This window comes from Dermochelys coriacea, chromosome 6 (assembly GCF_009764565.3).
Source record: "Dermochelys coriacea isolate rDerCor1 chromosome 6, rDerCor1.pri.v4, whole genome shotgun sequence".
NCBI classification, from domain to species: domain Eukaryota; kingdom Metazoa; phylum Chordata; order Testudines; family Dermochelyidae; genus Dermochelys; species Dermochelys coriacea.
Window position 1 is genome coordinate 23,589,280 of NC_050073.1, and position 133,557 is coordinate 23,722,836.

Consider the following 133,557-nt stretch of genomic DNA (forward strand, 5'->3'; position numbering starts at 1 on the left):
TCAGACAGCAATGAGAAGGAAGTAGAGTTCAGTTTCAGGTGCAGGGGTATAGCAACTCTGATCCAGAAATTAGTTTTATCACTAAACAGGAAGGCACCAGAAGAAACATTTGAAAAAAAAAGTCCAAAAAGAGAGAGAGATCTTCATCCTGATTGCGTCCTGAGACATCTAAATTATTTGATTCTGCCCTAGGCTATTCATATCAAGAACTCTCTCAAGTTATTTTAAGATATCTTCCTCTTCTACTAATCTCTGACTAGTCCCTAAAGCATTTGACCCAGCTAACAAATGCCTGTGCTTACTCATTGTGAGAGATGCAGATTCTGCACCTGCTAGGAATGATATGTTTTCTACTGATGGTAGTAGGGATACCAAAAGGGCATTATTGTAATTTACGTAGGACTGTTATACAGTGATCTGAAGACAGTATCACTGTCTTTCCTCCAAAAGCTTACTCTAACACAGGCAGAACAAAACACTTTATCACTAGAAAGTGTTCCTGGAAGAAGAAGTAGGGTTTATGTAAAGATATGAACATGAAATGACAGGTTGCTTAGCAAATGAAGTGGGAGCCTGTTCAAAGCATAACAACATGGGAGGTGTGGCTTGAGAAAGAGATGAATGGAACGATAAACATAAAGAAGAAGAGGAAGAAATCAATAGCTATGTCAGGTAGAATGGCCTGCATTTTTGCAGGCTCTTCAATGTAAGGGACTTGAATTTAAAGCAGTAAGAGGAGAATAATAGTGAAGAGTTACAAGGAAAAAGTAACGTGGTTGAAGCAGATGGTGAAGATGATGAGGTTAGGAATCGAATTTAGGATATGCTCTGGCACCAGAGCGGACAAAGTAGCAATAGTCAATGCAAGACTTGACCGGCCTTTGGATTCATTTAACAGTGGTGACAGGGAGGAATAGATGGATTATGATGATATTATGGATCCATATTAGCATCTCTACAGTTAATATTATTATAGGGGAAAACACGCTCTGGGAAAAGATTTGAGACTGTTGCTCTTTTGAGTGCTTTAATACCACAATCATTATTCTATTCCGGATAGGTTCTATTCCACATTCTTAGTAGCATCATATCTGAGCATCTTCCAGTATTGCATTAAGGGACATGACTAGCATCTATTGTTAATTGTTTGTTCTCTTTCCCTGTCCTCAGGGAGATGTGTATACAGCAGTGTATTTTCTGTTAGTGTTTGTTTTTTTTTGTTTTGGGGATGTTTGCGTTCCATTAGATACAACTCTGAGATCCCCCTGTAAATTCTACAAAAACCAAATAACCCCTTTTAATCTGAAATATCAATCATGTGGCCTCTAGATAGAGGATAATACTTTCTGGACAGTTTGATGTTAATTGGGTCAAGACATTTTTGAGATATGCAAGTCTGAAGTCTATGAAAAGTCTTCTCTTTTAACATGAAATACAGCTTGGTCTAAAAACTCCAAATATGGTTTTTTCATTTGGCCTCAATGGCTACTATAGCCTTGAATACTTTGGCGGGGGGATGGAGTGGGAAGGTTGGATTGTTAATCTGGAGAACTTCACTATGAATATTTGAACCTCTGCTTATTCCATAGATTCTTTAGTGACATTTATAAAATCTGCAAGGTCTCTGGATACAAGTTTCATAAGCAGCAGAGAGATTCCAGGGCTGGGGTGCATCTAGTGCTGCAGTCAGGACTTCTACCTAGTGAATTCCACATACCCCACACCATTTTCATTTAGTAACTTCTGTAAGGTTTGCAATATTCCTATTTTATACCCTACATAATCATGATATTATTGGAGAGAGGGAATGTACTTTGTCCCCATAAATAGACTCCTGGCTGCAGTGCTGATGAAAGATAGGTGTGAGTGCAGAATATATATTCTGGATTATTTCCTGGAGCAGAAAGTTAACAACCCTGAGAGCTGCTCTTTGTTATTCCCCTTTAATAAATTTCAGATGGTGAGCCCTACGACTTCCAGAATGATCCCTTCTCCAGTGGTTATTTAAGGAGTGTACAAACTTGGTAACAATGAGGGCTGCACTGGATACTTCTCAAGAGCATGGGGCCTAAGCATACATTTAAAAATCAAACTGAAATGCTCAAACCCACAATACTTGTATCTTCTTTGATAGATAAATAGTACTTGCTTGATTATCTGTTTCTCACCACCCCAAGTAACAAAAAAAATCAATCGCATGTGGGCAAGACAAGCAAGGCAAGGTGGTTTTTTTAAACAGTTAAGTAGGCTTGAGCCAGTCAATAGTCTCTGAGTCAGCGTTCAGCTTGGGAAAGATCTTTGAGGAGCCCAACACAAAGGGAAAAAAACATCCAGCCGGTGTGCAGAATCCTCCACAGATGCACAGTGGCCTGCATGGTCAGTTTTGGTGCAGGGAACCACACCGCACCTGGATCTGTTAAGCTGGCTCCCAAGATTATGGGGGAGCCTAAAGGCATCTAGCCATTCCTCCAGCCTGATGATGATATGGGAGTTCTTGATAATGGCAGACTCTCTCTCCTGTCTTTACAGTGAGCTAATGGGATTAACTGGGTAGTGTTCATCACTGTCCTGTCCATAGACAGGATTTCTGTTATGTAGTTGGCGGCTTGCGGGTGTGCATCCTATATCATGGGTGGGCAAACTTTTTGGCCAGAGGGCCACATCTGGAATAGAAATTGTATGGTGGGCCATGAATGCTCACAAAATTGGGGTTGGGGTGCAGGAGCGGGTGAGGGCTCTGGTTAGGGGTGTGAGGGTGGGGCCAGAAATGAGTTCAGGGTGCAGGGGTGGGGCTGAGGGGTTTGGGGTACAGGAGGGTGTTCTGGGTTCAGAAAGCGAGAGGCGGATCAGGGCTGGGGCAGGGAGTTTGAAGGCTCGGGGCAGCGCTTCCCCTTTCTCCAGCTCCTATGTGGGGTGCAGCCCAGCAGCTCTGCACACTGCCCCGTCCGCAGGTACGCCCCTGCAGCTCCCATTGGCTTTGGTTCCAGCCAATGGGAGCTGCTGGGCAGCATGCAGAGCAGAGGCCCCTGGCTGTCCCTACAGCATAGGAGCTGTAGGGGGTCCACGTCCCTGACCCTGCTCCCGGGCTGGAGCACCAGAGCGAGGCAAGCCCACACCCCACGGGAGCTCCAGGGCTGGATTAAAGCAGCTGGCGGGCCCGTGATCTTGGCCGTAATTTGCCCGCCCCTGCTATATATCCCTGAACACTGGCAAAGGTGGCATTTGCTGTCCTTGGGTGATCAGCCTGTTGGCTGTATCAGGTGGCGGACTACTAGGCTGGCTTCAGGGTGCCAGGGACCGTGCTGGTGGTACGGTTAAGCTGCGTGTCCAGGAGCCTAGCGTGGGCAGAGTTCAACCCGCTGAGCAGCAGAGAGGGAAGCCAGAGAGCTGGCAGCGCTGGGCCCTCAGCACGCGGACTGGGCAGCACGTCCAGCCCGAGCAGGGCAGAGTCCTTAGCCACAGACGGGTGGCCTGGCACGGGAGGGCTGGGCCCAGCCTGCAGGGCAGGGTGCGGGCGGGCCTGGCTCAGCCTGCGTAGCAGAGGCCGCGGTCGCCCGGCACGTGCCGGCCGGGGCAGGGGCGGGACCGCTGGCCCGGAAACAGCTGGTCCCTCCCGCCCGGCGACCGGAGGTGAGCGGCCGGCGCCGCGGCGCGCGCGCGCCTCCCAGGGGTGGGAGAAGGGCGGGGCCGGCTCCTGGCGGTTGGCGTCTGGGCCGTGCGCAGCCGCCGCCGCCGCCATGGAGTTCTCCGAGGAGGCGTTGAGGACGCAGCTGGTTAAGGTGCGCGCGCGCGCGCGCGCCAGGCCTCCGCCGCCCCCCCCCCGCGGCGGCGGCAGGGTCTGGGCCCCGGTCGCCACGCGCTGCCCTCGCAGTGCCCCGCCTCCCCCCCCCCCGGTCGGGCTGGGTGGGGGCGCGTGGCACCTTGCCCCGCCTGTGGGAGGCGAAGGGGTAAAGGCCTGAGAGGGAGCGGGCATCAGTGGGCAGGGAACCCCGACTCACCCCCCCCCCGAGTGCACGCGCACCGCCGGCTCCCCCTCTCCTCCCCCCCCACTAGTGCATCCATCTCCCAGGCCCCCTAGTGCAGGGGTTCTCAAACTGGGGGTCGGGACCCCTCAAGGGTGTTGCGAGGTTATTACCTGGGCGTGGGGCGCGAGCTGTCAGCCTCCCCCCCCCACCCTGCTTTGCGGCCAGCATTTATAATGGTGTTAAATAGATCAAAATGTGTTTTTAATTTCTAAGGGGGGGTCACCCTCAGAGGCTTGCTATGTGAAAGGGTTCAGAGTAGCAGCCGTGTTAGTCTGTGTTCACAAAAAGAACAGGAGGACTTGTGGCACCTTAGAGACTGACAAATTTATTTGAGCGTAAGCTTTCGTGAGCTACAGCATCGATGAAGTGAGCTGTAGCTCACGAAAGCTTATGCTCTAATAAATTTGTTAGTCTCTAAGGTGCCACAAGTCCTCCTTTTCTTTATGTGAAAGGGGTGACCAGTACAAAAGTTTGAGAACCACAGAGCTAGTGCACCTGCACCCCTACTCACCCTTACATAAGTGCACCCTCCACCCAGCTCCCCCCTCCATATGCGCCCCCCCCCACTCTCAGATGCCCAAGTGTACTATTTTCTGCTTATTTTCCCAGTGTAGCTGCTAGTTCATTGAACCAAAGTGGGGCTGCCGTTGTATGATGCTTGTCGCTTAAGTGCCTGTGTTGGGGTGTCAGTTCAAATTTCCCATGATCTGGAGCACAATATCTAAATCCTGGAAGTATGAACAGTCCCAGATTTGCAAAATTGTTGGGGAGGATAAAGAATCTATACAGCAGCCTATGGAGAGGGAATGGTCCAAAGGAAGTAGCTGAAGTCTGGTTCTGCAAAGGCATTAGCCCTCACCGATAATAATATTCATACCACATTTCAAACTTCAGCAGTTCCTGCTGTAAGTCTACCTTAAAATGTGGCTAGCTTTTTTTTTTTTTTAAGAAATGTTGTTTGGGTTTTTCCTCTACCCTCACCCAGCGCAACCCCTATATGGATTTTGCTCCACCTCTCCAAAATAATTCACTTATGGACAGAGACTAAGCACATAAAATTTCAATCCAAAAGGTGAATTTTTCAGACACTTTAATATGTTTGTGAGAAAATGGTTATGAAAACCATTTAAAATGTGAAAGCCATTATAGAGTTTGCTGTTAGCAAACAACGTAATTATTTGGCTTCAACTTTTTCAAATATATTTTATAAATATATAATTGCAGATGTTAGATGCAGATAAAATTATGCTTGCTGTGGAGCAGTCTGTTTGAGAATTAATTTTATGGCAAAACTGTTTGTTACAGGTAATTATTAGCTGCCTCCTCTTCTCTTATTCTTCCCCACCTATCCTGTGCAACCAAAGAAGTAGTCCTTTCAAGTTGAAACATTCTTTTTTGTTTTGTGTACAGTATAAGTTCCGGGACCTGACCATAGAAGAACTGAAGAATGTTGTTAAGATCTACCCAAACTTCAGATTCTCTATGGACACATACAGTAAGAATCTGATCTAGTTACTTTGTTTTTTTTCGACAGTTAATGATTGTTTGGAACTCTTGACTTTTCATAGGTTCTCTATCTACAATGAAATATATCTAAATTACTGTTGTTTTCAGTTTCTTCCTAACTTTGTATCATGTGATATCATGTGATTTTTTTTTTCGGGAGTTCATTTCCTACAGTACTTGTTGTAAGTTACCGTCACCAAACTAATCAGTATATTTTTTTTAAAAATGAATAAGACATGAGGTATCTGAAGGGAAAAGCTCAGACTTGCCCATGAAAGCAGGGCTGGGGAATTTTGAGGGGAGACTGGGTGAGGAAAGTGGTCAGTGGACACATGTGACTAAAAGAACCAGGCAGAGGAAAAGACGGGCTAGTGAAGGAGAAAGAGAGCTTAGGAACAGGTTTGCAGAGTTGGAAAATGAAGAAGGGGCTCGGCAGGTAGTCGCTGAAGGTGGAAGGGCAAGGAAGAAGAGAAGAGAGGCTAGTCCTATAGGAAAAGCAGAAGAGTCAAGGGAGACTACACCAAATATGAGCCTCAGGAGGATACAGGATGGGTTGAAGAGGATTATAAGGGAAAATAGGAATGGAAAGAACTTGCAGCTAGAGGGAACAGGGGAGAGACTGGAGAATAGCACCGTCACCAGGAAGAGGCAGGTCTATGTGATCGGGGATTCTTTATTGAGAAGAATAGACAGGCCTGTAACTAGAGCTGATCCAGAGAATAGAAGGGTGTGCTGTCTTCCAGGTGCTAAGATACGGGATGTAAACCTGAGGTTGAAAAGGATCCTAAAGGGAGCGGAAAGAATCCCCTAATTATCCTTCATGTGGGAACAAATGATACGGCTAGATTCTCGTTGGAAAGTATTAAGGGAGACTATGCTAGGCTGGGGAAGGAAGCCTAAGAAAATGGAGGCTCAGGTGATCTTTAGTGGGATTCTGCCTGTTCCTAGAGAAGGGCAACAAAGGTGTGACAAGATTATGACTGTCAACAGATGGCTTAGGCAGTGGTGCTATAAGGAGGGCTTTGGGATGTATGGCCACTGGGAGGCATTCATGGACAGAGGACAGTTCTCTCGGGATGGACTTCATCTGAATAGGGAAGGAAATAGACTTCTAGGATGGAGGCTGGCACAACTGATAAAGAGAGCTTTAAACTAGGAATTTGCGGGAGATGGTTGGGAGCTGTCCAGGTAATCTCCACGCCAGATTTTAGCATTGAGAGGATGTAAGAAAGGATACAGCCACGGTAGGAGAATGTATATAAGGAGCGAGGGCAGTGTGGATACCAGTCTAATAGGTTATATTGGCTGTAGAATGACTGTGCCTAATAAGGTACAAAATGTGAGCGAGGCCAAACAGCAAAAATTAAGATGTTTGTACACCAATGCGAGGAGCCTAGGTAACAAAATGAAGGAACTAGAGCTACTGGTGCAGGAAGTGAAACCAGATATTATAGGGATAACAGAAACATGGTGGAATAGTAGTCATGACTGGACTACAGGTATTGAAGGGTATGTGCTGTTTAGGAAAGACAGAAATAAAGGTAAAGGTGGTGGAGTAGCATTGTATATCAACGATGAGGTAGAATGTAAAGAAATAAGAAGCGATGCAATGGATAAGACAGAGTCCGTCTGGGCAAAAATTACATTGGGGAAAATAACTAATAGAGCCTCTCCTACGATAGTGCTTGGGGTGTGCTATAGACCGCCGGGATCTAATTTGGATATGTATAGAGCCCTTTTTAATGTTTTTAAGAAAGTAAATACTAATGGAAACTGCGTGATCATGGGAGACTTTAACTTCCCAGATATAGACTGGAGGACCAATGCTAGTAATAATAATAGGGCTCAGATTTTCCTAGATGCGATAGCTGATGGATTCCTTCATCAAGTAGCTGCTGAACCGACTAGAGGGGATGCCATTTTAGATTTGGTTTTGGTGAGTAGTGAGGACCTCATAGAAGAAATGGTTGTAGGGGATAATCTTGGTTTAAGTGATCATGAGCTAATTCAGTTCAAGCTGAACGGAAGGATTAACAAAAATAAATCTGCAAATAGGGTTTTTGATTTCAGAAGGGCTGACTTTCAAAAATTAAGGAAATTAGTTAAGGAAGTGGAGTGGACTGAGGAACTTACGGATCTAAAGGTAGAGGAGGCCTGGGATTACTTTAAATGAAAGCTGCAGAAGCTATCGGAAGCCTGTATCCCAAGAAAGGGGAAAAAATTCATAGGCAGGAGTTGTAGACCAAGCTGGATGAGCAAGCATTTTAGATAGGTGATTAAGAAGAAGCAGAAAGCATACAGAGAGTGGAAGAAGGGAGGGATCAGCAAGGAAAGCTATCTTACTGAGTTCAGAACATGTAGGGATAAAGTGAGACAGGCTAAAAGTCGAGTAGAGTTGGACCTTGCAAAGGGAATTAAAACCAATAGTAAAAGGTTCTATAGCCATATAAATAAGAAGAAAACTAAGAAAGAAGAAGTGGGGCACTGAGGATGGAGTGGAGGTTAAAGATAATCTAGGCATGGCCCAATATCTAAACAAATACTTTGCCTCAGTCTTTAATAAGGCTAAAGAGGATCTTAAGGATAAAGATAGCACGAGAAATGGGAATGAGGATATGGAGGTAGATATTACCATATCTGAGGTAGCACCGAAACTCAAACATCTTAATGGGACTAAATCGGGGGGCCCAGATAATCTTCATCCAAGAATATTAAAGGAATTGGCACCTGAAATTGCAAGCTCATAAGCAAGAATTTTTAATTAATCTGTAAACTCAGGAGTTGTACTGAATGATTGGAGAATTGCTAATATAGTTCCTATTTTTAAGAAAGGAAAAAAAAGTGATCCGGTAAGTACAGGCCAGTTAGTCTGACATCTGTAGTATGCAAGGCCCTGGAAAAAATTTTGAAGGAGAAATTAATTAAGGACATTGAAGTCAATGGTAAATGGGACAAAATACAACATGGTTTTACAAAAGGTAGATCGTGCCAAACCAACTTGATCTCCTTCTTTGAGAAAGTAACAGATTTTTTAGACAAAGGAAACGCAGTGGATCGAATTTACCTAGATTTCAGTAAGGCATTTGATACCGTGCCACATGGGGAATTATTGGTTAAATTGGAAAAGATGGAAAATATGAACATCAAAAGGTGGATAAGGAATTGATTAAAGGGGAGACTGCAGCGGGTCCTACTGAAAGGTGAACTGTCAGGCTGGAGGGAGGTTACCAGTGGAGTTCCTCAGGGATCAGTTTTGGGACCAATCTTATTAAGTCTTTTTATTACTGACCTTGGCACAAAAAGTGGGAGTGTGCTAATAAAGTTTGCAGATGATACAAAGCTGGGAGGTATTGCCAATTCAGAGAAGGATCGGGATATTATAAAGGAGGATCTGAATGACCTTGTAAACTGGAGTAATAGTAATAGGATGAAATTCAATAGTGAGAAGTGTAAGGTTATGCATTTAGGGATTCATAACAAAAATTTTAGTTATAAGCTGGGGATGCATCAATTAGAAGTAACGGAAGAGGAGAAGGACCTTGGAGTATTGGTTGATCATAGGATGACTATGAGCTGCCAATGTGATATGGCTGTGAAAAAAGCTAATGCGGTTTTGGGATGCATCAGGAGAGGTATTTCCAGTAGGGATAAGGAGGTTTTAGTACCGTTATACAAGGCACTAGTGAGACCTCACCTGGAATACAGTGTGCAGTTCTGGTCTCCCATGTTTAAAAAGGATGAATTCAAACTGGAGCAGGTACAGAGAAGGGCTACTAGGATGATCCGAGGAATGGAAAACTTGTCTTATGAAAGGAGACTAAAGGAGCTTGGCTTGGTTAGCCTAACAAAAAGAAGGTTGAGGGGAGATATGATTGCTCTCTATAAATATATCAGAGGGATAAATACAGGAGAGGGAGAGGAATTATTTCAGCTCAGCACCAATGTGGACACAAGAACAAATGGGTATAAACTGGCCACCAGGAAGTTTAGACTTGAAATTAGATGAAGGTTTCTAACCATCAGAGGAGTGAAGTTTTGGAAAAGCCTTCCAAGGGAAGCAGTGGGGGCAAAAGATCTATCTGGCTTTAAGATTCTGCTCTATAAGTTTATGGAGGAGATGGTATGATGGGATAATGGGATTTTGGTAAGTAATTGATCTTTAAATATTCAGGGTAAATAGGACTAATCCCCTGAGATGGGATATTAGATGGATGGGATCTGAGTTACCCAGGAAAGAATTTTCTGTAGTATCTGGCTGGTGAATCTTGCCCATATGCTCAGGGTTTAGCTGATCGCCATATTTGGGGTCGGGAAGGAATTTTCCTCCAGGGCAGATTGGAAAAGGCCCTGGAAGTTTTTCGCCTTCCTCTGTAGCATGGGGCACGGGTCACTTGAGGGAGGCTTCTCTGCTCCTTGAAGTCTTTAAACCACGATTTGAGGACTTCAATAGCTCAGACATAGGTGAGGTTTTTCGTAGGAGTGGGTGGGTGAGATTCTGTGGCCTGCGTTGTGCAGGAGGTCGGACTAGATGATCAGAATGGTCCCTTCTGACCTTAGTGTCTATGAATAAATTGTAACACATCAGTGATTATACAAATTGGTAATTTCATGGATTCCATCTTACTGTTCCTGTTCACTTAAGCAAATTTAAACATAATTTGATGGATTTACATTGTTAAAAGTAAATTCCTGAATCCCCCTGCCCCCAGCAAGAAGAAAAGTCCTGTTGATGTCAGCCTTACAGAGAAGGAAGAAGAGCAGAGGCCCCTTTTTGGAGGGATATGCAAGCTGATAAAGCACTGTAACTTGAGACCACAATGGAGAAGGTCAACAAGATGCACATAAAGTTTCCTTAGTTGTGCAACTGTCATTAAGCTTCCAATAAAAAGTGATACCAAAGGAATAAATAAAGTAAAATTCTGTTTTAAAAAAAGAAAGGGTGGGGGGAAGGTCTCCTGTGTGTGTGTTTAATTACTAGGTGTAGTATCTAAGTACAAGGAAATAATCTTTGCAGTTGTATTTCACTGGTAAATGTTCATTTTCAGCATACATCTGAGAGTTGAAATCAGTAGTTATTTACATGTGTAATGAAGCAGTATGGGTAATACTTAGAATTTTGTATTTAAAAAAAAAATCCTCTAACCACTAAAAAAGAAAAAACTTGTTCTCAATTTCAGCTTTCAAAGATGGATCCCTTAAAGACCTCTTGAATTTTAGTGGCACTATTCCAGTGAAATATCAGGGTAAGGTTAACAACTGATAGACTGTATTTTCTATACCAAAGCCAAATACAATGGTAAGATATTGTGTACGTTTAACAGTATATCTTCCTGATTAGTCACATAGAGTCTTGGAAAAGGCTTCTAATTTAGTACTGCCAAGAAGACAGAGGTATCATTGTTTCCTTTTCTAAGATGGGTGACCTGGAGAGTCTCCATGTGCCACACAAGAGTTGGATTAAAATCTCTCTCTGGATAACTTGGACTGCTTGAAAAATCCACTTGCTTTGGTCATCAGTGTCTGGGGTCAAAGCTATAATTTTTGTGTTGTTTTGTTTTTTAAAGATAATTTCCATATATGAACATAGTGTAAAATGATCTAGTGCTGTCTTCCTAAATCTGCAAATAGACCGCTCCAGTGCCTCTGCTGCTGTTCATAGCTGGTCAAGCTGCAGCAATCACTAATCACCAAAGCAGAGGTAGTCAATAGGCAGACCCTGGGCCAAAAATGGACCGCCAAACTCTTTTGAACAGACCCCAAAATATTTTATTTACTTATTATCAGCATCATTATATTTTTTTTAATTTTCTCTGGAGTCTGGGCTATACTTTGACCAAGAAATTTGGACCTTGACAAAAAATAGACCACCTCTGGTTCAGAGTCTTGGGGGAAGGAAGAAGCTATGAGGAAAAGCAGTGGCTGGCACTAGAGCCATTGTCTGGGGTGGAGGGAACAACTTGCACAAAGGCTGAGGAAAGAATAGCTTAGCAGAGATCTCTCCTCACTCTTGCAGTAGCCAGGAGGCCATGAGGTGAGAGGGGAGAAAATGGAAAGTAAGAGTGCTCTTCTTATGATCAGCCAAAGGATTGGAGTGTGAGCTCACTTCTAAAAATACTTTAAGTAAAGTTGATTGACAGTTACATTCTGTACACCAATGTTTTTTCATTTAAATTTCTGGGGTTAAATTGCGCAGATTGGCTTTAGTAGTGGGGATGGCATCGTGGCCACCTTCAAACAGGATTACATTAATGTGAACCAGGAACTTTTTAGTTTGTGCCTTTTTCATCTACACAGAGGAGTTACAACGTTTGTAGTCCAAACTGCAGGGCAGTGTAGATCCCTAAAAGTTGACATACTCCCAGTTTCATACCCGACCTTGCCACACACTAACCACGTAGACAAGCCCTCAGTTTACCTAAATCAACAGTAGCCACTTCTATTCCAAAATCAGCGTGCCCTCACATACACTTGTCCTGAAATAACTAACTACATATTAGAAAACTGATTTAGTTAACTAAAGTGAAAGACTGTGTAGATAAGCCCGTAGTCCTCAGGCTGGTGGGTGTTGGGTAAAGTCTTCGTGCCCTGTTCTTGGATATGCAGTTTCCTCAGATAATAACTCTTCCTTGAACTTGCAGTCTTTGAAGTCTAAATATAAAGCACATAATAGAGTCTCCTCTTCATTAGCTCTCTGTTTCCAAGGTTATATAAACCCTATAAAAGTAAATAGATTGCTCTAAGAAGTTCCTTTGTTCTGAAAGTCAGACTTATTTGCTGGTAAAGCTCTGTAAAAGAAATGCTTTATATTTGACAGGATTTCAATCAATGATACTTAATACACCAGGTTTCGTAGGGATAGTATAAATCAATAGCATAAATAATCAAAGCAAATAAAGTGCTATATTTTAAGGAAAACTGAACACACAATCATGATTTCAGTATACCTTCGAAATGCAGAGGTCATAACGCTTTTTGTTTTGTATCTAACAGGTAATTCCTATAACATACCAATTTGTTTGTGGATTTTGGATTCTCATCCTTTTGCTCCTCCCATTTGCTTGCTGAAACCAACTATAAACATGGAAATCTCTGTGGGAAAACACGTAGATGCACATGGCAGGATATACTTGCCCTATCTACAAAACTGGAGCCACGTAAGGAAAAACAAATTCCAGGAAGAATACATTTATATTACATATAAATTAACACTCATTTTTTTTCCTCTTCTCCTACATTTGTTAATCTTAAATGTACAGTCAATGACAATGCAGACAGAAGCAGAAGGTTGGTTCCCTTTAAGCAGTAGCCTTCAGCCTGTCAGATATTATTATAAGAAAATAATTTTAAATTGAGGAAAAAAGGGGATTAAACTTCTTTCTGTTAAAGAGAAGGATAAACCAGATAGAGATGTTTGACACATTTTCTTTTAGTGCTGTGAACAATGTCCAGTAACTGGGTAAGCTGAGGTTATATTTAGCAAGTGCAGTTTTTCAGTAAAATTACAGTAACTGATATAATAGCCTTATGTCTGGTATAGATATTATTGCAAAATGGAGATTTGTTTTTTCTGGGGATCACTCGTATAGAAGGTCCAAAAGCAACTTTAGTTGCCGGGTGGATTTCTTTTATGAAATACAGTACATAGGTTACTTTAAACATGTGGCTATCAAGCCATAAAAAATAATTTAATGAAATCTGTTTTTGTTTTTTTTTTCAGCTAGCTTTTTAAGATAAATAAAACAAAGCTGTTGAGGTTTTTGGAGGAGGAAGCGTGGGGGTGAGGGGTGTCATTTTCCTACTTAATGAGGAAATTTATTTGGGAATCTATACCTGGTAATTACTGATTCATACTCAGTCCTTACTTAGCTAAAAGGTCCATTGACCTCAATGAGAGCTTTGTCCAAATAAAGACTGGAAGATCAGGCTCTGATGCAGCTAGCCTGAATCTTCTCTAATGAGTTTTGTTTTTCTTCTTGCTGCGAAGTAGGCTATGTTTTTTCTACAGGCTTCTGCTGGTATGGGTGTGAAGATCTGTGATTTGTGACTGACAGAGCTGTGCCAGCAGAAGTCCCTACTGTAGGCACAATTACACTGACAAAACTCTTTAATGGTATAGCTTGTTTTGCTTGTGGGAGTTAGTTTTACTGTTCTGGCACAAAGGCTTTGCTGGTTTACTGCGTCCACACTGGGAGTGCTTTGGCAGTAAGATTATGGCTATACCGATAAAGTGCTTCATGTAGATATAGCCTTAACCTGTATTTAGTAATATATGCTACTTTATCAGAGGCTTTCTTATGTCCAATAATGCTTCAAACAACCAATTGAGTTGGTGTTTGGTATCCTTAATTCAGTCTGTATATTCTCCACTTTTCTAATGCATACTCCCATAGTTACACATTTATATTTGTATTACTAAGGTATTAAAAATAAAATAGAAATATACTCACGGGCAGTGCTACTTTTCCTCGATCTTAAAAGTTGGTTTAGGTGTGAAAGGTTGATATTTATAGTTTGGCTAAATTTATACAGTGACTCTTGATACCTTGTAATTAATTACTGCAGTTTATGGGCATGCTGTTTTATCATGATAATGAGTAAAGAATGTAAGTCTTCTCCTATATGTATGTGTTCCAGCCAAAATCAATTATCATTGGATTAATCAAAGAAATGATTGAAAAGTTTGAGGAAGAGCTACCTCTGTATTCAGTATCATCTTCCAATGAAGCCAAGCAGTTAGAACTGCTATCCTATATTGCAAAGATAACTACAGGTGTGTAATTTTTCAGCAGATCAAATCAATATCAGTTTTATCTATGCTTTTAACTATTTTTATTTTATCTTTTCAAGGTGGACAATAAATATTACTTAAACTTGTAGTAGCTACATTTTCCTAAAACTCATTATTTTTCCTTTACCTTAAATGTACCCTTTCTGACGCCATAGCTGATTTACATGTTCTCTTATGGATAATGCAATTTAAAACAGTCTTTCAATATTTTAAACACACTTTTTGCAGTAGTATACATTGGTGCATGTAGAAGCATTAAAGGGATTACTATTATTTGTATTGTGGTAATGCCTACAGTTGCCAACCAACATTGTACTAAAGCGGGGTGGCCAACCTGAGCCTGAGAAGGAGCCAGAATTTACCACTGTACATTGCCAAAGAGCCACAGTAATACGTCAGCAGCCCCCCAATCAGCTCTCCAGCGCCTCCCGCTCACTGGCAGCCCTGCCGATCAACACCTCTCCTTCCTTTCCCACACCTGTTGATCAGCTGTGTGCTGGGGGTGGGGAGCGAGGGCATGGCAGGCTTAGGGGAGGGGGCGGGAAGGGATGGAGTTGGGGGCAGGGCTTGTGGCAGAGCCAGGGGTTGAGCAGTGAGCACCCCCTGGCACATTGGAAAGTTGGCACTTGTAGCTCCAGCCCTGGAGTCAGTGCCTATACAAGGAGCTGCAGGTTGACCACCCCTGTACTAGAGGGCTTACCTATATGGAGCAGCAGTGTAGTGTGATTTCTAAAGCACACTGAAGTGTTGCACATTAATTGGTTCATATAGACCCCTACTGGTGCTCACTAAATACTGCTTAGTGAGCTTTAATGTTAGTACTGTTTCAAACAGGGCAAACATAGCACTAGGGAATCCTAGTACACACCACGAGGAGTCTACATGGACCAATTGATGTGCAACACTTTAGTGTGCTTTAGAAATCACTCCCCACTGTAGTCCACATTACTGCTCCATGTATTCAAGGCCAGACACTGTACAAATCAGTTCAGAGTTTTTGTCCCAAATATCTTAATCTAAACAAACAAGATGGACAAAGAGTAGCAGGGGAAATGGAAGGTGTACAGAAATTAAATGAGTTGCCCAAGGTCACACTGCATTTCAGTGGCAGAGCTGGGGAAGCGTGGTTAGTAGAAAAGGCGTCTATTTGAATTTTTTTCCTTGCTGATGAAAAACTTAATTTAAATGTAAATTGTAAGAATATAATGCTGTGGAAAAAATGTCTTACTCAATGGAAGCCTTGAAAAATTAGTTTCCATAGCGTGACCAGCATATTGGAGAAAACAAAGTAATTTGATTGATCGGACCCACGCATTATCTTTCATATTCAGTACATGTGTTTACACTGTCTTATAAAACCACCAGCTGTGATTGTTTTTTTTAAATTTTAGATGAAACTGACATGAATTCAAAGACTATGGTGGGTGGACAGAAAAAAAATGGAGGCTTTAACAAAGTTACTGTGATTGGAGCAGGAGATCTTGGCATTGCTTGTGTACTAGCAATTGCAGCAAAGGTACTTCCTCATTTTTAATAGAATAGCTATTAATATTGCCTAGTGCTGTTCCTATAATGATCTCCAACCTAGTTCTTAGTGTTATTAAAATACAAAAACAATGACTTCATTTTAAGTACTTTTAATAATTTGTGATGTTGCTTCTTTAGTTTACCTTTTTCCTATTTAAACTAAAATATTAAAACTAAAAAGATAACATGTACACATTTCAAATTTAATCATCCTTTATGGGGTCCGACAGTCAGCTGTTGGTTATAAAACATCTTAATGTTGAGCACAGATTCTTCAAACTACATAAATTTGTAGTTAAGGGATATTGTCAAGGTTGTGCCCTAGATATTGTGGAGTTCTCACAGTATAGGGTGTTTCTATATGTGCTCAGTATTTGAGCACAATAGTCAGAGTTTTGGCCTTAACTTTGAGTGTCTGAGTGCAACCCTCCTAAGGTGGGTTTTGTGTATGTGGTTTAATATACTATTTGGTAATGAAACTACCAACACAGATGTCCAATTTTCCATTTAACATTACACAATCATTGGTGATTTGGGTGTGGGCTGTTTGGGGGGGAGGGGGTTGCGACACAATTAAAATTCTTTTTAAAGAGAGATCAAATCTCAGAAGCATCTTTTTATCAGAATAAACTGCATTTTATTCTGTTGCAGAGCTGAAATATATTTATTTGTACAGGGTGCTGCAGACCAGGTGGTTCTCTTAGACCTCTCAGAAAGAGCAGCAAAAGGAGGAACAATGGACCTGGATATCTTTGCTTTGCCAAATGTAGAGATCAGCAAAGGTACTCATTTTTTATATTATAGTGGAACATCTTACTGTATGTTCTGTATTTTTATTTTGCTGTATACTTGTATATTTATTTACTTTATGGGAACTAGATCATCCTAGGGAGTGATAGACTCTTTCATCTCTGGTCATTAATTTAAATTCATTCTGGGTCTTTAAACACCCATTATCTTCTGATATTTTCTCACTTCCTGAAGTGGTGTGTGCAGATTAAGACTGTTATATGCTGGTGGCATGGTCCAGGGAAACTGGTACTGCTTTTGTCCAATACTCTAATCTGTTCTTTTTTTAGAGGCTTAGATCTCTTGTGCTATCAATCAGGCACCTTCTAGCTGCATTCAGTTCATTTACTAGATATATTTTGTAAGATACTTTTTTTTTTTTTAGTCCATGTTCCACCTCATGCCAAGCCACCAGAACAGACTCTTTGATACAGTGACAGCATCCTTGACTCTGAGATAGAAGGACAAAAAGAACAGAAGCCCCTATGTGAAAGAAAGAAATGAGGATAAAGATCTTCACCAAGAATCCAGGATTATCAGGATGCAATGTTCAGATTCTATAGCAATGGCCCCAGTATAAATACCTAGCTAGATAGGGGTTGGAAAAAGGAGAGAACTTCTTCTTTTTAGAGATCCAAATAATGATGTCAGGAGAAGGATGCTATTTTTACTTAGTTTCTTAGCAAGATATAAAGAAACAAATAACAAAAAGCTAATGTAATATATGGTACCAATGCCCAGTTGTTAGAGTAGGAGCCTGGGAGTCCAGATTCCTGGGTTGTCTTCCAAGCTGTGCATCAAGCTCTGTATGATCATGGGCAAATTGCAGCCTCAGCTTTTCATCTATAAATGGGAATAACGTCAGCCTCACATGGTTCTATGAGGCGTAACTATTTGTAAGATACTTTGAGATCCTTGGATTAAAGGTACTGTAGAAGGAGGCAAAGTACCCTCATATAATAGGCAAAGCACTTCCAAAACAAAGCTCTGTATGCGCTTTCAACACAATAGATCGGGAATGATGATACATAAAAATATCCTTGTATATCTTTCTAGTTCAGTTCTACTGTAGGAAAAAAGCTATTAACTTAAAGGTTCTTGCGGAAAGGCAAACGAAGTAGTTGTGTGTTGAATTGAACCTATATGTACTGGTTTTAGTATGGGTTATTTAAAACATTTTTGTGCCAAGTCTATCTTGACATATCTATAATTTGATAAAATGAGACTTTAGAAAAACCCCTCAAATATTTTTTTTATGTTTATCAGATTTTTCTGCTTCTGCTGATTCAAAAGTGGTAGTGCTCACTGTTAATTCTTTGGGTAATGCTCAGTCGTATCTTGGTGTCATACAGAGCAATGTGGATCTATTCAGAGGAATTGTCCCAGCAGTAGCACATTATAGTCAAAATAGTGTGCTGCTTGTTGCATCTCATCCAGGTTTGTTGGTATTTTACATGTATCTGGTTTTTTGTTCTGATCTATTTAAAGAATATCCTATTGCCTGATATACTCCACTGAGCAGGGAGCCAGCTCCTAAATTCTAATCCCAGTTCTGAGATGGACTCCCTCTTCAGACTTGGGCAAACCACTAAATCCGTGTGTTTCTCTATATGGAGAGGCTGTTGGTAAGATGTTGTCTTAGGCATAGTTTAGATAAAGGGGGGGAAATGATAGTATTTTTTATATCAAAAGTCTTCTTGCATATGTTTTGTTTTTGTCTATTGTTTAAACCTGATTTTATCGAGAGTCTTATGATATGTCCATCTACTGTAGTGAGAGCACCTTGCAAATGTTAGTGACAAGATCTCTCTCTATCTCTCTCTCTGCCCTCCCCCCCCCCATGCTGTAAAGATATATAAACACAATATGATCAAAACTTCTGTTTGATAGCCCCTTATGTTATCTTATGTTAAATATTTAGCCTGTTTGTTTGGAAACACATTCATGATCATAAAACTATCATAATTCCATGATCTTGTGTCAGAATGCTCAGTAAGTTGGGAAGGAAGAAGTAGACATGAACCTACCCATCCATACACACATAAAACTTGTTACTATAATATATTAGAGCAACTGGAAAGATTACCTTTTGCTCCATTCAAAACAGGGAAGGAGGGGGAGACATTTGCCAAATGGAAAGAGAACTAAACTTTACGGTGGGGGCTAAGTTTTTTGGGGTGGTGGTGGTGAGATAAATTATTTGAGTTTCTGATTTCTTTTCTTAATATTTTACTTGAGCTATGACATGATTATTTTCAAAGCCTGACTCGTTTTAAAAATGAGTGAGCTGCTGATAGTGTCCTGTATGCTTATACTTTGAGTTATAAAATGTTCCTGCTTTTGTTTCTTGAGTGTGAATTATAGTTTGCTGTTGTGTTGAATTTTGGGAGTAATTCTGTATGTTTTCAACATACTTTTGTCCCATGTTTAGTGGAAGTAATGACATATGTATCATGGAAGCTGAGTGCATTTCCTAAAAGCAGAGTTGTCGGAATTGGTTGTAATCTAGACACTGAGAGATTCCAATATATTATCACAAACTTGTTGAAAGCACAGACCATAGGAAAAGAGGTTTGGATTATCGGCGAACGAGGGGAAGATAAAGGTAAACTGATAAATGATTATGACTTTGAGTTTGAAGTGTTCTAGAAAGGGGGGAAAAGACGTATCCTATGGAGAGTGTTAGTGTTTACAGCGGGGGGGAACTGCGGTCCAGGGGCTGCATCCGGCCCTCCAGATGTTTTAATACGGCCCTCGAGCTTCCGCCAGGGAGTGGGGTTCGGGGTTTGCCTTGCTCTGGTGCTCCAGCTGGGGAGTGGGGTCCAGGGCTTGCCCCACTACATGCGGCTCCCAGAAGCAGTGACATGTCCCCCCTCCGGCTCCTATGCGTAGAAGCAGCCAAGGGGCTCCGCACACTGCCCCCGCAGTTCTCATTGGCCAGCAGCCCCAGTCAATGGGAGCTGCAGGGGCAGCATGCAGAGCCTCCTTCTGGGAGCTGCTTGAGGTAAGCGCTGCCGAGAGCCTGTATGCCTGACTCCCCCTTGCACCCCAAACCCCTGCCCCAGCCCTGATCCTCCCTCCCACCCTCGGTCCCAGCCCAGACCACCCTCCTGCATCCCCAGCCCCTCATGCCCACCCCAGAGCCCAAACCGCCAGCCAGAGCTGCCCCCACCCTCCCAACTCCCAATTTTGTGAGTTTCCATGGCCCGCCATACAATTTCCATACCCAGATGTGCCCCTCAGGCCAAAAACTTTGCCCACCCCTGGTTTACAGGGTGTCCCCCAAGATTCTAGAGCAGGATGGGAGCAAACAAAGATGTTCTCTGTATGTCCCCAAATGGGGAGGGGGTGTGGTGTGCAGGAACGGGCTCAGGGCAAGGGATTGGGACAGAGGAGGGGTGCAGGGTGTATGAGGGGTCTCAGGGAAGGGGGTTGGGTACAGGAGGGGTACAGAGTGCAGGAGGGGTGCGGACTGTGGGAAGGAGCTCAGGGCAAGGAGTTGGGGTGCAAGGTGCAGGCAAGGGGCTTAGGGCAGGGAGTTGGGGGATAGGGTGCAGGAGGGGTTTGGTCTCCAGCCCTGTGCCACTTACCTAAAGTGGCTCCGGGGTGGCAGTGGTACGCACCGGGGCCAGGGCAGGCTCCCTGCCTGCCTGCCTGCCCTGGCCCCACTCTGCACTGCTCTGGGAAGCAGCCGGAACCATGTCCCTGCGTGGCGGGGATGGGGTGGGGCACAGGGCTCTGTGTGCTGCCCTTGCCACGCCTCCAGGTACCTCCCCCGAAGCTTCCATTGGCCGCAGTTCCCCGTTCCCAGCCAATGAGAGCTGTGGGGGGCGGTGCCTGGAGGCAAGGGCAATACACTGAGCCTTCTGCCCCCACCACCACCCCCCCAGGGACATGGTGCCGGCTGCTTCTGAGAGTGGTGCGGGGCCTGCGGCACCGGGGGGGGGCAGTCCTGTGGGCTGGATCCAAAGCCCTGAGGGGCCAGATCTGGCCCGCAGCCTGTAGTTTTCCCACCTCTGGTCTAGAGGAAGATAGAATTGAGTTGAGTGCTCTTTACAGAACTGGATACAGTGAGATTTAGCTTCTCCTTACATTTAAAAAAAGTGACGTATGAAGGATAAAGTAATTAAAAAAACCAAACAAACTAGGCTCTTTATCACATCTGCTTAAACTGCTATTCCACATAGAAACGTCAAACTTTAATTCACGATTGTGCGGCATCTGCTCCTATACAATGCAGCTACCGCTACCTTTCTGTTAAGTGTCAGGTTTTTTTCCTCTTAAATTGAAAGCCATGCAGAGGTGGTAATTTCTTCAGAGGAGGGTTATCTCCCTTTCTCCTTCCAAAAGTTGTCCTCAAAATAATGAAATCAAATTTTTGAAAAAGCAGTTAGGTTAAAAAAAACAAAAAACTAGTATGGGCATATTAGAAATGTGAACTGTGAAGCATTCTGTAATGGAGATTTGAGTATATGTGAAGAATGGAAATTGCAGCTAAACTTTAGGCCATGGTGTTTCATGGACAGGAGATAGAAAACAATGTACTGTTTTTAGAGTAACTTTTAATGAGAAGTTTCAGAGTAGCAGCCGTGTTAGTGGACACAAATCAGAATGGACACAAATCATATTCATAAACCAGTTGGAGAACACTTCAATCTCTCTGGTCACTCGATCACAGACCTAAGAGTGGCTATCCTTCAACAAAAAAGCTTCAAAAACAGACTCCAACGAGAGACTGCTGAATTGGAATTAATTTGCAAACTGGATACAATTAACTTAGGCTTGAATAGAGACTGGGAATGGATGAGTCATTACACAAAGTAAAACTATTTCCCCATGGTATTTCTCCCTCCCACCCCACCCCCCACTGTTCCTCTGATATTCTTGTTAACTGCTGGAATTAGCCTACCTGCTTGTCACCATGAAAGGTTTTCCTCCTTTTCCCCCCCTGCTGTTGGTGATGGCTTATCTTAAGTGATCACTCTCCTTACAGTGTGTATGATAAACCCATTGTTTCATGTTCTCTGTGTGTGTGTATATAAATCTCTCCTCTGTTTTTTCCACCAAATGCATCCGATGAAGTGAGCTGTAGCTCACGAAAGCTTATGCTCTAATAAATTTGTTAGTCTCTAAGGTGCCACAAGTACTCCTTTTCTTTTTTTAATGAGAAGTCTGTTTAAAAGTCAGTAACACTTTTCTAGTATACCTTTCTGACTCATAGAACAACTTTCACTATCAGTGTTTTCATTGTATGGCTCCTTTAAGTCATGACTTCCAATTGAAATACAAAAGACTGATTTATAAGGAATCAATCATAGATTTAGTTTGTAGAGTAGGTTTGTCAGTCTTCATGAATCTGGTCTCTGTCACACTTCAAAGTATCCTCGATAGCTTATTGTAGCAGGTGGCTTTTCAACTGACTTGTCATTCCCAGCTTTCCTTCCATATGTTAGGCTAAACAATAATATATTTGTCTTTGAGTTCAAAAGAACTGAAAACATTATACCACATCAGATGCATTACACGTTGAGGCACATTGGCTCCCTCTATTCTCTGCCAATCCTGATCTAAAGGACACACCTAAGGATGATAGAATAGGTTGGTTTCCATGGTCCATTTGTTCTTGAGGGTCTCTGCTGAAAGTGAATATAGTAGTTTTTGTGATGATATTTTTTAGTTTGGATAACTGTCTGCTAAGAACCTGATACTCAGATCTCGAGTTTAGGATTGCCTTTCATCATGCTTGCTAAACCAAATGCACACTACTATGTAGGATGTATTTTCCAGTTACTTTACAGAAAAGTCTGAGGGGAAAATATTTATATCCAAATTCTGCAATAAGTGGACTGAACAGAAAGGTTTTACCCAAAAAATTTTTCTTTTGGCAATATTCCTATTTGAAATTATGATAGTGGGGACCAGTTGATTTTAAGGGAATTAGTAATAGAGAACGGACCTTTCACCTCTAAGTTACTTCAGATCCAACTTGAGTTGACAGAAAACTACCACCTATCTGGGGGCATATGTAAAATGAATGGGTGGGTTCAGTCCTGTTCTTGGTAGATAAGTTTCCATACCAAATGTGATCTTTTTTCATGACACTTATTGTGGTTTAAACAGAGATTAAATGGAAATGGAGACTGAACTAGCCTCTTGCCCTTAAAGTTAGTCCCTTTAGAGGGTTTAGACATGCTGGCAGGACAGTGTGAGCAAGCTTGCATCGCTATTTTCTGTGCTATATAAGGCTGTCATCCCAGTAATATTCATCAGCCTTGCGCATGCGCATACCCACCCACCCTGGTAGCAGCATCATGCATTAAGGGAGTGGGGAAAGACATGAAATCCAGAAGTTTAAGTTGTAGGTAAGGTTGTAAAAGCGTATTAAAATTTAATAAAGGAGATGGGAGTGGAAAAAAATAAGACTACTGAAGCTGTTTTAAAAAAAACAGAGGAATGCTGAGAAATTTTAAGATAAAACTTATGATTTTTTTACCTGTATCCCTTCTCTCTTTGCACCAACACTTATGAGACAGTCTTTTACCATATGAGACTAACAACTTTATTTGAAAAAAGAAAAGGAGGACTTGTGGCACCTTAGAGACTAACAAATTTATTTGAGCATAAGCTTTTGTGAGCTACAGTTCACTTCGTTGGATATAGTCAGTGGAAAATACAGTGGGGAGATTTATATACACAGAGAACATGAAACGATGGGTATTACCATACACACTATAACCAGAGTGATCACTTAAGATGAGCTATTACCAGTGCGGGGGGGGGGAAGAACCTTTTGTAGTGATAATCAAGGTGGGCCATTTCCAGCAGTTGACAAGAACGTCTGAGGAACAGTGGGCGGGGTGGGGAGATGAACATGGGGAAATAGTTTTAATTTGTGTAATGACCCATCCACTCCATCTCTACTCAAGCCTAAGTTAATTGTATCCAGTGTGCAAATTAATTCCAATTCAGCAGTCTCTCGTTGGAGTCTGTGTTTGAAGGTTTTTTTGTTGAAGTATTGCCACTTTTAGGTCTGTAATCGAGTGACCAGAGAGATTGAAGTGTTCTCCAACTGGTTTTTGAATGTTTTAATTCTTGACTTCTGATTTGTTCCATTTATTCTTTTACATAGAGACTGTCCAGTTTGATCAATGTACAAGGGAGAGGGGCTGATTTATTTGAGCATAAGCTTTCGTGGGCTACAGCCCACTTCATCGGATGCATAGAATGGAACATATAGTAAGAAGATATAGATATAGATATAGAAAGATGTAGAGAGAGAGAGATATACACACGTACAGAGAACGTGAAAAGGTGGAGTAAGAGGCTAATTAAGATGAGCTGTTATCAGCAGGCGAAAAAAACTTTTGTAGTGATAATCAAGATGGCCCATTTAGACAGTTCACAAGAAGGTGTGAGGATACTTAACATGGGGAAATAGATTCAATATGTGTAATGACCCAGCCACTCCCAGTCTCTGTTCATACCCAAGTTAATGGTATCTAGTTTGCATATTAAATTCAAGCTCAGCAGTTTCTCATAGGAGTCTGTTTTTGAAGCTTTTCTGTTGCAAAATTGCTGCCTTTAAATCTGTTACTGAGTGGCCAGAGAGGTTGAAGTGTTCTCCTACTGGTTTATGAATATTATGATTCCAGATGTCAGATTTGTATCCATTTATTCTTTTGCATAGAGACTGTCCGGTTTGACCAGTGTACATGGCAGAGGGGCATTGCTGGCACATGATGGCATATATCACATTGGTAGATGTGCAGGTGAACAAGCCCCTTTCATGTTCTCTGTGTGTGTGTGTGTATGTATATATATAATCTTCTTACTGTATGTTCCATTCTATGCATCCGATGAAGTGAGCTGTAGCCCACAAAAGCTTATGCTCAAATAAATTTTTTAGTCTCTAAGGTGCCACAAGTACTCCTGTTCTTTTTGCGGATACAGACTAACACGGCTGCTACTCTGAAACCTGTCTTTTACCATATGTGTCTTAACATTGACAATAGAAGCCACATTCCACCATTCTACATAGTGTACTTACTAATGCATAACAACAAATTCTGTTAAACCCTTATGTGAAGCCTTTTTTTGAACAACAGTTTCTCCAGGCCAGTTCTGCCATGGAATTTAGAACCTCAGAAAGACGCCAAACTGTCCTCAGGGCTTGTACCAGTATACACTTCAGAAAATCCAGTTTAAAACTTGATCATTCCAATATTTTATAACGTTGACAAAAGTTTGTTTTTAATTTGATTTAGTGCCTGCATGGAGTGGTTCTAATTTAGTAACATGTCATCAAACTGAAGGAGTAGTGAATGATAACTCTCAGGAGCAGTTGGCAAACAGGTAACAACGCTGTTACAACAGTAAACTTAAATTCACACCAACTTGTTACCAGAATAGTAGAGGTGTTTTTTCCCAATCCGCAGAGTTCAGAATCTCTGAATAATATTACTTTCCTTTACTACTATGAGCAAGTCTGCTTTGAAACTTTCAGGTCATCGGTATACCTTGAGTATATAGGAAAAGACTATTTTTTTTTAGTTCTGAATTTTGTTTTTCCAGTAGCTAAATATAGTTAAGTGGTAATGTTAATAGAATAAGTGTGTGCTCCTCTAAACTGTTTGCAACACTTACTCTAAAATGCCTTGCATCAGCATTTATTTGATGCAGTAAACTAGGCTGTTCATAATCCTAATATATGACACTTATTTAGTATCTTCCCTCTGAGGTTCTTAAAGCACTTCTTAATCAAGAATACATTGCAGTGAACAGGGTATATATTTAACATTGCTTTTCATAGAAATTAGGAAAATGTCTGCCATGATAACTTTTATTAAGTTAGCAAAATTTTACCATTTGCATTGAGAAATTAAAAAATTGTGATCTTTGTAGAATTGGGAAATAAAGCATTGCTTTAGAATGCAATTTTTAGAGAAGTAGATAGCGGTGTTCATATGCTATGCAATACTTTTTGTGTGTTTATGGAATACTGTTGTCAAACAAAACATGGTAAGTGAAGAAATTTCTGAAACCACATTTTTCTCTGTTATGTAGAGCCATGGAAGTTCTTAAGGGAAAAGGTCAAAAGTCCTGGTCTGTTGGGCTGTCAATAGCTGATCTGATTGAAAGTATACTGAAAAATAAAAGAAAGATTCATTCCATATCAACTCTGGCAAAGGTAAATATGGTATTAATTTCATATATTTTTCTATTGTGCCTTTAATCCTATTACTCATGTTAATTGTAGTCATATATAGACCTTAGTCCTGACTAGCCATTCTACAGATACACTATTTAGTCACTTTATTCCTACAACAGGCACCCAGCTTTTAGGATCCATCTGAAAATGAGCAAAAATCAATTACTGCAATTACTGTAGTGGACTTTCAAATTATAGGAGTTGAGAGATGCAACATGTGCAGTGCTGGTGTCCAGCTCATCACTGATCAAGGCTATTAACACAGTTAGTTTTGGCAAAATAACAGGCAGACGTGTCATGGATCAGAGTGCTTAATGTTGAATGCAAATCTCCCCAAAGGCCAAACATCTTCAACTCCATTTACAAGAATCCGATGCAGATTTTCTCACTACTATATTTGTCAAATCAGGAGGCAGACTTTTCTAGTTTCTCATTTCCTAAATAGGAAAAAGAGGATATGCTTATATTTGACAAAAACAGAATCTCAGACTAGATTTTAATTAAACTTCATTCTAAAGCAATATGTTGCAACTTAATTAAAGCAATATGTTGTTTATATTAGAACACAGTGTGGAAACATTTTTCTTTAGTAACAAGTAATCTGTGAACTTCCTATGTTGGTCACTGATCCATTTTGTGCTTGAGATTACAAAGACTTGTTTCAGAATAGCAGCCGTGTTAGTCTGCATTCGCAAAAAGAAAAGGAGTATTTGTGGCACCTTAGAGACTAACAAATTTATTTGAGCATAAGCTTTCGTGAGCTACAGCTCACTTCATCGGATGCATTTGGTGGAAAATACAGTGGGGGAGATTTATATACACACACAGAGAACATGAAACAATGGGTTTTATCATACATACTTGAAGGAGAGTGATCACTTAAGATGAGCCATCACCAGCAAGGGTGGCGGGGAGGAGGAAAACCTTTCATGGTGACAAGCAAGGTGGGGCATTTCCAGCAGTTAACAAGAATGTCTGAGGAACAGTGGGGGGGGGGGGGGGGAATAACATGGGGAAATAGTTTTACTTCATCGGTGAAGTGAGCTGTAACTCACGAAAGCTTATGCTCAAATAAATTTGTTAGTCTCTAAGGTACCACAAGTACTCCTTTTCTTTTTATAAATTGTACAGACACTATGCAAGTGAACAAAAATTTGAACAAAAATCTAATTTTATTTTGAACAAGACATAAAATTTCAACTAATTTTAGTTGCAGAATGTTGATGTTCTCCTATTACTAAGATTTAAAAAGAAGTAGAATTTTTAATCTACTATACAGTATTATAAATAACAAATTAAGCTATGCTTGTCAGCTAAACAAAGCATGTCTTGTGATTAATTATCCTTGCTTATTTAAATTTGTTAATGTACATAATTTTGTATTTTATAGTGGGCATGGGGAATGGAGATTAATGAATTTAGAGTTGTTTTTATGTACATTCTTTTTGTCTTCACTATTTCAGGGGTGTTGCAATATAAACAGTGAAGTATTTTTAAGTATGCCATGTATTCTTGGAATCAATGGAGTGACTGAAATTATCAAACCACTGAAGGAGGATAAGTTGGTGGCAAAGAAACTGCAAAGCAGTGCAGCATCAATTCATGACCTTCAACAGCAATTGAAACTGTAAACACAATGGAATCATGCCATATCTTCTCATGAAAATGCTCGGTTTGCTAAGGGAAAATGTTTCCCTGATAGATATAGGTTTCTGCAAATAGAAGAATTACCATTTCCTTTCAAAACTGCCTCACTCCTTCAAAGCATTAGTTAAACTACGTAACAGAGAACATCACAAGATGAGTACTTGTGGCACCTTAGAGACTAACAAATTTATTAGAGCATAAGCTTTCGTGAGCTACAGCTCACTTCATCGGATGCATTTGGTGGAAAAAACAGAGGAGAGATTTATATACACACACACAGAGAACATGAAACAATGGGTTTATCATACACACTGTAAGGAGAGTGATCACTTAAGATAAGCCATCACCCACAGCAGGGGGGGGAAAGGAGGAAAACCTTCCATGGTGACAAGCAGGTAGGTGATGGCTTATCTTAAGTGATCACTCTCCTTACAGTGTGTATGATAAACCCATTGTTTCATGTTCTCTGTGTGTGTGTATATAAATCTCTCCTCTGTTTTTTCCACCAAATGCATCCGATGAAGTGAGCTGTAGCTCACGAAAGCTTATGCTCTAATAAATTTGTTAGTCTCTAAGGTGCCACAAGTACTCCTTTTCTTTTTGCGAATACAGACTAACACGGCTGCTACTCTGAAACCTGTCATCACAAGATGGAAAGCTTTTTTCTTTTTTTAAAAAAGCTGTAACTTTTGTAGTCAAAATGAAGAGATAATCTACAACTGTGTTTTGTCAAAATTTAAGTAACTTTGCCTGCATTCTTTGTTACTAAGCTATGCACTATGTAGGCCTGATTTTCACATTCACTATGTTTCCGTTGTGCCCTCTGCTGGGACAAATAGGTTGTAAAGCTGACTTAACAGTCTATCTGGAAGTGTGTCTAGTGTAGGGAGAATCCTTGGGTGGTGTAGAGCCACTACAAAAGCAGTTTGTCACCTCCCTTGTAATCTTCAGTGTAGGAGGCATGACTAGAACACCATTGCACTCCAGCTATTCAGTGCAGTAAAGGATTGACTAAAATGATTCTCATGCTTAGCAAACACGATAAAGCACTTTGTTTTCATGTAATTGAACTTGACACTAGAACACTGCTAGGAAAAATGGGAAATTTTTTTTTTTAATGATACACCTTTGAGCTTGAGCTTTTGGACATTATGTATGAATGCCGTTGTATGTTCATTTAATTGTCTGAGCTTTTTTCCTAGAATTTTTCTCTATTCTAATTGTTTTGTATGTTTTACAGACCCTTTAGGTGTTTTTATGCTATAAGTTATTTCTAAAACATTTTTGTTTTAAACACTAGAGGTATGCCAACAAATACAGCATTGGTACAGATACTGTACACAGTGGTGAGGTGTTTGTGTGGGGGGAGGTGGGAATAAAGGACAATCTTACAATTGAGTAATATAGAAGTAAATAAGGCTTGGAGGCATAATTAATTCATGGAAATATATGATTCAAAGCCCATTGATGTCAGTGGGCTTTGGATCAGGTTCATAAGGAAAATAAAGTGACTGGGAAAGGCAACTGAATCTGAGTAGGGAGACACCCCTGGCTGACAAGGGTGAGGGGTGTACAGAAAAAGTAGGATACTAGTGTTTAAAATAAAACGAAAAAGAATGCATGTTGGTACAAGTGGTTTTATTGACTTCCTAAATAATCTTTGCTTGTTCATTATGTTACACTCCTAAAAGAAAAGTAGTATATTCATCTTGTGAGTAGACTTTAGTATTCAATTGAATACTAATGATACCAAATACAGTAAAGGAGAAAATGTGGACCCAACTCTTAAAAGTGCTGGTATGTATTTCTTAAAATACCATTGAAGCTTTATGTTGGTAAAGACACAATATATGAATGAATTAGATTGATGATACACTTGTTTGTGCCTTACACTTATACCTCAGAAAGGGCCCAGTCTTAAAGAGGCTTAGTATCCTCAACAACCTTTTGGGCCTGATATGTATCACTTACAAGTCCAGTTTCCATTGTGATCGATGGGGGCACGATTTAGCCCATCGACATCATTGGGAGTTGTGATCTGCTGAGTGATCTCAGGATTGAGACCAAAAATAGGAAAACTACATTTTCCTTAATGGGATCACCATTCATATTGCCCGAGCATTTTTTTAATGATTTAATCAGTGATGGTTTGTAAATAGTGATTATTATGATAGAACGATTGAGCTGGTTGTTTAAACGTAACTGAGCACTAATCTCTAGCTGGACTGGTTTTCTTTGTAACTTATTAATATCTTCATGAATGAGCAATAAGTAACTTTTCCTTAAAGTGTGGTGCATTTAAAATTGTTCATAAAGAGGGCTACACTTAGCTAGAATAGATCATTTTTGTACCTTAAAGTTGTATCTTATTTTGTTAAAAGCTGCAGTCCTCTGATAATTGTCACTTTTTAGGATAAATTGTACTTAGCACTCATAATTCAGAAATCTGATCTGTTTTTTAAATATATTAAGTGCCGTTGTTCAGACATTTCCAATTTTTATTTAAAAAGAAGGGATTGCAGCTTTAAAAATACATTACATGGCACTTTACATTGTTGTAGGAAGGAGATTATCTAAAGTCACTTTTAGACTAATGGCACTAAAAAGGCATCTGTTGTATGACACTTATTCTTGTTGTTCAGAAACAGTGGGGAAAAATAGTGTTTTAGATGCACAAAGTACTTGTAAGACGTGGCCTGCTATTAAGGGCCTCTAAAATGAGGATTTTAGTTGGCCAGCCATTTCCAGTATACTAAACAGCTGGTGTATTGCTGCAGAACTCTTAATATTGATATCTAGGTTCAAATATACTGAATTCATGTAATTTGTATATTGCACTGTTTTCCTGCTATTGTGTTTTTAAATTATGGTTCTTATGCATTGATGGTGTCATGAAGTATCGAGTTGTTGTAATCTATATACTGTGCTTTCATTCAATTCTGTTTTAAATCATGGTTCTCATGTCTTGTGGTTCTCAAGATCTAATGATTCTTGTTATGCCTCTAAATGAATTACTTACGCAAAGGTTGTTCTTGGAAAAATTAATCAAAACTGCAGTAGACAATAGGAGGACTCTAATAGTGATCATGCACTCAAGGTACCATTCTAAAGGGTCTCAACTAAAGAAACACATCAGGCACCAAGATAATAGGAGATGCTCATTAACTCTAATACTATGTTATGGTAAGTATGCTCTTGTATTAAAATATTAATCATAAATCAAACAAAACACCATTTGTAACTACCTTTGTAGTGAATGCGAGAAATGTCTTGTTGCTTACATTATGGCTGTCAGCAATAAGATTCATGCATACGCTGTTAAGAAGTGGTAGTAATAAAGCAGAACGTGATACCTATGCTGTATATATATTAGTCTATTCTATTTTATGGACTCATTAATGTGTAAAATTTAGTATGCACTCATGTGTTTACAGAAGGGGCCACTCTCCTGGTTTGCCCCCATGGCTTAAAGCGGGGTTAGTCAAGAGGCAAACTGTAGGCCAAATCTAGTCCACCAGACACTTTTGAACAGACCCTAAAATTTTTGTATATACTTATTTTTTTTTTTATTTTTTTTTCTTGTCCAAGAAATTTGGACCTTGACAAAAAATAGACTACCCGAGTCCCAGCAGAGCCCAGTTTATACTCTGCTGTCATGTAGTAGGGCTGTGGCTGGCAAGGGCTTGTGAGTACTACCCCAGGGGTGAGGCCCAGTCTGCTTAGCCGAAGGGTAGAAACACTCTTTAAGGCAAGGTCCCTGCAAGGGAAAGGTTCAGAACTAGTTCAGCTAAACCACTTTAAGCTGGTTGGCCCTGCTGTGTAGACGTGCTGTCCATGAGCCTCTTCTAGGCTCAGGCGCAGCTGCCACCGCCCTGCCACGCCCCAGGCCCCTGTCTCCTCCTTCCCCCCCGTCACATGACCTTTCTGAAGCTCTCAGGCCCAGTATTGCCCGAACTCCCCACTGTCACGTGACGAGGGCAGGCGCCACCGAGTTCGGAAGTGACGTAGAGGCCGGCGGAAATGGATCCTGCCGGGAGCGAGCGCGCAGTGAGCTTCCTGTTTATGCAGGAGGAGGAGCCGGAAGCGCGCGCTAGGCCGCTCTCTCGTCTGCGCGGCGGCGCCGGTAACGGCGGCCAGTCAGGGGGGCGAGGCTGCCATGGCGCTGTCCGAGAGCCAGCTGAAGAAGATGCTCGCCAAGGTAAGCGGCCGCTCCCGAGACGCTGCCGCCCCGCCCCCCCCCCCCGGCTGGCTCCGGCACACCCCCGGCATGGGGCGGCCTGGTCTGTTCTGCTCCCCCGCCCCCCAATATCTCGTAGAGCTGGCTGCTTTTCCCTACTCGCCTCCAGGCCGGGGTCCGTCCCCCTCCGACCCTTTCCCCGGTGGTTCCCGTCCTGGACGCCTCGCTGGGGTGGGGCCGGAGCAGCCAGGCGAGACCCGCCCCCGCCCATGGGAGGCTATTGTGTAGGGAGCCCTGAGCCGGGGGTCGGTGCACGGGCTCCTGCTGGGGGAGGGGGCCTCGCCTTCAGACGCCTACAGCGAGTCCCCCCGGGCGGAGATGCAGCGCTGCGTCTTGCCTCTGCCGCCACCACTCTACGGTGGGCTAAGGGACCGCATAGGTGTCTCTGGGATAGGAGCCGGCCCTACCTGGTCTTCGCCCCTGGGGCGGGGGTGATGCAGGAGTTAGCAGGATTTAGCTGCTTTGGCTGCTTTCTTCCCTCGCCGGTAGCTGGAAAAATCACCCCTTTTGCTTGTGGCTCAAGGAAGCCTGATTTCAGAGTCACTACGAGAAACTAATTGTAGGTCCCCGTCGTGCTTCGCTGGCTCTGAGCACTTCAGTTTGACATCGGTCCGGGAGTTGCCCTCCTGTTAACCTGCTGAACCAAGCCATAGGCTTAAACTAATGCTGAGGAGTCAGGACTCCTTAGTTCTACTAACTTTCTTTGTGATCTTAAGCACATCTTTGTGCTTTTTACCTTTGTGCTTCCATTTCCCCATAATGCATTTACGTGTTTGATTTTGTTCCTTGGCTGAAAGATCTTATATACATGTAAAGTATTCTAATAACAAGTCTAGTAAGTGTGGTGGTATCACCATTTCTAAGAGGGCTTTTTAAATAGTGGTTGGGTTCAGCCAAATGGGGTTTAACTATTTTTTTACTGAAGTGCCTAGGAGCCCTACTTGTGAATCCTCATTATGCTAAGCACTATACAAATACAAAGAAAAAAGACGGTACTTGCCTTGTGTTTACTTATTGTGTCTCAGACTGGTTTTAAAACCACCACGCTAGGGACCAGCAAAAACCACTTGTACAGTAGAGGCTGCCATTACACAAAAAAGGAACAAAAATGTACTGAGTGGGGTATTTGCAAAGTGTTAGCACTTTCCATATTAACATTAAAATACTCACTTATTTATGTATTACATTGGTACTGTTGTAGGTTTCCCCTGTACCATCAATATTTAGCAAAAAATAAAACATTTGTTTAGAAATTGATTTTGCAATTATGATTGAACCAAAAATTAATGGGTTGTAATAGTTGTGCACATCCTTCGGCTGTACAAAATTGAGAAAATAGTGCTAATAAACTTAGTGGTTGTAAATTTTTAGAAACCAGAGACTGCCAGTAATTAACATTCAGAGTATTTTTTTAGATATGTGGGACAACCCTTATTAATTCTCAGGTAGTAAACCTTTATTTATGGTCACTTACTAGCCGTGGTCAATCAAATTGACAGATGAAAACTCAATCTCTGAGATTGTTTTCCTATCTTAACTTAAAACATTTAAGTGGTCACCTGACAAACACATTAGCAGCCACACAAGGACTTGCCTGGTGCCTTCAGAAGAAAACATACTGAAGAGTCTGCAAGAAAAGCTGCTCCACCTAAATGTTGAAGCTGAGGCCCATGCTAAAATCCAACTGAGCTAATCCCTGCCACCAGCTACTGTCATTAGAAAGTTGCACTGTATTTAAAGGCTTTTCATATTGGGTGTACGGTATTGATTACTTCACATTTAAGAGGGATATGGGCAGGGTTTCATCTTTGAAGTTGCACTTATGAACTTTCTACAAAATTAGATCTAATTTGACTATATAAAAAAGCAGGAAAGTAATCTATTTTACTTTCTGAGAAAGAAATTGTGATTGGTGAGGTAGCGAGTTTCTGTTTTTCGCTTTGGAGGTCCATGCAGATGATTGGAAGAGTGTTAATCAGATCATATTTATATATAAAAAAATTCATCCTGATTTGCTTCATATGACCTCAGTGAAAACTGCTGTTCACCTACTAGCAGATGAAAATAAAGGCTTCTTTAACCTCTCTCCACTTCTTTGAACTTGCTTTCACAGAAAATAAATTATACTTCTTAAATGTGTGGCTATAAGGAGACTTATAGGTATTTCTAATGGGAAATACTCAAAAACTGTAACAGTAAATGACTTCTAATTTAAGTGAACGTAAAGAGTTCTGACAGGTTTCAGAGTAGCAGCTGTGTTAGTCTGTATTCGCAAAAAGAAAAGGAGTACCCGTGGCACCTTACAGACTAACAAATTTATTAGAGCATAAGCTTTCGTGAGCTACAGCTCACTTCATCCGATGAAGTGAACTGTAGCTCACGAAAGCTTATGCTCTAATAAATTTGTTAGTCTCTAAGGTGCCACGGGTACTCCTTTTCTTTTTGTAAAGAGTTCTGGTTTCTCTAAGGTGCCACAAGTCCTCCTTTTCTTTTAAAGAGTTCTGCAAGTATTTACTTCTGTCACTGACTTACTGTGTGAGCTTGGGCAAATCACTTAGGCTCTGTGCCTCTGTTTCCCTGATCTATAAAATGGAAGTATTTGCTGTTGTTTGTAAAGTGGCTTGAGATCTGTGACTGAAAAAGCACTATATGTAAGAGCTAAATATTTGCTCAGGTTAATACATTTAGAAGTCAATAGCTGCTTATTTTCTCACAGGGATTTTGGAGATTCTCTCTGAACCCTTATTCAAACTGATGGTTTATATTTTGAACCATTATTCAAAGGGCATAAAATATTAGGTCAAAAACTTTGCTTATTTAATACAAATTGGAGTGAAAAGGAAAATAAAGGGCACAAACATATTACATAATTGCAGATGTAGCTGAAAGAAGTTATTTGAAATTTGATAGTGTAGTTGAAAATAAATCAAAGTTGGAGAAAGTCCATCATTTCAGAAATAAGAAAAAATATTCCCTCAAATATCATTCTTCTGTATGCAATATTTTTCAGTCTCTCAGTATTCCATAGTTGTCTGAATAATCTTAAAAATCACATGAGAACGACTGTTGCAGTATTTGCTCTGTTTATAGCAACATCAGTAGCCAAATTCATTTGCATGTCTATTGAAAGTAAGGAATGATAAATTATTGAACAACCAGGATAATAAAGCAGTCACTGCAACAATTTTTTTTTAAATCTAAGGGGGGGGGGAAAATCAAACTATTGCCAAAGCTTGCTATTCTGTGTGCTGCTGAAAAAAAAAATTTTCCCCCAAAGTATCTGAAAATCTCAATCCAGAAACTTGAAATTACTATGAAGAGCAATATATATAGGAGTAATATAACACTCTGAATTAAATTATAAATTTTCAACCAGACTTCATAGTTTTAAATGCATCGTTCCAAGTCAGCTAAGCTGTGTCATTAAGATGTTTTAGATTTATTCCTGTTAATAAATGCTTTCTTCTGTCTCCATAGAAAAAACTAGGATTGAAATAATACTATACGCATACAACACCTTTCAGCACTCTGCAGATACAAGTCTCGCAACATTCATATTTATCTGACAAGCATAACTAGAGCTGTCAAGCAATTAAAAAAATGAATCACGTGATTAATTGCACTGCTAAACAATAATAGAATACTATTTATATAAATATTTTTGGATGTTTTCCATATTTTCAAATATAATGATTTAAATTACCTCACAGCATACAAAATGTACAGTGCTTACTTTATATTTATTTTTATTTTAAATATTTGCACTGTAAAAATAAAAGAAATAGTATTTTTCAGTTCACTTAATACAAGTACTATAATGCAACCACTTTATCATGAAAGTTGAACTTACAAATGTAGAATTATGTACAAAAAATAACTGCGTTCAAAAATAAAACGTAAAACTTTAGCGCCTGCAAGTCCACTCAGTCCTACTTCTAGTTCAGCCAGTTGTTCAGACAAATAAGTTTGTTTACATTTGCAGGAAATAATGCTGCCCGCTTCTTGTTTACAATGTCACCTGAAAGTGAGAACAGGCGTTCACACGGCGCTGTTGTAGCCAGCATTGCAAGATATTTATGTGCCAGATACGCTAAAGATTCGTACATCCCTTCATACTTCAGCCACCACTCAAGAGGACATGCATCCATGCTCATGATGGGTTCTGCTCGATAAGGATCCAAAGCAGTGCGGACCAATGCATGTTCTTTTGCATCATCTGAGTCAGATGCCATCAGCAGAACCCTGATTTTATTTTTTGTTGTTCGGGTTCTGTAGTTTCCACATCGAAGTGTTGCTCTTTTAAGACTTCTGAAAGCATGCTCCACACCCTGTCCTGATCAGATTTTGGAAGGCACTTCAGATTCTTAAACCTTGAGTCAAGTGCTGTACTATTTTTAGAAATCTTACATTGGTACCTTCTTTGCGTTTTGTCAAATCTTCAGTGAAAGTGTTCTGAAAACTAACAAAATGCTGGCTCACCATCCGAGACTGCAATAACATGAACTATATGGCAGAATGTGTGTAAAACAGAGCGGGAGACATACGGTTCTCCCCCAAGAATTTCAGTCATATTTAATTAACACTTTTTTTTTTTAATGAGCGTTGTCAGCGTGGAAGCGTGTCTTGTGGAATGGTGGTCAAAGCATGAAGAGGCATACAAAATGTTTAGCATATCTGGAATGTAAATACCTTGCAAGGCCGGGTACAAAAGTGCCATGCGAACATCTGTTTTCACTTTCAGGTGACATTGTAAATAAGAAGCTGGCAGCATTATCTCCCGTAAATGTAAACAAACTGGTTTCTCTTAGCAATTGGCTAAACAAGTAGTAGTACTGAATGGACTTCATTTTGTTTTTGAGTGTAGTTATGTAACAAAAAAAAAATCTACATTTGTAAGTTGTGCTTTCACGATAAAGAGATTGCACTAAGGTGCTTGTCTGAAGTGAATTGAAAAATGTTTCTTTTGTTAATTTTTACAGTGCAAATTTGTAATAAAAAATAATATAAAGTAAGTACTCTACACTTTGTATTCTGTTATAATTGAAGTCAATATATTTGAAAATGTAGAAAAACATCCAAAATATTTAATAATTTTCAATTGGTTTTCTATTGTTTAACTGTGCAATTAAAACTGCAGTTTATCGTGATTAATTTTTTTGAGTTAATCGTGTGAGTTAACTGCGATGTTATATGAACACCAATTACTGTAATTGTTCACATGGAAGAATATTAGAAAAGTAGTGTATTTTTACCTGTCTTGGTGTAGGTTACCAGTTGGAGACAAGACATGTTCATATGCCAAGCTAACTTTCTGCTGCCCATGAGCAGATGGTTTGTGGACAGTTGGTGATTCATGAACCCCAATTTGAGAATCATTGAATTATATGGTAGACTGCCTATTTTTACAGATTTCCATGACATCAGTTTCTCCCTGCTGCTATGGAAGTAGGTCCACACCATACAAAAGGGGTGGGCCATGAGACAACAGTACTGCTGCTGTTATGCTGAGTTGGTGTGCTCCTGGAGTCTGGGACTACCTGTACCCTTTCCAGGCCACAACGCTTTGTAGCCATCTCTTCTGTTTGCCTTTTTTATGAGGAGAAGACTCCCCTGCCTCCGCTCACCATTAGAGTGAGGTCACCCTGTCTCCACATTATTCCCTCTCTACAGGGGCATTCCTCACCCTGTATTACTCACAAAATGCCACTTGCACACTTCAAATAAAAATTTAACTTAAACGTAAAAATACTTGCCTCTACCTCCGTTTGAACCTTCAGTATAAGCAGCGCTCCTGAATCCATGCACCCTAGCACTGGTTGAAAATCGTGCTCTCACTGGCACAACCTGAAATGGGATGGGAGTGGTAACATGCATCTTGTGGCTTTTACAGTAGCACTGCTGCCTTTACCACTGTGTCCCTGCACATATGTATGTTATAGCACAGGGATGGGGAAATTTTTTGGCCCGAGGGCCTCATCGGGGTTGCAAAACTATATGGAGGGCTAGGTAAGGAAGGAGGTGCCTCCCCAAAAAGCTTGGCCCCCTCCCACTTCCTGCCCTCTGACTGCCCCCATCAGAATCCCCAACCCATCCAATCCCCCCTGCTCCTTGTCCCCTGACCGCCCCCCTGGAACCCCACCCCCTATCCAACCCCTGCTTCTCCCTGTCCCCTGACTACCCCAACGCCTATCTACACCCCCACCCCCTGACACTCCCACGCCTGTCCAACCACCCCCGTCTCCTGACTGCCCCCCCAGAACCTCCACCCCATCCAACCCCCCCCCGTCCCCTGATTGCCCCGATCCCTATCCATACCCCCACCCCCTGACAGGCCCCCTGGGATTCCCACACCTATCCAACCGCTCCATGTCCCCTGACTGCCCCCCCAAACCTCCGCCCCATCCAACTGCTCCCTGCCCCCTGGAAGCCCCCGCTCCCTGCCCCCTTACCATGCCGGAGCCAGCCACGCCACTGTGCTGCCTGGCAGGAGTGGCGGGCCAGAGCGCTGGTGGCACAGTGAGCTGAAGCTGTGGGGGAGGGGCCAAGGGCTTGCCTCCCCAGCCGGGAGCTCAGGGGCGGGGCGGGGAAGGGCAGTCCGGCCTGCGGGCCATAGTTTGCCCACTTCTGTTATAGCAGCGAAGAGCATCTGCTTTCCCAGTAGGAATTGTGAATATTGTTACTTTCTACATAAGTTTGTATCTTGAACAAATATTTCACAATCCACTGTTGAGCTTCATTTACATATTTTATGGGTTACAAATATTGTATAGCTGTGTATCAAAAAGTTTAAGTACTTGTCGTGGTTTCAGGGTAACTGCACCCTGTATTCTTCTTGCCTGTTTCCTCGAGGGCGCCCACTTAATGTTTCCAGCTCCCAAACATGATCTCTCTTGGGTAGGGGCCCTGTTCCCACTCCTGTCTGACTGAGGATTTTAAGGCTGCACATCTCCGTGCCTTACACTGTGGTATCACTAGAAAGACAGTCCACCTAAAGCCCAGTGTCTGTGAATTGCTTTCTCTCCGAGGGCCATGAACAGTGTATTGCCAGAAGTTACAAGTTAACACACAGCCATTTTTAAGCAAGCGCCTTTAAAATAACAGCACCACAGAGATGATGATAATATAAAAAAAACAATAAAGTTACTATACACATGCTAAAAACTTACCAAAGGCACCTGTCTGTCTTATAAAAAGAAAAGGAGTACTTGTGGCACCTTAGAGACTAACAAATTTATTTGAGCATAAGCTTTCGTGAGCTATAGCTCACTTCATCGAATTCATCCGATGAAGTGAGCTGTAGCTCACGAAAGCTTATGCTCAAATAAATTTGTTAGTCTGTAAGGTGCCACAAGTACTCCTTTTCTTTTTATAAGACAGACAGGTGCCTTTGGTAAGTTTTTAGCATGTGTATAGTAACTTTGTTTTTTATATTATCATCATCATCTCTGTGGTGCTGTTATTTTAAAGGCGCTTGCTTAAAAATGGCTGTGTGTTAACTTGTAACTTCTGGCAATACACTGTTCATGGCCCTCTGAGAGAAAGCAATTCACAGACACTGGGCTGTCTATACCCCCTGTCCGTACCCCCTATACCAATCCATACGGCTGCTACTCTGAAACGTATCTGTCTTATGGTAACCTAGTAGACCAAAGACACATGGGGATAGGGGAGGGAGTAGCTGAGTGGGGGTGCCCGGGGCATATGGGGATGGGGTAGATGTGCCTGACTGAATGAGAGAAGCTAGGAATCAGCCAGGGTCTGCATGGGGAGGCTCCCTAACAATCCTCCCTCTCAAAAAACAAACCAAAAACCCTGTTCCATACTTTACCCACACCCAGCAACCCTCCAAGTTCACACTCAGGCTCCTTCCCAAAAATTATTTCCCTCTTGCTCAGCTCCTCCGTTACCCCTGACTTCCCCAAGCCTTTGCACTGCTTCTGTGCGGTGCAGGAAATACCTTTCTGTGTTGTAGTTTAAATGAATTATTATTCGGAGTTCTGTATTAATATTCCTAGTAAGAAATCTATTTGTCAAAAAACATTTTCCTGAATTTTTTTGTTGTCTGTATTGTTACAGACATAGTTGCTGCTCGGTACTTTGAAATAAATTACCAAAATAATTGAAGCTGGCATGATTACATTGTGTTGTTTTAACATATAAAATATGCAGAATTTTAAAATATTGTGTGCAGAATTTTTAATTTTTTGGCCCAGAATTCCCTCAGGAGTAGTATACGATTCTCCTAGCCCACTGTAATACAAAACATTTAGAACAGTATGGGCCCCAGAGACACTACATGGGATTGCTATATCCATCTTACTTGTTATGCAGGTTGAGAGAGATTTCTTAAAACCACAAATACCACCAGCCCCAAAGATGCTTTTTAGCATTTTTTTCCCATTAATTTTCCTTTGCTTTTGTTCTGTTTGGATTTGTACTACAAATAAAAAGGCGTAATGGGAAGAAATGTTGTAAACTTTTGTATGGTTACATCATATAATGGGAAAATAGATTTAATAACTCGCTTGGTCTTTTCCACGTGGGACAGCTTTGATTCTACTCTTCTGATTTACAACTAGTCTGAACTTTAACCATAAAATTACATACATGATTTTTACAAACTAAAAAGGTGATATTTGATTTTTTTTTAAAGGATTTGACTTTTGTAGATAAGTGCTTCACTTAGAGCCTTGCAAATGCAATTTTTGACCAATTTGCTTGTCTCCAAGAAAAGCAATGCAAGACAGAACTTTATAAAACGTATGGCTTTGCATCTTAAAGGCTGCACAGGCATTAAATGCTTTTGTTTTTCAGTATAAATATAGAGATCTAACGGTGCAGGAAACTACCAGTGTTATTACCCAGTACAAAGACCTCAAACCCGTAATGGATGCATATGGTGAGTTTGTGCATAAGAAATCTACTCTCTTGTTTCTGATTTAAATGTGTAGGGTATTTTCATAGCATTTCCTCAGCTTTAAAGTTTGCAATTAGTAAAATTTAGTTGGCAACTGGTGCCTATATCTGGTAATAAGTATTGATTTTTATTGTTTTATACTCTGTTAAATAGCTTTTTATGAGAGAGGACTGAAACTAGAGTATAGAATTTGAGCTTCTGTTAAATAAATTCTGTTGACGGGATCTCATCTTCCTTGGGGAAAAAACATGCCAATAGAGAACACTTATTCAAAAACAAATGTACATGGGGAATATTTTCCCCTTTAATGTTGACAATAAGTGCTTTGTTCCTCACAGCTCAGTTTTTGTTTGATCCTGCAGGTTGTACTGTTGTGTATTGCTCAATAGTCAGTCTGTTGCCCTATTGGAATCTATGGGAAGATGGAAAATTCAGCTCCATTGTAATATAAGATATTCTGATTGTTGCATTTATTTATAAAGAACAGTAAATCGACCCCCCTCCCAAAAGTATCTTGTTAACAGTGAAACATCTTGACATTTGTTAGGGTAGGAATAATATTCTACATTCATGTGTGTAGGGAAGCAGTTTCAGAGTTTTTATAATACACATTATAAATATTTTTTAATTGCTTAGCCTATCAATGGTTTAACTGCTGTCACGTTAACCTTTTTTTTGTTTTGTTTGTTTTTTAAATTATAGTAATAAATGGCAATGTATTAAGTGTGAGAGAATTCCAGGGAGCACTTCAGGGACTAGTTTTATGTTTGGGTTTAGCTAACTTCTTTACCCAAGATCCAGATGAGGGAGTAAACAGATTCACAGATAACTCTAATTTGGGAGAAATATTCAGAGAGACCTAGAGCAATTAAAAACAGGTAGAAAGTAAGTGAGTTTTAAATTAAAGAAAATGCAAACCAACAGCTGAGGAGAAGTAATCTAAAATATTTACCTTGAGAGAGAACCTGAAATAACCCTGAAAGAGACTGAAGGGAGAATAGTGGATAGAACTCTAGACATGTTTTTGTATTGTGATATGGTGCTAAAAATGTCAGTTCCATTTTGAGCTGTAAATGGAAAGGCTTATATCCTGCAGTGTAAATGTACTTGTTCCTTTCTAAACTGCTCTGGTGAGACTGCACCCGTGAAATTTCTTGTGTTCAATTCTAAACACCACTTTACCAGAAAGCTAATTGACACTGGAGAGATTCATTTTTGATAACATATAAAGGGTGAAGACACAGTGTAGCCAAGGCTTCTGTCTACGTTGAAAGTTGAGGCTAAATTATGTGGCAGCAACCCAAGAATTACTCAGTACTGCTTTGCCCAGTACCTCTCTCCGCACTCCCTCCTCCATATAAGTGGTATAGTATCCCTTGTTGGTTGTATAGCAAATTAAATGTATGCTGTCCCCAAATTTTCAGTCTGCTGCAGGTTTACATATTGAAAAAGTATATGTGTATTGTAGAAGTTTTCAGGGGGGGAAGCTTGGGACGGGGGCATTTGTCACTTTGGGCACATGGGAAGGCATGCGAGCCAATTTAGTTTTTTGGCAGTCAGGGCACAGTTGAAGCTTTTGACTGGGGGGGAAGATGCATCTCCCTCCACGCCTTTTGGGCAGGCGTGAAAGCGACTTTAAATTTGAAAGGGGGAGGAGGGGCTGAATTCCTCACTCCCCAGGAAACCTTGACACCAGCTAACTGTTCCGCTGGTTTTGCTCCTCTTCACATGTCACTATGTCCAACCATGATTGATATTTCTGTTAAAATTACCCACAGTGTGAAGTAGTTAACAGTGTTAACGTATTAGATATCCTCAGTGTGCTTCAGATTTACCACCCTACTGAGATACATAAACAGTTTGTCTTTCAGAACTGTTTCTTAGAATCATAGAATATCAGGGTTGGAAGGGTCCTCAGGAGATCATCTAGTCCAACCCCCTGCTCAAAGCAGGACCAATCCCCAATTTTTGCCTCAAATCCCTAAACGGCCCCCTCAAGGATTGAACTCACAACCCTGAGTTTAGCAGGCCAATACTCAAACCACTAAGCTATCCTTCCCCCCTAAAACTCATGTTGTTTCAGGATGTCTGTAGATGCATGCATACAACAGTGCACTGAATTTGCATTCAGTTCATATTTTGAAGGGCATATTTGCAACTATAAGAACTAGTTTGGTTTTTTTTTCCTCAAATGAGAGTTTAGATTCAGAACAGGGTTATGTGGTAATGTATGAGGCTGCATCTTTACATGGGGCTTTGAGTGTAGGAGACAGTCCTACATTTGTAGGGAAAAGAGATCTAATTTTCTAATCTGTCTTCTAAGAATACTTTATTTTTAGGTGTTAATCAGCTGTGGATAAATGCTTACCAATTTATAGTTATATAATAGTCAAGAAAGAGACAATCTTTTTAAGAACAGCATAAATATTTGTCTAGGTCACACAGGCTGAAAAAAGTTTAGGTAATTTGAACACAAAGCTAACTCAGCAAAAATTATTTAATACTGTGTATTGTCTTTCAGTTTTTAATGATGGCTCATCCAGGGACCTGATGAGCCTCACTGGAACCATTCCTGTGCCTTATAGAGGTATGCATCATATCTTTCCTTTGTTTTCAAATCATTTGGAAGATTTTGGCTTGTAGAGTGTTCAGTTTTAATAATCACTATTCTCTTTAAAAAAAAACTTGACTGTTATATAACGTTTTAAAAGATTCGTTTGTTCTGCTGTGTTGTGGAATTCCAACGTAGTGTACAAGCTGTATTTGTCTCGTGGCTGTTTGATTACTCCAGGCAGCCTCTACCTATCTGACAGTGTGGGATGCAACATCATTATTTCATAGTAGTGCTATTGTCAATACTCAACAACATTTTTATTTTTAAAAAGTTTTTTTGCTTTCCAGACCTGTCAGCCAACTGAGGGGGAGGGCTGCAAACAACTCATAAGTGGGACTAAGGATAATTTAGAGATAGGGACTCTGTGTTTCATGTTGCGGGGGGAGGAGGGGCATTTGTGTAAAACACCTTATTAGTGGTAAATTATAGTCATGGAGTTTATGGCTAAACCAGGAGCTCTTCATTAAGAATGTATTTGCTGAAGTTCAATTTACTCTAGAAACCTATACTTCACTGTGATTCAAATCTTGGTTCATGCATTAATTTTGTGATCTCAAGATAATGGTATAATCTAGTCATGGGTAGTTAGTAGTAGTTTATTTTAAAAATCTCAGATCAGAATGAGTTGAGGAGGAAGAATAAATTCAGATCTTTTTTAACTTTTCTTTAGGTAACACATACAATATCCCAATATGTCTGTGGCTACTGGATACCTACCCTTTCAATCCCCCAATTTGTTTTGTTAAACCAACTAGTTCAATGACAATTAAAACTGGGAAGCACGTTGATGCAAATGGAAAGATATATCTTCCTTATCTGCATGAGTGGAAACATGTAAGTATAATTAATCTGAAATCCTTCAAACTGATTATTCTTGAATTCCATTAGATTATTATATTAAGTTTCTTAACTAATTCTGGTCATTTTGGCTTTGAGCAGTAAAACAGTGGTGGTCTTTTCATCTAACACCACATTACCAGAAAGATAATTGACACTGGATGGACGTTGGATTGGGACTTTTGATCAAAAACTGTTGTCTGAATGTCACTTTTACTGCCTTAAATTAATAAATTCAGTATATCCCTTTCACTGTTTGCCAGCTAGCTATGCCTAATGACAACTCTTCTGGCTAGTGAAGGAGCACAGCATTGGTGGCTTCAAAAGGGGAATCCATGTAGGCTTCCTTTCTTGACAGGTTTGATTGGATATAGGTCCTTAAGAGAGCAGTAGGGAGAGTGTAGTTATTGAAAGCAATTTAGGGATTTTCAGGGATGTCCCTGGGACAAAATTATAGTACTGTGACAAACTTAAGGTGAAACTGTGAAGATGAACTGTTTATAGAACAGTCAAAATTTTTAAACCTTAGCAAAATCTACTGAAAGGATGATAAAAAATGGCACTTGAAATGGCTTTTTTTCTGTAACTTGTTTATATTCTGAACTCTCCTTCAGAGAGCACTCACTGTTTTATAGACATGGCTTGAAAAGCAAAGAGTGTATTTTCATGTTGAAAGTTTTAATTTAAGGAACAACAGCAAAGGCACTCTGGGAACTTCCTGCTTTATGTGTAAAAAGGAGGGCAAAATTTAGCATATCCTCACATCTCTGCCCGTTCCTCTGATACCTCTTGTGAGTATTTGTCCCTCTCTGCTATTTGGTATTCTGCCCCCATTAGGGAGAACACTTCACTTAATATTGAAACTTTTAGCTGGTCTCTCTGTTCTATAATGTGAATAAACAGTGCTTTTTATACTGCCATTGAAACAATAAGGGCAAGCATACTTTTAGGAATAAGATACAATTTTACCTCCAAATCACATTATGGTAATTCTGGATTTGAAGTTTGCCTGACACTGAGCTGTAAATTGAATGTAATTGATCATCTTTTTATACTATTTGCAGTGAAAATTAGGCTGTTGAATACAGGACACTGCTACTCCAAGAGTGATCTTTAATGGCCTCATTAATGACCTGCAACAATCTAATTGTTGTGCTGTGTTTCAAACTGAGGAAAGACTGCACCTTATGTGGGTTGGAACCATTAGAATGTTTAGTTTTCTGTACTTAATTTTCATGACTCAGTGTTGGTTAGGTTTTTAAAATAACTAAACTTTTATGGTAGTTTTAGTCTTTCTTCGGTTGTAGAACTGTAATTCACATGGAACCGTGCATTGTCCAGAGTGTAGCTCTGTATCAGCACTATTCCAGCTGCGTGTTCCCTCTTGATTATTTAACATCATGCTGGTCGCACAAACTGACTAAGTTGGAATCTACTAGATTGGGTCTATAAATAGGAGGGGGAAAAATATTCAGCTGACCAGTGGTATGTGATGAGATGGTACTAATTCATTATTGTTAGTAGTCAACTAAGCTGTCTATAGTACAAAAAAATAAATCAACAGCTTTTGATCTGCTTTCCCTCATAGCCCCAGTCAGACTTGATAGGATTGATTCAAATTATGATCGTGGTGTTCGGAGAGGAACCTCCAGTCTTTTCTCGGCCTACCATTTCAACATCCTTCCAACCATACCAAGCAACAGGACCACCAAATAGTAAGTGATGTGCACACACATATTTTAAAGTATTTTCAATTCATTATCAAGTGTTTTGGCTACCCTATGCAATATTTTGACAAATGATTTATTGTACTCTGTAGTGTTGAAAACTGATGGCCCAGTTTCTGTAGTACTTGTAGCTTTTTGAATTATGCCATAATACCATTTGGCTTTTGGCTCTCATAATATTTTAATAGAAGGAAATGTATTATCATATTAAACTATTAAGTTTGACTGCTTATTGCCATCCCTAGACATTGCCAGAATTCATTCTTACCTTATACTGACTTCCTCTGATAACCTTGTCTTGAAAATTGAAATTCTTTTTGTTAGAATATTTCTAAAATCTTTTTCTCCAGGATCCAGGACAGCAGTACCTGTGTCCTTTCTCTATTTGTTGGCTTCTTAATCATTGGTTAATCAAATTCAGAATTGCCTTGTAGGTTTCTAGACTCTTGATTTTCCTCTTCACTTTTGAGTTTATTTCCTTTTAAATATTAATTTTTTTTTCCTTTTGCAACCTCCTTTTAAACTCTTACCTTAAGCATTGTCTATACAAAAAAACAAAGGCTTTCTAAAGTGTTTTGTTACATTGTGTCAGAAGGATGATCGTGTTCATAGGTCTGATGTAGTGGGTTGTAGGGAGGTTGTGCAGAACTTTGTGTGACCAGAGAAGGAAAGGGATGTGCAGGTGAGCTGGGAGAGATTATTGTTAGGGTATGGGGTCTGTCTCTACCATCAACCTCCATTACTCCACCAGCCTCTATGGTTGCTTGCTTGCAGGTCCTCTGCGGTGGGCCCTTGTGTGAAGAACCTTCTGGTTCACCAAACTGGGACTCTTAGTTGGTCAACCAGGGAGTTCACCGGCTTGGACTATTATAAGCAGATAAGCAAAGAAAGCATGGAGCTACATTCCTCACAGCCTCTAAGGAACCAGCTCCCCTCCACACCTAACTAGGGAACTGGTAGTTGAAGCACTGTCAGGAGGAAGCACAGTGATCAGGTCCCTTCCGCTTGCAGCTGCCCCAGCCAACAAACCATCTGCAGTTTAACAGGTCATATTCCTGGTTTGTGGGACCAGGCTTGCTGTGAACATAACAGGGCAGCAATGCAGACTGGGGAAGGACATTTCTAGTGCAGAGGGAACAAAATAGGAGCATTACAGATGGGGTTGGGGTAGTGACAGCATTTCAAGATAGCCCATGTGGCAATTAGCCTTGCTCTAAATGCCTTCCCTGTCCCAGCCTGCTTAAAGGAAACCCAATTCCCTCCTCACCATGCCCTATGAAAAGTGTTCTTCTACAGCAGCTGGTTGGTGTTATTAGAGAAAGGGGATGATACAGTGGCTAGGACATTAGCTTGGAAATTGAACCCAGGTCTCCCTGCTCTATCACAGACTTCCTGTGTGACCTGGAGCAAGTCACTTTGTCTCTCTGCCTGTGTCCCATCTCTAATGTGAGGATAATAGCAGTTCCTTACTTCACAGGGGTGGTGCTAAGATAAATACCTTAAAGACTGTCAGGCACTCAGAATACTATGGTAATGGGGTCATATAAGTATTTTAAGGATAACAGTATCTGCCTGCAAAGCATCCATTCTCTCAAAGACCTTGTTCTTCACCAAAAAGGGAAGCTACTTCAGGGACCAAACTTCTACTGGACCAGCTTCATGTACTGCTCTGCTGTGCGCCACTCCTTGCCATTTCCCATCATCTGCCCCCTACCCGCTGCCTGCTACAGGAGAAAGGAAGAGCCTGACACTGCCAATTTAGGATTGGAGCTAGAAGCTCCAACCCTGAATCAGCTTCTCTCTCTTTCTGACAAGGTTCAAATCAGCAGAGATCATAGTCTCCATTGTTGTTGGACTGCTGCTGTAAAAGGCCTGTGGTAGGGGCATGAAAAGGGAGCAGTTGGGAGTATGTTGTTGGGGCAGTATTTTGAGATTGTTTAATGGAGGAAGGGTGCCTTTTCACAGATCTGCTCTCGTGTCCATGGCCTTCACTTGGCCACTCATGCCTCTGGTAACGTCCTTTTCCCCTTGCTATCCCACTTAAACTACCTTTCCCTCACTGGCACCATCATCTGAAAAATTAAAATGTATAAACTTTGGTTAACATAAGGTTGCAGGCACTCCGCAGTGTTTTGTGCTGCTTATACCCTTCCTGGGTGCAAGAGATTAATTCCCCAAACTCTCATTCTGCATTTCTTGGATTTCCAACATTGAATTTCGGGAATTAAGTTTTCATGTTTAGATAGGATCTGGGTAGCACAGGTCATTGCTGAGCTCCAACCCTGTGGAAACAATTATCATAGGACATTAAAATTATTCGTATTGTCATTCTGATTGCAAGGGGCCTAATTACCTTATCACCAGTTGCAGGTACAACTCTCACTTGCTTCATTGGGAGTTATGCCCATGCAACTGACAGAAAGTCACACTGGAAATTATCCCTTTGTGCCATCAACTTAACGAAGGAATGTGAATGTATAGATGAGCTCCCCTAGCTTGAAGTGAGAGTTATAGTAGCACTACTAAGATTAGGAGACTCCTTGAAAATACTGCATTTGGGGGACCTGAATTCCTTGGCAGTTTCTCTTCTGTGGGTACGTCTGTTCCAGATCTGACACAAGTAGCAGGGAAGATATTCATGAAATTAGATGAATTAATGAACTGATTTCTCTGTTCTTTTCTCTCATTCCATCCCAACTGTATCTCTTGCTCTGAATCTTTCCTCAGCTTCAAGACTTAGCAACAATGCAGGGCTGAGTTTATGATTTAGCTTCAGTAGGACATCCCCCAATGCAGTTAAAAACAGAATGTTTCTCTTAAACATAACTTGACAATAGATATTTTAACTCACAGTTAAAGATGCGTTCTCAATGAATATAATGAATAAGTGAAGCTATGTTGATTCGAGCATATTTTTAATGTTTTGTTGTATTCATAGTGTCTGACTTGGACAGGAATAGATTTTTATCAATGGTAAAAATACTCCAAAAATGCAAAATGTAACACATTCAGTTTTGATTTTTGCATAAATATAAAACTTCAGTAAAGGTCTTTGAGATAAGAGTAGAGAATACAGTATATTTACTTCTTTCCTGTTTCTCCATGCCTTAAATCAGACACTGCTAGATCTGTTAAGACCTTAGAAATCTGTTTTCAAGATGGCATAAATCAGTCATTCCCCCCACCCCCTTCCCATCCTTCCTTCTGCAAAAGTTTTGAGTTTTTTTTAGCTGTGAGATTGGATTTCTCCTAGGTCAGTTGGCAGCATTACTCTTACCTGTATTAAAAATGTTCAATAACTCGGCAAACAGCATGAACTATTTTAATTTTTAACAGTAGGTGTCAGTGCAAGTGTAGAGTTACTGAGGAGTACGAACTATACTATACTTAAAGGGACAACTGTCAACTTGAAAGTCAAATTTTGCTGAAAACTTTGTACCTGCTATATTTGCAAATAATACCTCAGGCTACTATAATTTAATAAATTAGCAAAATATATTTTTCAGGTTTGTTTTTTGTGTGCTTTTAACAGCCACTTTGTTATAGTCTGTTTCACTGGGACAGCCAGTCAGTTTCTTACCAGAGAGAAACTTCATAAAACTTTTAAAAAATCTGGACATATTATTTGAGAGGTGCTGTTTCAGGTCCAGAATTTTTGAAAATGGATAATTTTAAAACCTTTAGGTTGGCAATGCACTTCTAATCTTGTGTTATTTAGTAGTAAGCTATTTTAGTGCAATGATTCTGAACATTCTCAGCGTTCAGAAAAGTGCTGCTTAAACATTTAAACATATAAATTCTTAGTTGAAACAGTATTTAAAAGTATTGGAAATTTGATTTGTATTTTCCTTATACTGCTGTTTTTCATCATCTTGTATACTGGCTGCATGCAAGAGGTTCTGAAATATTTGGAGGATGTGAATTCTGACTTCAAAAAAAATAAATCAGACAGGGCTAGTATGCTGACCTGAGTGTGTTAGATACAACTTTCTTTTAAGGAAACATTTGAATAAATTATAACTTTTAAAACTATAATTTAACTATGAAATAAGTATAATCTTTTTAGTGGAAAATTGGGATTAGACAGATTTTTTTATAAGGAAGAAAATTGCTTTTTGCTCTTAAATTATCTAACATATCAATAATACCAGGACAAGTAAACAAGAAAATGTGATTGAAATTTTCAAAGCAGTCTATTGACTGTCTAAATTCCCTAGTCTGCTTTGAAAATCTCTACCTACATATGTATTTGTTTTTTGGTAACTTCATTGTGAGCATAATTTCTAATATCTTACCTCCTTTTCCTATGTTAACTATGATATTCATTAATAAAAAATTTGTTAAACTCTGTGCAGAGAATCATAAAGGATAAAGCAACCATGGATTTCAATGTGGCTAAGAGAAACACCACCTACTTGAATTCTCTGAGACAGCAACTCAACTGCAGATGTTGAATTTGCTTTACTTTCTATTAAGTAACTTAAAAACATGCAGCGAATGGATGGGAAAGGGATACTGGAATGTATTTTCTTTCCTGTTGGAGAAGTACCTCTACTAAGGAATGTTTATGTTGGTTGATGATGTTTCAAATTCCCTTGCTTCTAATAAGACTATACCTAGTAGGAATGCTCTGGTATTTTTCACGTCAGCTATCCCAGTGTATTGTCCCAAGAAACATAGATGTTTGTATACTACATCACAACTAATTGTCTTCCTCCTAGACTGGTGGAAGAGACGCCTAATCAAGATGCAGATAAATGGGATTATCTGAGTGCTGTTAAGTGTGTGGGTATTTTTGAAGCCATGAGAATAAGCTAAGGGAAAAAAATGCTGGAAGATGCAGCTCTGTGCCTATCCATACTCAAATGTAGATGAAAACAGTGTCTGAGATTCTGGCTACACAAACCATAGCAGACAAGAATGGGAGTACAGATTCTTCATTCTTAAATTAGGATCAAACAGTGAGAAGTGCATCATTTCATAACATAAATAGTTGCTTAACTTGCAATCATGTAATGATTATTAGGAAAGGAAAGTACTAGGCATAGCTAAAATGAACAGGTTGGAACTAAAATAGACATTTTTATGTATTATGTTATCTGTTTGTCACTAGTGAAATATGAGTACAAATAACAGACTACAAATTTTCATAACTCATCTCGTAAGCATAACATCACTTTCCTTAGACCACTGTTGATTCCCACTTGGTGAAATGAGGTGAAAACAAATGACACATCTTATGCAGTGTTTTTCAATTTCTTTATGGCATAGTTGGATGAATTTGAAAATAGGGATTTATAATGGAAATGGTGGCTGACAGACTTTATGATAGTAGCAAAGGCTACAGAATAATTCTGTGCTGAAGGTTTTCTCAGTACTGAAGAGGTGTCTGCAGAATTAAAATAGTAGTGGTGCAAGATCATCCCTAATTTAAAGAGAAAAGTGTATTTGGGTATCTTAATGCCTAATTGTATGAATATAATTACTAGAGGGAGCCTGTCTGGAGAGCATCTGAAGGCACAAACTCTTTATCATCCCTATAATAGCTCATATTATAAGTAGACTTGTAGAAATGAGTTAATGATTTTTTTTTAAACAAATACAGTGTAAGAAAGTACTTAAATTGGTTTATATCCTAATTTCCAGTGTTGGAGTTCTTTATAAGCAAAAAAGCACAGGGATGAGTATTTACCTGGTTAGTATGAAATCAAATTATGACTAAATGATGGAAAGAAAAATGGTTCCTCAGGTTTTCATTGACTGATGAGAGTTGTATGTGACTGCCTCTAGATTCTGCCACCACAGCTTTGAACATCAGCTAAAGGAAATTGCCGGAGTGGTGTGTAGGACTGCGTTTTCAGGCCTCCCAGCCCCTGCTGATTCTTAGAGGGCTCCCCCCAGCAGCAGGTTACATTGCCACTAGATAACCTGGCCAGGCTTTGTTTTATTAAATAATGAATTTGCATAAAATTTTCTGGCTTTTGTCAATGAATTTTTTTAAGCCATGATCTATAAATGTTGAATAAACATAAAAAAAATTGTCACATTTTTTTCTTTGTTACTGATATTTGATTCTGGCATTGTACTATATTCATGGTTGAACAGTGTATTGAAATATCTCTCATCATAGCATAAATATGTCTACCTCATTTAACAAAATCTTGAAAAGTAAAACTGTACAAAATTGTTATTTTGTTTAGCATCCTACATGCCAGGCATGCCAAGTGGAATCTCTCCCTATCCACCAGGACACCCTCCTAACCCAAGGTAAGTTATGCTTTAAATCCAGTCACTGAAGAGGATCTGCTGTGATAGTGCTGCTTCTGAGAATCCCACACCCCGTTTGTATCTTCTTTTGATGGGAGGTTGAGTTCTTGGATTTATTTTAAAATTATTATGGTAGTGAATTATTCAAAAATCGAGGATTCAATTCTTGTCAATAGCAGAGGGAAAGTTTGAATAGGGCTAAGCCCTTTAGTGCTAATTGATTCCAATATACAATTGTTGGATTTTGGTTAGAAAAATTTGCTTATTGCAAAGTGTTCCTTGCTGGATTATTGCTCCTCTTGTTGCACTATATAAAAGATCACTTTTTATGGGGTAGGTCCCCCTATTTCTTTTTAAAGGTATTGTCCAATTTCATTTCATGCAATTGACTGCTGAAGTAAGAAATCATTTTTTGTTTAAACCTTTCTTCTAGGCAAATATAGAATACCCCTTGTTCTTTTCCCCTTCCCCTCAATCCACAAACAATATAAAATCAAAATGAGCCATGAATAACATTGTTCCAAATAAGAAATATCTGTAATGTTTTAATGACTCTTAAGTGTTTGAGGAAAAAGTAGTTTACACATCAATTCAGTCTTCTGAAAACGTGCTAAACAGTCAAATTCCAATTTTCAAGTAAGTGTATTTAACATCACCTTTGTCATAATCTATACTCTAAAAGTTCTGCTAACAGAGGGCTCTGGCTATCTTATGGGGCCTTTTTCTTGTTATGTTGCTAGCCAGTATAAGTAAACTCGATACCAGAGGGATTTGGTTACTGAATTTTAAAAGAAAATTGAAGTGATTACTTCAGTTAACCTAAAGAATAAATATTAAGCTAGTTAAATGTATGTGTTAAAATAGTTTTAAAAATTCATTGTAAGAAATATGTCTGTTTCTATATGTCCCAAATAGAGAATGGTGCTGGTGTTAATAAACTTAATGTAGAAAGTCAAGTTTGACCCAATAAATGCATTTCAGTATTATGAGGGTATGATACAGATAGGAGGCTTTCATAGTTGTTGTAATCTAATACTTAAATATTTTATAAACAATTAACGGTCTAGCCTTACAATTTTGAAAGTCTCCTGCTTTTCTTATAATTTCATATGCAGGGTTGTGCTTTCTGTATCCCAAACTGTCATAGAATGGAACTTTTTTTTGTTAATTATTCATTGTTACGCAAAACATTTTAAAATATTTAAATATTTTAATTAAATGCAGGGATTAGGAAATAGTTTATTGTATTGGTATAAAATCTGCACTTTGGGTATGATCCAAAGACCATTGAAGTAAATTTGAGACTCACTTTGACTTCAAAGGGCTTTCATTCACTCCCTTTTGGAGCATGGGGTGGTACTGAATGTAAACCTTTTGGTAAGTATGCCATGCAGTCATTTATCTTGCATCTGTTTGGGCTGGAATACTTGGTTATTTTTATTATTGCTATGCTCGTATAGTATAGAATTGTTGTATGAAAAAAAATTGTGCTTCGGAGAGTAGCGTCTTGTTAGGAGGAGCGGCAGACATGTGTCACTGCTTCTGGCAGACTTGCATTTATTTTTCTGACTGATGCAATGCTTTTCTCCTGTGAGCGCTTCATGCATGTTAAAAAGACCTAAAAGATAATACAGTCTCAAAAAATAAATGTGCTAAATTCCTCTTGTAATACATCATCATGAACATCTTTTGTGCCTCTTTTTATTAAATTTTCATTTATTATTCAGTTTTAAAAATCCCTCTTGGTCAACAGACATAAATTATCATATTTTGGGGAAATAGTCTCTAATACTATTTTTTAAATTATAATTAAAAGACTATTCGCTACAAGTAAGTGATAGGTACAGATCAGTAAGGCCTAATCCTGGCAGTTAGTGCATAAGATTTACATTTCCCATGATGATAGTTATTTTCAATTTTGAGGGTAAATGAAGACAGATTAAAGTCATCTGCCCAAACCGTCAATTGCCTTGATGAATGAATTTGTTGTTAATATCTATGTGTTTATTCTCTCCCTCTCCTTCCACAAAAATTCTTAATGGTACTGTGACAGAAGACTTTTTACCTTACTATAATATTTTTATTACATTATGATAAATAAACTTTTAACACTTGCTTTTTACACAACAAAAAAACAAAATAAAAAGTTAGTTTAACAGCTGTACAACAGTTAGTTACTATCATTGTGCCAATCAAAACTCTAATACAATTTAGTATGTAAATACTTTCTCTTTAAATATTTATGGTTCCAACTGGTTCTTCAGGATGGTAAAATAAATTAATCAAATTGAAGGAAACTTGAAACATTCAGAACATTTGACCAGCAAATAACTTGTCAGAGACACAAGTATAATGATAACATTTTAAATTATATAAGAAATTGTGAAAGACATCTTTAAGCTTTATTAGTAGCGTATACTGTGAAGAAGAAGAAGAAGAAAGTAAAGTCTTTACTGGCCTATAGTTTGAAGCAGTTTATTACCTTTACTTGTAAAAATGGCTTATTATATTTGAAAAGGAAACTTGCTCTTTCTTTTAGTATGATAACTTTGTAAAAAGTTTTGGAATCAAAAGTTTAACACTGGAAAACTTAATGTAAAGTTGATGTACGTGGATATTCTGCAAATTCTTGCGTAACGTTAATATAACTTTCTTTACCAAGTGGTTACCCGGGCTACCCTTATCCACCTGGTGGTCCATTTCCAGCAACAACAAGTGGTCAGCATTACACTTCTCAGCCTCCTGTGACTACTGTTGGTGAGTAACTTTGAAAGTATCTCTCTCTTTCTGAATTCTAGAGAAAGTGAAGGTTCCAGACGTAAGTAGACGGGGGAGGGAATCACATTTATGAAGCAGACATAAATTGCATTATACTTGTATGGTAGTTAAAACCTGAACTTTTAAGGAGAGATACCATTTAACGTGTATTGAAAAATATCCATTGTGTTTTGTTTCCTCCAGTCAGGAATTTGGTAAATTGTCTTCCTTCTATCCATAGTCTCTGATTTGTGAACTTTCTGAAGAACAATGCATATAGCCACCCTACATTTTTCTTTCCCCATTTGATAAATTGTGACATTTTTATTGCACGTGCACTGCTCTGTGTATTTGTTGTTTGTTTTAAAAAACTGTTGTCCTTATTTTAGTTATCTATTGGATTCCTTTGATTTGATCCAAGAGAACCGTCTAGTAAGTGGAGATAGAGAGCTATAACTGTAGTTTGATAGCAGTCATTCATTCCTTCCTTCCAAACATTGTGCATGAAGTAGCAGTCACTTGTAATATGTTTACAGCCTTTGTCTCCTGCAAAATAAGTACCATAAGTAAAAACAAGAAATCACAAACAAGTTTTAAGTGTGTATGTGCTCTTCCTTATTTAGAAATGCAGTATCTTTTATTATATCCCTAGTATATTAATTACGTATTGGGCAAACAAAATTATATCTTGAAACTGGTTTGAATGAGGTACCTGAGGAAAATGTAAATCTAATCTGACAACTCAGAGTAAGCAATTGACTTTATTTTCTTTCAACACAAGATGTATATTTGTTTGCACTGTAAAATCTTTTGTGGTCTTCACTTTGTTTTGAGAAGTATATGAGTCATGGTGAAGGATTGGGGCTGTGGTGTTTTTGAGGCCTACTTTGTGAGAATCAGCAGTGCTATCCTGGAGGGAGGGGGACATATTTCATTTAAATGGAGGGCTCAAACTGTATCTCTTTCCAAAGGCACCATATGCCAATCTACATCCTGGTTGCAGTATTGCTGGCCTCTGAAGTGGCTATGGCAATTGCCACTTTAAATTGGCAGACTATATTGGCAGCACAGAAAGCACTCACTTTGGTAACCAGGAGACTCAGAAACTATGGGATGATGTGGCAACTGAAGGTACTGCAGTCCACCAGCAAAATGAATGAAGAGAGAGATGGGAGTTGGGTTGATATGTACAAGTCGGCATGGGATTTAATGCACGGGCTATTTGATCGTCTTTTCTTGCACTGAATTTTTTGAGCAGCAGTACCAAGGAGGCTGGCTCTTATGCTTATATGTTTGTACTTCCTCAGCTGTCTGGACTACTATTCTTTGAAAAGCTGGGTGACTTCCAGTATTTGATATTAGTCTCATAGATTAGCAAGAGGGGATGAGTTGCATGAAAAAGACAGCTGTCTAATAGGAGTGGTCTCCTTACATCTGTTGTTTTGGACCCCCTGTTAGTTGTGGGGAAAGTTTGCAAGAGTATTCCCAAAATAACAATGAAGCGAGCATTTATTTTGATGGTTGAGGTGGAGGGTGTTTTGGGGTTGAGTAAGTCTGTGAAGTTCTCAAGCTCTGGTAAGACCTAGTGCAGTGGTTCTCAAACTTTTTTTTTCGCAGACCACTTGAAAATTGCTGGGGGTCTCGGCGGACCACTTAATGATCTTTCCAAATGTTGTTTGTACCATTAACTAACTATTGTAAAGCGCTTTGGATAAAAGTGCTGTATTAAAAAAAACTTAATTATTAATTTCTTTTCTACAAATAAAAGCACACAACTCATATTTTCATCTCAGTAGTTTTACTTTTCTAATGCAATGGATATGCCCTCTCTCCCCTGCCACAGCAGCCCCCGAGCTGGGGCTGGGAAGGAGAGGAGTCACTCCCCCACCACAGCAGCCACAGAGCTGAGGCTGGGAAGGAGGGCCATTTCTCCTCAGCAGCCATAGCCCTGGAGCTGGGGAAAGTCGCCTCTTTCTCTGTTTGCCGCAGCCCTACACACCTCAAATTCCCCGCACATCCTCTTCTCATCCCACTGCCCCCTCCCACCTACCCCTTAGTCCCCTCCAAGGCCACCACCTCACCTTACATATGCGTCTTCTCCAGGGTCCAGGCACCTAATTAGTGGAGCCAGGCCTCCACAGCTCCACTAATTAGGTGGGTGGCTCTTCATTTTCTCCTGTGCGGCCACCCAGGCACACACCTTAGAGGGAACTATCCACGGACCACCTGAATGGAGCTTGCGGACCACTGGTGGTCCACGGAGCACAGTTTGAGAACCTCTGACCTAGTGTATTTCAGGACCTTCATCACGATAGGAGACAAAGAATATATATTTGCCATTGTGGGACCATTCCAAAGGGACATGAACATGGATTGCCTTCTGTAGATTTTTATATCCAGTACAGGCACTAATTACCAGGAAAGACGTCTGAAGGAAGGTAAATTTTTCTTCATGTACGTGAGGGGACACGTTTGTCTAAACGGATACTGGAAGAAGACTTGGTCTCCCAGATTATGGTTGAATATGACACATTTAGGATTTATGCATCTGCCTCACTTGTGGTCTTGGCTTTTCCAAAGTATGGAGTATGGCAGAGTGAGCCACGTTTAAGGGAGTTGAGGGGCTGTTAGGCCACATACAATTTATAAAGGTGGAGTCCAGACGAAAGCATTAATATTTGTTTGTGTTCTCTTAATAGCAGATGCCAGAAGAAAGCAGAAGCAGGTATGGATTTGTGGTCATTCGTATGTTTTCTGGGCAGAAAAACGGGCACTCGTAAGAAGCTTTGGTCCACAGCTGGGCATTCGAGTGGAGGATGCCAAATTGCACTGGATAGGAAAGAGCGGCATGATGTGGGATCAGTTAATACCCACTCTGTTTCATGCGCGAAGGCGTCTGCCAGATCCTGATGTGCTGGTGATACACCTGGGAGGAAATGATCTGGGGACAACAAAATTTGTGGATCTTATAATCAGAATTAAGAAAGATTTAGGATTTATCAAACACACTTTCAAGAATGTCATTCTGGTCTGGTCAAACATTGTGCCCCGAAAGGCATGGAACCAAGAAGAGACCTATAGATTCATGGATAAGAACAGAAAAAAAGTCAATAGGGAAATTGGCAACTTTATGAAGTTTATTGGAGGGTGTGTGATCAGACACGATTCCCTTGTACCAGAGTCTCCGGGTTTATTCCATCTAGATGGTGTTCTCTTATCTCAAAGTGGTACTGATGTCTTCAACCTGGATTTACTGAGTGTTTTGGAAACTTTGATATGACTTTGGAGGAAGTTTGACATTATTGGCCATGTTTTTGACGCGTAGGAACCTCACCAGGGGTAGGGAATACACCATAGGAGGATTCCCAATGATATGGGGATACTTTGGTAGTGTTTGGAGTTGCCATCGCTCATGTGGGGGAAACAGTACCGGTTGCTGAATACATTTTGGAGGTTGATAATAGTATTTGTGGCACATAATATTTGTTACCCCACTATTAAAATGAAATGTTATTCCCAGACGCTAAACATTGTTGTTCTGCAAAGTCTATTTAACATTTTATTTTGAGCTTCATTTGATTAATTTATGTAATTTGTTTAAAGGGACACTGCCAAATAGTTTTTACCCCTTTTTTTAATACACTATCTTCTGTGTGCAAAATCATTCAATAGTAGGTAGCTTTGTGATAGGACCTAAGGTATAATAAGTGAACTTTTTGAAGCATTTCATTATTAGAGATACAGTAATACGAACTATAGGGACATATTCACAATGACATTTTCTTACACAATATGCAACTTCAAAAGTATGTAAAATCGGAAGGTAGGTTGTCTGACAGAGCAGGACACTGTGAGTTGAGACTTCTGGGTTCTATTCCCAGTTCTGCCACTATTTTATTATGGAAATAAGTCAGTTAACTTCTCCATACCTCTGTTTAGCTGGCTGTAAAATACATAATAATTACCTCAGAGGGGCACTTGACAGTTCAGATGACAGTTACTATAGAAGTTCAGTCTTGTTGCTGTGAAGGTATAGACTCTTGACATAATGTCCTTTTAAAATAACCAACTATTTTTATAGACTTGAATTTGTTAAAGTATAGTATTTTTGTTTTTTTTTAAAGATGGTTGAAAACAGATTCTTTCCTTACCAGTTTTGTCCTTTTCCATCTTTCCAGCAGTTTTCCTCTTTCTTACAAAGCATAAAATTAACAATTTTGTGCTTGCGCCCAATATCTTTGATGTTTGCAGTGTAGCCCTGGCAAAAGGGTCTGATACTCAAGAACAGTAAGAGGCATTCTTGGTTTTATTTTGCTCCTTCAGAATTGAAGCCGTTTAAAACTTTCTTATATTGTGGATTTTCTTCTTCTTTGAAACTGCCTGACTGATTCACTTGAAACTCAGGTTTTTTCTATCTTGAAATTGCTATAAACTGTTTGACAGTGTCTCTTTAATTTAGCGATCATGTAGAAAACTGCAGCATTTTCCTTCCAGTAACTGTTGCAGGGAGAAAGCTTTGGGCCTGGTTTACAATTTATTTTTTGCATATAGCCAACCAGCACTAAAATTTAATTTTGTTAGTTGGGAGTGCTGAGCTACTACAAAACAAAATATTGTGTTAACAAATATATTATTCCATATAGTTAAGATTTAAAAAATTAAATTTTGTAGAAAAGAATTTTAATATTTCAAAAATCTCCATCTTCTCTCCTGTCTCAGATATGTGTTCCATAACATTCGTTAATTTGTATTTAAAGTAGTTTTGGTCAAGGAACCCATTTTATTTTCTTAAATGAAAACTCCTGTCAGTATTTTGATAGCTCCTTGATGCAGCAATTTGCATTTGGAAATCCCTGGTTGACAGGACTTGAGAAAGGAACTGCTTTAACCTTACCAGGTGCTCCTTCTCCCCAATTTTCTCTTTAATCAAGTCTTCACCCAGAAAGATACTGGTTATGCAGGGAATTGCCTGCAAAAGGACACTTGTCAGAGGCAGGGGAGAGGTGAGTACTAGGAGTGGAGGAGTGTTTATTCTCCATTGTTCTGGCCTTACATTACTCAAATTCCCAGCCTCACCAACTTTTTGGAGGAGGAATAAGGAAGCCGCAGTTTAGTAGAAAACACCAAAGTCTGTATACAGGACTCTAAGGCAAAAGTAATAGAATATAGGACACTGTGTAGGCTAAAAGTTAGTTTGGTGAAGCTTGCAGTAGGGATATTGGAAAAGATTTATTTGAGTATTAATCTCTGTTCTTGAATACCTCTGAAGGTTTCCCTGCTGTACAGGGAAAATTTGTAGCCTTTAGAGGAACTGGGGCTGACTCCCTCACGCACTGGGAAAGCTTCTGCTCAATACATACATATCGAGGACTTAGAAGCACTTCCAGCACGTATGGCATGGGTACGTGTTGCACCCTACACTTGGAATAGAATGTTCCCCAATGGAAACACCTACGCTCTGGCGAGGTCTACAGTCATATTTATACCTTTTTGATGTTGAACGATGTTGATGATTAATGCTTTTAATTTGTATAACTTGGTGATTGTGTTTTACAAATAAAGTTGTAGCCTTTACTTTTTAGTCATCTTGTGGTGTTTTAATGAACACATGACATGGAAGGATGTGAGTTTACAAATTCGTTTTTGAGATAAAGTGCCTTTGTGGCTATTAACTCCAGCCTGTTGAAATGTTACTCGGTACTAAAACATACTAAAAATACTTTCATAACAGTTTCTAACTTAGTCTGTATATTTCAAAAAGTTTAAATGCACATCAAAATTAAATACCTCACTTAAGACTTTAAAAAAAAAAAAGGGCAATAGCTCATAATACAAATAGTTCAGCCTGATCAACACATATTTGTGACTGAGTATGGCTTTGTTCTTCTAGTTTTTGTTAAGGCAGACAGTCAGTATTCAGTAATCACTGCGGTTGAGTATCTGTTGGTTTATATATTTCAACCTTTGGTCAAAATGTAGTACGTAAGGTGCATAGCATAAATTGTAAATTTTGTTGTTTGCCGTTAAGCGATAGCAGTGGTAAATGTACGTTGTCAAGATTTCTTTTGTAGTCTCTCCATTTGGTGGTATTCTTGGAGTTACTGAGATTGGTTTGCAGAAACCGTTGTCTTGTTGAGTGTTTTTGCTCAATTTTGCCTGCGAGTGCTTGTATGCATGCTGTGCATGTAAACATCTTCTGCGGGGTCTGTTTTAGTTTGCAGAATTCTGTTGGAGTTCCTGTTCTGGTCTGTAGGTAAGTAATCCTTTTATCTAATCAATGGAGACAGTATCTCAAAAGATGATGCAAATATATTGATTGTTGGGATTAGTTTCTTTAGCCTCTGTTCTTATTATTTTCATTGGTTTTATCCAAAATAGGAGGTCTGAGTTTTCAGTTCATGTTAATGAAAATATGTAGTTGTATCAACAAGTGTATCTGTTTTCTGATATATTCTTTTCGTAAATGTGTACCCTTGAAGCTGATCTGGAGCTAGAAGATAGTCACTGGAAATTTGCTGACATGTACATGCTGAACATGTATTTGCAATTTTGCATTTGATTTGCATTAGCCTTTGTTGCTTGGGAGATGTTCATATCCACGGGTGATCAAATAGTTTCTTCATAACAGCATCCTTCTAGCTAGATTCTGGCATTTAGCCACAAACCCTAGCAGGGGAGAGTGCATTGCTGTCCCATCCTAGGGAGAGCTCAGGAAGGGATTGTGCCTCAGGCATGCAGAGTTTCTTCTTAGTGCAGAGAAGGAGGAGTGCAGAGGGTGCACTATCCAACAGGATGATATGATCAGTTTTCCTCTCCTAGCCTGTGGCCCACATGACCCACCCCAATGGAACAATGTTTTTTTCTACATGGGGATAAGCATAAATGGGAGGAAGGGGAAGTTCCCCATTGGAGTACATGGTAAAGAGGGCGGTGTTGCATTGACTTGCACTTCCTCTGGAGCAATAAGCACCCTCAAGGGTGCAGGGAAGGAACAATCCCTTTGCTTCCCCAAGCGTGGGAACTGAGATTGCCCTGATACTTGTGCAAGACTTGCCATGTCAGGAAAGGTTCTTGAGCCCTCTTCTCCATCTTATCATATTTTTTGGCAGGGTTCAAAAGTTTAGTTCACATTGCTCTTCAAAGTAATCACACTTGATTTTTGTTCTTCATTGCAGTGTACTAACTGCATTATAGTTATGGCTGAAAAAGCACTTCATTTTAAGGCTGTGTTTTCAGACTCTCTACGTAGCATCTGTATTATAGTGGAGTGCCAGCTCCATTATAGTTAAGTTTGAGTAGATACACAGTTAATCTGCCTGTTTCATGCCAGTAGAGATGGGAATAATGTTATGCTTGATTGATTATTTCATGTTTGATTATGCATAAACTGACAACTACTTTCATTGGTTACTTGTAGATGTACATGCATCACCATTTCATGAGGTAGGATTTTTTGAGCTGTCAGATCACTTGCATGCATCCTGCCTTAGACCAGCTTGACAACATGATTTATCTCACTGAACTGCTTGATGATTTTAAAGGGTCCCTCCCAGGCATCTTGGAGTTTATTCTGCCACTTTGGAATGAGTGCCATAACTTTATTCCCTGTTCCATGTGACCTGGCCTGTGCCATGTGGTCATACCAAACAGTCAGTCTCTCTCTCTCTCTCTCAGGCTTTAACTAGGTTCTCCTAAGCAAAATCCAGGAGTTCTGTGAGCCTTTCCCTGAAGGACAGTATATACTCTACCGCTTCCCCCTCAGGAGAGGTCTTAAGCTCCCACTCATCCCTCACTTGGTTCTAGGGTTTCACACCCTAGAGATAACGAGGTTAATTCAATCAGGGAGAATAAGGCCCTCTTCTAGCAGTTGAGGTGTGCACACCAAGGGAGGAGAAACTGCTTTTGTAATTAGCTAGCCATTCACCAATCCTGAGCTGATGGTGTCAATCTTACTACGGGGTCCCACAATATCCATGGTCAGCCTCAAAAAAGGTTCCTCTATTATAGTAGTGGCCTCTTGACTGCTTTACACTTTCTTGAGCTTTTTACACTTCTGGTAGGAATGGCATGTTTTGAGTATTTTTTGACTGTCTCAAAAACTCTAGGCCAGTAAAAATTATGCAACAGCCTGTGTTTTGTGTGCTGGATCTCCCGATGTCTTGAAAAAGGAATATCATCGGAGAAGTTTAACATCTTAAGGTAATACTTCTGGGACACCATTAACTGTCTCCTGGTACTCCAATTCTCTGTCTCCCCTGGGGGAAACCATTCCCTGTAAAGGAGTTGCTTATTCCATGGGAATCTCTCCCTGCATTCCTCAGATAAGAGGGCTTTCAGAACTTGGACTGGCCACAACAGCCCTCACCTTCTCTAAGGAGGGATCAGGTTGTAGCTCTGTTTGGAACACAGTTGCCAGGGCAGGGAGCGTAGCCTGCTCCTCCCTGCTAAACTCATCCTGTTTCCCCCACTTGGCTGGGATATCATCCAAAGCAGCACTCAACTCAGCACATTCTCACAGGCTGGAGGGGACAGTTGTGCCAAATGGCAGGGGAACAGAGGTGGTTTCTCAAGTAAGTAGTCCCAAGTCATTTTTAGGAAGGAACTGGTATTCTTAACTGCGGATCTTAATTTTTTACATAAAAATGTTTGTTTCTTGCTGCTACAGTGTTGTGGCTTGTAGAGATGAAGGACTATTAAAATGTTCTGTTAGGTCCCATTTATAAGCATAACTTACAGTATGTCATTAGGGATCAAGTGTACAGCATTTTATTTGTTATACCGTGATATTTAAATAGGCTTTTTGATTAGTGAGCTTAATTTCAGTTTCTTCAAAGCAGTTTTTTTCAGTCTTGTCCCATTCATTATCCTTCTGATTCTGTTACGGGTCTGAAGTTGCTGTAAGGTCACTTGTGAAACCAGACTCTGTGTAGTAAAGGTTAAGTGTCTGAGTGCTCCGAGGGATTAATGGCTATGTGCCATAAAAATCTTCCCAAAGCTGGGCTAATTATGGAAGTGACAGAAAATGCTAAGGGTTCATGCTCTGTAAGGAGCCACATTGAGATTGTTTCAAAATGAAACCTTGCATGTGCAAGGAGTTAGTAGAAATCCACCATTTCCTGTTTAATTAACATTTTTTGTCATCTGAATTTCCATTTTTAAGATTAAGATGTCTTTCCTAATATTTCCCTCCTGATTTATTATTAAAATGTCTTGTACAAAAGTTTCTTAAATAAGGGATTTTCAGAAAACAGCTAGTATTGATCATTGACTTTGGTTTTGCTTTATAAATGTATATTGTATTTAAAAGGAGTGACTAGAATCTTGTGAACTCTCACATTCATGCTCTGAGTGTCTGGGTGGTTACAATTCACTTCTTCTCATAATTACAGTTGTCTGGTAGTGAGTATACTCTCTTGTTCCTTTGAGAAACTTTACAGGGCTAAGAATGTTTAAACCTCTCCCACTGCTTTCTCTTCTCCCCTTCTGCCCATCCCTTACCTCACAAATAATTTCATATAAAAGTGATGGTAAAATCTTTGCAATATAATAAAACAATGTATATAACTCATTACTTCAGTAAATAATATTTATATTCAATTACTGTAAATTAAAGGATTTGGTTCCCCTCTGTGGTGTTCCTATAGAAAGTGCTAGTCCCGTCTCCTCAGTGTTGAAGCATCCTTGAGAAATTCCTTTTGATTTATGTGCCATTTCACATACTTTCATTGCCACATGTGATAGGTGTTTACAACTTTTAACAGAATATTGTAGATGTCTTTATTGACCAGTAAAGTGCCTGAGTGGCTTGAGCTAGAAATGACACCTAAATGAAATGTATTGTATATACATTTTTATGAACCAGACAGCATCATCTTTTTAATAATCTATCAATCAGCTTCTACACGAGGGGTATTTAGTCTATTAATAGATGAATTGTACAAGAAGCTTGTATAAATTTTATATACAAAATAAAACAGTAATGCCTACCAGCTCTGAATAGGTGCCATTAGGTTTAGAACTTTGTGCTGCATATCCTCATAGAACCATTAACATGCAACACATGCTAAATGAGTCCATTACTACTTGGTGAAAAATATAAAAGCTGGCATTGCTCTGTTATAATTTTTCTATCATGAAAAATTAATGGTTAGAAATATTGATGATAGATTTTTAAGGTACATTTTTCAGTAGTTTTAAACGACTTTCTGAATGTGTGTGATTGTAAAACAGATTTATCACAATATGCCATACGTCTTTCTAGTATTTATGGGGTAGATATGGTGACTCATTTATGGGGTAGATAAGGTGATTCATTGAAGGGAAGTTTTTACTACTTGAAAAGTTTTCTACATTCTCGTTAGTTGTTGTGACTAAAAATGATTTGTCTTAAAAACACCTGATTCATCTTTATTCCGTTGACCTGGATGAGGGCGTGTACCTTTGGCTCATTTAGCAGAGTTTAGTGAGTTGATAATATAGGTATTGCATGAGGGGGTTTGTTTGTTTTAAACTATCCTTATTTCAGTTGGGTGGCTTCAGGCTTTGAAATAACTGGATGGGAGGAGCCTTTGTGTTGGGAGCAGGAGAAAGGAAAGGATGAGGGGAGAGCCATGGGCTTTGGTATATAGCTTCTAAGATCTGTGAGAGCAGGGATAGAGTAGAATGGGGGACAAGCAGAGGCCTAATGTATAGTTTCTAAGCCCAACATAGACTAATGAAGAGCTCCTAAATTCCATGCAGACTTTCATGGAGTAACCCTTGGGAAACAGTCTAAAAACAAACAATTTCCAATACCTAATAATTTAGGTAAACTTGATTTATGCCCCAGAAATTTACTGATCAGTAACATTAGAGTATTTGTAAAAAAAAAAAAAAAAAAAAAAAACTGTTTTAAAGCAGAAATTACTAGAAAAACCAGAAAGTTCAAAGTAAGTGTGCTAGAGTATAGTTATGGAAGATGTAGTATCATAAACCAAATTAATCTAGCTAACACAGGCACAAAGATGCAAATACTGATTTAAGGCATAGCTAATACATACACTGTTAAGGCTAGAGTCTGTAGTAACAGCCTTCCAACTTCTGTTGGCTTAAATTTTAATAGTTCATATCATTTTTAGAGTAGATCTTTATTATTTTCAGATATAGCAGCTCAGTCTTAACCTTTTGGAAAAGTTTAAATAATATATGCATCCCAGAAGAGGACTCTTTCTTTTATAGTTATTCTCTTATAAAACTCTTTTGTGCATCAAAAAGGTAAGTGATGCACTGAATTCTTGGCCAAGGTATATTCAGTGTGGTGCAGAGTAGGTGTTCTTGGCCCGTTACTTGTGGCATTGCCTTTACCTACAACATTCCGGATATTAATCTGTAACTTTAAGACACAGAAGCTGTAGAGATCAATGCTGGTCTAAACCCAGGTCTCTTCTTATTTAGAGTTAACATAGACAGCTTTATAGCACTGCAAAACCCGATGTGAAAAATATATTTGATTCTTGATGTACATAATACCCATCTTAGAGTATTTTCTGATGCTCTTGATTTCAGAGTTCAAAATCTCAGATTAGATTTGATCTTGCATCTGGTCAGTCTTTCCTGTTCTTGTGTTATCTGGAGTACATGGTTGACAGCAGAAGTGTTTGCTTGAAGTATCAGCCCATTGACTATTAGCTTGTGATTGTGTGGTCTATTTTCTGCTTTTAAACTTTTTTCCGGTACTGACATAGGCTATCGCAGAGAAGATAGCCAAAACAGTTTCAAGTAAAACAATGCTATAAAAACGCAACTATTTTAAAAATAAATAAGTCTGAACCCATAATATGTTCAGAAACAGAGCTATTCTGTTGTGCACCAAAGATGTGCACTACCTTGATGATTTTATTACGTCTGAGATGCTGACAAATGAAATAAAGGCTTGAGTGTACTGATTTTAAAAGGTTCAAAGCAAAGTACTAGTTCAAGGACTGATTATTTAGAAAAAGGATTTGCTCATAAAGTAGATCAGATAATTGTATTGTGCTCCTTTTGCCACACAACCTGCATGCTGATTTGCATAAAGTATAATGGCATTCTTGACTGGAAGAATTGGATGTTTTTGTATGAGGGGGTTAGGCTTCTGAGAAAGAGTCAAGATTAGAAACAGGTATGAGAGAGCCCATTTAGTTGCTTGTAAAACTTTGTTTGGAACATTTTGTTGAATTTAATGTGTTAATCAAGAGGATGCACTTAGCCAAGCCATCGTTACAACTTGGGGATAAAGTTAGTTTTATGTCACCTTTACAACTCCTCTGAACCTGAGGTCAGTCAGGGACCAGGCTATTCCCTCTTATACATTAGAGCAGCCTTAAGACTGCTCTAATTTTTGTCTTAGCTGCTTGTGACCCTAATCAGTTATTCTGGCAGCTGGGGATCTCTGGGGCATAGAATACCCTGACTACTCCCCCTTTTCCCTGACCCACACCTACTGCAGCAGAGGCTGGGGATGTGTGGAATTGGACACTCCACAGTGACTCCACGTCAGTGGGGGATGTTGGAAGAATCCTTCACCAATATACATACCAATATATATGTTGGAAGAATCCTTCACCAATCCGTTTAGATGGCATTGTGGCTGTTTTGGGCTGCCACTGTAGGTCCAGGATCCTGGACTCTAGTTCTTTCTCAAACACCTGGAAATGTTATAGTGGGTCAGTTCCTTTCCTTTCAGTTCAGGCACTCTTTGTTCTCCCAGTCCTCTCTCTGTTATACTTTTTATGTTTTGATTCCCAAAATGTATTTAATTACATGACTACAGTCGCACGTTTAATTTTTAAAAATTACTATTTATACAAAATAGATCAAATTTCAAAGAAACTACCACAGATAGTATCTACCCTATCCTTAGGCAAAAGCCTGAAACTTGAGATAGGCTTTGCTGTGTGCCTTCAAGGTCAGCAATCTTGGCTCTGTCAGAATAGTTGAGAATGAATTCCAGAGTTTAGGCCCATCCACAGAGAACGCATGTTCTCTTTACTTCTGCCTTTAAAAATAAATGTCTGTAAGGAAATACTGAGTGGAGCAGTTATTGTACAACAAAGTATTCAGGATTGAAAGTATTGCACACTTAATTAGGAAGAAATTTTAGTATGGAAATTTTTGCAGTCTGTTCACCTTTTACTTATTTAAGAATTATTTTATAGTTGGCTAATCCAGTAACTTCTTTGATGTAACTTGATATTTTTCACAGCTTTAGAGGTGACAATTTTGAATGCTTTGTTCTAAATGTACACCTCAGTGTCACCAGATGGTGCTGGAGAGCAGTTAGAATCATAGAATATCAGGGTTGGAAGGGACCTCAGGAGATCATCTAGTCCAACCCCCTGCTCAAAGCAGGACCAATCCCCAATTTTTGCCCCAGATCCCTAAGTGGCCCCCTCAAGGATTGAACTCACAACCCTGGGTTTAGCATGACAATGCTCAAACCACTGAGCTATCCCTCCCCCCCCCCCCCATGCACTAACCCCAAATTAAAATTACTGATATTTTTCTTATAGTTTGATTTACTCTAGATTTAATTGTAGTTTGTGGGGTTAAGAGTATTTTCCCCTCTGGACCACTGTGTTGGAAAAGTAGGCTTAATTTTAGGTCTTCGTTACTGGCTCACTTTGGCTAGTAGGGCAGGGAATGCTGAGGAGGGAAAGGTATGTGTCTTGCACTGCTATCCTGAGATGAATTTCAGATTATTAGGTAATCCCTTGACTGAATCTGAAAGGATATACAGTCATCAGTCAAGAGGCCCATAGTGAAAAAGTAAAGGAAGTGATCTTGAAGATGTAACTTTTTTTTCCCCAGACATATTCTCAGTTTTAGTCTTTAGAGGTATGTGACTCTTGAGGGAGTTAGCCTAATTCATAAAATTCTTTCTGCTTTGTGATTTGCGTAATTATGAGAGATTTTGGTTTGGCTATACACTGAGAGTATGATATGCATGATGTTATGACAACATCTGTATTTCGACAACTTGACTTTATCTCTGTGTAAATGGCTTCCATGGGTGTTTTCTCTTTTCTGAAGTTTCCCTTGCAGCAACAGGACTTCAAAACTATACAAAGTTCAGCCATATAAAGGTTGCAGAATCCGGTCACGCGGTTACTACAGTGATTCCTGTTGCTGCAGTTGAGATTTAGTGTATCTCAAAGTAATTACATGTAAACCAGAAGTATAAGAGAAATTGCAAAGCTGTGTATTATTCTTTAATAGATAACAGTTAAAGTGATTTGTAATGGAGACTGGAATGATTACTTTTTCAGTGCAGGGATATCAACATGAAATTGGAGAGACTGAAGTTTTCTGCGTTGTATACGTGCAACATTTTTCTGCAACAAATTGAAAGGTGTACTTTATTTTTTTTTAATATGTAAATTAATTAGTCTAGCAGAGGACATATAGCTACTTGCGTAGAAAGTGTGATCTGCAGAAAAAATTCTATTAATCCACCTAAAGGCTAATGCATTTAATGTTGTGTTCAAAGAAAGTGACTAAGAAAATCTTGGCAGAGAGTTGATTTACATGATTGTTTACATTTTTTCTCTTGTACTTGCTAGTATTGAATCCCATGTGAAAATAGTATTTGCTTAGTAACTATAAATTACAGGTCACACATTCCTAGTAACCACTTTACCGTGGTAATCTCATTTTATATTGTTTAATAATAACAACATTGATTATTCATCCCAAGTTAATTATCATGATTATTACATAGCACTTACAAGTTTGCTACAAAGGAAAATATCTTTTACGGAATATCATCTAACCTTTTTGCAAAGTTTATGGAAATTGGTTTTGGATCTGAGTGTACTTACCCAGTAATCTGTAGGAATCTATAAATGTTTCTTACATTTTATGTACCAGGTGAAACCTATGCGTTAGAGCAGGGGTGGCCAACCTGAGCCTGAGAAGGAGCTGGAATTTACCAAAGAACATTACCAAAGAGCCACAGTAATATGTCAGTAGCCCCCCATCAGCATCCACCCACTCCCAGTGCCTCCTGCCAATCAGTGCCTCCCTCTCCCTCTCCCTCCCCACACCTCCTGATCAGCTGTTTCATGGCGTGCAGGAGGCTCTGGGGGGATGGGAAGAAGTGAGGGTATGGCAGGCTCAAGGGAGAGGGCGAGAAGGGGTGGAGTGGGGGCAGGGCCTGTGGCAGAGCCAGGGGTTGAGCAGTGAGCACTCCCTGGCATATTGGAAAGTTGGTGCCTGTAGCTTCAGCCCCGGAGTTGGTACCTAGCAAGGAGCCACACATTAACTTCTGAAGAGCCGCATGTGACCCTGGAGCCACAGGTTGGCCACCCCTGAGGTAGAGTAACTGCAGTCAAGTTGCAGCTAGCCATATTCTTTTGTTTGCCCAGATTAGTTAGGCCACTTTAACTGAATTACAATAGAAGTTAATTGTATAATTCACTTATACAGAATCTTCTTACAGTTGGCTTACTTTATCGCTCTAAATGTGTGAATAAAGCAAACGTGGTTATCTGCTGAAGCCAAACAAAATAATTTAGCCAGGAGAAAAACTTCTGAAAACTTTCCGTAGATATTAAGTAATTTTATTATAAGTAAATGCCTAACGTTAGATACTTAGTGTGACCCTGAATGTTTACTTCATATTGTAACACTGTTACATATTCTTAGTCTACTGAAATATCACAGTTAAGAATTGCTGCTTTTCAAAGGAGAGTTGTAGCTAAAAATGCATCGTCTGTGACGCAAGTTCCCCCCCCCCTCCCATTTTTGGCTGAATGATGGTAATAATCATGAAATCAATTGGGAAGAGTAGGACCTCAGAGAAAACTTTAGGCCCTTAACCCCATCCAGTAATTAGTCCTCAGCAAATGCCATGTTTCTAGGTTCACATATATGTTTGTTTGCAAATACACAAGATTGGCCAGTCAACATCTCATTTTTGTTACTTAAATGAGAGGAAACAAGGAAAAGTACAGTTGTGCTTCATATGATGTTGTTTTTTTTATTTTGAGGGTTTTGGGGGTTGTTGTTTGCAAAATACGCTCATCTAAGATCTACTGACCTTTTGCATTTCCCATTTTCGTAGAATCTTCTGAAGTTGGAAAATGAATTTTTCTTATGACTGAGCAGCAGTCCTTCCATAAGATTAAGTAACAAAATCCTGAATTAACACAGGCTTTTTTAATCAGCTATATTTTTAATTAAGATGACTGGAAGCTTTCCTACAATCTGGAACACGTACTAAGCATTAATTGTCTGGAAGGCAGTTGCACAATGGAAGTACATCATATGCTCAATGTTTCTGTAGGGTGTAAAGGAAATCTTGGACAATTCCCCTCCCCCCACATAAAAATTGCATTCAGTAATAACAAAAAAAACAATAGTCTAACCTTGGGTCCTAGCATCAATGCAATAGCTTACCTTTGTTGCCTGTAGTTAGATCCCAGGCCCAGGTGTTTTCATCCTTTTCCAATTATAGCAACTTTTGAACGAATACAGTATAAACTTCAAGCTATATATTCACATTTTATGGAAAGATTTAATCCTTTTTACATTATGTAAATAGGCAACTATTGTACCTCTTCTTCTGTATGTCTGAGTAACTTTATAGTTTATGAAAGGCTACTGCTTATTTTATATCCCATAAACTATGGATCTTGTTCCTGCTTGTTGTTGTTTTGACTCTCACTATCGCTTCGTAGCTTTCTAGAATTTACTTAAAATAGTTTTGATCTTTTTGCTTGGGGTGAATATGAAGGCGCAACATACAAACTTTTATCTTGCACTATATTCAAATCCAAACAATTGTATATAGTTTATGCTTTTGCTTTTCTCTTTTGTGATATGTTTGTGCTTAAGTTTACAAACATTGTTAATGAAAATAATACAAATAAAATAACAGCAATGATGTGAATTCAGGGTATTTCCGAGAGATTGACCTCTAAGATCAATGGGTTAAAATGTGCCTCAACTTCTCTCCCAATTGGTCAGTAATCCCAAAGAAACACACTGTCTCAATCATTATTGCTTTATTAAGTTTTTTTCATTTTCAAGAGCTTCCTTTTAAGACATTTGAAAAACTAAATATAGCCAATGTTTGGGAAGTTGGGTTCAGATGTATACTTGAGTGATCAACAAAATGAACTGTGAAAACTTTTAAAACTCAGTGCTGTGCAGACTTTTGTGAAAAGTGTGTATATGCCTGTGCGTGTTAAGAATCGATCAGAGTTTTAACTGACATGTAGTTCATTATGCAGAGGGAATACTCTGGTTGGTAGTTACCCAGTCTTCCTTAAATGTGCTCAGCTATACGTTTTTAGAGAGAAGAGGAGAAACTCTTGGCAGAGGAGCTGTGAACATGGTGAATGTTATGTTGGACTGTTAATTTTAACTTCGTAAGAAACTCACTTCAGTAGTGAACAGGAAACTTAAATGACTCTAAGATTGATACTGGACTTTTCCATCATCTGGAGGAAAAAGAATGAATCAGTACCTGACAGTCAAGTTTTGAAGTAAAGAAGCTTGTGTGCACCTGCTTCCAGTCAGATTTAGCCACTAGAACAAGTAAAGAAATATGGAAGGTGGGGTGCAAAACTCCAGAAAAATGAATATATCACTACAGAAAATAAATAGTCATGTCCTCACAAGAGATGACGAAACCAGAAAGTGAAATCTGGGGAAACTGGAAGGAGAGACTTGGACCAGAGACTGTGTTCCAAAGGGACATTGTGGAACTGGATACCCTAACCAGTGAATAAAACAGCAACCGATAGAACAAAGCAGCCCAGAGACTTTAGGAAGAGTAGCCAGAAATTTACAACAGTTTACTTTGTTGTTCAGTGGCCCGGAGATTATAAAAACAGCTGAATTTGGGAATGGACCAATTACACCAATGTCATGATGTCTTTTATGGATGCTCACTGTCACCCAAATAGGTTACTCATACACAGATCATCTTAAAGAAAAAAAAGACTAGTAACCAGGAAAAGATTGTAATTCAAAAAGAAGAGTTTTAATTTTAAAGATCAAGGGAGAAAGAAAAAGGATGGATGGCTGCGTATGAAAGCTGTGGGGCACTTTGAGTTGATGTTTAAGGTAAAATACAATTTTCATACTAAAGTGCTATTACTAATTTTTGTTGGTGTTGATGTTAGTGTGACATGAATAATTGGTGCTAAAGGCATACAAATATTTAAGAAAACAACATTTTTAGCAGTGTTAATGGAAATAATGTTTGAGTTAAATCAAGTGTGAGAATTTGTATGTATAAAGATTCCATGTTAAATCAAAAGGACATGTGCAAGACCGTCTAATCTGCATGAAGACAATGGGGAAAACTGCAGATTAGAAAGCACGTTGGGAGTTTGTGACTATAATGTTTTAAGGACTGCTTTTTACCTACCTATAAGGAAAGAGACTTTTCAATTGGGAACATTTTTGTGCATAAATGAAATGTTACATTTGGATTTATATTCGAATGAGTTGAGAATCTACTATGTAATCAGACATAGGAAATTTAAAATTACTGATACAGAATCGTAAAGGTTTCAAGAAATGATCTGTGTATAATTTAAGGTATCAAAAATAAACCAACATTTGTCTTGGATGTGATTCTGTTGTTGCTCATTCAGTCTTTCCCCCTTATTTCAATATTGAAAGCACCAATCAAAGGTTATATTCTGATAGAAAAGCAGTCTGCTGTGTTGTTCAGAATTAAGTTTAAAATATCACATGTGGGGTGTATCCATTTACTTCTGGCTGTTTACTAGGTTTATCCATCCTTGTTGATAGAAAGTTTCAAACTACGGAGTATCTGAAGACCAATTCACATTCATAGGCTAGCTGTTAAACAATCGTAATAGTTACATATTTGAATGTTATCTTTTATACTAAGCTCCTCTGGAGTTTGCCATAAATTCAACCTTCTGTTAGAGACTGAAACTAACTGTTCGTGGATCTCAACTGCATTTCTTGGTGATGAGATGGGCAACCCCTTTTTAAAATTAGGGTTGAAAGCACGGTTAGATTTTAATGTGTGCTGAGTGCATGGATACACCTTTAAATTTAATTCATGTATGGTTTTCTGCATTTCATTGTGGCCTCTGCATTGCTTCTGAAAATTAACTAACATGGAAAAATTCATTTTATGTTCCTATCTTGTATTCTTAAAGCAAGGTGCAGGGATTTAACCACTTTCTGTCAAATGGCCCTGTAACAAAGCTATCCAAAAGAGTGAGAGATAATTTTGTGCCTGTGAATTTTATTCTGCAGGTCCCAGCAGAGATGGTACCATCAGTGAGGATACCATTCGAGCTTCTCTCATTTCAGCAGTGAGTGATAAACTGAGATGGCGGATGAAAGAGGAAATGGATCGTGCACAAGCTGAGCTCAATGCCTTGAAGCGGACGGAAGAGGACCTGAAAAAAGGTCACCAAAAGCTGGAAGAGATGGTAACTCGCTTAGACCATGAAGTGGTAAGCTGATTGAGAAACCAATTCTATATATCTTGATTTTCAGTAGTGAAGTGAACCGTGTATGTATATAGTCTGTTTTGAGTATAATGGATATTCCCAGGCTTCCAGTATGTCAGTTTTAAAATGTGTCCCCTTTTTTTTAGTTGCGGGGTGTATGTGTGTGTGAGAGAGAGAGAGAGAGAGAGAGAGAGAGAGAGAGAGAGCGCGAACAAGGAAAGTGGATGGAAATGGAGTTAAGACTATTCAACTCACTGTCCAGAATATCCACTTTATTATTTTATTTAGCAGTAGGGAAACTGTAATACCTTTTATTGAAGGATATGTACTCCTGAAGATGATGCTGATGTAGGGATGTATATAACTTTCTGCCTCCAACTTCTGAACAGTAATGGAGACCATTTTTACTATATCCTGGTACTGCCACTGACTCATGTGGTCTTGTGCAAGTCACTTTAGCCTCTCTGCTTTACTTTACCCGTCTTTACAGAGAGAACATGAAGATTAGTTAATGTTAGTATAGCATTTTCAATAAGCAGGTGCTATACAAGACATTATTATTTTTTCAGCCCTGTCACCTAAACTGGGAAGGTGTGTGACATGACCAAAAAAAAAAAAAAAATTTAGTTAATCTAATTCTTCCTGGTTCATAAATAAGATTTGGTAATATTTTTGGAAACTTCTCAAAATGTTATATTAGAAATAACATTGTATATTAAAACTGATTGATTATATGTCAGGCTGTTGTGTTAAATTAATTCAGCATCAACCTAAAATGCACAAATGCTAGGAATGCATCCGATAAAGTGAGCTGTAGCTCATGAAAGCTTATGCTCAAATAAATTTATTAGTCTCTAAGGTGCTACAAGTACTCCTTTTCTTTTTGCGAATACAGACTAACACAGCTGCTACTCTGAAATGCTAGGTGGTTCTTCAGGGTCCAGCTTCTCTCCCCTCTACCTTTCCCACTCCAGGCCTCCTCCACCATCCCGCTTCTTACCTTGCTCCCCACCCCATGCACATCCCATTTCTGATGACCAGTAGATGGTTATAGTGGAATTTCTTTCTTCCCTCCATCTCTCTGACCCTGTGTCCCCTCTCTTCCCCCACATAAATGATATGGAAAAAGGCGTACACAGTGAGATGGCAAAATTTTAGATGATACAAAATTTTTCCAGATAGTTAAGTCCAAAGCCGACTGTGAAGAGTTACAAAGGGATTTCACAAAACTGGGTGACTGGGCAATAAAACGGCAGATCACGTTTAATGTTAATAAATGCAATGTAATGTGCATTGGAACATATAATCCCAACTATACATACAAAATGATGGAATCTAAATTAGCTGTTAGCATGCAAGAAAGAGGTCATGGAGTCCTTGTGGATATTTCTCTGAAAACATCCACTCAATGTGTGGCAGCAGTCAAAAAAGCTAACAATGTTAAGAACCATTAGGAAAGGGATAGAAAAGACAGAAAAATATCATAATGCCACTATAAAAATCCATGGTACACCCACACCTGGAATACTGCATACCGTTCTGGTTGCCTCATCTCAAAAAGATACGTTGGAATTGGAAAAGGTACAGAGATGGGCAACAGAAATGATTAGGGGTATGGAACAGCTTCTGTGTGAGGAAAGATTACAAAACCTGGGACTTCGCTCCCTGGAAAAGTGACAGTGAAGGGGAGTCTATAAAATCATGACTGGGGTGGAGAAAGTGACTAAGGAAGTGTTATTTACCCCTTCACGTAACACAGGAAGCAGGGGCCACCCAGTGAAATGAATAGGCAGCAAGTTTAAAACAAACAAAAGGAAGTACTTCTTCACACAATGCACAGTCAACTATGGAACTCATTGCCAGTGATGTTTGTGAAGGCTAAAAGTACAAGTGGGATCAAAGAAGAATTCAGTAAGTTCATGAAGGATAGGTCCATCAATGGCTATTGGCCAAGATGGTCAGAAATGCAACCACATGTTCTGTGTGTGCCTAGTCTTTGACTGCCAGAAGCTGGGAATGCACAATGGGATGGATCACTCGATAATTTCCTGTTTTGTTCATTCCCTCTGAAGCACCAGGCATTGGCCACTGTCGGAAGAGAGGGTACTGGGCTAGATTGACTATTGGTCTGACCCAGTATGGCTGTTTCTGTGCTCTTAACCTCACGCACGCTATGCCCCTCACTGCGTGTGGCTGCTCACCTTCCTTCAACTGTCTATGGTGCTCGTCCATGGTGCACTGCGGGAGATTGAACAGGAGTTTCAGGAGGGGAGGGGATTAGAGCTGTCTGGTGGGGGACAAGGCCCTGCATTGAGACTTGTGCACATCAGGGGCTTCTCCTGGTACTGCTGCTTTGGTATACCAGGAAGCTGGGCAGCAGCACCAAAAGGAGCCATTCATGTGCCAGTGCCTCAGCATAAAAACAGTCAGTTCCCAATCCTTGCCACTGTGTCAGCTCTTTGGTGCACTATGGCAACAGCACTGGGGAGCACTTCAGTCTCCAGTGTCATGGCATAGCGGCACTGGACTCCATCCCTACCTCAGTCTCCCTGCATAGCCCTGGACCCTCAAGCTAAGGGCCCCCATCCCCCACAACAAAACGCCTCTTCCATCCCTCATGCCCACATATCCCTGTTAAACTAGTCATCAGATACTTGCTAATACCTCATTATGCCTCCATACGCAGCACTCACTCTGGCCTCCCACATTTTTGCTCATCCTCTCATGGCTTCTGAACTACATCTCTGCCCTGGAGCCATCACCTTCCCAAACCCCTGCTTGCCGTCTGCCTCCACAGGGTCTCTGTGTTGAGTCAGAGCCAATGAGTCTGCAAGACAGCCTTGCAGCACTGGAGAATGGGAGTAGCTGTTAGAATTGGACAATTTATAGGCTAATCTTGGCAAAACTTAATTGTAGGTTGTCTTGAATGAAGAGATATAACTATTTTTGTGGGTTAACTTTACAAGATCAAAAGTATCTTATGTCCAAGATATTATCCAGATATATGTGTAATCGCTATTTTGAAACTTGTGGGGATTTTGCTTCTTTAACTAGAGGGACCTAAGAAAAAGTGAGGAAAGCAGGACAAAATTACAGAAAGGAAGGAGCATTTTTCAATATTTTCTTTGTAATAGTTAATATATTAACTTTAAAAAGTATATGAAAAATTCAGTTGTCCTCTGAAGGATTATTGTGCTAAAATTGTAAACTAAATTCAATCATTAAAGTGCAAAATGGAGGAATTTCTGTCCTGTTTAAGTACGAATCAAACAGTCCTAACTATGGGATTGCTATCAGATCTTCCATAATTTTTCATTTATATATCACTTTTCATCCCAAAGGAGACCAGAGGCAGTCACAAATGTGATACAGTATATACAACACTGAAATGTTAGTCACCTCTGTGATAGATGGTGGGAACCAGCCAGACAACTGGCAAATCAATCATGGCATAACCATAACCAGAATAGTATAAAATAAGTACATCACTCTTATTCCTATTTATACATTTTAAAATCGCATTCAATTTTAAATTAGAGGAAATATCTAGAGTCTATGTGGTGATAGGATTTACCATAGTAAAACTCTAATACAAGTGAGCAAAGAAACTGAGAGCCAACTAGAGTTCTCAGAATTATTTTATCTAGTCAAATGCATATCAAAGTAAAATTTAAGAGGTCATCTGGATCTCAAGAACTTTAACAGAGCAAGTATTTTAAAATATTTTTTTTAGGCTGAAGTCGATAAGAATATAGAACTTCTGAAGAAGAAAGATGAAGAACTTAGTTCTGCACTGGAGAAAATGGAAAATCAGTCAGAAAATAATGACATCGATGAAGTTATCATTCCAACAGCACCACTTTACAAACAGATCCTGAACTTGTATGCAGAGGAAAATGCCATTGAAGACACCATCTTTTACTTGGGAGAAGCATTGAGACGTGGGGTTATTGACCTAGATGTCTTTCTAAAGGTAAGTTTTGCAAGACGCTTTTGAATGTGCATTGAAAGTTATGTATTTGACTAACGTTTTGGCACTGAAAATTCCTGTGTGTCTGTCCCGAGATTGTGTTGCTGGGTTGTTGTTGTTTTTTGCCAAAGGGGAACCAGTAGGTTTTAAAATGCCTGTATTTTTTAAAAAGAGAACTTCCGTTAATAAAAGGAATGTCAGTGCTTGTGAAAAGTCCCTAGTTAACAGCATTGTGGACTAAAGGCCTGTGTTACTAGGCCAAGTGTAATGGTGGCAGGGCCAGTGTACCCACCTTGCTTTATCACTGTACCTTCACCCTGATTGTGGAGAAACTAAGTGTAAAGGTGAGCAGTTAGTCAGTCTCCACCCTCATTCTATCCTTGGTGCCTTTGCTGAATCAGCTAACTAAAAATTTGTGGTAGTTTGGATACAGAAATGAACATAGACCACCAACTCATTTCCCATAGCCTAATGCTCCACCATGTTCATCTTTTTCTTCCTTACATCAGATTTTTCTATTCCAAGCAGAGTTTCAAATGCTTGAGTGGCTTTGCATCAAGACATAGCCAGATACTGAAAGATGAGCAAGAGGACAGAATGAAAAACACTGTTTTAGGCATTGACTTCAGTTGGCTATTGCAGGTTGTCTGATTCTGAGGCGAGCAAACTGTATGCATGGACAGACAAAAAGATACACAAAAGCCACTTCTATAAAAGAGAATCCACTCATTACCACTGTCTGCCTGTGGATTTGTTTGTTTATGAGTATGGTGAAGATTTGACACAGCTTATTAGCTAAATGTAGCAGTGATCTATTTTTATAGGTGGGGTATAGAAAAGGGAAAGAAGGGGAAGAGGACAGTCGCAGCTTGTCACCTGTTTAGCTGTGGTTATCAGGCTGGGTTTTATAGGCTTTACAGCAGAGGTGTCTCTCAAGGGAGGCATTTGAAGGAAGACAAGGTGCATGTGGGAGAAAGCCTGGAGGCTTTTTACAGGAGAAGCTGACAGGCGGGCAGTAAGGGTGTGGGATATTTGCAGAGCAAAGGCAGTGATGTATGTCACAGTAAGTTACTAAGTTAGAAAGGGTGGAGTGAAGTTGTGAAGGATGCCGGGGTCCACCTATGCAGAGCTAGTTGCATACTTGGGGAGGCCTTTGTCTAGGAAATAGTTTACTGAAGTCACTTCTCTTTTTTAGTATCTCTCTGCTTTCCAGTGGGGTAAAGGCACACTAAATTGATATGCCTTTAAGCTTTCATTCAACTTAGAAACAGGAATTGTAACTTAAATCTGACCAGCTTTCCATTCCATAAAAAGGTAGCAAACAACACATAGATTCACTTTAAAAAACTTATCTCCAACATGGAATGGTAGTATAGATATTTTTAAATGGCTAGTGCAATAAAAGGCCTCATCCCTATGAGTCTGTTTTCATTTATAACTGAACAGGTAGCGTGGAAATATTTATCCAAACTTTTTGGAATGTTAATTCACAAGTATTTCAAACATCTTTTGGCCCTGTGCAAACGAAATCCTTCTAATTAGATGGGAAGCACATAGCAGATATTGAGTGACTTGATTTTGACCAGTTAACTGAGCAACCAGACATTTTGCCAACCCACTTAATGACTGTCTTGGGGTCCAGGAAGGAAAAGCAAAGGGTTTGGGGTTGCTGATTGTAGTCTTGTCTTAACTTCACTTATAGGTCAAATCATTTAAAGAGAGGTTGATAGGCTAAATGTTTAAATAAGGATCAGGATAAAAAATGCCATGCAGTGGGCAAAAAGATACCCCACCTGTATTTTGCAGGTGAATAAATCCACAGTGACTTTGAAACAAAGTATTAAAAATGCTTAAAATTAAACTGATTCAATAAAACTATTTAACTTTTAAAGCTCATTGTTGTGTGCCCATCTTAGTTAATGCTAACTCCTTTTATATTTCTCAAATACAATGCCTAAGGGACTCAAAAGTCTAGTAGTCTGCACCTAGGCAATCAGTACTATCAATTCTTTTTTCTAATGATAGAAGTTCACTGACATTCCAGTTTGGGCTGAGACTTCAAATCTGGGATTCAGCTTTAGCATCCCATGTATGGAGAGGCCAGATAATGGCTTAACATCTGGTCCTTAAGCAGCTTGGCTGTTGCATTCACCAATGTGGTCTTCACCCCAACTTCCAACAAGTATTGTTGTCTCTCATGGAAGGTACAATAGTAATCTACAGTGATTCAATTTAATTTGTTATATGCTCCATAAAATGAAATGTTTTTACCAGATACTTAATTCACTAAAAATAAACCATAGTGAATGATACTTAATTGAATTTGATTGCTATTTCTTAGCAAGGAAAGTGCTGTGAACTATGTGTTGCAGTTTGCAAAAAGTGTAAAGCATTCTACTTTGGGACATATCTTGAGGTCCTTACTCTGTGTTTACTTAAATCAGGATTTGGCCCTGACAGTGTAAATACCCATTTCCAGAAATAAACATCACATTTGACTCAGATTATCCAAAGTATTAAAATTTTGGATTGCAGATAATCTCCGATTGCAATGAAGGCCATTCTAAATTGTATCTTCTCTTTCCCCAGCATGTACGTCTTCTGTCGCGCAAGCAATTCCAGCTGAGGGCACTAATGCAGAAGGCAAGAAAAACTGCAGGACTCAGTGATCTGTACTGACCTCTCTGACTTTAACTGGGAAGTAGGGCTCCTTTAGAAAAAGTCACTTTCTTTCTTTTAATCAGGAGGTGCCCAGAATAAGTTATTACATCATTCAAGTGTAAGATATTTTGAATCAATAATATATTTCTTTTTCTTTTTGGTAAAGACTAGCTTTTATTAATGCACTTTCTATTCCCTGTAACCTTTTTTGTGTTGGTTGATTAATGCTAAATAAAACTTGTTGCATAATTTTTTTCTTCCTGTTTTTGTTTAGAATATACTTCTTTTGCAAACAGATATGTCTTCCTAGTTTGTGCAACTTTCTATTTGACTAACATACATACATATCACTAATAGATTGCTGAGACCTGGAAACATCTTTTCTTCAGTGTCCAGAACTAGGAAGAATAAACAGTTACTTTAAGTATGGCTGTTAAAGTTTATTATAAACTAATGAAAGCAGAGTGCCCAAAGTAAAGGCTTGTCTTCTATGCTAGATCTTGTCACCCAGGAAATGTGATTTCTTGCAGGGTGACCATAGCAAAAAGGGTGATTTTTTTCCCCATTCTATTTATATATTACAAGCAGATATCACCTACTGGTAGTCTTGCAGTTCATAAAAACAGCTAGACAAAATAGGAAACATTGACCTTAATTATGGTGAGGTGTATAACACTTTTACTCATAATCACCTCATCGATTTGTTTCAAGCTTCCATTTCCTTAAATTGTTTATGCTGCAAATTGCTTTCTATAATCCCCACTAATGGATCCTGCTCTTTTCCCAGATGACTAATTACCACCACCTCCTCAGCCACTTGATGTCATCATTTGCTTCCTTAGATTAGGGCTGGTACGGGCTGCCTCAACAAATCCTTCATGGAAACCACATTTTCATGTCCTTTTCCCCTTCAGAAAAAGGGCAGAGGTCATATAGTGTAAAGGGCCCAAAACAAGCAGCACTCACTTCCCTAAGCAAACTGCCCCATTTTCATGCTAAATGAAATGACCTTCCTCTCATAAGAGGCCGAAGAAATCCATGTGTATCTCCTAAAAGAGTCTGAAGGGAAATTTCCTCATCCTTGGTGGAGTCTGACTCAAGACACATCCATGAGGAGTTTTAATGCAGATGATATGAGCCACTTATTCTAGAACTGGATGTATGGCCACTATTCCTTTAGGTTTTCTTTCATTCAAGATGGCAATTTTGGTTCAGTTCTTTTACTCTGTCAGATGAGTACAAGAAACAGTTGTGTGTGTCCCCCCAAATCTCCAGTAATCATTTTTCCTCCAACTAACTGGTCCTGAGAAACATGCCCAGCTTTCACATTAATCAGGAGTTGTGTATCCTTCCCTACTTTCTTTCTGGACCTAAAGTGGGACAAAAAGGATCCTGCACTTGTGGTCTGTTTCTTTAAATTACAGGCTAAGGGCTGTACCTCAATAATCCAATTTATTTTTTCCTCAAAGTCAAGATGTATCTTCCTTCCTCAAGTCAGCTCACTACTACAATTTAGGGCCCTTAGTAGTAGAGTACTTGGAGCTATTCCCTACAAAAAGGTGACTTCTGCCCCCCCAAAATAAGGTTTTCAGTGTGTATCTACAGTGATCCATTCCCCCACTCTTACTGTGTTCTGTATGGTTTGTTAACTGCTTCTATTAGTGCATTAAATTTTAGGGAAGCGGTTAGCCGGCTTCCATGCATGTCCTAGCAGCAGAGACTCCTGTTATGGTATATCTGATTCATTTGCCTGTTAACCACCTGTGGAGAGAGAAGGAGGGATCCCCTTAGCACAGATTGCTGAGTTACTCAATTCCATTTTACAGGCAAGGAAAAAAATCCATTTTTCTTTGGCATGTAGTTTTTGGCAGGGCCTTGGTTTATTTTTAGGTCAGCTTTTTGAAGTGTACCTTTGCTATTAAGCTTAAGTGCCAAAAGGTAAGCTCCTAAAATCCATATTTTACATGTCAAAATATAGAAGACGTTATTCAAGAGTACTAAGCCCCTGTAGTCTCTGCTCTCCTATTTACTGGGATTTTTGTGTAATAACTAACGAATTGGTAAAAAAACCTCCTCTTTAAATATTAAATAGCTGAGGTTTGAGATAATGGGGCTATAGGAATAGTAGGGAGGACTGGTTCATACTGAAGCTGGATTTAAATATCAAGCTTTGGTGGATCTGTACTCCTCTCTGCATCAGGCTGACTTCAATCTAGCCTAGTGTCCTGCCTCTGAAAGTGGCTGGTGACATGCTTCAAAGGGACAACTCTGAAAAGAGCAATGGCACAGGATCCATCCCCTTTCCAAAAGCCATGTTTGAGGCCTAACGTAAAATTAGACAAGGAAACAGAAGTAGCAGTTGGTTTATTTGGTGTTAGGGCTGGTACAGTTGAACGCTTGCGGTGCCCTTTACTTGTTGTATACAGCAGTCCTGGTTTTTACATTTTAAGGAACCAGATTTACAGCTATTCCAATATCATACACAAAAATTAAGTTCTCTGGAAAAGGTATGCACAGAGATTCCAAAGCAATTAGGAAAATACATTTGGACCTGGAACAAGTTGAGATCTTTAATCTATCAGTCAGAGAAAGTTGGTCAGCGTTGGTTTGCCCCCATCCTTTTTGTAATACAAAAAAATACTTTGGTCTCTACATTTATTACACAGTTGTGAAACCAATTATATTCTTCTGAACTGACATTAAACTGAGGAAAAAAGCAGGGGATTTTGCTAGGCAGTACTGTTTTACAAGGAGTGCTAGATCTCCTTTAGACAACTTTACAGTAAATTACTAGGTTGTGATCCACCTCTGGCTACAAATTACAGGTTTTGGTGACTAGGAATAGCCACAGAACAGTTTCCTACTCTAATTTCAGGAAACTGAGTTGTTCATAGCTTTTAACGTTACATGTTTCTAGTCAGTACCTACATCAAAGGACATGACCTACTTGAAAAGTGCAACAGACAAGTCCACTATACTGTTGTATAGTGAAGTGAAGTTCTAGGACATAAGAATTAAAACTGCAGTTCCTTCTGGATTCCCCAAAGTGTATCTGCACTCTTCCTTAGCTTTTCTTCCTCCTCACTCTTCAGAGTCATCTTTACTACATCTGTAATGCCACCATATCCCAACACACAAGGAACACTTAGGAAGACATCATCATGTATTCCATACATGCCCTGAAAAGGAAACAGAAGGATATTACATGGTTCTTTTACAACCTTGGTTTACTTTATTTTCAAGTATTAGCCCATCACGTCACCACTTTTTAAGCCAGTGGTCTAAACTGTTAGCCAAATTTCACAGGAAGTTAGGCAGCTCTGGATATTAATCTTTACAGCTGTAAATTAGTTTACCTCTTAACACAAGAATGGTTGTGTTTCTCTGCTTTAACAAGCTGCTGCTTACCTTAACCATAGTAGAAATTGGGTGAACCCTCTTTAGGTTCTTCATAATAGTTTCAGCTAGATCTGCCACAGAGAGACCAATAGCCCATGATGTGTATCCCTTCAACTTGATCACCTCATAGGCACTGCAGAGGTAAAGAACTTGCTTTACATTTTCTAAAAGCAAAATGAAAAAGGAGACTAACAAAGGTGTTTGAGCATAAATTTGCTAGTCTAAGATGCCACAAGTACTCCTTTTCCTTTTGCGATCACAGACTAACACGGCTGCTACTCTGAAACCTGTCATTCTAAAAGCAAAATGGTTAAACTGAAGTTTGTTATAATTTGGATTATGAAATCTTAAAACAACTGGTATGATTTCCAAAAGTCACTGAACTCAGTGGCACCAGTCCCACTGACTTTCAGCAGGACTTGTGCCCTTCTACAGGATCAAGCACTTCTGAAAATTCCACCCAGTCTATTTCAGTCAAGCTCCAAGGTACTTTAAATCCAGTTAATAGATATTGGGTTCTCTGCACCGAAAAAAAGTTAGAGGGGCATTATTATGCCCATCTATGTAAGAGTTCTTAGCATACAAGACTGCAGCTCACCAGAAATCATTAACATGTTTTCTCCATTAGACTGGTTGAATGTTAGCTACCAAGGCATCCCTATTTTAAGTTGTACCATTTCCGCATCTTGTTACTATTCTGTTGATACTGCAGCAGATTCTTACAATACCATAACTGAGTACAGCTGGTTAGAGACAACATATCTGCTCCATTTGACATTATGCACTATAGGTCTCTGCCATTTAAGGTTTCGATGAAGTGAGCTGTAGCTCACGAAAGCTTATGCTTAATAAATTTGTTAGTCTCTACGGTGCCACAAGTACTCCTTTTCTTTTTGCCATTTAAGGGTAAAGCAACTTGTTCTAGTGTAAAATTGCTCTTTACCTGTCCACCACCTGTTTGTGGACTTCTTTCCAGTGCTCTTTGTCTGTATCAGTTCCTAGGTCTGGGTGCAGAGCCTTCAGGGAAACACCAGCAACATTAACCCCACTCCAGACAGGTACTAAGAAATACACAAAATTAATGAGTTACTTCACAGTAGAGCAGTTATCCATCCACCAGACAAATCCTAATTTCATGCCACCCAAATATAAACTGACAATTATCACACCTGGTAGAGTGAATCTGTTGCCGTACAAGTGCCACTGTGGTTTTGATGTATGAATTTAACTTTTTTTAATGTTTGTATCTCTTACAGGATTAAAATAAGTCTTGTGAACCTAGTCCTGTTTGAGTGTCTGAGCCAGTTTCTTTATTTGGCATATCAAAGTTAAAGGTGGTCAGTTTGGGTTTTTTATTGGTCAAGGAATGACTTGACAATAAGGGACTATTTAGATAGCTTTATGAGGGGCTGGGGAGGTGAGAAGGGAAAGCAATTTTGAAGTCTCTCGTTCCCAGACAATGCTGTTTCAATCACTTGAAGGTGTGTTGAACAAAAAACACTCCTAGGTACTCCTGGCCTAGTACCTCAACATAAGTTTTGAGAGAGAGGCCAAAAAAAAAAAAAAACAAAACAAAAAAAAAAACACCACACACACCATTAAGACTGAGTGACTAGAATTAAAAATCTTGTCTAGTGTCAGTCTGACAGTGTTTTTCAAGAGTCCCTTGCAAGGAAGAGCTTCACCCTCCCACTCCTTCACCTCCTTACTGGAGAGTTCTGGGGAGAATTTAATCTGCAGATTTTGGCCCTCCTTGGGTTACAGTAATGACCTTTTCTAACAGAACAGGTTAAGTCAAATATAGATCATCTACTGTTACTACATGCCACAGCTAAATTAAGGAAGGCAATTCTTTTTCTCTTAACGTGCCTCATGTTAAGGTCCTAATGAGCAATTCTTTGCTAAAGATTGAATATTGGTGTTTCCTGGGACCCTGATAGAGTTTTAGTCTTGAGCTCCTAGTACATTAGTGTTTAAAAAAAAAAAAAAAATCACAAATAGAATAAGGCTAAAGATAAGTAGGGCTTCATACGTACCACTAGAATCTCCATGCTCTCCAATTATCCACCCATGGCAGCTTAGAGAATGGATACCCAGTCTTTCTCCCATGAGGTAGCGGAAACGGGCAGAATCCAGATTGCAGCCGCTACCAATAACACGGTGTTTAGGAAAGCCGCTGATCTTCCAGGCCACGTAGGTCAAAATATCAACTATTAATACAATAAAAGGACTTAGTCTTTAATCAATGAAAAATTCTAATGCCTTCTTTGACAGACAGTTTTTCAACTAATTCTTTGAGGGTTTTATCTGCAAGCGGAGAAGATTTTTACTAAATATGCTGAATAGAGCACAGAATTGAGATGCACCTTCCCAAGATATATAAAAAATATAGTTGCGTATTAGCAAAGCCACCTTTTTAGCTGCATGGCAGAGGTTTAAGTTACATTCACTGATGCAGGACTGAACATCTATCTATAAGAAATGTCAGCCTCCATTACACACAGTCCTGCTTCAAGAGCTTTACAGAAGTAGTTACAGGCAAGTTTAAACTGGAGGGCGAGGCTTAATTCTCAACTAGGCAATGTGAACATTTTTTTTTGCGGTCCGAAGAAGGGAGGTGACTGCATCATGCTCTTCCTAAATTCTGTTCCAAACTGGGAACTTGAGGCAAGTGTTACCTCAAATCCCTAGTCCATTAAACTATATTAGTTTTCCCCTCTCTGAAACATGCTTCCCTATTCCATAGGGACCAGGGAATGATGAGGGCTTTATTAAGCAGTTCTAACAAGCCTGACCTGGATTTGATACAACAAGCAGCATGCAGTCAGGGCTGTACTTGACAATGTTGGGAATGATGAATTTGAAGATGTTCACATTGCGCTGGACCAAGTTAAGACGACTCTCTCCTTCTTGCTGGCGCGCGCCAGCTGTGATAACCACCAGCTTGGAGTGTGCGGTCACACTGTAGTCTACAAAGAAAGTGTCAAACATTAATTCTTTCCACAGATAGCTCAGAACAAGCCTAGAGTTCCTACCATCCTCAAGTTAGAGCTCACAGGTCTGAAGGTGCCGAGAGGCAGTAGTTAGTGGATACAGTACTCTCCTGCTAGTCAGTTGTTCTCTGCTACGCAGAGAAAATTCCATCAGCTTCATTTTGTTGCTGCACAAGTTTCTCTGATACTATAGTAATGGGGGCTAAATGAGTATGTATAAAACACAACGCTCCTGTGAGATAGGACTAGCTCTTTGAGTGTGTTAAGCACTCTTCTCTACAGCTATGAAATGTGTACACTCTGTAACGTACACCTGAAGCAACTAGAGCATTTTCACATGCGCTGTCTGTGTCTCTCATGTAACATCAAGTAGGCAGAAAGATACCAAATGAGGTCCTGGACTAGTGCTGCATGACTACCGTTGAATCCCTGATAATACATGTACAACTTCACTTGGCAGGTCACCTCATCCATATGGATGATACACAACTCCTCTCAGCCATGTTTTATGGACAGTTGAAAATGGGAGCATGTGCAGTGGGAGGCCAACAAAAAAAATTAGAGGCACTACCAAAGCTCATCTGAAAGCTCTTCAAGTCAACCCTAACACATGAGAAGCTGCCAAAAAAGTGTGAGTGAAGAAAGCAGGCTGTGGCAAAAACACATGGCCACATCTGCCTGCCATGCAGCCATATCTGCAGATCCCTTAATTGGGTTACATTCACCCAAGAGCACTCACTGAAAGACTCATGTCAGCTATAACAGGAGACTCCAACAATGGAAGGAGGGAGAAGAAAGCCCCAAGTGTTACCTTTCATGGAATGTGTGGTTTGTTTGTTTGTTTTTTTTTAAAAGGAAATACTGGGTGCACTGCTACTGATGGTAGCCCTAGAGAGAAGCCAATCTGGACAATAGCTGAGGTATAGGTAGTGGTGGTGTATGCTTCTCTGGCTACTGTAAGCATGGGATGACATGTCTTACAATTAAAAAAAAAGCCCTCTCTTCTGATAGGGACTGCCTATGGATGAAGGAGTTACTCCTTGGCAGAGAAATAAGTAAACTATGCACTAACACTTGCCATAGTCACTAGCCACTGTGAAATTTAAATTGGCATGGCCTGAGCCATTTATAGCCAATAAGAGTGGTAGACAGGTAGACAAGAACACACGTCATGGTGGTGATTAGCCAGCTGCAGAGTAAAGTGATCTAGGAGGATCATACAGGTAAGCTGAAACACTTATGTTAAGAACCTATAAAAAAATTCTAGCCCAGTGGCCAATTCTAGAACACAGGAGTGCTCACCTCCACAAGCTTTAATGAGAAGTTAAAAATTCCAATCTGACAGCTATGAACCATTTTTTATTTTTTCCCCAGAGAAGCCACAGCTAAGGGCAACAAATTGATCAGTGGTATCGAACAACTTCTCTGAGGAATTAAGAAGATGGACTGTTCAGCTAAGAAGAGAGACAACTAAGGGCAGGGGAATAGGAGAGGTTTATAAAATTATGATTGGTGTGCGTGATGCTGGCAGACCAGGTGTTAACTTGTGTCAAGGTCCCCACGTCAACAGAATACTGACAAATGCATAGCTAGAATCAATTTGGCTCAGTGTGGTTACAATGGGGTATTAGAATTACAAGAATGTGTTTAGCTTTTATTAAATGATTGAGAATGCATGCAGCAAGTATCTTATTTTAAAAGATATGTAGTCCATATTGTAAGGTGGTAATGGAATGGTTGTATTGTGAGCCTCTAAGGCTCCAGACAAGAGACACACATTAATTAGTGTGAAAGACTGATCTTCACCAGAAGTTGTTACGCCCTCCCCCCCCACCAAAAAAAGTCCATTGATACCAGATGAACTAGTGTAGGACATTGTAAGTCCTACACTACATACTCTCAACAAGAGGACAAAAGAGGCTTCTTGTTCTGCTCTCCCCCCAGAAGATGAGCCATGCAAGTGAACTCCTCCCATCAGCTAAACTTGTAGCTCAGAACAAGCTTGAGGACAAAAACCCTAAACAAAAGAAACTAAGGATCTCTACACTACTTGCATTGTCCTTGAAAATGGACATGGGTTTTCTAGGCATACGCAAGAAATCCCCAGCTGCTTAGCCTGGGTTAGGCTAAGCAAGGACATATAGAGCTTGCTTATCAGATTATTCTATCACCTTTTGAAACTTAAGATAGACATAGATGAGTTACAATGTGCTTTAGCTGTGTAAATAACTCAGTTTCCTTTTCCTATTAAAAATAAATCTTTATATTGTTTATTATAGGATTGGCTACAGGCATAGTCTTTGGTGTCTGATTTAAGGTACAACTGACCTGAGGTAAGTTACTGGGCTTTTGATACCAGGAGTAACCTGAATATTGCTGTGATTCTTGGTGTGAGGGACCTTGCTCACCTGGATGGGAAAATAGATTGGAGAACCCAAGGGGACTGAGACTCCATGTTTAGGCTGTTCTGGTGCTGGAGGAGTTTACACTTGGTTGTGAATGCTATACTTAGATTTCACCAGCCAATTTGGGGTTTGTGCCCCATTTCCTAACAGTCTGCTCTGAAGTTGGTACTCACACTTGAGTCACTACAGGCAGCATTACAGTGTACAGAAAGTGAATAGGGAAGTGTTGTTTAATCCACTTCACATAAACGCTAAGGGGTCACCTGATATAATTAATAAGCAGCAAGATAACATATATAAGGAAGTACCTCCCATGACAATGAGTTCCAGAGGTTGACTCAGCGTTGTGTGATGTTGAAGGCCAAAATATAATTAGGTTAAATAAAAAAAACTAGATAAGTTCATAGAGAATAGGTCAGTCAGAGGCTATTAGCTGAGATGGTCAGGATATCACCCCATGCTCTGGGTGTGCCTAAGTCTTCAGCTGCCAGAAACTGGGACTGAGGGAGACAACGGATCACTTGAAGTTGCTCTGTTCTGTTCATTCCCTCTAAAGCAGCTGGCACTGCTGGTCTGACCCAGTATGGCCATTCTTATGTTCTATATGAACAGAAACGGATTAACACCTGCTGTTCAATACTAGGACTAAAAATCAAGTGTAACACTTGGATGGAGCAACTGCGTATCCGATGATGTGAGCTGTAGCTCATGAAAGTTTATGCTCAAATAAATGTGTATCTGAAGTGATGGTCTCCATTTAGAAATTACATTTATTTAAAAAACCACCACCACCACACACTAACCTTTGCCAGAGACAATTTTTGGTGTTCTAAGGAAGAGACTGCCATGCTGGAGATCCAGCATCTCTCCTCTCAGCTTGTCCTCTATGACATCAACAAGGGCAAGTTCATCAGCCAAATCCTATGGGAGGACAGAAGCACAATTAAAGATCAAGTCAGCGTGCTGGATTTCTGAATTAAAATGTTTCACTGTAATCTGTGATATCAGTCTTAGAAAGAAGGCAACAGCATAAATTAAGTGTAGTTAGCCAACTGTTGCTGGTCAGGATCAGAAAAGGGTCATTCTAAGCCAAATATTTTAGTTAGCTGGAACTTCTATCAAGGTGCTAGCTTTTTTTTTTTGGGGGGGGGGGGGGGAGTATTGACACTTGCAGTAATTTTCCTATTGTTACTGCACCTCACACAGCATCACTAGACAGTGGAGTGCACAGAGTTACAAGCATGTTAACCTGAACAAAACAAATGGCTTCTGAAGCATAATCCAACAGCTAGCGGTTTATAAACCATGACTATATTACAATAATGAAAAGCAAGCATGGTGTAATCTGTGGTACGATCAATAAATAGTTTGGCATTTCAGTGTGGAGAACGCAGTTCAGATTTAGAACAGACCATGGTCTCCCACCCCCAAAAGCTCCAGGAAAAGATTACTTTCGAGAAGTGACATTGCATACTCTGTGTAATACACACATTTTTGTTCAGTCCAGCATTTCTCATATCTAAGCTGGAATTACTTCCAGTATACAGTGGAATAAACAATTCAACAGCTCAGTTTTCTCCTTGCTTAAAAGGAAACCACTTTAGGCATTCTAGCAGTACAAATAAAGGTTTGGAATCCAGATATATTTTATTCTGGAACTATTTTAGTTATCTGCCCATTTAGCAGACCTTCCATTATCTGGCTCGGTATTAACCAAACAGCCAGCACACACACAGGTCCAGAAGCAGGTGATCTCTCTTGTGGCCACTAGACGGCACTGCAGCCTCACTTTCCCATTCTTCATATCATATTTTTTCGTTATCCGATCTGGCTCCTGTCCCAAGTAGATCAGATAGATATATGGGGTTCTGTACATGAAAGTCAGAAAGCTGGCAATTGTTGGGGGAACATTCTAATACTACATGTTATTTGTTAGCTCATGTATAGCAAAGATATGAAGTGAATACCTATATTCCATCTGACATACAGGGCAAAATTGGCATTTACAAGGTGCAAGAACAGCCAGATAAATTACTGGTTCTAGCTATTCTCCACAGCTTTCTTTGGCTCCAGATGGAGGATGGGTAAACCTTGACACTCACCTTCATCAGGATGCTGATTGCACAAGCCATGCCAACTGCGCCAACCCCAACCACAGTGATCTTGTTGTGGGCATGACTGTGTTCCTCTTTGTGAACGTTTTGAATGAGAAGTTCCTTAACAGACATCTTGTAGTGCTGAAAAGAATTGAAGTGTCATGTAATTTCTCTAAGCATCTGAGTTATTACTGTAGCTTTGAAACAAACTCAATGTGCCTATAATCATGGACCCTGTTACTAGATGTAGCGTAAGCAAGTTAGGAATGACCACATAACTAAGACAGTTGGCGATGCTGCTTGCAGGAGAGAGGCCCAAAGTGTAAATTCTGGTTGAGAACCTGTGGGTCACTAATAGTATATTTAAATCAATTTATAGTTAAGCAAGCTGATTATAATTTGCCCGCCGAATAAGGTGTTATGGGCAACGATTATAGTTGGTGTAGCGCTCCAGTAACAATGTTCCAATATTAGCACAGAAGGCTTTGAATTACGGTCCAAGAATTTTTTAGTTAAATAAAGTCACTTCTCTGGGTTTCAGAGAACAGCACTGTCTGGCAATGGGTATTCTACTGCACCAGCAGCAAGGGGCTTATCTTCACTTAAATTCCTATGGCTGTGCCAGTGCAGCTGTGTGGCAATAGCATGTCTCTGTAGCCACTACCTATGCAGATGGGGGGGCATAGGTAATCCACCTCCCCAGAGGCAGTAGCTAAGTTGACAGAAGAGTTCTTAACTATGCCACGCCTGGATTTTTCCCACCCATGAGCAATGTAGTTATACTGACCTAATTGTACTAGAGCTAGACTCAGGCTACGTCTACGCTACAAATTACTTTGGTGTAACTTATATCACTTGGGTGTGAATGATCTGCACCCCTGAGTGACGCACGTATACAACCTAATGCTGTCCACACCAGCGTATAAGTCAGTGGAAGAGCTTCTCCCGTGGCCATAGCTACCGCTGCTCGTAAAGGCAGGAGTTAAGCTGACAGGAGAGCTCTCTCCCAGCAGCTTAGAGTGTCTTCACCAGAAGTGCTGCAGTGGCACACTTGCATCAGTGCAGCTGCTGTAGTGTAGCCATAGCCTAAATGACTTACTAGGGCCTTTCCGTATCTTAAGTTCTAGGATACGGGCAGAAAAGACCTCGTCAAGTTCACTTCAGACTTCCCAGTCATATAAGTGGGAGTGGGTGACCAGACTCCCTAAATTCTCTTGTTAATTAGTTTTAAGGTGCATTTGCGGAATTTTCATTAATGAGCCAGTTAATCTTTTCCCCCCCTGGGTAGAATATTCTTGCAAGAGGAGTACACTGCATCTCTGGCTGTACCAGCAGAATAATTTCCCCTATGGCTTCTGCATTCACAACTATTTCAGCTGCATGTTACATCACAAGGGAGATAGGAGTGAGGGTCTGGTAAGGCAACAAATATTCATGAGCATAGTTTTAAATAGGCCATTAGTAATATATCCAGTTCTTCAGTCACATCCCTGCTCGTTAGGTACCGGGTACTATGTGGTCCATATATGTCATTTGATTGACAAAGATGGTCAGTAGTTTGGTGGGAAACTCTTTAAAATATTACTTAATTTGAGCCACAGCTTAGGGGGCTGGTTCCTTTATTTAAGTGTCAGACATTCGCATTGGAAAACAGCCTTAATGTTTATCATTACTTTTAATCCAATCTGGCAGATTGCTAGTAGTTTAAGGCTATGGGGATATCTTTGGCTGGGAAGTGGGAAGTCAATCTAGGAGAGGCTTAGGACACAATTTCAAACTCCACTGACATAAGCAGTAACATATAGGGTAACCTTTCCAAAAGCATTTAAGTGACCTACAAACTTCTGAAAGTGTTCCCCTCCCCCAGGTTTATTCATGGGTATTTGAGAGACATGTGCCGCTTCTTCTGAAGAGCCGTACAAAGCCACTATCGTTCCTCAAAGACGGGACAGAGAATGGGCAGGAACAATGAACCCCCTGCTCCAGCATGTCCCTCAGGGTCAGCACTGCTACTGCTCTGTTGGTCCTGTGGATGAAGGGATTCAGTAGCTAGGGCTATGATTCTGGTCCCTTTCAGAGGCACTTGCATACACTTCAAAATAAACTGCTTCTCTCCCACCAAGGGGAAGAAAAAGCAGGAAAGACAATCCTGACCCCCTGGGAAGTGGAAGGCACTTCACTGGTTCTAAGTATGTACAGGAAATTCTCCCCTTCCACTGGGTGTCAATATAACTGGTCTTTGTGGAGGAAGGCACCCCAGTGGGGAGTCCTGGTCTTCAGACTCCAGCCTGGAGTCACCTTAGTGTTATTTCCCCCCCCCTCAGTTCAGACCCCATCCAATCTTGCTGGTGTTGATGCAAGGACTGACTCCAGCTTCCAGTTACTCCAACAGTGTGGTAGACTCCTGCTGCTTTTCTAATAGAGGCAGTCTGCAGTTACAAGTGGGAGCGAGGAACCACCCAACCAGCAGACTCAGAAATGGCACCCTGTGGCCCAACAGCCTCTCTCTTCTGGATCCAAGTCCCAGGAGAGCCACTGTTGCCATCTGCCCCCTTAGCCAAGTTCAGTGCAGCCAGGGGAGTGAGTAAAAATAGCTGCCCAAATGCGGCCGGGGGCGGGGGGGGAAAGAGAATAGGACTTGCTGTGTTATGCCTGTGGGACAGGTTTTGCCCAATGAAATCTAGGGACAGAGGTAAAAATAGTGGGGGGGGGGGTGTTTCTTTTAACCAAACAGCAGACTCTGTCACTTAAGCATTTTAGAGTAGGACATATACATAGGGACTACGAGTCACTTCATCTTCCTATCATATTGCATCTCCCAAGCAGCAGGGTCATACCCTCTCCTCTGTCTGTAAAGTAGGTTACAGTTATGGCATTGGATAAATGATAAATGTAAGCTCTGCCAGGCTGTCAATAGTTCATGTGGTACAGGGTCTAGCATGAAAGGCCTCTTCCCAGGGCCTCTATGCAGTACAAGACAAGTTAATGTCAGTTTTCCTATGTATTGCCCCTAGCAAAGAGACCAGAGTCATGGGCTTTGCCCTGGGAAGCAGAGGTATTCCATGTCACTGTGTAACACGAGATACCCACATGTTCTCTATAGGCCAGATTTGTCCAACAAATTTTTTAAAAGGTGGTATGTGAACCAGTAAAGATTGGGAACTGCTGCTCTAAAGCATCTCCACATGTGCCAAGTCCTCCGCGAGATAAAATTTAGAAATCCTTTAGAAAAGGATACATCCTGTTTGGATCAAGGGCTAATAGAAGTATTTCATCAACTGTAAAATATACAGGTTTCAGAGTAGCAGCCATGTTAGTCTGTATTTGCAAAAAGAAAAGGAGGATTTGTGGCACCTTAGAGAAGTGAGCTGTAGCTCACGAAAGTTTATGCTCAAATAAATTTGTTAGTCTCTAAGGTGCCACAAGTCCTCCTTTTCTTTTTGTAAAATATACGTTTGTGGGATATTATTCCCCCCAAGGAGTTAGGGCTCAGGGATCATCATGAAGAATCAAGCATCTGTGCACAGCATGAAAGCTAGTGCATAGATCCATTGTCAGATGAAATCAATACTTGATTGTATCTAATATGTGGCTCTGTGCCTACGTTGTGTTTTATGACTTTTGCTTTAAAACCAGCCACAAACTTTACAAAGGGTCTCCTTAAGCAGGAGGCAAATCATTAATTCTAAATTAGCTCTGCTTTTAGCTCCTAAATATGCACTATCACCATAAGGTTTAAAAAAAAATTACAGAAAGCAATGCCATGTAGTAAGAAAGCAGTGGTAATTTATAAAAATGCCCACCTCTAGAGAACTAACCTAGGACTCCCACGACTCAGACTTCACTAACAGCACTGGCTCCATTCCTCACTGATCAAATGAAATAGCTATCTAAGACAGCAGATACTGACTCAAAACACACTAGTTGGTTAGGATTTTGTTTTGTTTTTCCACAATGTTTGTTTAAACAAACGGGATCACAAATATTAATGGGGCTATTTTTTCCCCCTGCACTGTGTCATGTTTGCGTAGCTGTACTTCTTCCTCACAGAGCATCAGACTAACAAGGTGGGATGTTGCATTGTAGCTGGTATCCAACAGAACAGGGGTTGTCAGCTTGCCAAGCCTAATGCCTTGCCAGACCCAAGTGCAAATGGCTGGGGCTGAGTTCCACACCGCTGCCAAGGGGCAGTAACTGGAATGCCAGTCAAGGCTGTTGGAGCCCTTTGCCATGCTCAGCTTCATGAGCAGAGGCAGACTTAGGGATGGTGGGAGTCTCCGAATTCACCCAGCACAGGCTCAGAGGTTGGACGCGACTCTGACATTTTAGGAGTAGACACACACCATCATCCACCCCGGCTGCTCCCTACAAGCCCTTGCAGCATTACTGCCTGCAGCAAGCTTTGCTTGATCAAGGTGGGGGCTCCCTGGTTTCATCTAGGGAAGATCAGTCCAAGCACCACCTCAAGCAGCTCAGTGTTGTTTCAGCTCCTCTGTGTGCTCAGTCCTGCTCCAGCCAGAGGGGCTAGAGGCAAGAGGAAGATTAGTCCTCACAGTGTGTTAAAAGGGCAGCTGAGTTCTGACTCTGCCTGACTAGGGGTCAGGGTCTGCTGCCCCATGCAAGAGTAACCCTCCTTTCATTCGCATGCCTAATCTGCCCAGCCGCCTCCTATGCCCTGTGCCAGGAACAACTGCAAGGGCCAGCCAAGCTAACGCCCACCCTGGACACGTATTTCACTTCTCCTCTCCAGCCACAGGCAGAAGCTAGCCCAGCCTTCTCCCCCCAGAATTCATCATGCTGTGTTGGCCAAGGGAAAGTGCTCGGGTGTGTCTGGGTGCAGTAATCTGGAGAGGAGTAACGAAGCTCACTGCACACGTTGCAACCCTCCACACTAAGTGACCAAGCCACCAGCAACCGCAAGATTCTCCCCTCCACCCAATTCAGACAGGATCAGGTCCTTTGCAGCCCAGCAACCCTAAGCAAGCCCTGTAAAGGGGATCAGCTAAGCAGGAGCCTGCAATCTGAGTGGGCACCCTTATCCCCAGGGGCTTTCCCATCACACAGCAAGGAAGCACCTTGACCGGACTCCAAGGTCAGCAACAGTAAAAAGATAATTGCACGTAACAGCTCCACAGCAATGACTCAATCGATGATTAAAGCGGATGTTGCAGCTTGGGGAAGAACTCAGAACACATGGCAGGTAGCCACGGTGCCTATTGCCCCAGTTCACCTCCAAAATCAGTGTGACCCAGAGACTGCAGCCAGAATCACCACCACGTCCCCCAAAATATTGTTACCTAGGGCTGCTATAACCCTCCCAGTGCCCAGGGGTTGTATAAATAACCCTTCCATCCCTCCCCCCGCCGAGTCACAGTGGCCCAGGGAGCAGACAGCTGTAACTCATCTTCCCTAAAAGCAATTCAGTTACTAGAGGCTACGTGGCCCTCCTGTGTACCCCACACCCACATCGCAGTGACCCAGGGAGCACAGAAGCAAACCCCATCCAACGCTCCCGCACAAAACAGTGACCCGGGGGTTATATAACCCGCACCACCCGTGTGGCCAGGGATCGCAGCACAGAGCCTTCCTACCCCTCCCTCAAACCCAACCGATGAGCCACAGGTTTAAATAATCCCCCCCCCCCCCAAAAAAATAAATTAATACAAGTGACTCGGCGGATTATGCAACTAAGCCCGCATCCTAGCGGCCCCCCCCGGGCTCTAGCAGCGTCTCTGCACAGAGCTGCCCTTGCTCCAAGCGGCCGGGCTCGGAGATGCTGCAGCGCTGCACTCCCGCCTGCGGCTTACCTGGGAGACGGAGCTAGCGAGGCCGGCACGCTGCTGCTGCTGCTGCTGCTGCTGCTGCCCACCGCGCCCCTGCACTAGCGCGGGCGGGAGGCGAGGCGGCGACTATAAATACGGCTCCGCGGCTGACGTGCGGCCAGGAGGGCGGCGCACGCGCGGCCGGAGCCCGAGCGGGGACGTGCCCGCCTGCACATCGGGCGCGAGGTCTGGGCCGGCCCTGGCTCGGCTGGGGGAGGGGGGAAGGAGCCGCACGGACGTAGCGCGTGCGGGGGCGCCTGGGGGCAGCGCGCGCTGATACGGCCAGAGGAGACCCTAGGCGGGGGCCGCGAGCCGCTGAGGCGTGTGGGGCTAACTGGACCCCCGCGCTCTTTGCTAAGGCGGCTCCTTGCAGCCTGGCTCTTTGCAAAGGGGCCTTGGCTCGATGCAGAGGTCAGGACGTGCCGTGCAGGGGAGTTGGTTTTTAAAGATTACCCTGGGAGCTAAGTGAGGAGCCTGAGCCCCATTTTACAACTGGGGGAAACTGAGGCACGGAATATTTGCAAACGTTATCGCTGACCACGTTAAAGGTCCCTTGCATAAGGGGGTGGAGGGGTTTCTTTATGAGGAATAAGGAGACTTGGAAGGATTTTTAGGTTGACTTTTGGATATTTTTAAATTTTTTTTTTTTAAGCATCGAAATGCAGGCCTTGGCTGAAGAATTAGTGAAATTAGGCTATCGCAGAAGCCTGAAACCTGAGTAATTGAGATGGGAAGGGGAATTTGTCTGTTTTTGTTAATAGCCATTTAATGTCAGTGATTAATTAGCATTCTGGAGAAAAGACCACTTTCTCATACCTTCCCGGACCCTCCCACTTTCATCAAGCCGTGTGAGGCCAGGATATACATTTTCCTTGTCTAGACTAGGAAAAATACATATTTTAAGACACGTTAGCTAGCAGTTATTAAATGCTGTTTAAAATGTGTGTTGCTAACAATGTAGACAGACTTAACACCTTTAAAAATGTGTGATTACTGGCTCGGTGGTTGGCCCCACCACCAGATAATGTTTTTAAATGCTGTCTCTGTTTAAATCGGGTGTTAAAAGCATGCTCACAAGAGGTAGCTAACACATTTCCTAACCCCATCTTCCCACTGTCGATGGTGATGCCGTTGAATCCGACTTCATAATTTCACTTCACGTGGTTTGCCTCTTTGGTTGTTGCAGTTAGTTTCACAAATTAAGAGACGCTGTACTGCTATTTTAATTTCTCCCCATATGTGCAGCATCTGCATTCTCTTTAAGCGTGACTCTCAACTGTTCCTGACTGTGGTAGTCTGCCAGTCTCTATAGATTCAAGTTTACCTTGTTCTATGCAAAACTCATGCTCTTCTCCTAAATTCTGTACTGTCAATGGAGTAACATTAGACATGCTTTGTTCGGTGCTGCTGCATCAGGATTGGCAGGTGCTTGTGACATGTGGCCTGGGGGAGGAAAGGAATTGCAATAATTGTGGCAGATGTGGAAGGGGAAGCGCTGGCGAAGGGAGGGGTAAATCTGCTGTGGAATGAATGTAGAAAAAACAAAGTGACTTACTCCAGTTCTGTCATTTTACATTATTCCCGGTTCACAGAGCATCCTGAGCAAAAGACTTGGAGGGGTCAGGAAGTTTAGTTACGCTTCCCTGAATCCTCACTTTCAGCAACTTTGTATGCATCTGAGTAGCTCATTGCTGACTTGGCATTTTTTCACATACCAAAATGGAGTTGAGTGCCAGACAGCAGGGTCTAAAACATTATACAGGTAGTTAAACATCATGCTTCAGGGTACAAAATGATCATCTGGAGGAGAGTTGGTCAGGAAAGAATATTTTTTCCCATATAAACCGTTGAAGTTTTTGGCAGTAGGACAATGGGCCTGTTGACACTAAGCTAAAAGGGGTATTTTTAAAAAAACCCTTTGGTTAGATGATTTAAAACTCTAGAGCAGAGAGGGCAAGCTGTTGTTTAACACTGTAATGGGCTGAGGTGAACTCCAGGCTCCCAAAAGAGAAAAGGTTGTTATTTGTACACTTCTCATCCTGTAAGCCAAGCAAAATTAAAAACGGGCATAGTTTCCAGTGTATCACTGGGCCTCCATTGCAATGATATCAGCTCTGTGCACCTGCATGGAATCTATGTTTGCCACAAAGAGCAAAATCATCTCTATTGCTTATAACTCCTTCTAGGGTTCACCTCAACCAGCCAACACAGGTTAAAAAACAACTTGCCGTGTCTTCACTGGAGTTTAGTTAACGTAGGTGAGCTAACATGTTTTAAAATAGATATTGTTTTTATCCTAGTCTAGACAATCCCAAGGTGGCAATACAGCAGATTGAGCACCATGACATGTTGAAACCTGTCTGGTTTTATGATGTTTGCATTTAATTCACCTGAATTATTTGGTGGAAAATAGGAGGGCAACTGCTAACATTTTTCTTGTGTGTATTGTGGGGTCGAGGCACACTCAGAGAAGAAAAATCTTCAGACATGATTGACATTGATTTTGTGTCTCAGAGATTTAACCAAAGGAGGCCCATGTCAATGCAAGCGGTATGGAATGAGCTGATGATGGGCACTGTTCCTGCACTTGGATGGTCTCTCTCCCATTCTCCCTTCCAAGGACAGGAGACCAAATCTCTTTTAGTCCTCCTTTTAAATGGCTGACTTTGCTTATGTGGATGTAGGCCTGCATTCTTCCCCCCCCCCCCCCAGCCCCCATACCTTACCTGCCTAGCTACTGCCTCCATTGCAGTGGCAATGGGTGAGGTGTGTGTATATATAAAGTTACTAAATTGTTTCCAAATCCTTCAAATCTCTGTTGGGAATCTTGTCCTCTCTATAACGTGACTGGCCTTCTCTCTCCATTTTCACAGGCTTCAAAAATCACTCCCTTGAGTTAAAATAAAAATGGGGCAGCTGAAATTGTTAGGCTAGGACAGGAGTGGGCAAATTTTTTGGCCTGAGGGCCACATCTGGGTATGGAAATTGTATGGTGGGCCATGAATGCTCATGAAATTGGGGATTTGAGGTGCGGGGGGGAGGGGAGGGTTCCGGCTGGGGATATAGGCTCTGGGGTGGGGCTGGGGGTGAAGGAGGGTGCTCCAGGCTGGGCCCAAGTGGTTCGGGGGGGGTGGGAGGGCGTCAGGGGTGCAGGCTTCAGGTGGTGCTTACCTCAAGCAGCTCCCAGAAACAGCATGTCCCCCCTCCGGCTCCCATTCGGAGACGCAGCCCTGGCCAATGGGAGCTGCGCGGGCGGCTCTTGGGGCGGGGGCAGTGTGTGGAGCCCCCTGGCTGCCCTTACGCACAGGAGCCAGAGGGCAGACATGCTGCTGCTACTTCCGGGAGCTGTGCAGAGCAGGGCCAGACCCCAGCCCCGCTCCCGGTTGGCAGGAGTTCGAGGGCCAGATTAAAATGTCTGAAGGGTCGGATGTGGCCCCCAGGCCGTAGTTTGCCCAACCCTGGGCTAGGAGCACATCCAGTGCCCACTGAAAACAATGGGAGTCTTTCCATGTATTTTGATGGACATAGAATTAGGCCCTGATTAAGTAACAGAAATTACCTATACCACATTCTCTTCAGTCTGAAATTTTTTTTTTTTTTTTCAGCTGAGTGATTTGAGGTAGCTTTAATTGTAAACTCAGGCTCACTCCATATGGAAGAACATGGGTTTAGATTATCCATCACATCAGATGTTTCCGATATTCTGGGGGGGAAAAATCTACAGCATTAAGAGGTTTTTATCTCCATTTTGATACTTCACTGTAGGGTTTAAAGTATTGTTCAGTCTTGGTGTCTCTTGTCAGTTGCATGTGTCCTTTATCTTTGGAAAACCAACTCAAAGCTGATAGTGACCACTCTGAAGATGAGAAGACATGAAGCTACAACATGCACAGGGTCATTTTTGGGGTTCAGTTCTGAAGTTCTTGCTCAGGCTGCACTCCCAATGAACTCCATTGGGTTTTGTCTGCAGAAGCAAGCAGTGTGTTCTGAAGAAAAGATCAGGGGACTGAGTATCAGGATGTTCTGAGTTCAAATGGGAATGGTTTTCTAAAAGATCTTTTCTAGGAATTATTTCAAAGAAGTTCCGTGGCCTCCTGTGTGATACAGGAGATCCAGATGAGATGATCACGGTGGTCCCTTCTGGCCTAGGAATCTATTCATCTAAATCCTGGTTTACCCATTAATTTGCTCTGCACCCTGGCATGAGTCCCTTCTGCCTCAGTTTTTCCATCTGTAAAATTATAATATTTAACTACCCCCTCATAGTGTTATTCTGAGGATTAGCTAATTAACAGTGATAAAATAGTTCAAACGTGTAAACCTGTAAAATTGTTAATTATTATAATCAAGGGGTTCAGGATTGGTACTTAGATGCCATGCTGCTAGGTGCTTTAGACATACCTTAAGTTGATTAGACTAGACCAAACCCTAAAATGGACTGAGTGAAATCGGATAAAAAGGATTGAGGTGTGTCTTTTATTGTCATTCAGTTGATTATGCGATGGCAGGGAGTGGACTTGATGTCCCAAAAGGTCCCTTCCAGTTCTGTGTTCCCAAAACCAGAAATAACAAAGTATGGTTAAGCGAGAACTTTAGTGATTGTTACATGTGTAGCAGGGTGAAATACATTGTACAGTGCATAAAATAATCATGTTTATACATGTCCCTGTGCTCTTCAGTCATCTGTAATATTCCCACTTCAAAGGTTTGTACTAAACCTAAAGAGAACCAAAGGCTCCAAAGTGGGTCCCCTCTTAGCTTGCATTAACAGATTTCTATGTACCCAACTGATTTGCCATAATAAATAATCTTCACAATTTTGTCTCGCTCTTTATCTGTTCCTACATTACAAATATCCTTGTGGCAGAGCCAACTGGAATTACAAAGACCTAGAGCTCTTGCTACTTATTAGAAGGAGGTGCTGGCTGAAGTCTTAACACTGTTTTTTTTTTTTTTGGGGGGGGGGGGGGGTTGCATTGTCATCAGGTGGGGTTAGCTGATGCAATTCTTATTTCTGGAAATTTCCACACATTTTGAAATCTTACTCAGGTACAAAAATAAACATCAGGAAAATCTAACTGAAATATATGTTAAGTGGTGATTTTATACATAACTCACAAAATCTGAAAATCCTACACCTTCTGGGGGCGCTTTTCATTATATCGTCATAGGTGTTTATTGAGATGGCCTAACAGGCTCTCCAGCTGGTTACCAATTATTTTTGTTTCCTAGCTTACACACTTCAATACTCAAAACTTCTAAGTACGTTGACTCTTCCCCCACCAAAAAAGTTCTATGTGCTTCCCAATTATACAGTCATGGAGGATTTGTTCACTGGTGCAGTGTGCCCTAGAGGACAGAGCACTGAAGTGGGACTCAGGAGATCTAGATTCTATTCCTGCCTTGGCCAATGGCCTGCTGGATAAGCTTAAGCAAGTCACTTCACTGTGCTTCAGCTTCCTCCTCTGTAATATGAGGCTAATGATGCATACCTCAGTTGGAGAGTGCCATGAGCTCTATGGCTGAAAAGCTCTATTTAAGCGAGGTGTTGTCATATTATTATGATGCTACATAGCTAAAACTATATTGCTAACAATGGCTTCCTAAATCACAATTTTAATTATTTTAGGTTCAATGCACCACTGCGTAATTAGAGCTGAGCAAAACCCCTGGACTTGCCTCACTTTACGAGGAGAACAAAATTATCCATGTAGGCATTAGCCATTATGTAGGACTCTACTGACTCCTGAGCAGTGAGCTTTATCCAAAATATCGCTTTTTTCATACTGTTCTCAATAGTCTTTATTTCTGCACAGATACCACAGGATAAGTGTGGAGCATACAGACAGATAAGAGATGGGGAAGCAGCCTTGTGAAGTGACAGGGCACTTTCTGATCTGCTGAGTGACTTTGGCCCAATTCATTTAGGCTAGGATTTCAAAGAAGCCTAGGGGAATTCGGCGCCTGACTTTCAATGTGAGCCTAATGAAAAAATCTGCTTTTACTTCTTAGTCCTAAACCTGCTACAGGAGCTAAATATTTGTATTACCCCTTTACTAACTAGTGTCTTGAAATTAAGATCCCTGAAGATTTCAAGAAGTGACACTTTCCATAAATGATTGTAAGGTCGACTATACAGTGATACCAGAGGAATACTGCAGATCCCTGCCACAGCTTCAGTAGTGAAAGGTTAGATGTACTGTCTGTGCTTTCCTATAATCAGGGTTGGAAGAATTAGATTTTTATTGGTAAATGTTGGTAAACATTTATTTCACAACACACACACACAAACCGACAAACAAATATTTCCATCAATAGTAATCAAAATTTACAGATAGGCAGAGTAGAAAAATGCTTAAACACCATAATTTTGGGCAATGGTGAAAATTTAAATGATAAAATTAAAAAAAGGTTAAAAATAAACATTGATGTTATCCATCAATAGGGTGACCATATTTTCCTATGCTGAATATGGTACTCCTCGTAAAATTACTCGTTTTCAAGCGAATTCAACGGCAATCAATCAGAACTATGCAGCACAACGTTCAAATTAACATCAAGTTGACTAAACCCTTGTTAAAAATAAATAAGGCGTAGTTGGATTCTTTTTTTATTTACCTTCTTATCTTTAAGGCTTGTCCTTTCCTGCCCGCACAGCGTAGAAAGGCAGCTAACACCTCTGGGGTGCTGCTGGCCACCAACATAACCCAGCTGCCTCCCGCTACGAGTGGGCAGGAAGGGATTAAGCCCTAAGGATGCATTGTGCACCAGGGCCCAGGGAACCTGACTACAGGGGCTTCAGCAAACTGGGCCAGAGAGGTAGCTCAGCAGGGGAGGGTACCTACGGGATGGAGCAGCCCCACCCTCGCTGGTGGGAGCAGGACCCAGGGCGGGTGAAGAGGGTGTTGTGGAGCCTTCAGGGTCAGGACGCAAACAGGCTGCAAATTGCATCCCCCCACCCTGCCCTTTCAGAGCTTAGTTGAGGGGCAGAAAGGCTACCCCGTGCCAGCGCTGTATAGGGCTTTGGCACACGCAGGGCTCGGCTCCTCCTGGCCAGTGACCCGGGCCAGTGGGTCTTGAGATTTCCTGGGGCACCAGCTCAGCCAGAGGCAGTAGGGGAAGGAAGGAGCCTGCTGGCCAGGCTTTTGGTGATCTGAGCGCTGGGACCAGGGTCTGATTCTCTACACAGCGCTGGGAGCGGGACTCGCCTTGCTGGGTGGGATATGGAGGAGCAGTGGAGCTGGGGAGGGGGTGAAGGGGCAAAGCAGGGAGAGGACAGCGAGAGGGGGAGCATGTAAAGGGCCGATGGGTGTGTAGCAGAGGTGACACGTAACCGGCCACCGCCTGGCACCTGCCTGCACTCACCAGCCACTGCAGTGCACAGCCACTGCTGGCTGGAAACAGGATTGGGGGGCGGGGCCCTGCTGACCAAAAGCCAGCATGTAGTGGGGGCTGCGCTGATGGAGCAGCAGGGGGAGCGGCCGACCCTGCATGCAGCAGCTTTGCCCTACCCCCAGCCTTGCATGCTCACCCCCATCATCAGCCACTGGACGGCCCCTCCCACTCACTGCTGGTGGGCGGGTGGCTGATGAACAGGGATCCAGCCAGCAGCAGGACCCGCCAGTACTGATGCAGGAAAGACAGAAAATATGGGACAATTTGCCCGTTTTTAAGAAAAAGTCAGGACACCTGCAGGAGGGCTTAAATATGGGACAGTCCCTTTAAAAACAGGATATCAGGTCACTCTATCCATCAATATTATTTAAAAAATTAAAATCAAATTCTGCCAAGCCTCCCTATACTCCACTGGGAGGAAAGAAACCCCTTTCACTTTTTTTAATATTCTTCATCACGTTCAGCAGCTGTTAGTTTTCATTCCCCCAGGATTCCCTTGGGGCATTTCACATGCCGAGAATCCGCCCTCCGTGGGGAGATGGTGGGACTGAGCGTGCGCTAGAACAGGCTCCTCCGTGTGGTTCTGCAGGCCCTAAGGCCGCTGGGGAGATGGTCACTGCCTCATCATAGTGGGGGTGAAGGGAAGAGACCATCTCTTGTATCCTGCAGCTCTTAGTTACAATAAATCAAACTCTTCCAAACCAGCATGAATACACCTGAGTGCAGCTCGCTCAAGGGCTTCAGCTCCTCCCTGCACTGTGCGGAGTCGGGATGGCTCCGGCACTGACCCAAGGAAGTCTTCGTTCTGGGAACTGCTCTGGCTCTTCATGGGTAGTGCAAGCCACCTGGCTGGGAGGTGCTGTGGCCCCTTGCCCAGTGCAGCCATGGGGCTGGATTGTTCACTGTCCCCACCAAGAGTCCACAGGATTTTGCTGCTGGCTGCTTCAGAACAGCAGCCCTGGGACTGAGAGGAGAGACTGGCAGGGTGCTGCCTTTCCCCAGCACTACACGTTCACCTGCCAGGTCTCACGCTTGCCCTTATCTCTACCAGAGTGATACTCAGGCCTCAGTGGGTGAGGAGCCCGATTAGTGATCGGGGTACCCAAAAGAGCCACAGTTGTGTGAATTCATCGTTCCATTTACTATTGTACTAGTCATATTTAAACAGTATGAATGGGAAATATTTAGTTTGTATAGATTATTCTCACAGTAAAATGACTGACCAAGTATTTTTATCAACTGCAATTGGTTAATATAGTAAAAGCATCTTGATTGGTTAATAACTTAGATTGATTAACAAAATCACAGTGTTTTCAAAAAAAAAAAAAATTCTATAGTGGGAGGCAGTGCACTGAGTCCCGCAAAGAGATTAACAATCCACTTAGGCCATTTTGGGCACAGTGCATGCAATGGTACTAATATTTGTTCCCTGTGGTGCAGAATATTAGTGCCAGTGGTAACAATCACATAGAAATTAGCATTTAAAAGATAGTGAAGATGATTGTATGATTTATAAACCCTTTTTCATGACACCGGACAGATGGCCAAGTCAGATACAAAAATAAATGGGAGACGAGCTAGTCAGATTTCAGAGTAGCAGCCGTGTTTAGTCTCTATTCGCAAAAAGAAAAGGAGTACTTGTGGCACCTTAGAGACTAACAAATTTATTTGAGCATAAGCTTTCGTAAGCTACAGCTCACTTCATTGGATGCATTCAGTGGAAAATACAGTGTGGAGATTTATATACACAGAGAACATGAAACAATGGGTGTTACCATACACACTGTAAGGAGAGTGATCAGTGAAGGTGAGCTATTACCAGCAGGAGAGCGGGGGGGAGGAGGGGGAAGAAAATCTTTTGTAGTGATAATAAGGTGGGCCATTTCCAGCAGTTGACAAGAACATGTGAGGAACAGTGGGGGGTGGAGGGGGGGAATAAACATGGGGAAATAGTTTTACTTTGTGTAATGACCCATCCACTCCCAGTCTCTATTCAAGCCTAAGTTAATTGTATCCAGTTTGCAAATTAATTCCAATTCAGCAGTCTTTCGTTGGAGTCTGGTTTTGATTTTTTTTTTTTTGTTGAAGAATAGCCACTCTTAGGCCTATAATCGAGTGACCAGAGAGGTTGAAGTGTTCTCTGACTGGTTTTTTAATGTTATAATTCTTGAAGTCTGATTTGTGTCCATTTATTCTTTTACGTAGAGACTGTCCAGTTTGACCAGTGTACATGGCAGAGGGGCATTGCTGGCACATGATGGCATATATCACATTGGTAGATGTGCAGGTGAATGAGCCTCTGATAGGGTGGCTGATGTGATTAGGCCCTATGGTGGAATCCCCTGAATAGATACGTGGACAGAGTTGGCAATGGGCTTTGTTGCAAGGATCGGTTCCTGGGCTAGTCAGAGCTAATCAGTAACTTCTCCATAGCTTTTATTCATATCTGATCATAGATAATAGTTATAGACCCTAAATCATTGTAGGACTTGTGTTATCCTGGCCTCATTTCCAGAGCTCAGTGCCACACCTGAGGTGCTTTAAAAGCGCTGCAGCCGAGCTGGCTCAGCCCTAGCAGCAGTAATGATCAGGGAGTGGCTGATTGTTTCACAGAGCCTGGCTCTTTCAACATCAAGCTGGGAGAAGCAGGCTGGATGGTTCTTCATCAGGTAACAGAACCTTTTTAAGGCATAGTTAAGGACTCTACTCTGGGGAAACAGTATGCAAAAGTCACTTATTATTTATTTGGACTGTTAGTGGGTAGGGATCCTAAACATGGACTAGGACCCCATTGTGCTAGGCTCTGTGTGAACACAGAACACAGGCAGTCCCTGCCGTAAGGAGCTAACCAAAAAGAAAAAAAGCTGCTAAATATCAATCCTAGCACATATATTCTTGGCAAAAAAAAAGTGCCTAGAGTCGAAATGGAGCCATCTTCAAGGAGAAGGTTTCCATGTCCCTTCAGCAGCACTGCTGTCTTTGCATGAGAATCAGCCAGACAAGGAGATAGTAAGCAAGCCTTCTGCTTACTGGTCAAGCCCCCTTGGCTTTCTGCTGCCTCTACCTAGTGTTGCTTTATGTAAATAATTAGAGATGAGGTTTTGTGCTATTCTACACAGAGACACATTGGTTTTAAGTTAATTAGCTGTTGTATGATATAAACTATCAGTATGGGCTTGAGGTGGACAGGCCATGGGGTCTGAACTCTCCCAATGGCCTGGGGGAGGCAGGGGTTTGGAGTTAGAGATCTGGTTCTGCCCATTGTAAACGTAGAGGTTAGCCACAGAGTTCAGATGTGGATCCCCTGCCAGCTGTGCCCAGAGTTTGGGGCAGCTCAGGTCTAGGAGCGGTGGTTTTGGTCCATCTCAACAAGGGGCTTTTTTTTACAGCCTCCCCCCGCCCTGTCTTTTCATTGGGATGAGGCACAGATCTGTCTGTATGGCTCTGGATTTTGTGTACAATCCGGTCATTTAACCTGGCGGCAGCCTTCAAATGAGAAAAACAGCACTGGACAGAGCAGGGAGCTTGGGGTGAGGCATGATTGATGGTGTCCTATATGAAACAGTCTGTTGGTTCAGGCTCATCATGCAGCACATCTGAAAACAGTAACAAACTGTAAGCAGGTGACAGGTACTAGCTAGCCTGAGCTTGCATCACAGGTACTAGGATACTGATACTTGGCACCTACCATTTTTTATTTACTGTAGGGCCAAGAAGCCCCAATTGATATCAAGGTGGTACTGTGCTAGGCACTGTACAAATATGTAGCAAAAGAAAGACTCCACCTCAAAGAGCTTAAAATCTCAATAAGACAATGGGTGAGAGGGAAACACAGGATGCACAGTGAGGCAAAATGTCTTGCCCAAGGTTACACTTGTATAACGCCTTACATTCTCCAAGGCATTTCACAATATTAAGTAACTCTCCCTTCACCCTTCTAGATAATTAAGTATTATTGTTGCCCTCAGTTTTCTGATGGGGAAACTGAGGCACAGAACAGTTGCTGCTTCCTCAGGGATATACAGTGAGTCAGTGGTACATCTAGTACTAGAACTCAGAGGTCATTGAATCTCAGTCCCCTGTGCCTTTATCCAGATCACACTGAACAAGTTCAATGTAGCCATGTTGCTTTGCAAGCCGTGATAAAAGCGAGCTGTAGCTCACAAAAGCTTATGCTCAAATTTGTTAGTCTCTAAGGTGCCACAAGTACTCCTTTTCTTTTTGCGAATACAGACTAACACGGCTGCTACTCTGAAATAACATGAGCGTGACTGTTACCCAAGGGAAACAGAACATCTGATTCCTAAGAGAAAAAGAACAAATGTAAAGAAAACAAGTTGTACAGATTCCGATCCTGCCCAGGAGTGAGTGCCCACATTTCTAGCCAAGACAATGGGAGCTGAGGGCCCTCAGCTCCTCTTAGGAGGTAAATTCCAGGATCAGTCCCCCCCAAAAAAAAGAAATCTGAAATCCTGTTGATGGTAAGATTTCTCTTTATTTAGCTTTACATACGGTCCACCACATCCATATGTACTCAGCAGCTGGTTGGTGCTTGCACTAACAACCAGGGTGTGGCAATGCCAAGAATGCAAATGTATTTTAAATAAGCTTGATTGTAAAAAAAAAAAAAAATTGGCAACACCCTGACTGGCTGGTACTGCTGCTCCATGCTCTTGAGTATGGTCTGGCCTTCTGGAAGCTCTGTCTTTGGAATTTTTTCACCTTGTACATGTGTCCTAGGGATGTTCTTTGCTAATTAGTGCAGCATTTCTGTTTCTGACCATCTTCACCCTGATTTTGTCATTGTTCACCATCTTCTGGGGCCCCTTTGTGTATGCTGGTGCATTCGATTAATTGCATGTTCTATTAAATATTTTTAATATTTAATGCTTTTATGTCAGAAGGAAGGAGAGTTACAGATACAATTTAGTACCATATTGTTGTGGACCCTCAATGGGAATCAGATGTAAAATAAACTGTCAGGATTTTTTTCAGAGTAGCAGCCGTGTTAGTCTGTAGTCACAAAAAGAAAAGGAGTACTTGTGGCACCTTAGAGACTAACGAAGTTATCTGAGCATAAGCTTTCATGAGCTACAGCTCACTTCATCGGATGCATTCAGTGGAAAATACAGTGGGGAGATTTATATACACACACAGAGAACATGAAACAATGGGTTTTATCATACACACTGTAAAGGAGAGTGACTCACTTAAGATGAGCTATTACCAGCAGGAAGGGAGGGGGAGGAGGAAAACCTTTTGTGATGATAATCAAGGTGGGACATTTCCAGCAGTTAACAAGAACCTCTGAGGAACAGTGCGGGAGAGAAATAACATGGGGAAATAGTTTTACTTTGTGTAATGACCCATCCGCTCCCAGTCTCTATTCAAGCCTAAGTTAATTGTATCCAGTTTGCAAATTAATTCCAATTCAGCAGTCTCTCGTTGGAGATTTTGACTTTGATCTGTAAAGTCCCTTGCCTTGACTCCTGGTCATCTAGTCATCTCTGACTAATCACCTTCCTTCCCACCTACCAATGTGGCAGCTGGATCAACTGATCTCATGCTTAGTCCCTACAAACTGAGGTAAAACGTTTTCAGTTTAGGGGGAGGTATTGACTCCAGAATTCGCTTCAGCCGCTAGGTAAATAGAGCCCAGGCCTGTGACCATCAGGATGCAATACAAAGCCTGTTTGCATATTCAGGAGCACGTGGATAAGGTGTATTTGTTATTTTCAATTGTTTAATTTCGGGCCTGGGTCCATATATTTGGTTGACATTGGTCCACCAATTCTTGCACTGTTTCTAATTAGTTGTGCATGATTATGATGAGGAAAGTACGTCAAATGCACAAATCTATTTTCCTTTAAAGCCTTTATGGCTAAGTGTTGTAGTGGACTTGATCCTGTGAGGGGCAGAGTATTGAAAGTTGAGAGTACTCCATACATCTGAGGTAATGCTTACCACCGGATGCCCCCTTGGTTTTTTTTATCTTTGTTCCTGCTGCTTCTCTGTACTGCAGTAAATGTATCCGCATAGGCAATCTGCTGTTTGCCTGTTGACATTTATCCATAATAGGCAACCTACAAAATATTCATGCACATAGCTTTGGTGTCTGCAGGATCTGAGTGCGAGAAGGACATGCTTTAAAAGGGAGAATAATGAATCATCTGCAGTGTTTCTGACCCCTCAGGCAAAGGGTTTTTTAAAGGTCAGTTAATTCAGTGTGTGACCTATGTAAGAGATCTTGGGCATAAAAGAGAAGTCAAAAATAACCCCTTGGAAGGTCAGAAAAGGTGCATCTTTTGCACTAGGATAGCTCTGTATTTCATGGCAAATAACTGTATTGTGATTGGAGACACAAGAAGCTACCAAACACATTTCAGTAGAGGGACTCCTAGGAGCAACAGGCATGTGTACTGGATTCTTTACTCAGACCAGCCCTTGTGAACTACTCTCTGCTTGGGAGACTTTCCCTTTGTAAAACAGAGAGCCCAAGTCTATCTTTACGAAAATATTTCAGATGAGATTAGTTGTCTAGGAATTAAATCTTGGCTTGCCCACAGGATGGACAATAGCACAAGAAATGTTTATATTTAAAACAGAGCCAGCAGTTCATATGGATCTGTTTTCAGGTTATTCGAGCTTTTTTGATTGGTCCCAGAACTAGGGATGAATTTCAGCTTGTCATACTGAATGTTCTCTGGCAGTGTCGGTGCAGGTAAAGAGGTTTATAGAGAGAATATTTATAAAGCTTCCTATTCAGATCTGCTGTAGAATGCTTTATTTTTAAACATATAAATGAAGTATACCAGAGCAGATGTGAAAGCGAAGAATTCAGTGATTCTGCGCAAATGAAACCCTGCTCGACTCCTCTTGGTTAACAAGGTTATGTGCGTCCTATTTCACAAAGGGAGCAGAATGCTGCATTGGTAGAAACCAAATATTCCCTGTTGTCAAGGCGAAGAAAACTAAATGTGTTTAAAGCAGGAGCCAGTTTAGAAAAGAGAAGATTTCCAAATGGTCAAATACTCACTTTGTACATGCTACAGATATTACAGCGATATGCATCAACAACACCCCTCCCCCAATCTCTGCTCTGCTCTGTTCCTGAAATTTGTGCTGGTTAGATATCTCCACACAGGAAAATGCATGGGTCATGCCTCCTGGATCATGTGACTAAACAGGAGTGAAGGAAGCTTGCAGTGAAATGCGTTTTGATTCTTTAATGTATCCTTGGCTGAGCATGACTCATGAGCTGCATTGTTGGTGATTTGTGTGTGCTTTTTAACTAACAGGGATTTTTCTTTAACTCAGAACAAATGACAAATTTGCTAAACAATGTATCTGTGCATTGAACAAGGTGCATACACCCTCCTGGCTGAGCCCAGATCCTGAAGTGCTGTATTAGTTAAATTAGTTACACAGGAAAACGTGCGTGTTCTGGTCCTGTACCCAGCAACGCCATCTTACTTCAGCCTCGCTGCACTCAAGTTATTTGGGCAGAGGCTGTGAAAATGGAAGTGCGTCAGAGATGAGCCTGCCTGAATATAATGGAGACCTTTCTGAACGGGAGCCAGCATGCCCACAAACACCATCGTTAACCTACCTTGGTTTTGCTTCAGTTTGCAAAAAGGAAGGAGAGTTCTGCTGGTAGCCTGAGTTCCTGGCAAACCTGTGTACTGAGAGGAGTTAGTTACAAATGGTCTTGAAGCAGAACCAGAATTTCTGATCTGAGAGCCCCCAAGCTTCAGGGGGACTCTGAATCCAAATGTGGATACACGCTTTGCAAATGGCTTCTGGTCTGATCTCAGGGTTTGATTCAGCACTCCATGTCCAAGATATCTGAGCTTTTGGCTGTTCAGTATCTGGATCCAAATCCTGCAGTTCAAACTCTTCTTTAGTTTGAAATGTGAAGGGTTTATTGCACCAAGGTCTTGTTTGATGGAGCTTTTTGGGACAGGGTGTATCACCAGAGCTGAGACTCGGCAGGTTGGTTTTGCAGGGTGCATGAATTTTGGTTGTTTCCATTTTACCAGAGTTTGCATTTCAAGGCTAAACCCTGACACTCAAAGCCAGATCTTCCAGGTTGTGCCAGGCCATGCTACTGAGATTCCTGTAGCCTCCACCTGAAACTGTAAATCCTTCCCTTAGCTCCTTATCTTGGCCTAAGCTCCATCTTATTTTAGCCTCGGCTTGCATGTTGGTTTTGTAAGGAAGCTCTAAACCACAGGGACGTTGCCTGTTTTTGTGCTGTATCATGGATGCTTTGCTCAGATCTAGCCAGGCACAGTTGTAGTGGGGTATGCTGCATGTTATTTAGCAACCATTTCCAGCGTTCCTGTTTGCTAACAGTGTAGATCATGAGCTTTTCTGCAGCCAGGTGAACGTTAAGGGAAAGCAGGAATTACTCTCCTCCAAAGGGGGCATATAAACATTGGCAAATACAGGCTGTGACAGATTGGATCACAGAAACCCCCTTAGGAACTGCCAGCTAGGCTGACCAAATAGCAAGTGAGAGAAATTGGGAAGGGTTGGGGGATAAAGAGGAGCCTATATAAGAAAAAGCCCCAAATATTGGGACTGTCCCTATAAAATAAGGGCATCTGGTCACCCTACTGCCAACTGATGTGCTTAGACTACCTCTGAGCCATTTCCCCTGCCAGCTTGGGACTTCAGAACACTGCCTGGTTTGAGCCTGACATGCTTGCCTGCTGCAAACCCAGACCCAGGTCTGAAACACATCCCCTGAACGCTGCAGGCTTAACTGAAAACAGCTTAAGAAGTGTTCCTGTCTTTAACACTCAGATGCCCAGCTCCCAATGGGGTGCAAACTACAAATAAATCTGTTTTACCCTGTATAAAGCGTATACAGGATAACCTCATAAATTTTTTGCCCCCATCACACTTCTAAAGAGAGATGCACAGCTGTTTGCCCCCCCCCAGGTATTAATACATACTCTGGGTTAATTAATAAGTAAAAAGTGATTTTATTAAATACAAAAAGTAGGATTTAAGTGGTTCCACTTAAACAGTCAGAACAAAGCATTAATTACCAAGCAAAATAAAATAAAACACGCAAGTCTATACTTAATACAGTAAGAAGCTGAATACAGATAAAATCTCACCCTCAGAGATGTTTTAATAAGCCTCTTTTACAGACTAACCTCCTTCTTATCTGGGTCCAGCAATCACTCATATCCCTGTGGTTACTGTTCTTTGTTCCAGTTTCTTTCAGCTATCCTTGGGGGTGGAGAAGCTATCTCTTGAGCCAGCTGAAGACAAAAGGGAGGGGGTCTCCCAGGGGCTTAAATAGACTTCCTCTTGTGGGTGGAGACCCCCTCCTATGCAAAATCCAGCTCCGAGATGGAGTTTTGGAGTAACATGGGCAAATCACATGTTCATGCATGACTCTGGTTTTTACAGGCAGCAGCCATTGCCCACGTGGTATCTTGAATGTCTCCAGGAATGTCTTATGTGGATTGGAGTCTTCCAAGATCCATTGTCCATTAAGTTTCAGAGTAGCAGCCGTGTTAGTCTGTTTTCGCAAAAAGAAAAGGAGTACTTGTGGCACCTTAGAGACTAACAAATTTATTAGAGCATAAGCTTTCGTGAGCTACAGCTCACTTCATCGGATGCATTTGGTGGAAAAAACAGAGGAGAGATTTATATACACACACACACAGAGAACATGAAACAATGGGTTTATCATACACACTGTAAGGAGAGTGATCACTTAAGATAAGCCATCACCCACAGCAGGGGGGGGAAAGGAGGAAAACCTTCCATGGTGACAAGCAGGTAGACTAATTCCAGCAGTTAACAAGAATATCAGAGGAACAGTGGGGGGTAGGGTGGGGGGGAGAAATACCATGGGGAAATAAAACTGCTGGAATTAGCCTACCTGCTTGTCACCATGAAAGGTTTTCCTCCTTCCCCCCCCTGCTGTTGGTGATGGCTTATCTTAAGTGATCACTCTCCTTACAGTGTGTATGATAAACCCATTGTTTCATGTTCTCTGTGTGTGTGTATATAAATCTCTCCTCTGCTTTTTCCACCAAATGCATCCGATGAAGTGAGCTGTAGCTCACGAAAGCTTATGCTCTAATAAATTTGTTAGTCTCTAAGGTGCCACAAGTACTCCTTTTCTTCATGGGGAAATAGTTTTACTTTGTGTAATGACTCATCCATTCCCAGTCTCTATTCAAGCCTAAGTTAATTGTATCCAGTTTGCAAATTAATTCCAATTCAGCAGTCTCTCGTTGGAGTCTGTTTTTGAAGCTTTTTTGTTGAAGTATAGCCACTCTTAGGTCTGTGATCAAGTGACCAGAGAGATTGAAGTGTTCTCCAACTGGTTTTTGAATGTTATAATTCTTGACGTCTGATTTGTGTCCATTCATTCTTTTACGTAGAGACTGTCCAGTTTGGCCAATGTACATGGCAGAGGGGTATTGCTGGCACATGATGGCATATATCACATTGGTAGATGCGCAGGTGAACGAGCCTCTGATAGTGTGGCTGATGTGATTAGGCCCTATGATGGTATCCCCTGAATAGATATGTGGACAGAGTTGGCAACGGGCTTTGTTGCAAGGATAGGTTCCTGGGTTAGTGGTTCTGTTGTGTGGTGTGTGGTTGCTGGTGAGTATTTGCTTCAGATTGGGGGGCTGTCTGTAAGCAAGGACTGGTCTGTCTCCCAAGATCTGAGAGAGCGATGGCTCGTCCTTCAGGATAGGTTGTAGATCCTTGATGATGCGTTGGAGAGGTTTTAGTTGGGGGCTGAAGGTGATGGCTAGTGGCGTTCTGTTGTTTTCTTTGTTGGGCCTGTCCTGTAGTAGGTGACTTCTGGGTACTCTTCTGGCTCTGTCAATCTATATCGGAAACCTACTGACCGCTATTCCTACCTACATGCCTCTAGCTTTCATCCAGATCATACCACTCGATCCATTGTCTACAGCCAAGCGCTACGATATAACCGCATTTGCTCCAACCCCTCAGACAGAGACAAACACCTACAAGATCTCTATCATGCATTCCTACAACTACAATACCCACCTGCTGAAGTGAAGAAACAGATTGACAGAGCCAGAAGAGTACCCAGAAGTCACCTACTACAGGACAGGCCCAACAAAGAAAACAACAGAACGCCACTAGCCATCACCTTCAGCCCCCAACTAAAACCTCTCCAACGCATCATCAAGGATCTACAACCTATCCTGAAGGACGAGCCATCGCTCTCTCAGATCTTGGGAGATAGACCAGTCCTTGCTTACAGACAGCCCCCCAATCTGAAGCAAATACTCACCAGCAACCACACACCACACAACAGAACCACTAACCCAGGAACCTATCCTTGCAACAAAGCCCGTTGCCAACTCTGTCCACATATCTATTCAGGGGATACCATCATAGGGCCTAATCACATCAGCCACACTATCAGAGGCTCGTTCACCTGCGCATCTACCAATGTGATATATGCCATCATGTGCCAGCAATGCCCCTCTGCCATGTACATTGGCCAAACTGGACAGTCTCTACGTAAAAGAATGAATGGACACAAATCAGACGTCAAGAATTATAACATTCAAAAACCAGTTGGAGAACACTTCAATCTCTCTGGTCACTCGATCACAGACCTAAGAGTGGCTATACTTCAACAAAAAAGCTTCAAAAACAGACTCCAACGAGAGACTGCTGAATTGGAATTAATTTGCAAACTGGATACAATTAACTTAGGCTTGAATAGAGACTGGGAATGGATGAGTCATTACACAAAGTAAAACTATTTCCCCATGGTATTTCTCCCCCCCACCCCACCCCCCACTGTTCCTCTGATATTCTTGTTAACTGCTGGAATTAGTCTACCTGCTTGTCACCATGGAAGGTTTTCTCCTTTCCCCCCCCTGCTGTGGGTAATGGCTTATCTTAAGTGATCACTCTCCTTACAGTGTGTATGATAAACCCATTGTTTCATGTTCTCTGTGTGTGTGTATATAAATCTCTCCTCTGTTTTTTCCACCAAATGCATCCGATGAAGTGAGCTGTAGCTCACGAAAGCTTATGCTCTAATAAATTTGTTAGTCTCTAAGGTGCCACAAGTACTCCTTTTCTTATTGTCCATTAAGTGTTTCTTGATTGGGCACTTAATTTGCACATTCCTTTCTCAAGAAGCTGACCAAATGCTTTACTAAGGCTACTTAAACTCAAACAAGTACACAGCCAATATTCATAACTTTAAATACAAAAATGACACATTCATACAAATAGGATGAATATATTCCATAGATCAAAACCTTTACAGAGATGGGTTACATGGCATATGTAGCATAAAACATATTCCAGTTATGTCATATTTACATTCATAAGTATATTGCCATAAAGCATTATGGGGTGCAACGTCACACTGGTCTAAACTTTAAACAGTGAATAAATATGTGCATGGCCCATGGCATTAAAGCATGTTTACATGTTTGACAGTACACAGCAGCACTATTCAGAAGGCCACAAGTTCCTCTACTCTCACTAATGCACAAAGGGTGGAAGTGAACACACATTAGGCAGGCATACTAAGTTGCTATATAGGAAGGATCTCCCCTAAACGCAACCCCCTAAAGTACTGGGCAATTCTGGTGTTGGGGTGCTGCATAGGTTGAGGTGTACGTGTGCCTGCAGATAATTTAGGGGGCCAGGGAGTACATTTGGAAGCCCTTTGAGAAGATCAAGCCACACTGTTTTGTTTTGTTTTTTTTTCCACCAAATGCATCCGATGAAGTGAGCTGTAGCTCACGAAAGCTTATGCTCTAATAAATTTGTTAGTCTCTAAGGTGCCACAAGTACTCCTTTTCTTTAAGCCACACTGTGGCACTGTTTGCAGATCCACTGACACTTTTATATTCTACCACATCAAGGTCGAGCTGTCTGTCAATCCTAAATTACTGTTACGGTATTACTTGATTGCATCTATTGTTTTGTAATTTTTGTGGCTCTGCTGCAGTACACTTTGGCATGGGGAAGGACTTAATTGGATCAGACTGAAAATATTGCTGTCTGCCTGTGAGAAGCCAGAAGAGAGCAGCATGTGTGTGAACAAGCCGAGGGCGAGATGAACTCTGGCTAGGAACAGCCTCAGGGCCTGGCTTCACTGCTAAATAAACTGTTTTTTACCCAGGACTAGCTCAGACACAGTAGTTACCCTCAAGTAAAAGACGCAGCCTTTTTTAGCAGTGAAGACAAAGTCCTTAGAGACTTGGGCTCAACTATACCCAGCCCTAGGTAGGTGTGTAAGGGGCACAGGGGAGACAGCTCAAAGATCTCTCCCCTCACAGGCCCGCATGGGAGTCTGAGGCCTGGCATTTTGGAAGCACAAGGACTCCGTGCAGTTAGTACCCACCCTGCAATGGCACCAACCTCCCCAAGGGAGCAGGCCAGGCCATCCCTCATGCAGGAGCAAGGGCACCATGCAGCTTTGGTGAGACGGGCACGGCAGCCACATCCCCCTCCCCACCCCGGTCCGGCACCATGTCTCCCAGCATTCCTGCTGCGATTGTGCCTCTACAGCTCCTTCCCCCCCAAGGCTACAGAGCCACAGCACAGTGCACTGAGAGAAATCTCGGACCCCAGTACATCGTGATTACTGGGCCCCACCCCCTCCCATTTCACCCCAGTTAAGATGTTTTGGGGGTTGCCTTGAACTCAAGGTCCCAGTACAGTTCTGTTTTTCCCGCCTTGTCAGGCCTGCCAGTAGCTGTATTTCACTGTGGGGCTTGCCCAAAGAGCCTACTTGATAACTTGATCATGGGGAACAGGAGGCTTTTTTCTATGCCTGGTCAGTGTTGCAAGGTAAAAGAGCATTCAAAAATCAGGAGTCCTGCCCAAAAAAATCACGAGATTAGCTTCAAAATCATAAGAGATTTAAAAATAGTATCGGTCGGGATTGTTTTATTTGTGTCTCTGGTTTCTGAACCTGTAGTGAGCACTTAGTTCACTTTTTCAAGCTTTTCGCCAGCACCATGAAGGCTAGAAATGTTTCTTCAAATGAAAGCTGAGTTTCTTACTTAGTCACATGACTCTAGAAGCTGGAGCTTGAAGACAAAACCAACTACTGTGTGAGTTGGTAGCACTGAACCAGTAAAGAAAACGAAGAGGAGAAAACATGTGGGTTTGCTCCAGGAATCCGGCTAGGGGATAGACTTTAACAATGGCACCCTACAGCGTAGGTTTCAGCTACTGCTTGGATGTACGTGGCAAGGTTTGTACTCAGTGGCTGTGATGGGTTGTGTCTTGCAGGCCGATGGCCCAGAACATCACTGGAATGTTGCTTGCTAGTTAAGTGTTGCAGAGCGAGCATGGGGAGCTGCACAAGGGCACAATATTTAGTTATTAGGTAGGTAAAAAAAAAAAAGTCAAATTAAAAAACCAAAATAGATATGAAAAATCTTGATCTATATTTCTCAGCAACAGTGTAAGGTCTAATTTTGGACCTAAGCTTTTTGACTCTGCACAATTTTAAGTGGAATTTCAAGGAAGTTTACAAATAATTCATGCGTCTTATTTTGCAATGGGGCCTTAAGGCCCCACAGTTTGGGGCGCGGAAGAATGTTCTGGGGGGAGAGGGGAGATGTGCAGCAGGGCCTGCGCCAGCCACCACAGGAGCGAGGAGGGAGCACCTCCCAGCCCAGCTCCTCCCCCAGCTATAGCTCGGCTCCGCCCCCAGCCACAGCTCCGCTCTGCCCCCCATGCCAGCTCCACTCTAGCCCCAGCTCCTCCCCACATCCCCAGTTCTGCCCCCAGCTCTGCCGTCAGCCCAAGCTCCTCTGCTGAGCCAACTGTGCAGTAATGGAAGGGGGCATGGATGGACTCCATTACTGATAAGGGGGGGCACGACTTTTGGGCACCACTGCCTTAAGGCCATAAGATCCTTGTAAATTACTATGGATTGCAACTCCATCAATGGCCCCTAGAAATGAGACTTTCACATTTCTATGGCTTTGTTCCAGCCTGCTTGCAAACAGGTTAATTGTTGCTAATGTACACTTTTGCTGGGTTCAGGGGCTGTACAAAATACAGTACATGTATCTGTTACATTTCATATCTAGTTCAGTTTAAAAAGAAATAAAATCAAATAGTTTTAAAGATCTGATCCTGCAGAATTTACTCCTGCAAAATTCACATTAAGGTCAATGGGGCAAATTAATCCCTGGTCTAGCTCCTCAAGTCAATTTGGCATTTCACCACAGATGAATCTGGCCCAGTGAGAGTTTTGAGCATGACTCAGGACAGCAGCTTATTGTCTGACTTAAAAGAGGAGAATTTGGATCCCAGAGTGATCACACGATCACCCTACTTGCTTCACTGATGATGTCATCATAGTTAAGAAAAAGGGAGAGAGGATTTCGGGCCAAGATTTTCAAAAGTGACTCAGGTTTTTAGTGTCTCCACTTTTGGGTGCCCAACTTGAGATACCTTTGTGTGATTCTGAGAGGGCAGATGCTCAGCGCTCTTCTAAAATCAAGTCCCATTAAGATATCGGTTGCCCCAAATTTGCTGTCTCCCTACGCTGCTAATCACTCTTGGAAAATCTTGGCCATCATACTGAGCTCTGAATTTCAAAATTAATCCAAACATTAATATGTGAGGTTAGGTTGTCAGGGTGTGGATACTGTGGTGGTGTGTGCAACGGAAATGCTTGTACATAAATATATTTTGTAAGGGTGTGTTTTTAGAATTTGATTTACTTTGTTTCTGGAGAAATGGCTTAGAAATGTTTTATTTGGGCCTAAGCTTTCATGGGTTAAAAAAAAAAAAAAACAGTTCTCCAGATGCATTCAGTGTTTGTTTTTATCCACAAAAGCTTAAGCCCAAATAAATCTGTTACCCTTTAAGGTGCCACTGGACTCCTTGTTTTTGTGGATACAGACTAATACAGCTACCCCCAATACTTAAAAATGTTTATTTTACAGAAAATAGAAATGTCCTGCCCAAACTCCCTGGCAATGCCCCTAATCCTTGAAATACTTTAAATTGCAATTTGAAAAAAAATGTTGTTAATGACTTGTTACAAAACCCATTGGATCAAACCCTGGAGGTTTAATTGGTTTTGAACTTTGCATCAAGGCCATTTCCGACTTGTGAGTAACAAGTTATGATCACAGGTGGATGGAAATATCAGATTAGCAAATACTAAGTGAACTCAAATTATTTGACTTCTTTGTGTTTCCTGAAGTGCTTACATGGAAATAGATAATGAGGTAATAGTTAATGCGTGCATTGAAACAGGGTAGGTAAGCACCATGCTTCTCAACTGGGTCATGATCCTGCACCCGTTGAAATCAGTGGTAGAACCGAGGCACTTAGTGCAAACGGGTTCCATTCTGTGCTGAGACCACAGAAACACAGACACACAAATAAGCATGCAAAGTTTTATAGGTGTGTAATTCACAGTGTGCGCCGTGGGAGGCTGTTTTTGAAAAGCTGGCTCTTTGGGGCTGTTGTATCATCCCATCCATCTGGGTCTAGTGCAGAGCAAATGCCTTTTGAACAGTGTTTGCTGAAGTGGGCTCTCCACTCGAGTAAGGAGCTGTTGTACGCTAATGAGCTGGAAAAGCTTTGTGTGAAAACAATGTGGAATATTTGTCCAGTCCATTCACCTGAAAGAATCGTTAATTTGTGGCTGCTCAGTGACCACCTTGAGCTGCTGTAGTAGCAAGTCCAAGAAGTAACTTATTGCATTACAGGAATGGAAAGCAGGAATGGGCCCAACCAGCAACATTTGTGGGAGATTGGATCCAGATTTTTGTGTCTTGCCCTTCTATAATCAAAATATATTCAGTACCAATGATTTGTCCACTGTGTCTAGCAACAGTACATGAGATCCCTAAGTTATACAGGACTGTGTGCGCTGGGATATTCAGATCTTGGTTAGATATCACGATAAGTGCCTTAGCTACCTAATATAGTATCAGACTTTTAGAAATACACTGATGCCTGATGTGCAGCTATTTTTTACTTCAAATTAGATATATGAGAGAGAGAGAAAATGAGACTAGAACGAGAATAGAACTGAACCATTTGATGATGGCTGGTTTAAAAAGCAGCATGGCCACCGTATGAAGCCACAGCACTATCTCTGTAATGTGGTGTGTATCTGTCTGTGTCTCATGCATGTGCAGCTGATTTGACAGAGTGTTTCCTCCCTGCACCAAATGATCACTTCGGGAAACAGCATCTCTAGGAAGCAAGTGAAGTGGTTTGACGTGATAGGAGGAGACACTTTTCTGAGTCAGTGCTGCGTCAGAGCTGGGAGGGAGGAGATCTCATAGCAGCAGAGGGCAAGAGAATAACCTTTAATTTTGTGCGTCTGGGGGACGGTGTTTGGACCATTTAGTATCAGACAAGAGTTGATACTAAAGGGTCCGAAGAGGCCACCTGGGATGTAACCAAATCTGTGTGATGGATTCTATGTGTTTCTATTTGCTTTCTGTGGCCTGTACATGCGCACAAGGCTTGAGCACAACGCGCCGACTGCTTCCACAGTGCATGAAATGACCCCTAACCTAGTCAAGTGAGTAGAGTGACCAATTAGGATGTTAGTTGTTGTACACGGGCCTATTGCAATGAGCAGTATCCCCATCAGATATTAACGCTGGTAAGAGATCTCTGTGTGACGAATGCATATCTAAAGCATGCCCAGATTTTGTGCCATTGAGATTGCCGTGCCTAGTTGCACATCTGGTATACCCCATGACCTCCAGCAGAATGATGGGGTCAGTCCAGAGGTCCTCCAAGCCTGATTACATTGACCTGATTCTGAGTTGTCTGTGGGTGGCAAAAGGCTGCTTGGTGCACCCAGACTTCTAAAACCTCTGAAAACATGTAACCTCCCTGGAGGCTCTTCTAAGCTGGCTGGCACATGTCCCATTGACATTGCTAATTGCTGTGGTGCATCCCCACTGCTGCTGTTTTAAAAGCTGAAATAGGAATGTCAAAGGGGGGGAGGAACAGGCTATGTCTATGATGGCCTCTATTCCATGGATTCTGGCGCTGTTCCCCAAGGCAGTACATATGTGGAGATGCAGGCAGTGGAACGTGTGCAAAGTCAGCATCGCTCAGCTCTTCCTGCTTGTGTGGCTGCCTCCCCTATGAATAAACCATTTGACAAATATAGGCCAATGTTTCATAACCTTCACCAGCTCCATCGGTACAAGGTTTCATAACAAGCCCAGCTCCATTGGTGCATAAAGCTGCAGTACACAGACATGCACTGAAATCAGTAGGGTTTCTCTGGATCTGTGCAGGGGAAACTGGGAGCAGTGTCTTGCCCCAGGAATGTATAAATGGTTATGTAAGTGGACCATACATTAGTGAATATTTAAATTCACAAACACCATGACATGGTAAATATTTGCATGGAGCTAATTTGTAGTAACACTAGAGATTTGGGATGGTCTCCAAATACAACAGAACAGTTACCGATACAAATAAGCGACTGACTTAGTTTTCTTGTGTGTTTTTGGGTGGATCATGTCTCCTAGATCTGCAGCATTCCTCCTACCCCCCTCGCACACAGCAGGGAGCCCAGCTCAGCACAGTTCTTCCTCCTAAGACTTTGCCCGAGGAGAGGGGAATTGAGGCTGGGGGGAGCTATAGGGATGACATGTTGCCCCATGCTCCCCCACCCTGAGCACTACAGAATCTCCAGAAAATTTAATGACGATTTAAGCCATGTCGACACTTACAAACTTACAGCGGCACAGCTGTACTGATACGGGTGTAAGAGCACTCGTGTAGTTGCATTATGCTGATATATTAAAACCAGCTCAACAAGTGGCAGTAGATAGGTCGGTGGGAGAAGCTCTCCTGCCGACATAACACTGTCCACACCAGCGCTTAGGTCGGTGTAATTTATATCACTTGGGGGTGGCTTATTCACACCCCTGAGTGCCGTACGTTCCACCGACATTACTGTTAGTGTAGACATAGCCTAAGGCTGTGCAGTCTTTCTTGAGGAGAGCTTGCAGAAGAAGCAAGGGTGCCACGCTGCCTGTGGCAAGTCAAGGGCAGGAGATCCCAGAGCTGGTACAAAAGCACATGGGTGTCCCCGCCCCTCTAAGTTCCCCAGAATAATGTGGGGGAAAACTGAGCAGCGCTTGCCCTTTGTCCCCTCACCCAGGAGAGTGACCTCTGGTCCCCTGTTACTTTGATGATGATTTTGATTGTGTTCAATCCTAGATTTGGCAAGAATCTGTATGAAGTTTATATGCAGGGTCCTATCTAGCGCCTCCCACCCTTCCCCTTCTTGAAGGAATGGTCAATGCCTTGTACTTGCCCATGATTTCCCCTAGCAATCCACCCCCCTCCCATGCTGGAGTATGGGACAATTCCAAATGCACTCAACTACTCAACCTACAACATGAGGGGGATTGGAAGGAGAATCTCCCTATGCAGACTGGGTGGCCCATGAGCAGTGAGATTGTCAGCAGACTGCCTAGAAGACCCTCTGGCTGGGGGTGTGCGGACAAACATGCATAAACCAATCCCATATTTTGATAGCTGATATTAGCCATTGAGCCTCTGTTTATTTAATGAAGCCTGACCATATGGAGCTGGTCTCAGAATTACACCCATCCTCAGACAATCGGTCTGCTCCCTAAATCCAGGCCATGTTATGAGCATGGTACCGCACTAGGGCTAAAGTAGCATTTACAAATACATTCCTGAGATTTCGCCCCAGTGTATCGTAGCACAGAGTTTATAGATGGGAATGAACAGGCTTTCTCTCTGGTTTCCACTAGTAACTATTCAGCCATTTCTCTTTGGCTTTCTTGATGTTGTACTCTAGTGACTAATCTCTAGTTAGGATGGACTAACAAGTGGCAGTGAGAGACTTTCCACCTGCTGGGATGCTCAACTTTCACAAGAAAGCAGAAAAATCTTTAAGGATTCAATTTCTTGGGCCTAATGGCAAGAGTTCTGAGTAAAGCAAGATAATTTGATCAAGTCTCCATTTCCACCCTTCCGGAATACACCTCTATCAACTCAGCACTGCCAGGTGCCTTGTTCACACAGGGACATGCTAGATTTTTAAAATCGGAACGCTTTGGGAGCCCTGCTTCCCAGATGTAGTATCCACTCTCTGCTGTCACCCAAGCAACTTTTGTGTCTGGCTGGTGAAAGCTGGTAGGAAAAGACCACTTGTTTTCTAGGATATTTTTTCATTTGATGAGTAGTTCCTAAGAGTGGATCATACGGGGCTGCTTGTTATAAGCACACTCTGTACACCCTGCATGCTCCAGGAAGTATAAATGCTCAGTCATATCAAGATAAGCTGGATTCAGCATTAGTCAGATAGAAAATCTGATTTTTACAGCCACTAGGCAGGGTTTAGAGCCACACCCATAGGATAAAGGAAAAATGTAGGCGATTTCTCACCAGGAACTGGCTATTTCTGGGCCATTGCATCAGAGCTTTCCCTTTGAATCACTAGACGGCTGCATTTTGTGCAGCATTTTTCAACTTGCTGTATCCCAACCTGCCCCACAGAGTCCGGTAAAACTACAAACTGTATGTGGTAGGAAACGAGTGCTTTTGTTGATACTACAGTATAAACTAGACCGGTGGTTCTCAACCGGGGTATGTGTACCCCTAGGGGTACACAGCCGTCTCCCATGGGGTACATCAACCCATCTAGGTATCTACCTAGTTTTACAACAGGCTACATAAAAATCACTAGCGAAGTCAGTACAAACTAGAATTTCATACACTGACTTGTTCATACTGCTCTATACACTATACATGGATATGTAAGTACAATATTTATATTCTAATTGATTTTATAATGATATGGCAGAAATGAGAAAATGAGCAGCTTTTCAGTACTAGTGTGTTGTGACACCTCTGTATTTTTATGTCTGATTTTGTAAGCAAGTAGTTTTTAAGTGAGGTGAAACTTGAGGGTACGCAAGACAAATCAGACTCCTGCAAGGCAGTACAGTCGTCTGGAAAGGTTGAGAGCCTCTGAGCTGGAGACCCTAATGGAGATCGGGGCCCGTTTTGCTAAGCGCTGTACATATGCTTCGAAAGAGAGCATTCCTGCCCCGAAGAGTTTGGTGATCTCTATCCAATTCACAGAACAAATAACGTATTTAGGCCTGATCTCCTCATTGGGAGTTTGGCCTGAGTAAAGAATGAAAGAAAGGGCTCAAAACTGGCTCCTTTGCTAGTAGCTGCGGGAGAGTGAGGCCAGGATTGGAGTGTTACATGGAGCCTGAACAATGCCTTTCCCCTAAAGCTGTTCCCCCTCTAGATAAAGGTTGGGACAATATGGGGAACATGCCAGGCCGGATTTACATCTTACACACCCCTAGGCACAGCATCTTCAGCGCCCCCCCCGCCTGCAGCTGACTTTTCTGTTGCACAGTTTGGGAGAGGTAAGGCTAGGGTGACCCAGATGCCCAGATTTTATAGGGACAGTGCCGATTTTGGGGTCTTTTTCTTATATAGGCTCCTATTACCCCCCTTCCCCAGTCCCGATTTTTCTCACTTGCCGTCTCGTCACCCTAGGACTGTGCCTAATGCAGCTCTGGGAACATGCTGGAATCTGGACAGCTGATGCTTTGGGAGGCCAGAGAGAAGGGAGCTGCTGTCCTGAAGGCCTAGGGGGGACGCTGACAAACATGAGGACTTGAGCAGAGGTGGAATGAAATCAGTGGCTGACACTGGCAGTGTTGAGGAAGTGACAACAGGCAGATCTAAGAGAACTCAGAGTCAAGGATGGTGCTGTGATTACAGGCAGGGGAGCTGGTGGCTGGGAGATAAACAGGGCAGTACGCTGGAGGATACACCCCTTGCTCAAGGGCTTATCATAATGCAGATCGTTCCTAACCTGAGTCCATGTGGAAAGGAATGGATTACGTGAGCACTGAAATTTTGGAGAGTGAAATGGTGTTTAGGCTCCAAGAGCTTCAGGGAAGCTGCTCCCTTTGGAGAGCTTTAGGTTCTGAGCTTGATAAGAGCATAGAAACATCCTCCCTGTTGCAGATATTGGTGAATGCCTTCCTAGGGTGACCTGAGGGACCAACAGCCCCTCTGAAGCAGCAGGGAAAGGCAGGGCCTACCTCACTGCTGGACAGAACAAGCTTTCATCCTTATGTGGTCAGGCAATGAGCCAGCCCTGCTGGGAAAGGAGGAGTTTGGCTCAGGTAGGATGAAGCAGCAATAGCCTGCCTGGCCCCCTCTAGGTGGGGAGCAGTAGGGCAGCTCCATGGGGTGTTCTGGAGGGAGCTAGAGAGGAGAAGGAAGCTGGACAGGACAAGAGCCCAATAAAGTCTTTCAGCTGAGATGGCTAAATAGCACTTACACAGCAGGCAATGGGCTGACTGAAAGCCCAGCTCAGTCACAGGTGGAGGGTAATTCCCATAGTAGGAAATGGTGGAGAAGCTGGTGATGTCAGATCTCTGAAAAATAAATCCATGGAGAAGGAAAAGCAGCTTCAGAAGGTTCACGCTGAAATCTCTTGCTACTTTCCAGACTGTGAGGGCTGTACGGTGCTTTGCAGAGAACGTTAGATCTGTGCTCACAGCTTAGTGTTTGGGGCTCATTGAGGCATCTTTCGTGTCATTTTCAGAATTGCTATTCATCAACTTTATTATATTGTAGTCACATTCAATGGCCCCAGTCAGGATCAGGGCCCATTCTGCTGGGGGCCATAGAGACACCACACCTACAATCAAGACAGAATAAGCAAAGGGGTAGTTTTTAAAATGAGGAAATCAGGCTCTTTTGTTTAAGCTGGATAGAAGGGTGTACGTGAACTTTGGGTGTATAAATTTAGCTCACTTTACTGTGATCTCTTTTGCAGTTCTCCCTCCCCTTCCTGATTTACTACCACCGGCTGTTCCTGCTTTTGCAGCCAGGACTTTATTTATGTGCCCTCTAGTGGACATTGTGTGTTTTTTGTTAAGATGCTTAACTTGCTAGCATCATAGAAATGGGGACAGCATGTACTGACTTGGACTCTCTTGTTATATAAAGAAATGGTGAACAATGGTAAACCAAGTGTAGGTCCTGCACAAGGGGTATTAAGCTTATTACTGGGGTAGGCAAATCCCCTTCACATACGCTTTTTAGAAAAGAGCTCGTATTGGAACAAATGGAGCCTTAAGATGACTGAGCTATGCCAGAGATGAATTTAAGAAATTTAAAAGAGCTCAGTCTGTTAAGCTAATCAAAAAGAATATTGAGAAGTGACTTAATTATAGTATACAAGTATCTTCAGGGGGAGAAAATACCTTGGTTCTAAAGGGTCTCTATTCTAGCAGCAAAGAGTATAATAAAAATGAGTGGCTGGAAGCTGAAGCCAAATTCAAATTAGAAATGTATACACAAACTTTGAACAGGGAGGGTGATTAATCATGGGAACAAACTACCACGGGAAGTGGTGGATTCTCCATCTCTTAATGTCTTCAAATCAAGACTGATGCCTTTCTGGAAGTTATGCTTTAGTCAAACAAGTTATTGGGCTCAATACCAAGGTAACAGGGAGAATTAGTCTGAAATCAGCAAGATGAAATTCAATAAAGACAACTGCAAAATATACTTAGGAAGGAAAAACCAAATGCATAACTAACAAAAAGGGAAATATCTGGTTCAGCAGTAGTACTGCTAAAAGGGATCTGGGGATGAGAGTTGATCACAAATTGAACGTGAGTCAGCAATGTGGTGCAGCTGTGAAAAGGCTGGGGGTGTATTAACAAAACTGTTGTATGTAAGATGTGGGATGTAACTGTCTCACTCTACGTGACCCTGGTGAGGTTTCAGCTGGAGTACAGTGTCCAGTTCTGGGTGCCACGCTTTGGGAATGATGTGGAGAAACTGGAGAGAGACCAGAGGAGAGCAACAATGTTGATAAAAGCTTTAGAAAATCTGATCTATGAGGAAAGGTTTAAAAAGGATTAAGGGCTGTTATAAAGAGAATGGTGATCAATTGTTCTCCCTGTTCCCTGAAGGTAGGACAAGAAGTAATTGGCTTAATCTGCAGCAAGGGGGAGAGAGGTTTAGATTTTGGGAAAAGCTAATGATCCAACCAGTGGACCAAATTTGATGATGAATCCTGGTCGTGTGCCACCTGAGGCATGTTGTGCATATGCTAAGATGAAGACTTAACTATACGGGTAGTTAAATTCCTGAATAGGCTTGTTGTTGAATTCCCATCATCCTGGAGGCTGTGTAAAACACCTGCTAGGGATGGTCTTGATTTATCTGATCCTGCCTCTGTGGGCAGGACTCGATGTCTCTAGGTCCCTTCCAACCCTACATTTCTAGGATTCTAAATTTAATGGCCTGTGCTATACAGGAGGTCAAACAAGATGACTTAATGGTCCCTTCTGGCTTTAAACTCTATGAATCAGTCCCTCCCTTTGACAAAAGGAGTATATTTGCCATTAATTGCTAGTGTTTGCAACTGAAGGGTGATTTTTTGGACACACTCCCAGGTGCTGTTTATTCAATATTACAATAGTGACCCATCTGCAGCTAGCTAGGATGTTGTCACCTTTCCACCCTTATCTAGGCTTTTTTGTTACGTTAAGATTAGATTATTGCAATACACTCTACATTGGACTCTATTAGAGCTAGTTGGAAATTTGACTAAACAGTTTTCAGAAAATGCCAATTTGTTGCACCCAAAATGTTTCAGGGAAACATCACAGGGTTCAGTGAACTTTTGGCAGATCAGTGTCAGGGTTCCAGTAGACCCTTGCCTGCTCAGCAGGTTTCTGTAGGAAACCTGGCAACTTGCTGGGGAACCCAATATTCCAGGGTCCATGGCTCTGAAGAAGTCCCAGTGGATAAGATTGCAGTTCAGGGAGCCAGCTGGGCCAAGAGACTGCAAGTCCTGAGGTCCCCAGCCCAGGACAGTCTGCATGGCAGGGCTGCCCCTGCCAACTCCAGTAGTTGTTGAGTGAAATTGATGTTGTCAGTTTTACCTCTGCTAATAGCAGCTGTCACTTTTACTCAGCAGCCATCGGGATCTTGGGCGGCAAACTTGGTTTTGTAAGCACAACCTGTCAGTGTTTCCAAAATAACTTTTTTGGAGATTTCTGATTCATGTGAAATGTTTGAAAAATTTGGATCTATTCTAATTTAGACCAAACCTGCAACTTTACCCATGAACTGGAAATCCCATATTTTGGCCAGCTCTGTGTTACACCTTAAAATCAACTGGAGACTGAAGTTATTGCAGAACACTGGCTTACTTATTGAGGGGATGTGAGGAGAAATATAACAGTGCTCTAGAATCTGCATTGGCTGCCTATTGGTGCCTGGGAGGAATTTTAGGGGTTAGTTATGACCTGCAAAGCCCTGAGTGGCCCAGGACTAGCCTACTGGAGGGATCACACCTCCCCCTGTGCCATTCTGCCACAGCTGTGGTCAGCAGGGGAACTGAAGCTGACGGTATGAAAGAGGACTGGCAAGGTGTTCTTTGTGAAGGCTCATAGACTCTGGCACTCTTCCCCTGATCCAAAATAGCCCAAATTTGGTGACTTTCCAGGCATATGCAAAAAATACCTGTTTGAACAGGTTTTCTACGTGATGAAGGGGGTTGGTGGGTGGCTGGCTGAGCTCATGTGGCAGTGATGATTTTAAAGATGCTGCAGCTTACTTATTTCTTGTATAATTAATTGAGCATCTCGCTTAACTTTATTTTAAATCAAGGTAGACCGTGAGAAGGCAGATTTTTCTATCTTAAGAGAAGCAAGGAACACAGATGTGATAGTACAGCCCTATGACTTTGGACTGTGTAGAAACTGTAGAGGATCAAGAAGGTTCAGACTTTATACAACAAAACTCATGCATGCAGAGGAAGTAGCATTGCCCATACGACAGATGACACCCTTTCCTCTGATTCAATGGCCCAGTGTTAGCATAGTGCTTCTGGTAGTAGCAGAGCATCAGTCTTTCAGTGAGGCCTCCAGCTGAAGGATCCAACCCCATATTCTCATTAAAGATCCTACAAGGACTAGTCCAGTTTTTTTTTTTTTGCCAGATTCCAGTGTAACTAGTCACTGTAGCCATAAGAATTCAGTAGATGAAATTCTTTACTTTCCATTCTCATTTCAGGGTTAGTATATGCTGTTAAGTAGCTGCCATCTTCCACCCTAGCAAAGCCTGCCTTTGAGTGATAGATGATATTGTTACAGTACCTATAGGTTGTAAAGTATTTTTGGTAATTAAAGGTGCTATGTTAGTATATATAAATATTAGGGTTTTCCTATATTACAGTAAAACTCCAAGACTTAAGAGGGGAGCAGGTTAATATACCACCAATGTCCTCTTATCCAATAGCTGTTGAACGACTGACTGGGAAAAGTCATTACAAGAGAACAGAGTAGCAATAGGAAGATAGTACTCTACTGTTGCAGCAATAATGAAATGCTTCCTACATTTAAAAGCTAAATGAGGAATTTCAGAAGATGTTTCAGTCACAGAATAAAGAGGTTTCCTTTGCCACAAGTGAGTCCTCTTCTGAAAAGCACTCTACTGCCAAGAAGACAGCTGAGCTTATGCCATATGCAGCGCCTTTGACTGAGACCATAGAGTTTGTTTTGTTTTAGATTTGTTTGAACATCGCAATATACACAGTCGGAAGCATTAGAGAAGACTTAACTGCAGAATTCAGTAGGGTTTATTCTACAAATACTTTGAATCAATGCCAGTGATACAAGTTGTATGAATTTCCTTTAAAAATACAAGTCAGTATAAAAGATTCCAATCGGCATATAATGCAAGGTAGTGAATGATTCAGTTTCAAAATGGTTAAGGAATTGTCAGGTCACTTTTTTGGACCATGCTACAAAAGTATTGAAATCAATGCTGTCAGGAGACAAAAAAAAAAAAGGAGAAAGGTATGTAAAGGAAGGAATATTTCAATTTGTAGGAGAGAGGGTGACTGCCTCCCTTACTTTAGGAGGGGCTTGCGTCTTTTATTGCCAAAATATTTGAAAGAGCAATATGTGCAGTGCATAGCAGCCTAGCTCAACTTGTCCTGGACAGAACTGCTGCTTTCAGCATTTCTTCTCAATACACGTTTTATTAATCCATGACACATTTAAGTAGCAACAAGCTCCCTGGTATCCATGTAAACCTAAGGGCCTGTGAAGAGGAACAGATCCCTCCCTCAAACAATGATTGCAAGGCGAGGATTCCCCAGAGTGCACAGACAGTGTGCATATGCCCTGAAACTTACTAAATGTTTTGCCCAACATTTCCAGGAGTGGTTAATGCTGTTGCTTCAGCCTAAATGCCACTTAATTTGATGTTCAAAACCCTACCTTTTGTAATATTAAAACAGTGCGACTACTTAAAAAAAATTCAGTGCAATCTTGCTTAAGTTTATCATAGCTCCAGGGAATATTAGAATGCAACTATATCAATTTTCCTCATTCCAGGTCTGATGAAAGTTCTTCCACTGAGAAATGTACTACAGTTTAAAAAAAGCCACTTAGATTTACTTTATTTTGGAGCATACTGCTCTTTTTATGGCTATTTAAAAAACTAGATGTATGACACTGATAAGTGTCCAATGTTAAAGACAACTATTATGGTCAATATCTCCCTGATATGAGTCCATTAAAATCCAGTGGAATTAGAGCAGGGATGAATTAGGTTTACTTTAGTTTTAATTCATGGAGAAGTAGGTTACTTTGTTTCTACACAGACAGTAGGACTATATACTGCCAGAACGCACATATTACATTTTTAGCAAGATGGCTCCCCCCACCTCTTCCTCCTACTACGCTTTTCACCATGTAAGGTTAGAAAAACTGTTCCTCTTACTAAACCCAGCAGTCTGTGTGGTAGCAGAACCATATTAGTTACCACAGAGCTGATAACAAGCACCTATCTGCAAGGGCAGATTGAGGGAAGCTAGGTTAACAATGCATTATTAAATTTCTAAACAAGGCTTTGTCAGTGCAGACAGGGAGAGAAATTCTGATTGTACCAATAACCTTATCAGACTATGCAACCACAAAAAATTGCATACAATAAGCATGTAGCTTACATACTTTACTCAATGAGAAAACCCTCCACCCCTCTAAAGGGAGCAGCAGTAGAGCATGGACACCATAGATAGATTCTGCTACTCTGTGTGTGGTGTGTGTGTGTCTATATCTATATACACACACGCACACGTTTTGTCAGGATTAGGTGCCATCCCCTTACTGACAACATGCTGTAGGGTTTAAGTACCATTGCAATGCTCATCTGTCTCTCTAAGGTAAGCCATTCTGGAGGCTGATGAGTCAGTCTCCAGTTTGAATGGCTGGCTGTTCTTAAATACGTACTGTCATTCTGAGTTGTCTCAGTGTATTAAATACATCCCAATTCTCCAACAGTCACATTAAACCCAAGTCAAAAACTCAGTAGCCCATACCATTGGCCTTGTTAATGATCAAAATGAAACAATGAAATACAGTGCGTCATTACTGCATCTACTAATATAGAACAG

The 133,557-nt window shown here is 41.3% G+C and overlaps 3 protein-coding genes and 1 long non-coding RNA gene across 9 annotated transcripts; 3 read left to right on the plus strand and 1 right to left on the minus strand.

Annotated features, from left to right (window-relative positions):
* The first annotated feature begins 3,580 nt into the window (after positions 1–3,580).
* Positions 3,581–30,451, plus strand: UEVLD (UEV and lactate/malate dehyrogenase domains). 5 transcript variants are annotated; one of them, XM_043517578.1, is made up of 13 exons: positions 3,581–3,630; positions 5,436–5,520; positions 10,709–10,774; positions 12,522–12,685; positions 14,166–14,301; positions 15,711–15,835; positions 16,523–16,628; positions 17,902–18,072; positions 19,067–19,240; positions 24,900–24,987; positions 25,699–25,822; positions 27,307–27,647; positions 28,141–30,451. In XM_043517578.1, the coding sequence occupies exons 2-12, from the start codon at positions 5,508–5,510 to the stop codon at positions 27,472–27,474; spliced, it is 1,335 nt and encodes a 444-aa protein (XP_043373513.1). In that variant the 5' UTR covers positions 3,581–3,630; positions 5,436–5,507; the 3' UTR covers positions 27,475–27,647; positions 28,141–30,451. The 5 variants fall into 5 exon arrangements, with proteins under 5 accessions (XP_043373513.1, XP_038263146.1, XP_038263148.1 ...); XM_038407218.2 differs by having other exon boundaries at positions 3,603–3,779; XM_038407220.2 differs by lacking the exon at positions 3,581–3,630 and adding an exon at positions 4,490–5,097.
* Positions 30,452–31,512: 1,061 nt separating this feature from the next.
* Positions 31,513–81,192, plus strand: TSG101 (tumor susceptibility 101). 2 transcript variants are annotated; one of them, XM_038404494.2, is made up of 10 exons: positions 31,513–31,688; positions 40,542–40,626; positions 43,166–43,231; positions 43,929–44,092; positions 45,684–45,810; positions 52,023–52,089; positions 54,752–54,846; positions 74,113–74,315; positions 78,046–78,285; positions 80,872–81,192. In XM_038404494.2, the coding sequence occupies exons 1-10, from the start codon at positions 31,647–31,649 to the stop codon at positions 80,959–80,961; spliced, it is 1,179 nt and encodes a 392-aa protein (XP_038260422.1). In that variant the 5' UTR covers positions 31,513–31,646; the 3' UTR covers positions 80,962–81,192. The 2 variants fall into 2 exon arrangements, with proteins under 2 accessions (XP_038260422.1, XP_038260420.1); XM_038404492.2 differs by lacking the exons at positions 74,113–74,315; positions 78,046–78,285; positions 80,872–81,192 and adding an exon at positions 57,546–60,420 and having other exon boundaries at positions 31,519–31,688.
* A 2,104-nt stretch (positions 81,193–83,296) lies between these two features.
* Positions 83,297–98,018, minus strand: LDHA (lactate dehydrogenase A). The gene is made up of 8 exons (XM_038404495.2): positions 97,644–98,018; positions 91,843–91,977; positions 90,544–90,661; positions 87,138–87,311; positions 86,379–86,552; positions 85,286–85,403; positions 84,352–84,475; positions 83,297–84,122 (listed from the first exon to the last, which is right to left on the minus strand). The coding sequence occupies exons 2-8, from the start codon at positions 91,966–91,968 to the stop codon at positions 83,958–83,960; spliced, it is 999 nt and encodes a 332-aa protein (XP_038260423.1). The 5' UTR covers positions 91,969–91,977; positions 97,644–98,018; the 3' UTR covers positions 83,297–83,957.
* LOC122460825 lies at positions 84,474–97,265 on the plus strand. Its single transcript, XR_006282350.1, has 4 exons — positions 84,474–85,148; positions 85,248–85,863; positions 93,247–93,252; positions 97,253–97,265. It is a non-coding gene; the product is annotated as an uncharacterized LOC122460825 (long non-coding RNA).
* Positions 98,019–133,557: the final 35,539 nt, after the last annotated feature.

What these genes read in the sequence shown, in the direction of transcription:
- LDHA (XM_038404495.2), bottom strand. Translation starts at nt 91,968, where the DNA reads ATGTCTGTTAAGGAACTTCTCATTCAAAACGTTCACAAAGAGGAACAC. An exon ending in AAAAATTGTCTCTGGCAAAG is followed by an intron (nt 87,312 to 90,543) that starts GTTAGTGTGTGG and finishes CTTTCTTTGTAG; the next exon opens with ACTACAGTGTGACCGCACAC. An exon ending in CACAAACAGGTGGTGGACAG is followed by an intron (nt 84,476 to 85,285) that starts GTAAAGAGCAAT and finishes TTACCTCTGCAG; the next exon opens with TGCCTATGAGGTGATCAAGT.
- UEVLD (XM_038407218.2), top strand. Translation starts at nt 3,738, where the DNA reads ATGGAGTTCTCCGAGGAGGCGTTGAGGACGCAGCTGGTTAAG. An exon ending in TACTAGCAATTGCAGCAAAG is followed by an intron (nt 15,836 to 16,522) that starts GTACTTCCTCAT and finishes TTATTTGTACAG; the next exon opens with GGTGCTGCAGACCAGGTGGT. An exon ending in AAATGTAGAGATCAGCAAAG is followed by an intron (nt 16,629 to 17,901) that starts GTACTCATTTTT and finishes TATGTTTATCAG; the next exon opens with ATTTTTCTGCTTCTGCTGAT.
- TSG101 (XM_038404492.2), top strand. Translation starts at nt 31,647, where the DNA reads ATGGCGCTGTCCGAGAGCCAGCTGAAGAAGATGCTCGCCAAG. An exon ending in CATTCCTGTGCCTTATAGAG is followed by an intron (nt 43,232 to 43,928) that starts GTATGCATCATA and finishes ACTTTTCTTTAG; the next exon opens with GTAACACATACAATATCCCA. An exon ending in GGACACCCTCCTAACCCAAG is followed by an intron (nt 52,090 to 54,751) that starts GTAAGTTATGCT and finishes TTCTTTACCAAG; the next exon opens with TGGTTACCCGGGCTACCCTT.